Consider the following 144,179-nt stretch of genomic DNA (forward strand, 5'->3'; position numbering starts at 1 on the left):
AATTCTAGTGTTGTGTTCTTGTTCTTAATTATTACATAGCCAGCTGTTTGGAGAAGAAGATGCTGATCAAGAAGTCTCTCCTGACAGAGCTGATCCTGAAGCTGCCTGTGAGTGTGATATAACCTCATAGCTTACCCTGTTACTGAAATGTTCTATTTCAGAGATTATGACTTGTTTCTGTACATTTCTTAAGGGTAGAGGGTTCAGCTCCATTTTCTTTTTAAGAGGATTCCATTTACTGTACCCTTGGATAACAAGAGTTTGGGGTATGTTAGCAGTAGTTTCCCTTACAGACCTTCATGCACACTGTGCATAATTTAGTTCCCTCACACTGACACTTATTAGATATTTGAAACAATTTCAGTGTTTTTAGTCAACTTGATGCGTAGTGCATAGCAGAGGTTTTTGTGTGGGTAATGCGCAAAAAATACTCTTCAAAATGACAACAGTTTAATAGTTTCACTTGTTGGAACTGTGGCATTTGTGGGCAGCCTAAAACATTATTAAAATGATTACTTCAGCTGTTGTGAAAACTTTTTAATACAGTGTAAGATGGGTCACTGGCATTCACTAATTGTTCTCAGCGTGGGTAGAACAGTTGTGAGGAACACAGTACACTCGCTAGTCGTAAAGTTCCAGTTAACACATCCAGGTGTAAAATATATGATTTAGATGAATAGGCTTGTATCTGTTTGGATACTCCTGTTCCCTGTGCAGTGAACAGTCTTCCCCATGTGCACAGAAACTTGAAGTGAAAAGTAAGCTTGAAGTGTAAATTAAACATAACTGATCTTCACAGGGTGGCCTTTTTTCTTCCTATGTATTTGGATTTGATGGAGCACTTCCTTCCCTGCAGCTGGGAGGCTTGTCTTTTGAACTGCAGACTGAGAACTGAATGATATTTGTAGTCACTCTGCATTTTCCACTCCTAACTGAGGGATTGCAAGGAAATACAGGGATTGTGTTTGAACCCTTCTAGCCCGAAGCACTTCAATGTTAATCTACATAGGAAATATGCCCGTTTTGAGTAATGTTTTTGCAGCTATTCAGTATTTTTCTGTAAGGACAGTAATCATAGTTACTGTGAAGGGGAATAAGCATCATTGCTTCTTTTGGATCCATTGATAGATGAATGGACTTGGCAGAGGGAGCTTAGAGGATCCTCCAACTTTTCAGATTCTCCGAACATTAGATAGTGATCACCCGACAGGTTGTTCCTACAGGAAGTGCAGAATGAAATAGCTCTGTCTCAAAAAAAATGGCATATAAATTCAGTTAAATCAACTGCTGCTGGAATACTTGGAAAGTAGCAGACACAACGCCACTTATTTAAACAAAGGTATCAGGGCAATTATAGGAAGGCTGGAGCTGTAGCCTCATGTCTGTAGTGAGTAAACTGTCTGTAGCGACAATGCTGTTTAGAATCAGTGGATATACAGGGTGTATCAGGGAAGAGGCAATGCAAACTTAGTAAAGGGAAGTTGTGCCTTGCATAGCGCTGCAGGTCCTTTGAAGGAATCAGCAAACCTGTGGACAAGCATATTTCGTTTATGCTGTTTTGAATCTGCAGGGGGCACTCAAAAACTTTTTTTAAGGAACCTGAAGGAGCTAAGCAGCCACAGGGAAAAAAAGGATGAAGATCCTGAAGTGGATAAACTACTTAAATCATAGAGATAAATGGTGATTAGAGGAGTGTGTCAGACTGGGGATCAGACCAGTGCTGTTCAGCATACATGATGAAGCAAAGTCACTCAGAGCAGTAAAGATGAGGACTAACTGCAAAAAGTAGTAGAAAGCTTCACAATACAGAATGACTGGGCAGTGAGATGTTAGGTAGATTTGGTGCAGATAAACATGAAATGATGCATTGGTGAAAGGGGGGAAACGTTCACAAATTTACATATAAAGTTACGGTCTCTGAATTTATTTTTTTCTCATTTGGTCAAGATGTTAATAGTTTTATAAAAACATCAACCTGCTGCTTATTAGGAATCACGATAGCAATTGCTGGATGTGACTGGGAAGGAAACACAAAATGAATAGCATCTGTATGCATGGAATTTTTTTGTATAGGAATAACCAGAGGTAGGAAGCTGATTTTTTTTTTTTTTTTTTTGCGTGTGTGTGTGTTGAAGTTCTAACCAAACTAAGACTTTTCAGCCAGGAAGAGAGACTACTAAAAGGGGATGGTTAGACATTTACGAAATCACAACATTATGTGGAGAAAATTAATAGGAAACAATTGTTCACTGTTTCTGCCAATAAAGGAGTTAGGTAACATCAAGTTAAACTAGTGAGTTGCAGTTGCAGAAGCAAACAGGAGTAGTTGCACTGTGTCTGATTCAGCTTTTGTTGGGCGCAGTAAAGCCATTTTATGGACCCTGTATAATTTTGATTATTGACTCTAGGGAAATATTTGGATGTGATTTTCCTTTTTTTGAATTAAAATATTGGTTAACACTTTATTAAAAGGGGAGCCAGCAGAAGCAGAAGCCAGAGCACGAGCATCCAATGAAGATGGTGAGATTAAACGTGTTTCAACTAAGGAGTGGGCTAAATCAACAGGATACGATCCAGTTAAACTTTTTACTAAGGTATCTTCTTTACCCTCAATAAATGTCTTTATCTGAAGTGTATGAGGTACTTTAAAGTTGGGTCAAAACCCAGTTTGGATACCTAATGATAGCCATCAGTTATGCAGTTATGTTATGACTTGCAGCAGTTTTGCTGTAGCGTTGGTCTTTTACAACACTTGCTTGTTTTACGGCATTCCATCTGCATCTGTACAGACGGCTTCAGCAGCTTGTCCATGCTGTACAGAAAAAACTTAATTTGAATTACTTTTAATATGAAGAGGTAAAGTTGAATTATGTAGGAGTTTCACTGGGCATAATCAGAACCAATCTGAGGATCTAAAAGCTATCAGTCATCTTCTGTGTATAATCAGGCTCTGGCATAAGAAAATACAAACCGGTTTTGGAGTTTTCTTTATAAATAGTTGCTGAAAGTGGATAAATAGAGGAAATTAGTATAGAATGTAATGTTGATACGTAGTAATAACTTTAATCTGGAGATTCATTGGCATGTAGGTAAGAGTATCTCAGGGAGAGTATACAAAGAGCTATAGTGATGGCTTCAGTAGGTGCAGGAACCCACTGCTTGGACTATTGTTTCTTGATTTTTACTTTATCCCCCCCCCCCCCCCCCCCCCCAGATTAATCAGAGCTGTGTCTGCTTTATGCAATAAGTGTTAGAGAATGGGGAATAAGAAGTTTTTCGAATCTGGGTTTTTTTCCCTCCTGTGGAGTTTGATTTTTATTTACGTGGTTGAAAATATTTTCAAGAAGAAAAGCAAAATCTCATAGATCTAATGCTGATTTTTCAGTTTCACAGCAAATGTAAAAATAAAGTATGTCCTTTTTTTTCCCCCCTTTCATTCTAATGTTTTTTGGGGTTTGTTTTATTTAATGTTTCCTAGCTTTTCAAAGATGACATTAGATATCTGCTGACAATGGATAAGCTGTGGAGGAAAAGAAAGCCTCCAGTGCCACTGGACTGGGCTGAGGTACAAAATCAAGGTAATTGTCCCTCCTCCCACTGTGTATTTGTAAGTCATACTTGCTGTTTGCTAATGCATCTCTGTGATATGTACATTTTCACTGTCACAGTTGAGTACTGATAACATGAAATCCTTTGTGATTCCTGAAGATTTTAAATTTCTCTATATAGAAAATGGTTTTTCTAAAACTGCTTTGCAATTGTTATTTTAGATACTTAGTACTGGCTGTAGAAAAGTCACATTTCACAAAATGAAATGTGAATTTCATGAAATAAAATGTGAATTGCATGTCAGCTTATTCTAGGAGACCTTACCATGAGCACTGATACATTTATCTCTGAAAGCTGCGTTTTGCTGAAAATGTACATTTGTTGTAATTTGTGCATGTCTAGACAATTGATGTCTAGACAACAGCTATAGTTGCAGTTCTAAATGCAGATTTGTTGTAAAATGTTTGGGCTACTGTAGTTTAAGGATATTGTTCTTTGATTTAGAAAATACTTAATTTTGCTGAAATTGGAAAATTCTTAGCTCTTTGAGAGAACTTATGTGGGATTTATGAGTATTCCTGATCTTAATTTTCTTTTTTTTTCCTTTCCCAAAGAGAAAAACATATCTGACCAACAAAATGAATCCTCTGCAGTCTTGAAGGATCAGCAGGTTCTCGATGTCAAGAGCTATGCACACTTATTTTCAAAGAGTGTTGAAACCCTGAGACTTCACCTGGCTGAGAAGGGTGATGGAGCAGAGCTTATATGGGATAAGGTTAGTTTGCCAAATACATAGGAACCAGTTATATTCTACATATGTAGTACAAATATGAATTGGACTCACTCAGTTTCATTCCAGAATAGTACTACTTAGAACAAAAATGTCTGGCACCTCACTGAAAGGACTTTCCATATGGAAACAAATATATACTATAAATGCTATATTTTATAACTCACTGAGCGTAAGGATTAACTATTGTGATGTAAAATAACTTAATTCACCAACTTTAAATAGCACAACTTCAGAAGTATTTTTCATATTTTTATTTTTTAAAATATTCTAATAATGCAACTCCATTTTTTCCTTTTTAGCTTTCTCTAAAACATGCTCTTATACAGTGGTTGGTAGCTAGAGTTCTACTGAGTTGTCCATAGTAGTTAGCTCTGACGATAGGTATGTATTATATTATGAGTTTTGCTGAAGAAAGGCAAGAAAAGAATTTTCTTTTTTAGCACCAGAGACAGTGTAATCTTCCAGCAGTCAGTTGTCATTTGCAATAAGAAAAAAAAAAATTAGTTTGTAAATATAGGGGGGACAAAATAGTATTACAACAAATAGTAAAAATACTTCTTTCTGAAACACCAATTTTTGAAACTGAGCATAAAACATGGTAAGATTTAGGATTTAGACATTATTTTGAACATACAAGGCATTCTATTAATACTGATACACTAATTCACTATTAAAATACTAAGTACGATTTCTAAACATGTCTATTTAAAGTATTACTGCTCTGTCTAAACATAAAAGAGGAAGTATATTGACTTTGAAATGGAATATTGTGCAGACTTTTTTAACTTTCTGTTTTTAAGGTTTTAGGAGCCATGTGTTGCAAACTTTTTCCAATGAATAATCTGATTTTTAAATACTTTTTGTATTAACTTCTTGTCAGGATGACCCTTCTGCAATGGATTTTGTCACTTCTGCTGCGAATCTCAGGATGCATGTTTTCAGTATGAATATGAAGAGCAGATTTGATATCAAGTGTAAGGATAGAATATAACATTGTTTTATTTTAAATAATAATCTAAACTTCTTGTTTTCATTTACTGTTAAAAATCTGCATACTCTTGCTTATTTTGCAGCAATGGCAGGAAATATTATCCCAGCTATAGCTACTACTAATGCAGTAATAGCTGGTCTGATAGTGCTGGAGGGTTTGAAGATTTTATCAGGAAAAATAGATCAGTGTAGAACGGTAAGTGGGAATAAGATACTTTTACTTTCTTGTTATTTATTATTTGTTTAAAAGTCACATTTAACCTGCTTTGAGTAGTTTTACTGTCTCACTTGCTGCTTCAGTAGATTCTGAATGTGCTGGGAACTTTTAGCCACGATGAAAAGAGAAGTGGGAGTCTCAAGGATCATTAAGTTCCTCTGATTTAATGAAAATTGGCTGCTGGATAGGAGAGAGAACCAGACTGACATCACTTGAACATGGTTGTTTCATGTTACAGATCTGTTTGGCAATAGCTGGTCAGTCAGCACAGGTGTCATTGCAGACTGGCTGTTAATATGCATTTTTCTCCTGTTCAGCAGGCATGTCAAAGAGGATTAGGGAACAGGAAAACCTGTGAGACTAAGAGAGTAAATCTGTACGAAAACAGGTTTTATGAGTGCTATTACTTACAGAATAACTTGTTTTGTTCTTGTCTGTCTTCAAGATTTTTCTGAACAAGCAGCCAAATCCCAGAAAGAAGCTATTGGTTCCCTGTGCTTTGGATCCACCAAATCCTAACTGTTATGTATGTGCAAGCAAGCCAGAAGTGACTGTGAAACTTAATGTACACAAAGTTACTGTGTTAACACTCCAGGATAAGGTAAATCTTCAATATTAGCTACAGCTTTCATTTTTATTCTAGTACTATAAATTATTAAAGTTAGGTTTTTGTTCAGTATATTTTGACGGAACATCAGCTGTTTATATTTGCTCTACATTTTGCACTTCCCTCAGCTACAAGAAGAGCTAGATTATTAGCCAGTATGCTTCTTGCTCATGTGTGCTTGTGTATCTTGTGAAAAAATGTTTGTATTTTGTAACTTTTTGGTGGTTTTAAAGCCTATTCATATCCAACAGTGAAAAACTAAATTTGTATTTTGGTTGAATAGTTCAGTAGCCACATTACAGTTGCATAGTCACAACTGATTTGTAATTCTGTCATTTTATGAATTATACTAAAAAATTTTTCATTGTTTTTGAACCTGTAGGCTTCAGACAGCAACAATACAATTATTTTGTTCATGGAAGTAAAAAAAAAAAAAAAAAAAGTATACACTCTCAGGAGATGCCTGAAAATGAGCCAGGATAAGAAAATCAACATAATTCAAGTTTTTTCCTTTTATAAGTGTTTTTAAGTCAGATATTGATAAATAATCATATTTGTCTTTTCAGATAGTGAAAGAAAAATTTGCTATGGTAGCACCAGATGTACAAATAGATGATGGAAAAGGAACTATTCTTATCTCTTCAGAAGAAGGAGAAACAGAAGGTATGCATACTGAAGCCTTTTAGATAAGAGTAGATAAAAACTAGGAAGAAACCAAAATACACAGAATGGAAGTATAGCAAATGTTCTAGTGTTCATCCTGTAGACTAATATTTGAAGAGGACTGGATTTGCAAGTGTTTAAGTGGCTCAGGAATAGCTAGTGGTATTGTCTACAAGCCTGCAAGTCCAGTTCAGCTTTCCTGTATAAAGTACTTTTCACCTGGAGTGTCAAGATTCCTTTCAAGAATAGATATTCAGCTATAAAAGTGCACCAGTTATCTTCCTCTGTTTACAAGTCCTGTTCATTTTCCTGTTCTTAGATTGTGGTCTTTTTATGATGCTTGTAGGTACTGTTGTAATACAAATACTATCTCCAAAATGTTCCTAAATGTAATAATAGTGAAGTGCTTGAACATGATGCATGAGGGGTAAATAAATCAAACATAAGTAGTTTTAACTCCTGATAGGCTTAAATGTCAGGTTTTACTTTAAATATAGCTAATAAATGTTCATCTTATGTTTCTACGTAAAACTTCTGGAGTACTCATTTCATTGTATTTATTCAGGTGTAAAGGATCTTTATATAAGTAGCTGTATACACTGTAGTTTTTCACTATTTTTCTAGCAAATAACCACAGGAAATTATCAGACTTTGGAATTCGAAATGGCACTCGACTACAAGCAGATGATTTCCTCCAGGACTATACACTGTTAATCAATGTGCTTCATAGGTAAGGATTATTTTTGTGTATACATGTAGAACAGTTCCACAGGGAATTTCCAACTCAGAATTTTAAATTCATCAATAAAGCTCAAAGATAAAGCTGCAGAAAGAAAACAATAGAGGTAAAAGAGGAATTGTTATTTTTTATGAATTTATAGAGTTTAGGGGGTTTTGGTTTGTTTTGATTTGTTTTTTGTTGTGGTTTTGGTTTGGTTTTTTACACAATAATTGGAAAATTTATTTGAATAATTTGTCATTACACAGCATAAAAATACAGTGCAAAACCAAATTTACTTTTGAGGCAGCCAACAAGTGAGAAACTGCCATTTAAAAACCAAAACAAAATAAAAAAGGGCAACCCCCCCCTAGCCTGCTGGAGTGGTAGGTCCTCTGTTTGACTACCTGTGTTCAGATACAGCAAGGCAAATAGAAGTCACTTTGAACTCATTGGTCTGTGTATTTAACCCTGGATAAGTAATAAACATTATATACAGTAAATTAACACACTGCACTTTCAGTAAGAATAGGAATGTGACATTGAGGAAGAAAGGTAAGCTCAGGTAATGATTTTTCTCATTCCTAAGCATTTTAAGCCATGGCACTGGGTAGAACAGTGTTTATGAACAGACAAAGCATAAATTATAAAGGAGGACTGAACAGGTTTTCCTTTCTTTTAATATGTTTTTCTCATTTTGTCATAGTTACAGTGTGCTCTAATACTTGAATTATATACTTTCTTTGTGAAAAAGACAGGTTTTTATTTTCACCTGGTTGTTTAAAAGCATATGTATTTTTTCTGCAGTGAAGACCTAGAAAAAGATGTAGAATTTGAAGTTGTTGGTGATACCCCTGAAAAAGTTGGCCCTAAACCATCAGAACCAACATCCAAGAACATTACCAATGGTAGCGATGATGGAGCACAGCCGTCAACATCAACAGGTAAATAACAGTAATCAATATTAAATAAAACAAAATAATCTTTTAATAGTGCAGTCCAATTAAAATAGTTGTCTTCACTTTTATGACTTAACTTTGCCAAAATGAAATAAATGTCATTTAAGTTGCCTCTGTGTATAAATATAATATTAAATAGAAAAATGCACATTTACGATTGTTACAAAATGCACATTTAAGATTGTTAAAAGGTTTACAGTAAATAGACCTTGAAATTGTATTTAACGCACAAGGGCTTGGTGGGGTGTCTTAAGTGTATCGTTTGCACAGTGATTTAAATAAAGTTAGACCCATTCAATCTGATGGTCATGCTATTGCTTGACAAAAAAGAATAAACCAAATTTGTCACTTTCTCCCTACAGATTAAAAATTACTTTGTGGATGTCTTTTGATCATGTTTTATTTTTTTAATTTATTATCTGCTTACAAAATAATTGTTCTTCACCTACCAAACAAAGCAGGGGAAGAAAATAGTATTTGCTATCCCGGAAGAAGTACCATCACCCTCCTAACGTAGAGTGTTTATTTGAACATACTCAAAATAGTTCAACTTAAATGAATATGGGTTTCTTAAGCACTGAAGGCTAATGTACTGGAAACGTCACACTGTTTTGTAGGGATAGTGTATGAATCTGAATACTTGTTGTGACGGATATAAGTTAGATATCTGTAGCTCTGTCTTGCACTTTTGGATGATGTTCCTTTGCCCGTCAGATAGTCCTATTTAAGATACGTGCCACAGGTATGTAGTCACTCCCACTTGCCTCTTGTTTCAGGGGAGCCTAAATGTTAAGAGTATTGCTAAAATTTATTTCAAATTATATTAAAAAACTAGCATAAAATTAATTTTTACAGTGAATTTGTACTTCAAAACAAACAAGATCCACTAGATGTTTTGAGTTCACATTTGGTTCTATTTTCCCTTCTTTATACTACCCATTGTTATCCTTTAGTTCTTTAAGTTGGCTCACCCTTCCACTTCTCCCTCTCTCCATGTTCTCTCTCATGGAGCATGGCTTCTAGTGGGAGTTCTGTTGAATGCAGTAGTGAAAGGAGCGGCTAGACTCTACAGCTCAGTGTGTGTAAAAGTTCTTTTCTCAAGGACTGCTGCAGATAGCGCGCAACTTCTATTTTGTACATGGAAAACAAAAATCGTGTGAACTAATGCATTTCCCATACTTTTGGGTTACTGCAATATTTTTCATACCTCTAGTGAAGAGGGAATAACCATGTGACAAGCCTATTTTATACTGATTTCAGAGAAATTCAAAACACTCTGGCAGTTGAATGAATGGATAAAAACTGCTCCAGGACATATTTGTTGTATTAGAGACATTTTTATGTATGAAATTTGGGTTGAGAGTAGATTATCTTTACAGTATCCATTTGAATTTAAAATGTGTATTTTGCAGCCCCAGATCAAGACGATCTATTGATTGTTGATTCTGAAGATGAAGGTACTTCAAGCAATGTTGATGATGATATGGAAAACAAAAGCCGCAAGAGAAAACTAGAAGATAAAGAGTGCGTCAGTACAAAGAGAGTGCGTACTGAGCAGACAGAAGATCAAGATGAAATTATAGCATTAGACTGAACATGCAAATGCCCCTTGACAAAATGATTTGGGTAATGTAATACAGTAACAGCATATTATGTTGGGATGTGAAAAATGTCCAGAACTAGCCTAATTTTAAGGCCTTTGTTCCAAGTGAATACCAAACCACTGGCTTAAATAATTTGTGTCTTTCTCTTGATGATAAAGCTCTCATCTCAATAGACTTTTTCAGAAGTTTTTCCATATTAATTCCATATATTAAATGTAGTAGAAACATAGTTTGTAAATACTTACAGATGAGTATTTGCTTAAACAGTCATGAAAAAAGCATGTTATTTTTGTGTAAATACCTCTTTGGTATAATTCAATAGGATAAAAAAACCTGCTTTTGTTTAGTAAAGGGTCATCATCTGATGCTCAGATTTTAAGTAACTACATTTTTATTTTTTTGCTTGAAGAAGAATATTTTTAGCCTAGTCCTAAATATTTTTCACATCCTGAACAAGTAAAGAAGAAAATTCAATAAAGCAAATTAGTGCCATGTTTTAACAGTGTTCTTGAAGTTCAACTGGCACTATGTACATTACTGTAAAACTGTTAATTTACTCAAGTTTTTCAGCTCGTACTGCCTGGTATGTCAATGTAAGAAGCAAATTTTTGTGTATTGTTACAGTTTCAGGTTATTTATATTTGATGTTTTGTAAACTCAGATACTACTACTATACTGTACATCTGATGGACCAAATAAATGACATCTGAAATACTTGCTATATTTGCTTGCACAGTCCAAGTTTATGCTGACTTAATGGGATTTTACAATGTATAGCCTTCAAAAATTACTGTATTATTTTCATTTTTCTAAACATAATCTAGTAGTACAGAACTTAAGCTTCACTTGTTTGAGGTGAAAGGGGAATTTTTTTAATAAAACTTTTGTGAATGGTTTTTTTCTTGGACAATCAATTATTGGCCTCTTCAGTTGGAGCATTTGCACCACCACACACGTGTTTTCACAATCTCATGCCTTCAGAAAGAGGAAAGTACTCATCTTTTATACATTACACTTTGTGCATAGGACAAACGCGCAATGTTTAGAATCAGTATGTTAAAACCTACTGCATTTGTTTAACTACTTTGGTAGCTCTCAAAACTGTCAGTGTTGATTCTTAGAATGTGTTAATCAGCCATTTCTGTCACTGTACTGAAATTACTTTCCAACTTAGTGAACCAAAACTGCTTCTATTAATAGATAAGTATACAGAGTTAGCCTTACAGAGCAGAGAAATTGAGCAGACAGAATTTATTCTGTTAAGTTTGCAAGCTGAATGAATTTTAAACAAGATGTTAACTGTATAGAAGGAGAATGTAAAAAAAAAAAAAAAAAAAGCACCTTTTTAGGTTGTGGTTCCTGCATCTGGTTCTGCCTAGTACAAAGGTCAGCTTGTCATCAGTGTTAAATTGCCTACGCAGTGCGAAACTACGATTCTACGATGCAATTAATGTTTTCTCTCTCCTTTTAGGTAGTAATAGTCATATGCAATGGCTTGTTCGGAGGCGTAATACTCCACCGTGAAATTAAATCCTTTTGAGTTAGTTGCTTCTTGACCAGGGTGAGTGAAGACTGAGAGGTAAAGATGTAAATAAGAGGTGCTACAGAAAGGATTTTCAGTGCTACAGTGGGAAGCTTCTCTAGTTCCTGCCATAAACAGTTGAAGCGCTAGAATTTGTCTGATTACATCTTCCAAAAATTAAGGACAATATTTTCTTTTTTTAAACTTTACTAGAACTAAAATTATTGGTTTATTAAATTGGATGTCAAATAGCTTGTTATCTGTGTAATAATATGTGTTTCTCATTGTGACGTGAGAAAGCTTTATCTAAGCTGATGGCATGTGTAATGTGTCTAAGATAGTGTGATCCTATCTCACTCGCTACCAGAGAAATTTCCCTGCTGGTACTGGTTGGTATACAGGAATTTAGCTTTCTAAGTCTTTTTTGGTTATTTTAACAACAGAAACCATAATTCTGGTAACTTTATTGTATTAGTTTTACTGAAGTTGAGAGTGTTCATGACTTGGAAGTTGAGTGGTATATGAGCTGCATCGAAATAATAAGCAATACCAACAGTTTTGGGGGTGAAAAAGACGTGGGGAGCTATTCAGTCTCGCTGGCTTCTACTCCTTAAGTTGTTAGTGTTAACAGCGTAAGATGACAGTACCCAAATGATTTCTTCAGTATTTGGGATGCTGCTGTCCAAGAAGATACTCATACTAGTTTTTTAGGGCAGTAGACAACTCTGTCAATAAGGTCAGATCGCAAAAATGATCAGAATTAATCAGGCATTGTATCTTAGATGGGAGGGGTGCCACTGCAGGACACTGGTTAGGTTAAGTTTTAGAGAAGCATTAAGTAATTTTAACAATGCATCATCATTTGGCTTGCAGCATGAAAGGTAGTCTAGAATTTAACTACATAAGCAATTACATCTTGATGTATTTAGGAGATGCAATTGTGCTGCTCTTGGCTGGGTAGTAAGTAGTTAGAAGGACAAAAAATGCTCCTAGATCCTTCCTGTAAAATGCTTCAAACTGTATGATTTTTAATATATTTTCTTTACACAGGCTGCTTCTGTAGAACGTGTGACAGACTGTTCATATAGCGTCAGCTGTTCTATTCAGTTCTTGTTAAGTTTGGCAATGCTGAATGATGCACTAAAAATGCAAACTGCTTCTGTGCTAAATGAAAAACTGCTTTTCAGAACTGATGGACTATGAATGTCCCTAATTGGCCAATATTGTATTAATGTAGAATTTTCCAACTTAAACTTTCTCTTGCCCTTGAGAGCAAATTATAAATAGAAGCATTTATTAAGCTTTCAAATAATTTAAAAAAAAGGCAAGCCACTTTTAAACTGACAATTTGTTCAACTCCTAATAGCAGTCATATTGATACGGAAGGAAGTGTATTTGGAAGACACAAGATGTAAATGTTAAAATGGAGGAGAAATTCTTCCCAGTGCCTTAGCTTGGCAACCCTGATGTAGGCTCTGTCTTCACTAACAATTTTTGAGCCAGGCTCTTTAAATCAGTCTACAAATTGCTATTTGCAGTGCTACAAATTGGCTCTTCTGTCACACAGCATTCTCTAGTTGTTTGTTTATACTGATGCAAATTTCTGTAACGCAGATAAGCTTTTCTGGCTGCTTTTCGTAGTAACAATTCATTCTTGACACTTGTATTTTTTATTTACTTAGTGAATTTGAGTGCCATGTATGAAAAGGACAAGAAGAATACTGGAATATTTTCACATAGTTGAACGCAGCTGAGAGTGCATCTAGTATCTGTCTTTGTATGCTATTAGTTCAATATCCCTTTTCTGCAGTAGAGCGTGGAAAGGGATATTGACCACCATCGATAGACAACAGTTAACTAGAGATTTCATTAAGCTGCTCTGACTTACGGTGAAGAAATTTGTAATGACTTTGCCACAATTTTATTGTAAAAAACAATAACAACAAAAAAGCAGAAGTGCAACCTGATTCTCAGAGCATCTAGATAATCACCCTCAAGGAGCAACTGATAACCGTTCAGGAGAAAGCACTTTTGGAGCCATGACAGACAGACTTGTACCAGCCCATTTCCTAAAAAGCAACCTTAACCTGTAGATAACCATTTAATGTTTGTAGTAGTTCTATGTGACAATTTTACTTCATGAAACCATTTCATTGTTGAACCACAGAGAGAGATGCATGCTTTCCTAGCCTATTGACTCTGAGAGCTGGCAAGCAGATTGATGGGCCATTTCAAGTTTCCAACAAAGACCTTGTCCTAACCATTTATTAGATCCCAGAAGATAAAATAGGCTTGTGTTCAGTTCATATATACCATTGATCTCTCTTTCAAGTCTTACCTCTACTGCCCCAAAATTTTCAATTTGGATTAGAAAACTGAATAAATACTGAATTAAGGAAAATAAATTTGTTTTTTCCTGTGTTCTGTTTCTATGCCTATAGGTAGAGATATTTTCTTTCTTCTCTTCGCAGCTATGAGGACAAGAAGCCTTCAATTTTGTGCATCTAAAATACTTAATGTGCAAGAAAGCAGAAACTAGGATCAAAGTAATACAACAAATCTTACATAAGTCAGTCATGTGGTTTTTGCTTGCCTGAGATTATTTCTGGGCTAGTGTCTAAGCAGAATGATTACAGAGAACATACACCTACAGACAAAGGAATAGGAGGGGGAGGCAATTTAATGCTTTGATTTGGAGGCCTCGATTCTTTAAGGGAGGAATGGGATGAAGTAAATAAATGTATTCTTAGATACAGCTTGATATATGTTTATATTAAGAGATGAAAACTGCTGTGTAGATACATGTCATTATCTTTGTCTTTCTCATCAGCATACTTCTTCACTCATGAGGAAAAGTGAGAAATTTTCAGTATGATTTCCTAAACAAAAGATACTCACGGAATTGCTCTGCCAGTCTTCTCCAGCAACATTTGAAGCTACTTGCAAACATGAAGCAATTATATCAGTGATCTCAAAGCTACTGCAATTCCACAAGTAAGTGGCCGTAGATATGGAGAGACAGACCCACAGAAGTGCTTCTGCAGTAGCATTTAGCCTTTTTAGGTGTGGTAGTCGCACACCTACCTGCCGGTGGGTCTGAGAGTTTGCTGCATTTTATGCATCTACTGGAGGTAGCAGGAGTGTGCTGGGGAAAAAAAGGGTGGCTTAGATACCTAACTAGAAGCTTAGGAAGCTACTAGGAGCTGTGGTTGTTACAAAGGGGACAGAGAGAAGGCAGCATATAGGTGGACCTGGGAGAGAATTAAAGATGTAGAGGAGTGCCAGAGACAGAAGAGCACTGACAAGTCTATGGAGGGATGTAGGTGAATATGGTGGGAGGAACGTGGAGGTACTGTGTATAGTGGCTGAGGGCGGGGTAGGTCCTGTAGCAGTGGACAGCTCTATAGTACACAGGGTGACAGGACTGCAGCATTATTGGGGATTTGGAGAGGAGGCTACAAGCTGGAAAATGCGAAGGATTCAGAATACAGACCTGTAAGAGACCTGCCTTCATTAGTTCCATTGCTTATGGAACAACTCTATGCTTCTTGCAAACTTGTTCATTATTTTCAGTTAACAAGTGTTACCTCTATAATACTATTTTATATGGAAAATACCATGAAGTGTAAGTGTAATTGGTGTTCTCAACAAACCAATGTCCTCTTTCTGCTGAAATGATCCTTCTCATCATAGCTGAAGTGCATTGTATTGTCAGGTCAGGAGGTCAGTACTCATAGCCTGCCTTGTTTCTTGAATGGGTATAAAGAGGCGCATACAGTAATGTCTGATACTTTTCACCAGCAGAGAACAGGGGGGCATGTGTATAGCAGTCTAGCCCTCACGCAGTGTTTCTATTTTTTATTAAATGCGCTAGTGCTATCTCATATCTTTGCTGGATGATGGTTTGCAGTATTGTAATCAGGACTTTCTTTTTGTCACATCAAGATAAATTTTAGCTCTGTAGAGTCACAAGTTTGTTTTTATATTTCCAAGTGTCTGAAACAAGAAGCTATAAAACCTAAGACCTCCTTAAAAGTACTAAGTGGGTGCACCGCTAACTGAGCTGGCCAACTAAATTATGTATTGATGCAAATGTAGTGGCTGCTCTTAAGCTAACTGATTGTGTTTGAATATACAGTGATTATGTCCTGTGATTGCAAGGAAATATGACTAAGGCCATGTGCAGTCTTCTAAGTATAAGCCAATACACTGCTTTGGCCAGAAGTGTTATTATCTGAAATACGTAAGAACAGTGGAAAATGAAACTATATAAGAAATAAGATACATAAATGGTGTATTAATCATAAGCACTTGGACGTGTGTTGTCTGTCTAACCTAGCACGTTCACAAAGTGCCTGCTGTGAATGGAATTTTACAGGGTCTGTCCCAAGTTATATTTGTGCAGCACAGTGAATAGCTGCACTTGCAATGAATAAGAAGAATGTAAAAAATGTTAAATAGTGTTTTATTGCAGTTTTAGAACGAGAAATTACCTGTAAGCCTGCAGAGTAGTGTTAGTCAAAAATATTTTAAATAACTGTGCCTAGCAAAGATAGCTATTCAAATAAAATGTTTTCTGTCTACCAGAAGATGGTGCCCTAAAACTCGTTCAATAATTTCAATTTTTAAAAGCTGTGATCAACTGCAAATGAGTATTTTTTGAAAAACATGTCAGAGCAAGGTGATTTGCAAACAAATCACCCAAGTCCAAATACATATTAATATCCAAACTTCATATTCCAAAAAGCTTGCTTAAAGTTATCACAACACAAATTAACATACAGGACCCAAACAAGCAAAACAAAGCAATATAAAACACAATACAGCTACAACTTCAAAGAAAATAAAAACTTCAATCCCCCCTCCCAAAATAAAAACATTCCTCAGCATAATTTTTGTTGTTGTTCACAAGTTTTTTGGTGTTTCGTTTTGTTTTTTTATACAGACTTAAAACAGATCAGAGAAAAAGAATAATCATTACATTCCTCATAAAGAAATCAATTTTAAAACTGGAAATCAGAACAGTAAATCCCTGAGTAACAATAAGTCTTACCTTGTGGATTTCAAGATATAATTTCATTGTTTTCTTAATGTTGGAAACAAGGAGGGAAATTGCAAAAAATCAGGTAGCATATAATTCAATAAGCAAATCTATGAAGCAGCTTCAAATTGTTAAATTTATGAAGTGAGACAAAGAACTCCCTCCTGTATTGTGTCAGTAAAACCACATCTGATAATAACACACACTGCAACACAAGTCTGAGATTTTTGCCATTGTCTTCAATAGTTTCACCGGTGAATTCTTACATTTACAGATCCTCTGCTTTGTTGGTAATAAATTGTTTGCAACTCAGGGAGACAAAATCCCCAGCAGACCATCAGGTCTCGGTGCCTGTTGGCTTGGGCAGCATTTCCTTGAAGGCACTAGTAATTAGAAGAAACAGGAGTGCACTGCCTGTGAGACCCTGCCAGCTGATATTCGCAGATCAATAACTCCACCTGGCTTTTTTGCTCCCTTTAAGTCTTAGACAAAGGAGTTTATTTAACAGAACCAGCTGGCTTTCCCTAATGTCTGATTTACTGATATAACTTAAAATCAGGTGTAAGGATTACCACACCAAATGAAGAGATGAAGTTCAGCTTTTATAATACTTTGTGATAGCTCTTGCACTCTCAGTTGCGGAAGCGTGAGTCTTTTCGCAGTATGTACTTTTTACTGCTGGTTGTTAAAATTAAGCAGATATATTTAAAATAAAGTGCACAGAAAACCACATCAGGATTGTCAAGCTGTAATTGCCCAGTGCTTTGGGTTTTCTTGACTATAACAGTAAGGAGAATGATGGGTGTACTTATTACAGCAACAGCAGCTTCAACTCTATACTTTTTGTTTGCACAGCCCAGTACATATGGTCCTCCATGAGAAATGCAGCAGTGCTTGAGTGTGCTATGTACCACTGCAAACATATTTATGTCACCCATGTGGGCTACATCTGTGGCTACAGTGTGGATAAATGTTATGTTCATTATGTGTATGACAGAAGTACGATTTACTGGTGAAGAGCGGGTCTGTAGGATTGCCCCTGCGGCAGGGCTGAGATGGGAACACAGTGCAGGAATACTCTGGCCCAGGGCTGTAGCAGACTCGTCTGGGCCTGGCTGTGAGGATTTACTTATTGAGCATAAGCTTTCAACAGTAAAAGTAAGTGATTTTTATCATTTGATCCACATTGCTTACTAGAAAAGGAACGTTTCCTTAGATTTCCCAGATTCTCTCGGTCCCCAATACGTTTTTCCAGGGAGTTCATACTCAACAAAGCATGTGCTTTAACAACTTACGTAGCAAGAGGCTTACCATAGAAACTTGCTACCTGCTGGCAGCAGAAGCAATATAGAATTGTGCTGCCTCAAAAGGTGGAACAAGGGCAGGTTTGTGGCTCAGAAGGACAGAGCTACAGAAGGACAAGCTCCTGCTGTAGCTTATACTTTGGACTTCACACAGCATCAGCTCTGCTGTTCCTACTGTAAAGACAGCTACTCAAAATGCTTCCTTGCATGAGCACACAGGCAGGGCCTCCCAATATGTCTTACCCACTCTGTTAGATTAATAGTAAAGTTATCTAATGTTGTGAAGTTTGGGGGGTTTTTTAAAGAAAAAAATAGAGTAAATTCATTTTTCTTTACATATGCTCTGATGGACCGATTTCCCAGGTTGTCCATGAGCCTCTCCTAGTTTCTCAGGAAGACAACCTTACAAAAATTGGCAGTAAGTAGTTCAAAGTCAGTAAGAGGATAGAACATCCTAGTACAGGCCCCAGGAACGATTGAAGAAGGAACTCTGCACCAGTACACTTGAAGGCAGTGGCCCGTGAGATGACCGCTGCCCCAAACCAACTTTGTGCAAGAGTCCCAAGTGGGGTAGATGAGGGCTCACGTTAATAGTGATTTCCATGTGCTCTGTGGAAGGAGCCTCTCTTTGTTCTTGGTGGGTACGTGTCCATGCTACACAACTAACAGCACAGTTTGTGTCTTTGCTGACAGCTTTACCGGAAAGTCCAAGGCTTGAACAGGACGGGGACTTGAACTGTGGCTTTGATCCTGCTCAGTGCTGTGGCACATTTGCTGGGAAGCTTTTGCTGCTGAGGACCCACACTATTTAGATGGAGCAGCAATGGAGTGCACCAGGACGCACAACTGCAAGAGGTGCTTTCGACCACACACCTGCAGACTAGAGGTGAAATGTAGTAAGCACAAGCAGTAAGCTGCAGAAGCACATGGTAACAGCTTGTCTAGATTGGCAAAAAGTGTAAAGAAAGATGTGAATGCATATTAGAAAAGAGCACCTGACTCCCAAGATTGGTTGTATTTGCACACATATGTTCACATTGACAGTGGACCACCTCTCCCATGTCTAACAGATTGGCTTTTCAGGTCTTGCCTTGCACATTTACGTGGCTTGTTGGATTTTTTTTTTCACTTGCCACTCCTGCACACACAAACAAACAGATTGCCTTGCCCTCCACAGCTGGGGACATTTTTGAGAACACAGTTGCTCTTAATGTTTAATTAGGTATGATAACAGGATAAAATGTTCTTGGCAGGGCAGAGCGTGTACAGCTCAAACTTGCAACATATTTCTCTCCCCACAGGGTGCTCAGCACCTAGCAGTGTAGGGACACGGCTCAGGTACCTATTAGGTCAGCAGCTCAGCCATCAACACAAATGATTGTCAGCTAGTTGCAGCTTAGCTGCAAAAACAAATTAACCGTCGGCTACCGTTTAGTACTGGAGGTCTCAGTTCAGTAGCCATTTCGGGGGTGTTGTTTTCTGACAGCCTTTTTCGTGCGTACGCAGACATACATGGCAAGCAGTGCTGGGTCTTGTTACCGCATCAACAGATGAAGCTCTTGCAAAGTTACACAGACAGTAGCATGCTTTCTTAAACTCGTGTCAATTCATAGATTGCTTTAGGCCACAATATGTTTATCATATGTCTTAGTACTGCCTTTTTAAAAAAAAAAAAAAAGACTAAATAACTGCAAGTAATTATCAGCTGCCATGCTAAAGCACGGGTCCCTTCAGCAGAGCCACCTGGCCAGTCCCGGGGATTTTGCACAGGTGTGAGCCATTCGCAGCAGCGGGGCCGTTCCCGTAACCCCCGGCCCCCGCAGACACCACCCACATGTCGGTTCTCGCTCCCCGGCCGCAGCCCCGGCAGGAGGGCGGCCGAGAGCTGCCCCCTTCCCGCGGCGGGACGAGGCCGCGGGTCCCGGCGGAAAGTTCCAGTCAGGGGCGAGGGCGGCGGAGCCCCCCGGAAGGCGGGAACGGCGGGCGGCCGTTCAACGCCTCCCTCCCTCCCTGACAGACCCCTCCGACTACGGCTTCCCGCGGGGCGCGCCGCCGAGCCCCCGCGCAGGGACCCTCCTCAGCCGCCGGCTTCCCGCCCGGCGGCGGCCCGGGGCGCGGTGACAGCCTCGCCGCCTCCCGGTCCGCGGCGAGCAGCGGCACCGCCCGCCAGCCCCGGGCAGGGCTCGGCGAGCGCCGGCCGAGAAGGAGAGCGGGCGGAGGGGAGCTGCCGACCCCGCCGCCGAGCAGCGCCGCGGCCGCCCTCTCCCTGACTGACTCGGTGAAAATCATTGTTTGGCTCCGGCATTAACTACATTCCAGCGGGACGCAGCGCCCAGTCTCCTTCCTCGCATTCCTGCCCCACACAAAGGAGTCCCTGCCTCGCCGCGCCCCGCGCCCCGCTCGCCGCGCCGCAAAGCCCCTCCGGGCCGGCCCGCCGCCTTCGCCCCCCGCCCGGGGGTGCGGGCCGAGCCGCGGCCCCGCCGCGGGGCGGCCGGCCGGGGGCGGCGGGGGCAGGGAGCCGCCGAGCGCAAATTCCTCCGCGCAGCGCGCCATTGACTGGACCGAGCAACTTATTTAAGGCTGGAAAGTGACACAGGGGTTCCTCGTCTCCGCTCGCCGCGCTCCGCCGGGCAGCCCGGCCGCACCGAGCCGAGCGCCGCGGCGCGGGGATGCCGCCGAGGTGACTGCCGCTTCGCCTGCTCGCCGCCTGAGCCGCCCTCCGGAGAAGGAGCCGCGTCCCGCCGCTGCCCCGCCAGGACCGCGGGAAGGGGCTTTCTTTTGGGGTGGTTTTTTTGGTTTGGTTTTTTTTTGTTGTTGTTGTTTTTGTGTTTTGGTTTTGGTTTGGTTTTTTTTTTTCCCCCTCCCTCTTTTTCTTTCTCTGCTCCGGGCTGTGCTTTCGCAGAGAGTTCGCCGTCCCTCCCCCGCCCCGCGCCGCCGGCCTCCGGCCGAGCATGGAGAAGTACGAGGAGAACATGGCACTGAAGGCCACCAAGTTCATGGAGGACCTGTCCCTCTACGAGCCCTGCCCGGAGGGTCCGTACGGCCGGGGCGGCCGCCGGGACCTGGCGCTGCACCCCGACCTGGAGGAGACCAAGCGGGTCATCGCCGCCCACATGACGGCGGAGCAGCGGGGCCGGAAGATGAACGGCACCGCCGCGCCGCCGCCCGCCGAAGCCTTCCCCGCCGCCGCCCCCTGCGGCAAAGCCTACCCGCCCGCGGCGCCGGCCGCCCCGCTCCGCGCCGCCAACGGCCGCGCCGCCGAGCCGCCGCCGCCGCCTCCTCCGGCCGCGGGGCCGCCGTGCTGCGAGGAGGGGCTGTGCACCCGCTCCGAGGTGGCGCTGCCCTGCTACAGCGGCTTCGCCGACAAGGGCAAGCGCTACTCGGCCGAGGGCTACCGCTACGCCGCGGGCAGCCCCTACGAGGGCGGCTACGTGGCCAAGGGCGGCGGGCGGGCGCCCGGCGGCCCGGACGGCAAGTACGGCGCCGCCAGCCCGCGGGCCAGCCTGGCCGCCTCCTCGCCGGGCCCCGTCGCCGAGCACGGCAAGTTCTCCAGCCCGCGCTCCAGCCTGGGCGGCGCGGCCGCGCTGCCCTACGAGAAGTTCTCCAGCCCCCGCTCCAGCCTGGTGGTGCCCGGGCAGGAGAAGTACGGCAGCCCCCGCGCCAGCCTGGTGCAGTACGACGGCGCCGCCCTCAGCCCCCGCTCCAGCTACGCCAGCACGGCCAGCGACACCAGCAAGCACTCCAGCCCCCGCGCCAGCCTCACCAGCTACGACGGCGGCGGCGGCGGCAGCAAGCCCAGCAGCAACCGCACCAGCGGCATCAGCATGGGCTACGACCAGCGCCACGCCAGCCCCCGCTCCAGCACCGCCAGCCAGTACTCCTGCACCACCAGCCCCCGCTCCAGCTACTCGGACTCCAGGTACGGCCCGCCGGGCAGCGCCGAGCCGGAGGGGGCGGGCGGCGCCGGGCTCGCCCTGGCCAGCCCCCGCTCCAGCCTCTGCGGCCCCGAGGGCCGCGGCGCCGCGCCGGGCGCCGCCGTGGTCAGCCCCCGCTCCAGCATCTCCAGCCAGAGCTCGCGGAGCTCCCGCGGCTCCATGAGCGCCTACCCCGAGCTGCAGCTGCCCTCGCCCCGCTCCTCCCTTCTGGGGCCCGGCCTGCAGGAGGACGGCGCCGTGCCCGAGCTGGGGGACGTCTACCACAAGATCCATGCCCAGTCCCCGCCGCGGCACGACCAGCAGCAGCAGCACCCGGCCGCCGCCCCCGAGCCGGCGCCCCCCTACGCCTACAGCCCGACCAAAGGCTCCGCTTCGGCCCCCAAATTCAAGCTCCCCTACCAGGTGACGCCGTGCCGGGAGAGCGGCCCCAGCCAGGCGGAGAGGCGGCTGGAGGCGCTGACGCTGGAGCTGGAGAAGGAGCTGGAGATGCACATGAAGAAGGAGTACTTCGGTGAGTGAGCCGCCGGGGTGGGCTGCGGCCGGCCGCCGGGCCTGCCCGCAGCCGGGTGGGTTTGGCTGTGGGGAAGGCGAGCGTGCCATGCCCGGGGCTGCTCCGGAGCAGGTACCTGCTGAGGTCCCGTATGGCCGCGAATGCTCTCTGCCTAACTGGTGTCGGAAGTGCTGGCACCGTAGCTCGTTCCTGGTGTTTGAGCTCTCTCCTGTCTACTCTGCATGCGGTTTGCCAGGGTGTGCGGTGCTTCCCCGTCCGTGTGCGGACGGGAGACTTGTCCGAGGTGTTACTGAAGCTGTTCGTGCTGTCGGGGCTCACAGTGGCTCTCGTTTGCCTCCCTTCCTCTTGGGCTGCTGAAGCTTCACCAATAACCTCCAGCATCCCAGAGGCTGTGGCATTTGTGGTCGTGCTCTCAGGCCTTCTATGATAACTTCTATACATGACAAGTGTGGCTGGTGAAGCAATTTTTAGTGCCTTGTTCAATAAAATCTTTGTGCTAGTTCAGAGTGCCTGTGGGAGCCCGGCATTGTTTCTGCCCTGCGAGGCCTCGCAGTGTCTGCTCAGCGCGCAAGGCTGGTGGGGGTCGGTGTCATCCCGGGGGCCGGAGGGGGGCTTGGGGGAGAAGAGAGCCCGCTGTGCTTGCTGAAGCTAAATCAGCCTGTTGGTCATCTCCTGAATTTTTGTTGCTGCTTTATAGAGCAAAAGTAACTTCTTGAAAGGAGTGAACACATTTTGTAGTCACACTAGTCAGGATTAAGCTCCCCTGTCTTTCTTACTTTGTGCTAGGTGGAAAAGGCAAAAATGCCTTTGAAAGATGATCCTGGAGCGTGCAAATACTGCCCTGTTTCTCCTGGCTTGGGACTGCAGATGAGCCGGGCAACTGCTGGACCTCCTCTCGGGCAGCCCTCGGAGCTGTTTGTCCAGGGCTGAGGGTTCTCACATAAGGGCATGAGAGCTGGCCCCTATCCGTGGTGTTTGAGGGGACGGTTGTCTCTGTGCCTTTGTGTGCTGCCTGGGCGTGGGGGAGAGGCTCCCGGGCGGTGCGTGATTTCTGACTGACGCGGCGTTGTTGAGGGCAGAGACATGCATTACCTTGGTTGCTGATTTAAACATGAGGATTCAGATTGGTTTTGGCATAGCATTAGTGCGCTCCGCGTGGAAGGGAGGAGTTGCAGGGCTCCTTGCAAGCATCTGCGAGATGCTTGTAGTGAGACAGACCTGGGCTGATAGCAGAGGTAGCTAAGTAAGCCGTACCCTCTCCTACTAGGAAAAACTTTCTGTGAACTGCATGCAGTGGCATGGTTTCTACAAGCTCTTGCGCCCAGACAAAGGAAGCTGAACACAGTGTTTACTGCCTCCCTCTGTCCCCCGTGGGGCTGATAAGAAAGCTGATGGTTATCCACTGCATCTTTTCTGGGGTCTGGCACCTGGTGTGGTGGTACTTGCCAGCTGAGTGACTCCAGCTGAGGACAATAAGGGTTCCCTTCTGAGTATGTGCTGAAGCTGGATGGGAGGGCTTGTTAACACTGCAGGAAATGTTACCTTCAAAACTTCCATGGTATATAGTGAGAGACTGAAAAATAAGATGTATTCAGACTAAGAAACAAGTTATAGCTGTGCTGAGCCTCTGAGAGGGGTTTCCAGTGGCCAGGGAAGCTGTGTGTGTGATCTGGGACTCCAGGAGCAAACCTGGGGTATCTGTGTTGTGGCTGGGTTTTTCTTATAAATAAAGAATTTGCCTGTTGCAAGTGTCACTACTTGCAGGTATATTCTGTAGTGATGTGTTGCAGCATGCCCTAAACCTTGGCAGATGTGTCCTATGTAGGATCAGCAGTAAGCTTGTGCCTTTATGCGTAGAGAGTGTATGTACCAGCTGCTCTGTAGGTATTTGTTGAAGCAGCACAAAGACGTGCTGCTGTGACTTGCACCCTGGAAGCAAATGAAACCCAGAAAAATGAGGTGCTTTAAAAGAGAAAGTTGATTTCTGTTGAGTTGTTGAGGTTCTGATAAATCCTGGTGGGCTCGATCCTGCATTTCTGGTTCAGGTCATCCATGGAGGCAAATGCTGAGCTTCAGTGGAGTGAGCGCATGAGGTGTTGGCAGGAATGACCACAGGCTGATGGGTCAGAGACAAGGAGAGCAAGAGCTGAATTGGGGGGGAGAATGCTATTTAGTTTGACTTACTTGAGAGGGTCTTGAGCAGTGTTGATAAAAAGAAGCAAGGAAGAATGCATTGATCTGCGTAGCAGCTTGTATATGCTACAGCTGAAGTCTTTGCTTATGCATTTGCTCCCTTAATGCTGGTATCTGGCAAGCTCCAAAGGCAGTCGTGGGGTGTTCTGTGATGCCCATGAAGAACAGAAGTGTTGAGCCAATAGTCTTAACAAGGTAGAGGGAACAGAGGAGATGATTTAATGCTCCTTAATTAGGTGAGATCCGTTGTCTAGTGAGTAAATGCTTATATGAGGATACTGGTAATTTTACTGTGTTCTGTTCTTGTCCCCCACTGCCTGCCCACTCCTGCCCTCCCCCTCCCAAAAAAAAAAAAAAAAGAGCAGTATGTTACTTTGAAACTGAGGTCAAGTGACTAACCAGTCCTGTTCAGAGGAGGAACAACTCTACCCTGCCTTCATTCTGTTTGTGGGTCAGTTTGAGTCTTCCTCTAACCGCACTCGTGCTGGCAGTCCCTGGCTGCTCTCCCACACCTCACTGCTCTGCTTCAGGAGGAACCTGTAGTCTGGGGCAGATAAATACATAATGGAGGACATGTGCAGGGTCTGAGTGTTGGAAGCTCTGGGGGAGCCAAGCAGTGGGCAAGCTGGCAGGTCTAGGGTTCTGACAGCCATCTCTGCCCATGCTGGTATGAATGGCGCTGAGCAGCACCGTGCTGGGGGCTTTGCTTTACTGCCTCACCTTCTCCCCTTCTCCATCCTCCCCTTTCTTCTGGCAAGCTTCAGTGCCTCTGTAGAGAGAACGAAAACGCCCTTCCACAGTTGGTTTAATCTGACTGAAGATGACAGTGCCACAAAAGGAGTGCTCTGCATCTGCCCTACCCCCAGTTGCACAGCTGAGAGGTAGCACCCTGCCACTTCAAGTGCTCCCACCAGCATGTTGCAGCCACATGTGCTCGCTGATGTTACAAAAAGACAAAGTCTGCAGAGAAGGAAGGGGAGAGGGAGGGTTGTTTAGGGCTGGATTGGTGACCTGCTCCAATTCATCCCTGTCGATGAGGTGGCTGGAGCTGACCCAAGGGAGAGGGTGCAGACAGAGGGCTCTGGGAGGCTGAGACTGTTCCTTTGGCAGCAGCCTGCAGTTGGATTGGGTAAAGCTGTGAGACTTCATTCCCTTGTAGCTGCTTCGTATGCAACCCCTGCCCAAACTGCTTCATCCTCAACCCTCTGAGACCCCCGTCTGTCCCTTGTCAAGGTGCTGACAGTTTAGTAAATGTGCTTGGTTTAGTGGCAGATGCTGAGAAAAGAGGTAATAAAAAAGTACTTCCACTCACTTTTATAACTGTTCTCAGCTGAGGATTCATATGTGATGAGGTGAATTGTCAAAGTTGTTTCAGGGATGTTTTAAATTGAATGCGCATCCTGGGGTGTCAGCAGGACATTTGTGGGTGTTGGAAATTCATCAGCTGAGGTGCTGTCTTAAATTCTGTTTACTTTGTGGAATTGTGCAGTCTGATGTCTAGGTGTCGAAAAAGACAATTTAAGGAAGAAACTGGGTTTTGGCATACCCATCCAAGTCAAGCAGTCCTTGTGGGAGTCACTATAAACCTATGGCTTGTCATCTACCAAGCAGGGAAATGTCATCCTGTTGAACAGTCATATTGATTTTGCTGTTGTTTTTGAACAAGATCTCTCTGTATGTCCCGTGGCTCTGCTGGTGTGTTGTCAGAAATGGAAGGAGAGTCGGTGGAGGGGCACAGGCAGCCATCGCATGCTCTTGGCAGCCCCGCTGTGCTGCAGTCATTGCCCAACAAGGGCTGTCTGCCCATCTTGGTCAGGATGGTGGGATCCAGTGCAAGAAGTGACTTAATTGTCTCACCATCTTGAACAAAAGAGGAGATGGAAAAGGCACTATGAGACTACTGAGGTGGGGGGAGTGCGGATCATTTCCTGCCTGTGCAAGGTCTAGAGAGAGACAAGCAAGTTTGCAGTCTTTCTAGCGTCCTTCAACACCCCTGTACACTGCCCTTTGTGAAGGTGCTTTTCCCCATCTCTACACACTGAGTGTCTTCTCTGCCCCTTGCTGCCACCTCACCCCAAATCTCTCACATCTGATATGCAGAATACAGCCAGTTCATACCACATGCACTACTCGTCAGTGAGAAACAAGCGGTCCTGTCACAGAGAGCTGTCATCTTTCTTGTCTTCCACAGACACCTTTGTTTGACTCTTCTCCGCCCTGAGGGAAACAGCCCCTTTCCCAGTCCTCTGTAGGAGGTTTACCAAGTGAAGCAGGGGTTGCTTGATGTCTCAGAATGAGACACAAAGTCTGGATTCTGTTAATAACTGTAGTCATCTGTCTAGCAAAAGTCCATTCTTACCCTGGCAAGCAGGCTTAACTTTTGAGAGCTCCTGGATCTTTCCAGGAAGCCACACAGTAGTACCAGCACATGTTTTTTGGAGCACCACCAAGAAACGCTGCTGATAGCATCCTGTTGAAAAGCCTTTGGCCTAGTAGGTAGGTGAAGGGAAGAAATAGATCCCTAAACCCATCCAGGCCCTTTCTGCCCTTTATGTACATAGTCATCCATACAAATCTATTTCTTTGCATCAAGACATCCTGCTGGCATGGTAGGATTGGCTTTTGGGATACAGTGTGTTTGTGCATCCAGAGTTGTATGTTTGTGTTTCTTTTGTGTGTGCAGGTTGATGTGATAGAAGGGTGTCTATACAAGTGAGATCAAAATTAAGACAGATAACAGTGGTAAGTCCCTAGCAGCTGTATTGCTTAAAGATGAAATTTGAAAATCTGAATGAAATTTAGGTGAGCTTGCAGTTGGTGACCAGAACACTTGAGATATTTGCTAAAGTGTTGTTTTCTCTCTTAGGATTTCCTGAAGCTTTCTTTGTGAAATACTAGATCTTTCCTATTTCTGTCAAAATAGAGGCAATGGTTGATACATCATACTGGTTTTGGAAATAAGAAAAGATTTATTGTCTGGGAATTACTTTGTATTTCTCTTTATCTGGGCCTAGAAATCCATTCAGCTTTGATAAGCAGCTGAGATCCTTCAGCTTTTGCAGTTGAGGCTGTCCTGTGAAAAATTGTCTTTTCCACCAAATTTGAGCCTTTAATAGGCAAACATCTAAATAGAAATAAACTGCATGGTGTGGTCTCCTGAAGTGTTCGAACAGGTCACGTACTGTAGAGTTTGGTTTTGCTAATCTCCCAATTACAGCTGGAAAATACATTGCTGAAACTAATTTGAGAGTGGTCAGGCTTTTCTAGCTGAAATGCAAGAAAGTCCTCAAAAATGGGGTCAGACAAGGGAGGTGTGTGTTCACTGGGGAAGGTGCAAGAAGAGCTGCAGTGGGAGATGCTGGGGTACGTGTGAATTAGCAAGCATCCTGGTGGCTCACAGCTAGCAGGAGCCTGCCCTCCTGTCACTGATCCTACACTGAGACAACAGGCAGTGCAGACTGCGTGAAGGGGAGAGTGAATGGTGCTGCTGGGTATGTGAGAGTAAAGGAGAGGGGAAGAGAGTGAATGATGGGCTGAACGAGTCAAGAAAATAATGGTAAATAGCAATAGGGAAAAGCTGGAGGGTTGTCCAAAGGGAGGAGGAAGTAGGAAGGTGGGGGGAGAGAATGTAGAAAGAATTCAAGACAAAGAAGAGGACGCAAAAAATAAGTGTGATAACACAAGTCAACAAAGCTGGGGAAAAAAAAGTCTGTTTTTGTCTATGGTATGAAATGCTCTATGAAGGATGTGGGAGTGGTCCTAGATGACTTCTTGCAGTCCCTGCTAGTCATGCACATGCTTGTGAGTCTCCCTGAAGTTGGGAAGTGATAAACCATGTCATGTGTAATAACAGGAGGGGAGACGTGGAATATAAGTGTGTTTATCTTTTATTAAGTACTAGATACATGTAACATTGTACAATTAACATTAAATGGAAATTTGGGGACTATAGCTTGCACAGAATCATGTGTTATGAATGGGGACAACTGCTTTCTTACCTTCAGTTGCAGGAAACTCGACTGTGAATAGGGGTATTATTTGATGACAAATGTTCTTTGCTTGTTTTTGTTGTTTGTGCTTTTGCTCTTGGGTCCTCTCTGCATTGTTATAAAAGCACGGTGTGCAGAGGGGGATTGGTGACTTCCAAAGAACTGCCACATGTTTTATTAGGGCTACTGCAGGTGAAGTTTCTGATACAGAGGTTAGGGTGTATAATACAAGAGTTGACATAGGCACATGCACTGCTGTGGTGTAGTAACTCCTGGTTTAATTGTTAACTCTTTCCTGCTGCCTTATGGTTTGGGAAGTGTACCTGTGTGCGTACCCCTGTGAATGTCTTACCTGGTTGCTTTTGAGCCACAGGGTGATGCAGCAATGTGCCAAGGGGGAGGGAAGGGATGAGCCACCCAGCTTTATGGGTCTGAAGTAAAGGGGATTGTTTACATTTGAAATGAGTGCAGAGGAGGAAGTTTCTCTTTGCCTGTTTCACAGAGTCCGTATCCTTGTAGAAAGGATACTGGTTTGCAAGGGCTGAGTGAGGCCCATGTTGCAGTTTGGTTTGGAGCACACTGTGCCCCTGATGATTGCAGAGCCATGGGGCCGCTGTGTGAAACACTGAGCAATTCATTAGATCTTGTTTTTTAGGGCTCTGTCACAAGTTCCAAGCCAGGTCTGTATTGCATTCCTCAAGCAAAAGGCTCTCAAAATTCCCAGGAGTCACATCAGGCTTTTAAACACACCCTTCCCCCTGTGCGCACCCCCCAAAAAAAACCGCCAATCAGGTATGCTCTCTTAGGGGGTCAGGGAGAAATCCTAGCAAGATTCAAAGTAAAAAATTGTTCCTCTAGCGGAGTTTAACTTGCATTGGCAGCTGTTTACCTAGCCTCTGTGCCTGATCCTCCACAAAGATTTATGTGTGTGAATGTCCCAGTTTGATGTTAAATCATGCACTGGAAATTCATGCACAGTGGCATGTGAATTGGGAGTAAATCGTTCAATGGATTCTGTGGCCGCTGTTTTTTGCAGAGCAGAAACATGACCCTGTTGTGAAGGAACAAGTAACTGTCAAAGTAGCTGTAGTTACATGATTCAAGTTGATGCTTCTTAGTGGAAAATTTCCCTGAAGTTGTATCATTTTTACATTCAAAATGTGTAAATGATACAACTTTGTGTGTTGCTGCTGATGGCTTGGTGGCAGCAGCAAAGGTACCACTCTAGGCTGACATCCTTAATACCCATGGTTAACAAATTAGGATATAAATGTCTGTTACAGCCATGTGAATATTGGATATTTAGAAAACCTTCTCAAAGCAAGAGAATTTGCCAAATACTAAAATTATTATTAAAAAAAATAAAAATCTGGCAGAGTAGTTTTCAGATGTTTAAAAGAGTTGTTCATCAACAGAAAGAAAATAAAAAAGCAGCAGTAAGCCAAACAGTTTTACTAAAACCAGAACATTTCTGCAGAAATTCAGTAAGATCTGGGCTTGGCTTCCTACCTACATCATATATCCCAAAAGGTATCACAGGACAGTGCTTTACAGCATGTTGGCAGAGGGTTTTCCTCAGCAGTGCCTGGAGCCGCAGGGCATTGGAGGGGTGTCTCCTTTGTGCTGGACCCGGCTGGGGCGCTGGCAGAGGATGTAAATGCTGTGGTGCTGTCTGGTGACGGCTGCCTGCCAGCCAGGTGCTTGGGCAGCTGTCCACGTTGGGACCCTGTGGGGACCCTGCTCCCCAGCCCCACTGGTGGGAGAGGAGGTGCAGCCACTCCTATGGTATCTCAAAAGTGCTTTGTGTCGCAGCCTGCCAAAGTGGAGTGGTTCTGCTGTCGGCACCAGTTGCATCCAAAATAATTTCTTACTCTGTGGCTGGAGAAACTAGGTGTCTCTTAGAGTATAATGTGGTATTTGATTTTTATGCCTATCCTGGGTGTTGTGGTTTAACCCCAGCCAGCAACTAAGCATCACACAGCTGCTTGCTTACTCCCCTCTCCTTGCCCACCAGTGGGGTGAGTGAGGGAATCAAAAGAGTAAAAGTGAGAAAATTCATGGGTCAAGATAAAGACGGTTTAATAGGTAAAGCAAAAGCCACGCACACAAGCAAAGCAGAACAAGGAATTCATTCTCTACTTCCCATCAGCAGGCAGGTGTTCAGCCATCTCCAGGTTACTTGGGAAGACAAACGCCATCACTCCGAATGTCCCCCCTTCCTTCTTCCCCCAGCTTTCTGTGCTGAGCATGACGCCATACGGTCTGGGACATCCCTTGGGCCAGTTGGGGTCAGCTGTCCCGGCTGTGTCCCCTCCCAACCCCTTGTGCCCCCCCAGCCTCCTCGCGGGTGGGGTGGGCTGAGAAGCAGAAGAGGCCTTGGCTCTGGGTAAGCACTGCTCAGCAGTAACAAAAACATCCCTGTGTTATCAACACTGTTCACCACAACTCCAAATCATAGCCCCATACCAGCTACTATGAAGAAAACTAACTCTGTCGCTGCCAAAACCAGCACACTGGACAAAGTGCCTCCTCTCTGACAGGGCTGGAAATGTATGATATAAAGCAAAACTGAATCAGCGAAAAGGAAGAAATGCAGGAATGTGCATGGTGTCTGTAAGTTTTATTACAAGCTTTAAAAAGGCTTGTTTTGGAGGCCTGCTTTCAACTGCCTGAAAGGTTCAAGTCCTGACAGGACGGAGGTACCTGGGGCTGTGATGTGGCATTGCTTGGAGATGCTCCAGGGGCGTGACGGCTCCTGAGGCTGGCAGCAGGATTCCTGTTGGCTTGTTTGGGACCAGGACCAACCTTCAGCTCTTAACAAAATTAGCAGATGTGCTAATGATCGACCAATAAATGTCAATGTTTGGCTGGATTTTTATGCAATTTTTCACTATGTCTGTGTGGATGCTGTCTCTGGAAGTAGATTTTGTCCCTTTTTTCTATATTGGAGCAGATACTTCTCTTGTGTGGTATGTGTTATCTCTTTCAACAACCTCGCTGTGTTGTTTTAACTCCCTATCGGCATAGCCTTGTTACTATGCTGTGAGACAGAGGAGCACAAGAGAATGTCCAAGCAAGTCATATATCTCTTCCAGCTGGAGTATTTCACATTATCTGAAACTTCATTCCTTGTTTTTTGGAGCAGTTTTACTAAATTGCTAATGTCACACTTATGTGTTCCAGCAAACTTTTAAGAAAAGGCCTATGACTCATTAAGGAAAAAACCCCAGCACCCCAGAACACAAACACTCATTTAATGCTCAGCTGAGAACTCCTGTGCATATAAAACATGTAAGAGCTTACACAAGGGGACTCAGCTGGGGGTAAGGATTTATTGCTAGTGACACCTATTTCCAAATCTGGGATGCTGGAAAAGTTCCTTTTGGCAGGTTTTGCACGAAAACCTGCAGGCAGTTGGGTTTAAACCTCTGTGTTGCTGGGGTTGTGGTGGTGCACGTGTGCTGACAAGTGCAGCTCAGCCATTGTCTCACCCGGCGTGGCTGCAAGCCCTGACCCTCCCTGCTGCTGAGAGAAGGGGGCAACAGCAGCAGCTACTGCGTGACTCGGAAGAAGGGGTATATTGGGCTGATTTGGTTGGTGCTGCCTGTCAGGGTTGGGCTGGCATGGGGTCTGCCGATGGGTGCCCCACGCTGCCTGCGCGCTGCAAGCATGCTTAGAGTTCCCCCCATGATGAGTTTTTGGGAGCTGAGGTACCTAACAGAATTGAGTTCCTCCAGGTGCCAGGGATGAGAAGTCAGATGACTTTGAAGAGGGTTGTTATCGGGTTGGAATAACAACACAAATATTTAAGGCTAGATTTGGGGGAGATGGTTAATTCTAAAGTCTGTAATTGCAGGCAGCAGCACTGAAATGCTTCTAGTTTGCTGTGAGAGTTAATGTGTGTATTTGTGAATATTGGGAGGAGTGCAGGGAAGGCAGTGTGCAAACATTAAAAAATATTAATATCACATATTGTCATGAAATAGCCAGGGAGTGGATCAAATGGACAATGAAGAGGCATTTAATAGGTTACAAAAGGTCATGTATGGCTATATACCATTGCTTTTTTAAGAATTTTGCTGAATAAGGCTCACTTCAGAATATGTTTATAGTTTTTGTGAAAAGTAGATAGCTATTGTGGAAGAACTGCTGGGGGACTCAGATGTTTTCCTGGCCATCCAAACATTTAATTGGTGAACTGTTTCACTTGTGACACCACAGAACTTCTGGAAAGTGAGAACGAGATTTTTTTTCCCCTTTTAACGTGGCCACTTGAAAAAATTAGAAAATTTCAAAGTTAGAGAAATGAAAAGCCATTCCCAAATGCAGTTTGACAGTTGTGCATATTTAGATGCTCCAGCTCACTTGGACCATATTTACTGTGGTCCATGGAGACCCTGTGGCCTCTCCCAGGCATGGGAAATACCCTTTTGTTCTGGCAGTCATTGCATAAACCTTTCTCCTGTGCCGCAAGCTCGTTCTCAAGCATAGGCAGTGTAGGGAACTGGAATTCCGTGAGTAAAGCTCCTGGGCTGGAAGTTGTGTGGTTCTGCTGCACTTTGTCCATCTCCTTCAATGTTATGTCTGTGCTGGCAGTCCCAGCCTGTGGGGTTTTGGGGAGCATTGGGTAAGGCCAGTCCTGAACATGGGTCCCTGGTTGCGTCAGCGTGGTGTGTTGTTGAACTTGAAACACAGGGCAAGACAACTGTTTGTGGATGTCCCAAATTTAAAAGCGAGTAATCTGAGGTTCATTTTCGTGCATGGGCTTTGCATGTGCAAAATTGCAGCATGCATGTAGGGCGTAGTTGATTGGAAACCTTTGTTAGAAAGGGATTTTTAACAAGGTGGGGAGAAGTATGAATATGATTGTTTTTTACTGTCATAAATCAAGTGCTGACCTGACTGAATTGAGATAGCTGAGGTCTCTGCTGCTGTGGCTTGATTCTGTTTTCCTGGCCTTGCAAATATGACATTGCCTTCAGTAGCGTTAGAGTAGGATCTTGGGTTTGTGTTCTTTGTTCCTGGTGTGAAATTCCTACAAATTCCATTTGTTTGGGCCAGATGTCGAATGATTGGAAAATAATCACTGGGGGAATGGTTCTGAAAAAGGGATAGTGAATAGACTTTGCCACTTATCTATGGTTTCCTCCACTCACAAAAGTGTGCGAACCTGGCCATGTGCTGCTGTCTGCTGCCCTGCCTGTTCTTGTCTTTGACATGAAACGCAGCAGGATTAGACCCATGGTCTCTGTGGAGTGTCTCACCTTCCACCTCCCCATAACTAGGTTAGTTCAAAGACAATGTTGATTTTCGGCTTTTTTTAAAAAAAAAAAAAAAAAAGTAGACGCAGCAAAGGACATTGGAGTCCAACATCAGCTGAGACAAAACAACTGTTTATACCAGGCAGTGGAAAGAGCCGTAACTGGTGAAATTTTGGATCTCTCAATGTTTTTTTCTGTGTTGTGGCAGTTGCTGTTCTGGTAACGTTGAGCATCCCATTTCTCAGGTGTAGATGGGGAAACAGGTAAGTCCTGGGGCAACAAGGCAGAAGTTTTGATGAATGGCTAATAACTGTTGCAGCTCTTTTTTTTTGCCAAGCAGTTATGTGAAAATTCTGTGCAATTGGTGGGTTGCCCATTTTTAATCAAAGCCATGTTTCCCAGATCTAAACACTCAATAGAAAACAGAGCTGCACAACAATCAAGTGTGTTTAGAGTCCAGATTTTGAGCTGGTTTGAGAAATAAGCATGTAATTTTCTGAAGCGTAGGTCAGTAGCTGGTCTTCTTAGAAAGTGTGTTGGCTCGTTGTACCTGTTCCCGGCTAGAGCAGGGCTGAGCCTCTGTGGTGCAGCCCTGTAAAGTAGCAGTGGTTCACAGCAAGCAATGCACTTGCTCTGGTGGAAAACCCCTGTGGCTCAGGTGCAGGCTTTAGTGACTTGGAAAAAACCCTCAAGACATGTCAAAATAAAATTCATACAAGGTATTAACTAATTCAATTTTTATTTACAAAATGAAACGCTTACCTGATAAATCCAGACCTCCCTCATTCGTGACAGTCCTGTTTAGGTCACGGGGGCATGTTTGACTTGTTTCTGACAGCTTGGAGTCATCTCTAGTTGTTTTTTATTACACCACAGAGATCAGGGAATAAGTAAATTCACATCTGTGTTTTACCCTTGCTGTGTTCCTCTGCCTGGCCTGCCCAGCCGGCTCTGTACCTCCCAGGACGTATCCACCGTGGAGCTGTTGGGTATATGGTTGCTTTGTGCTATGGTTGTAAAAGCAATGTGTGATTTGCCTGGGAACTTAGTATCTTGACAGATAGACACCAATTTCCTGCAAATTATGATGTAAATAACAAAGAGCAGGTGGAGTTAATGGTGTGAAAGAGGGCTATAATGCTCTGTTAAGTCGTGCTGATCTCTTTCAGCTTGTACAAAGCTAGTACGTTCGCACTGAGTTCCCAAGTCGCTCCACTTGCTTGCATGAGATTGGTTTATGGAAGATGCATGTGAATCCTAGGAAAGCTCCCTGTTGCAGAAACTGGGATCCCACCATCTCGGGGTACTGAATTCTCAGTGTGAAGAGATTAGATCCAGAGACTGAACCTGACTTTTCCATGCATGTGATTTTGGCAGGGTGGGGTATAGGTTGTGTCTAGAAGTGGAGTTCTGCATCCCCTGCTCTTCTTTTCCTTGTCTTCTGCCCAGAACAGCAGTCACTTACAGGTATCAAGACCTACACCTGGAGAAGATGTACAGAGCAGAGGAACTGGTATGGACATGGGTGATGCATGTGACACCTGTTGCCTCTGATCTGCAGGTGGTTATAGAGAGCACCCTGACACTGTGTGTGCTCTGAATGAAGCGCTGGGGGCTCTAGGTACTGTTGCCACTTCTTTCCTTTGCTTGCCTTTTTTTGTAGCAAAGCAATAGGTCCTGCTTATTGATACTTGTATGTTTTTTCCTGAAATTTTGGCAGCCATCAGGTGTTGTCTCAGATGCTGCTTTACAAACAATAGAAAAAAGTGTGCTGGTTTGCTTGGCCTGGAAGGAGAATCTCCTAGTCTTATTTCTGTATGTTGGTTTTGAGGGGGGCATTCCTGCACGAAGTTGGTGAGAGCGGCTGTGCCGGGAGGTATTGCCCAGTCTTGGAGAGTGGTGCAGGGCTTCCTGGCAGCTGCATGAGCAACACCTGCAAAGCAGGTCACTGCCCAATTCGGAGAGAGGAAAAAAAATGAAATCCACGGCAGGTTTGGGCTTGGAGCTTTGAGCTCAGCGCAGGGCAGGCACAAGGCAAGGTTTGCCCCTTGCTGTAGTTTCTGGCAGAGCGGAGGTGTGGCAATTCACTTGCCAAGTCCCATGTTGCCCTAGAGCTTCAGAGAGCCCTTGTGTTTTGAGGTGGAAGGACTCGGGAGTGCCAGACCATGCTCTTCTAAAAAGCAAACCCAAAAAACCTTCCTGACCTATTAGGAAAAGAGAAGAGAACAGGTAGCTTGGGTTAGGCCAAAACAGTCTTGCATGCTGTGTAAGAGCAAACCGATGTTACTCTTTTGGGAAGAGGCTTTCTCATCCCCTGTGCCACACCTGGGAGGAATTCAGGCTGTTTAAGAACCAGCCCAGAAAGAGGTGATCCCCAGAGGCTGATTTGCATTTATTCACAAAGAAAATACTTTGAAGATGCTCCAAGTGCAGACTTGCAAATTGGCTTCCTGGTGTGCCAAGTGTGTGAAGCTCTGCCTTTCCCTGCTGCCGCCTCTGCTCCCCACCTTGCAGGGGCTTTGCCTGGCTTCCCTGTGGGGGGGTGGGAGCGACAACGGGCAGGAGCGGGAGCACCTCGGACCCATCTGGCTGCAGCGGTGGCCGGGTTCTGGCTGGGCACCCCGTCTCACTTGTGTCTGTCTAATTTATTTCTGTAGCTCATGAAAGAAGAAGGAAAAAAAAAAAACAAAAAACCAAACCAAACCACAAAACACCCTAGCTCTTGAGCTTAAGGCCAAATCTTGGACTCCTTTGTGGGGAGAACTTCCTTTGAAATTACTGGGTGTTTTGCTTGGTTAAAGACTGACAGAATTGGGAAATCTGGTGTTAGATTATTGCAAGGTCAGAGAAAAGGGTGCATTGCAAGGTCCAGGGGGAGTACTTTCCTTTATTTTTCTGACAAAGTACCTCATGAATAATGAGTATTGGCTTAGAGCTTTTTCATTTACAGATAGGTTGGTCTGCACAGCGTGCCAGCGTGGGGAATTTCTAACCCTGCTCTGCAGGTGGGATGACAAAGTGAGGGGCTGACGAAGACCACTGCACCTGGGTCAGAGCAGAACAGGGGACTCGTGGACCTGACTGCCCCATCCACCAGCAGTGCTGTATGTTGTGCCTGGGGACTTTCAGCATGGAGCTGAATCCCACCCGTGGGATCCGGAGGTCAGCAGCAGCAGCACTAGTGGGGTGAGGGTAGGCTCTGGGCTGCTGCCGAGAGCACACGACCATGCACAAACACTAGCTGGACCTGAAGCCACAGATGTCAGGGTAACAAGTGATACAAGAATTTTTCCCTTTTCCTTGTTTACATCTAAGCGTCTCTTCCTCCAGCTCTCCTGGCCTCTGTGGTTGGGTGAGGATGATGTGCACCAGCTCATCCCAATAGTTAGGGTTCCTCCCTTATCTCTTCTGATCTTTTGGGTGGGGGTTGTCCCTGCTTTAACTCCTGTCTCCTCTCAACCTGCAAATACAAGGCCTGTGCGGGCTTGTACAAAGACCATGGCTTCTGCAAGGAGGTTGCTGCTCTGGTCCCTGGTGTGATACTTAAAAGCAGAGAGGAAGAGGCATGCAGTGGTGGGGTGGGGGGGAATGGCTCTTCAGAGGGTGAGTCACTCTGGGAGTGCCCACTGTGACTGGGCGTTTCACCAGCATGTGCATTTGGGGAGCTTTTAAATTAATGTTCCTAACCAATGTGTAAAATGCAAGAGAGAACTTTGATGCAAAAAAGGAGAGGGAGGCTGCTGAGAGCTCTGGCAAATATGTGGCAATATTTGTTTCAATGTTTGAGAAATGTGTTATTTCACCTTTATTATGAAGCTTAGGCCTGTGCATTTGCCTTCTGCCCCGTTTTCCAGGCTTTTGCCATATCAAGGCATTGTTCATTGGTCCAGAACTGTCAGCACCAGGGCTGAGCTGAAAGTGGCTGTAAAACCACTTTGTTTATATTTTGAGCTGTTTTCATTTTGAGCACAGAACCAAATTATAGGGGCACTGTGGGGGAATGTTAGGCTGTAAGTTTTATTTTGCTTATATATGTTTTAAATTTGATTAGGACTATGACCAAACTGCAGTAAGATTGATGGGAGTCTTCCGTTCTCAAAGGACAAGAACTACACACCCAGGTGGCAATCGTTTGTAAAACTATCTCCCTAAATAGTAGATATTGCTGTTTGAAGAAAGATCAGTAGCTGGGAGCCCGGTATGCTACTGGTGCAGGCTCAGTTCTGCACACATCATTTCCTCCTGTAACACTACTGTTTGGAAAAAACCTAGTTGCCAGCCAGAAAAAGTATTCAATAAGCCTTCAAACAAATTGCTGTTAGAATTTTTTGGAGGGGTATGCAGCTTGCAGTTTCTCACCAAGCAGTTGACTTCAGAGAACAGAGTAAGCGTTGTCTTGGGGTCTAAATTAGAGTAAGGCTGACTCCAAGGTCAAGTGTGACCATTTCATAACAAATGAAGTCGCATGTTTGTTTTTATGCTGTAGCTCAGGGCCAGGGCACTAACTTCTAAGCCTGATGGGGAAGAAGGTGAGACAACGTTCTGTTCTGTGCAGGCTAGAGTGTAATCTGAACAGAGAACAGTCCACATGCTTGATCCTAAAGAGGAATAAAATATTTCAAGTTTTCTTCTCAAAGAGCTCCAGGATCAGGTCATTAAGAAATAATAGGAAGTAGTGCACTGGGCAGTATTGTACAGGGGAAGAAGAGGTTGGAGGCTGAGGGGTACCTGGTATTTCAGGTCTGAGCTGAAGGTCCGTCTGCTGTCAACAGATGCTTAGATATTACCTACTTCAGCAGGTAAAGATACCTGCCAGGATTTAAACTTAGTACTGTAGAGGAGCACAGCTTTTTTTCTAGGCAAGATGTAAGTTGCTTGGCTAATTCTTACATGGTATCACACATCTCTACGGCATGTCGTTTGGTTCAAGGAAAGGTAGGGAAAAGGATACATGTTCATCCTGTGTTCCCCTGCCAGAGACTTGCATGAGCCATTCTTGTCAGCCGAAGTCATTGGCACCACTGCAAGATAAAAGGTATGGCTCCCATCAGATGAAAACCAATGGGGAATAACCATTTGTAGTGATCACTTCATTTTTCTTGCTTTGCTTGAAGAGACATCTCTCTTTCTGGCTATGGTGGAAGACAACCAGAGAAGACGTTTTGTGACTGGTACTAGATGGAAACAGAATCTGTTTTGAGGATAAACAATGTTTCCTTCTCTAAAATGGACAAATAGCTCCTCTCCAGAAATGATAAAATCCTTCATCTCTCAAAGGCATCAGTGGGAGAAGCAAGGGATGTGTAGGCACCAGCCCAGTACCAGCTCTGTACTTCACTCTTAACCTTATAGAGGCAGCACAGTAGAGAGATTCTTCATTGATTTTGTGAAAGCTACCCTTATTTCCATGGATTTAATTACAGAAGAGGCTAGATTCATCTAGAAACAAGGGCTCTAGTAATATAAAAAAAAGGCAAAAATAAATAACGCGTGCACACACACTACCCCAACAAATACACTAATTCTTTTAGCTAGTTTTCAAGAGAGAGGTTTTGTGGGTTGTGGGTTTGTTTTTTTTGGTGTGGGTTTTCTTGGGTGGTTTTTTGTTTGTTTGTTTTTGGTTTTTTTTAGGGAACATTTACAAACTTATTTCTTAGTGGGTACACTGAAAGGAGAGATTCCAAAAGGGCTTTGCTGCAATTAAGGGAACAGTTGCATTAGGTTGTGCTGTAGTGATTTAGCATGTGAGAAGGAAAATCCCAACTGAGTGATTTACACACTGATCCTGAATGTTGTGATTAAAGGTCAGACTCAGAAATGCTTTTATGCTTATTTGGAAGTCTAAAGAGAATCCACTGGGGAGTTAAATTTCTAAGTAGGAGTTGAATGTGTAAATATTCACAAGTAGCTCTTTACTTACCCATGTCATTTTGTTGTGAATTCAGTTAGGGAAAGCTTTACTTGAAAACTGAAGTCCAGTCTCTACTCGTACCTACTATAGGGGAGAGCATTCCTATAGGCTGTCCTGACTTTGGATATTGCATATATAAATTCTGTACCTTACTGACTTAAAGGAGCTATAAAGTAGCTAGGAAGAAGAGAAAAGGGGTCCAGGAAAGCTGGTTGATTTTTTTCAAGGATTGCTGTCTCTAAGCTCTGGAATGGTCCATCCTGACATGCCAGAAGTCGACCAAGAGTGGCAAGAGGCCTGCATGGATGAGCAATTTGCTCCTAAGAAAGAAATGCAAAGGAAATGTATAAGAGATGGAAGGAGGGACAGGTGACCTGGGAGGAGTATAAAAACGCTATCTGAGCATGCGCGGTTGGGGTCGGGAGAGCCATCGCTTGCCTGGAGCTGAATCTGGTGGAAGATGTGAAGGTCAAGAGGTGCTTCTGCAGATGTATGAGCAGAAGGAAGACTAGGGAAGATGCAGAGCAGGGGTACTGGCTTAGCTGCCTGTGATGAAAAGCTTGGTGAATAAGGGGATGTTGTTGATCTCAGCTTTAGCAAAGCTTTGGATACTGTAGCCCATAACATCCTTCTAGACAAACTTATGGGGTAGAGACTAGATAAGTGGCCTGTGAGATGGACTGAAAAATGGTTGAGCTGCTGGATTCAGAGTTGTGACCAGCAAGACGACATCAAGTTGGAGGCCAGTCACTAGTGGTGTACCTCAGAAGTCAATACTGGGGTCAGCACTGTTTAACATCTTCATTAATGACCTGGATGATGGGATAGAGTACACATCTAGCATGTTTGCAGATTGTACTACACTGGGAGGAGTGGTTGATAGACTAGGTGGATGTGTTGTCGTTTGGCAGGACCTTGACAGGCTGGTGAAATAGGCTAAGAGGAACCTCATGGAGTTCAACAACGGGAACTGCAAAGCCCTGCACCTGGGAGCAACATCCTTGTACAGTAGTAGGAGCTGGGGGCCCACTGGCTGGAAAGCAGCTCTGCAGAAAGGCCCTTTGGGATCCTACTGGACATAAGCCAGCGGCGTGCACTTGTGGCAAAGCAAGCCAACAGCATCTCGAGCTAGTGTTCAGACCCAGCAGTCTTGGATCATGGGAGTACTGAAGCTGAGTGCATGTCCTGGATGTCTACCTGGGAGCTGGGTGCCCCCACGCTCTGTCCATGCACTGCATATCCTCAGTGTCTGGGCAGTTTGCCCACAAGAGCTGTGTCTAAACAGGAGACTGCAGGGCCTGCAGGATTGGGAGTGGATCATGTCAGCTTCTGGTGTGGGCAGGTCTTGGGTGGGAGAGGTGCCAGCTCCCACCCAGTGCTGAGACAGAAGGTCCCACTGCTGTGATGTGAGCCTGTGGGACAGCTCAGGTCTCATCTGGTCTTCCCAACAGGAGCTCCTTGGGTGCTCACTTCTCAGATGGACCCTCTAAAACTTAAAAGGCCACAAAACACCTACCACATAGATTGTAATCAGATATGAATTATCTTTTATTACTTTTGTCATGATCCTAATCTGAACCACTGCTTTAGTAGTAGGGAAAATATTTACCACTGACATTGCACGTGGTGTTTCCACTGGGCTCTCTAACAATGGATTAACAGACAGCAATTGAGGTGGAAAGGGTTACCTCTCTATCACTCCTCTGTGTTTTGCGGAGTATTTTAATTAAAACCAGATAGAGGAAAATTTTTCACACTGTTTCCAATTTTTAGTGATTTCACCTGCTGTTGAAAATTGCATCAAGACATACCACTGAAGGGATGATGTAAAGAGGAATGAATGCTCCTTTTAGCTGCTATGAATAGAGGCTTCTCATATCAGTTAAGCATTGACCTCATAATTATGAGAAGATTACATGTTTCTGTTATTTTTCAGCTGGTCCTCTAAGACATAAATTAACTAACATTTCACCACTTTGTGTAACCTTTCAAAATGGAGAAGGGAGGTTTGGCTGATAAATTGCATAAGATCACATTTATTTGGAAATGTTTACTGTAACGAACAAAGTGGAAAATTACCTTCCTAACCCTTCAGTCTTTTCTATCTGCTCACTCTTTCCTTGGTTTTGCAGTTCTTGAGGGTTTTTTTGCTGCCTCTAGAAAGATGTTTGGGGTGTTTTTTTAAATGAATAATTGTCCTGGAGGAGTTTGCTCCACAACTGTGCTTCAGTTGTATTTTTGTGAGTGTTGCTAAAAATTTAGCCCCAACTCCTTTGCTGTCTGATGACTGTGGGTGGTGGAGCTGATGAGTTACTAAATGAGTGATGACTGGGTGGTGGAGTGTCAGGAGTGGGAGAGAAGAGCATCTCACCTCTTGTTCATCACTTGGACTTGAGTCCGACATCCAGCTCCAGAAGCAACGGAGTCCGTCTTCCAAAATTCAGCTTAGAAAGAGGATGCTTTGCCACCTTGGCATGAAGATGGTGAGCAGGGCAGGTGTGGAGAAGGCACCCAGTGCTAGTTCTGGGAACAGGCCTACCGTGATGTGTGGTTTGGTCCTGCCATGCTGATGGCTGGTTGGCAGCTGCTGGCATCTGTTTTATGAAGACAAGACTTATTAGGCACTGGGGTGCCAGTGCTATGCACAGTGATAATTTTGAAAGATAAATCCTTTCTCTCCTCAAGCAAATAGCCTTTGACATTAGCCATTGAGGCCGAAGTGTATTTCACTGTTTGCATCTCGGTGCAGGACACATGTTCTTTAACAGGAGCAGCTTAGCACTTTGGCTAAGTGGTTGCAGGTTTCTCTGTAGAGGTTATGGGCCAAGGGTTCGGCTGTAGGTGCAGCGGGCAGGTTGCAAAAAGAGCAGATGAAGCCAAAACCCCGTTATGGTTGGCGTTTGCCTTTTTTGCCAGGTCCTTTCTGAGCTAACTCACTGATCAGTGTCTTGCATGTTTTATTTTTTTGTTTTCCTCTGTGCCCAGCTTTTGCAGAGGAGCCAGGTACTTCTACGATTGGTCTGTCTGTGACAATATGAAAGGTAGGTGGCAAAAAACCAGGTGTGTTTCTAGGCATGCAGTCTGCTAACTCTGGGTGATGGTTTATCACTAGCTGGGAAACAGTGCATAACTGAGTGCATAAGCAGAGTCAACACATACTTCTTAGTTGAGTGCCCATTTCCCACTGTTTTCATCTGAGAAAACTAGCTCTTTTCTAATTTTCTGACCTTTTATACCCATTTTCTGTGAAGATGAGACAGGGACAAAGCAGGGGAGAGCGATGGTCCTGAGTGTGATATTTGTGCATTTCTGGATCGTTCATCAATACTAATTGGATGTGGATCAAGTGCGTGTTCACATTTTTGTTGAATTAGCCAGACAGACCACGTACCCTGGAGTTCACGCCAGCTGCTGGAGAGCAGACCGTTACCTGATCCAGAACTGACAATACCTGATCCAGCAAAAAGCCAAAGCAGTCCAGACAGCTGATACCTGACCTGGCAGAAATCCTGCCAACATGTAGTTAACCATCAGTACTTTACACTGTGTGGCATCTTTTTATATGGTACTAAGAGCTGTAAAGCTGGATTTATTCAGTCATTGGAACATGGCCTCATCTACTGCGGTGCTGCTGCCCATCTCAGTGGAAGGGTTGCTATTGAGTGAAATGAGATCTGCCCGCTTCTACGGGTCTGAGCAGTGCTAGCTGGCCACAGTTGCCTTGGAGAGCAAGTCACTGAAGGTGAAAATGGAGCTCAGGTCCTTTCCATGGTTAGGCAAAGCTCGAGTTATCCCCTTGTAAGAATCATTGCAGGTAGGAATCTGACTAAAGCCTGGAACAACCACTACTTGTCTGACTTAGGTCTGCAGTGGAGAGCAGCCAAACGCATGGGACTGCCCGGGTCTGTAGAAGCCTCATTTTGCTGTGGAAGTTGGCAGTGTGTTGATTTTCTAATTTTTACTTTTTTTTTTTTCCACCCAGTTGGATCCATAGGAAGGAAATGAGCCTACATATATAGCATTTAGTGTTACTGTTTCCCGGAGGTGGAGGCGGCAAAATTAGAATATCCTGTTTACATGTTGCTAGTGCTGTATTTGACCAGCTGTCCCAAGGGTTTTCAACTTGCTAGATCAGGACAGGCTTTTCTTATGGTCTGAGAGTCTTCCTGTCCTACTGGAGTAGAGGAGTGTGGCTGTTTGCACTAGCACTGGGTACCTCCTGGGACTGAGCCTTATAGCTGCAGAGGAGACAGGGCTTTTTACTGTAGCCAAGGCAGGGAAAGTGAGGCTTGCCAGGTTAGGTACTTCAGAACTAAGATCTTTCATGAGCTGGAGGTGGGAGAAACCCATGGCAAATGACTTTCTGAAATTGTTGTTCCTGCAGGATGTCCTTACAGGAAGGTATATCCCTCCTCCCCGTGTTCTCAGAGCATCCTTGAATCGCTTCACTTGCAGTGATTAAAAAAAAAACTGGTTCAGAGAGTTGAGGTGACAGAGGTTTTTAAGTAATTTCCAGCTTCTCTTAAATTAATAGTTCAGTCTTTCTAAATAGCTTGGTTGATACCTGCCTATATGCATGCTTTTTTTTAAGCAAACCTATTTATACTTCTGGAAATTATAAAGAACCTCCATGTGGCAGATAAGAACTAGTGAGTCGGTGTCAGTGGCACCTTTGCGGGGTGGGCAGTGGAAATGTGGGGCTGCTGTGGACGTGTAGTGCTTGGGTACTGCTTGTGGAAGGAGCTGCTGAATTTATAACCAAATGTGGTTACGTAATGCCATGCCTTTTCCAGACTGTCATGCTTGTTCTGGAAATAGACCGTTATCTAAGAAAATAGAAAAGTGCACCTGGAAACTTTTAGACTAGTCTCCTTGTTTAATCATGAACCCATTTTAAATATGTCAAGGAAGGCAGCTGTAATATATGACCTTTTTCTGCCATATATTAGAGTGATGACTCATATGTGCAATGTCAGGAGAATGTAATGAAAAGTCTCTCCAACTTGACGTCTGTGCAGCTGATGTTTTCAGGTCTGACATGCTGTGGAGTTCAGGGTATTTGGGCTGCATTGTTGGTGCTTTCAGTATTGCTGTTGTTACCTGGTTGCATAGATTTTTCTAAGTTGAAGCATTTAAGTTGATTCTGTTTTTTCCATGTCATCTCAGAAGGCTTTTTCTCTGAAGACCACACAGGTGTCAATGGCTCCCATTTAATATAGAAAAGAACGAAGACACAGAGAAACTAAATGGTTTGCTAAAGAACTAAGACACAGAAACTAAATGGTTTGCGAAAGACAACTAAGAAAGTCAAAACTGGAAGAGGAAGCTGGTACAGTAGAGTTGCTGGCTGGTTCTGTACTGTGATCACTGTCACTTACATAGGCAAATCTGCGATGTATAGATAGATACACTTCTAATGTGTGGCTTCAGTAAGCACAAAGGAAAGATGATAAAAATACGAGCATTAAATATTTTGTTTATTTTTTACTTACTGTAATAAAACTGTTTTGATGTTTGTAAACCTGTCACTGGAAACAGCTTAAATAAAACTTAGCAGGTCCATGTTCTGACCTGCATTATGCCAAGAGTAAGTCTAAAGTAATAGTGTAGACAAGCATCTCATCCCAGAGCTCAGATGATCTCCAGTTGGTGCAGCCAGCTAAATGAACTTGTAGAAATTAAACCAGTGGTAGAAATTGCAGTATCCATGTTAATTAAAACCAAATGTTTACATGTGAGTGCATCTGCAACCTGAATTTTTGTGTTTTTTGAGAGGTCTCCTCTCTTGCCATCTGTGAACTGCCACTTCTTCTGTTGCCCGTTATATTGGGGTATGCAGTATGAAGGTCTGCCCTCTTCTTAAATCAGTGTGAATATACAGCTGGGCTGAATGCCCCTGGTGCTCTACACCAGCTTCCTGACAAGAAGTATGCCCAGGAGCTCTAGGGAGTTTTGGATGTTGGTATTGGATCTTTCTGGACTGAAACTAGGACCTGCAGGAGCATCACTCACTTCTGCTGTCTGTGTGACCTATGTGTGTGTCTCTGTTGGGCTTGCCTGGCAGCTCTGGATGTGCTGGTGTGTCCTCCTCTGCCAGCAGTTGTACAAGCTCAAGTTTTTGCTGGCCCTAGCCTGTCTTCACCCGATTGCTACTACCACTGTGCTAGAAATTTTACATACCTCAAATAGGCTGAATTATATGTGTGATCACACTCACTATGTTCCAGGCAAAATAAGCACGGTTTGTGCTGAAAGGCCTTGTTGACCTTGTCCTTTTGGGCTGTCGGAGGATGCATGTCAACAGTGAGACGTTCAGATGTTCAGCAGTGGAGGGGCAGTAGGACAGGGAAGGAGCTTTACAGACATACTTTCCCTTCCAAGTCTTTCATTCCTAGTGGTGCTCTCCTTTATGCTCCCAGCTGTGCATGTCTTCTTGCTTTGCTAATCCCAGTAATCACAAGGTACTTTTAGAAGCAGGATTTTTTGGGGGGGTGTCAATAATTCAGTTGTTAAAGTTATTTGCATGTCCCCTTGTGCTGTGGTTGTCAACTTGAGCATGAACCTTGAGCAGTCAGCTGAGCTCTGAATCACGGACAAAGTAACCCAAAGCAGTACAGACGATAGAGCAGCCACAAGGACTACTTGGTCTTCCAGTTCATTGCCTCGGTAGCAAAAGATCTTTCTATAAATGCCAAGTGAGAGGTATAAATCATCCTGGAACTGCCATGCACTAAATCAAGAAGCAGAGAAATGAATGAATATTTGTAAACCAAGTGTCAGTGTAACTAAAACACTGTGCAGAACAATAGGCCTGCGATATGCCTTGTGCCGTCGGGAGGCTCCACGGCAGAGTTGGAGATCCGCACAAAGGGAAGTTATGCAGAGGCATGCCGGCTGTGGCCGAGGCAGGATGAACTCTGTGCAGATAGCGTCAGTAATTTCATGGTTCAGAGCAGTAATTTCACATACTGTATGAAGCAATAAACGTTTGCTGTGCTAACTTCAGGCTTTCCCTGTGTGACTGCGTGGATCTACTTAACAGTAACAAAAGCCTTCCAGTTTCCAGCAGCTGCTAATCAGAGCTGATACCAGCTCCCATGACATCTACTCTGCAATACTGACCTGGAGCTGCCGTGGTTTAATTCGCCAGCACGGATATGCCCTAGGCTCATAGCTGCTAAAATATGGCATTGGGGAGGGTGGTGTTTGAGAGTTGCTTCTACAACCTCCTGTGTTCCTAAACTCTCAGCCATCACCTCACCCTACATCTGAAACTCTGGGAAGTTTCCAACAAAACAGAATGGCCCAAGTATTTACTGAAGCAAGTAGCAATAGGCTGAGGCTGAGCCCTGCTGACCTGCTAGCAGTGCTGATCCCTCAGGCAGGTAAAGCTCAGCTCCTGTGTCCTGATCAGCACTGTCATTCTGGAACTGGTCCCAGTGCCTGCCTTTGTGGCCATGACCTCTCCCAGCAGCTTTGCCTTACACGAGCCACAGCCTTGTAAAGCAATAGGCACAGTGGAGGTAATGAAAGTTATTCCAGGAGCTGGAGTTAGAACCTAGAGCTTGCTTCTACAAAACTTGCAGTGAATGTGAACTTCACTGCATTTGTAACCAAACAAATTAATCTCAAATTTTGATTTTTCTGAGTAAGTTCTACATATGCATCCCTCCTGCCCCAAGCCTGTATATTAATTGAGTAAAGCCTCCTGTAGGAGGCAGGTGCTGAAGTGATGGAGATCTTTTTAAGTCAGCAGATATATATCTCAAGGGCTTAAGTAGTTTATTGGTGGTGGTTTTTTCCTTCTTTCTTTGAGGAGGAAAGCAAGTTCAGGACAATCTCAATAAGATTTAACAATGACAGCAAAAAGTTTCCTGGTCCACAGCCTGCTTCTTGTCTTGCTTTACTTAAGCTGTGATAGGTGTTAAGTGTTGTGGCCCATCTTCCTCCAGTTTAGCCTACTCCAACCTCCAGCACAGTCACTGCAGGGAGCATGTAGGTACTTGGAAGCCACAGTTAGGTTACTGGATGGGGTCAGGTCCCTCCTGGCCATGGGGTGTTGCAGAGCCAGGTGTAGTTGGGCTGTGGCTTGGGAGGGGAGCTTAAAATGTTTACCTGAGTATTTCCCACTTTTCTTAGTCTGTCATTTTCAACCTTCATTCAAGTTGTAGTGTCTCCTGATCTTCACCCGGGGCAGAGGGCAGTGCTGGCAATTCAGCCAGACAGTCCCCTCATCGTTCCTATCACAAGATGTTGCTGCTGAGCGTGTCCAGGATATATTTATTTACTTGTAACTTGTACATACCAGATTTTATGTTGGGTATTCAAGCCTTGGTACGTTTGCCAGGCATCTGCCAGGTGACAAATGAAAGCCCTCTGCCTGTGGTGGCAAGGACTGGCAGGGTTTCCTGGGCTGCCTCCCTTGCTCCTGCACGGCTGCTGGGAAGAGCCTCTGTCCCTGTGCCCTGTGTAGGTGCGTTGTTTCTTTTATCTGCCTCTGACTGGGACATGACGTGTGCATTGGAAGATCCCTCCTCCTGTGGTTGTTGGAAGGAAGGGAGCATTTTTCTCGCCTGAAGTCACCTCTTGGCATCTGAGTGGCCGCGGTCCAGGACGTCTGCACAGTAGCTGCTGTCAGCTTGGGCAGGTACTGCTGCGGCAGTGGCACGGCTGCCTGGGTTTGGGGCAGCTCTGATGCCTCACTATTTACCAGCTTCTTAGAGTATTTTTTTTTTAAAGGTAGTAGCAACATCCTGTGTAAAACCTGCCCGGTCATGAGATCACTGGCTGCAGGCACTGCCGCCTGTGTGGGAACACCTCCCACGGCCAGTGACACCTGCAGGCGTCTGATGCAGCCCATCCACAGTCCTCCTACTCTTGCAGCGGCCCCTGTTGCTGCAGTTTGATGTCTTAAGTCAAGTTAAGGCTTCTCTCCTTTGTTCTTCTTGCTTTATGGCTGTAGGTTTTAATTTCCCTGGCCCTGCACCTTGGCTAGGCCACAGGTGTAGAAAAGCTTGTGGAGGACTTAAGTAGAGATGGTCTTTTCCTGTCTGAGAGAAGAAAAGGGGATTTTGTAGTAGCCCACGGTGATGTTCACCCACTCTTTTCCCGGCACTGCAGCATGAACAGAACTGTGGAGGCAGGGAGGGAGTCATCTGTGCCATGTGTTAGTTGTTAATTTTAGCTTTACCATAACTCTTGACGACAGGACTTGGTTGTTTCCTACTGTAGGCAGCATGTAGCAGTTATCCTGGAGATACGGTGTGGCTGTAAGACAGTAAAGCTGCAGCTCATCCCTGAGCCGTGGCACGCTGTCAAGGAGCGCGATAGCCAGATTCTCTCCTCTGGCTCAGCTGCTGTGTACTGAAGTTGAGGGGCCATATGGTAACATTTTTCTGGCCTTTGTGCTAAACCTTTGACTTCAGGTTAAGTGAGGATGGCATGAGGCAAAGGCTGAGTTTCACACATCTGAGGATAAAGCTTGACCAAAAGGTGGTTATGTATCTGCCTTTATATGTACTCCATTTAACCTTTGCCTACTGCCTTTTTCCCAATTCTGGGTACCTGGTGAAGTCTGAAGTACCAGCCTGTACAGGCATGGTCAAAAGAGCGCCCCAGAATTTGATGTGCAGGTCCCAAACTGATCTTCTAATGTGTAGGCTACTACAGGGAAGTCACAGAAGTACATTATAGCAGGCTGAACAAAAAATCATTATAGCTTTAATACCTTCTCTAGGTTGTTGCTGATGCCTTTGCTTGTTATAATGCATTGCATTTGGTCTCTTGAGTCTGGAGTAAAACAATTGACTATATCAGAAAATACCTGTCTTGTTTTCTCCTGGTGCTGATATTAGCATTTTGCTAATGTGTGAGTTACCCAGACAGCATTGTGCTTCTGATGGCTGTGTTGCCCTACAGTGCTGGAGGCTTGCCTGGGTCGTGTCCAGAGGTGGTGTTCTGACTGACACAGCCAAGCTCAGTGAAGTGGACTGCTTAAAGGTGTGGGGAGCGCTGGCAATGTGCTGCAGCTAACTCCAGCGGGGAGTCTCTGGGAGCTCCTTCTCTTTCTAGCATCACTCTTGTTCATGGTGTTTTACTGTGGTCCACAGAGTGTTTGTTCAGCCTCTACTCTTGTGTTTGGTTAAACACTGTGTGAGGATGCAAACATCTCTTCACCACAGTGAAGGAGCACTGTGACACTGTGCTCCTGCTCAGCTAACCTTTATGCAAACTTTGGGTATATACAACTTCTTATAACAGCTTTTTCTAACTGAAGAGGGACACCAGATCTGCAGGAGAGCTGATGACCTGGGTTGGAAGTGCAACAGTTGATGAGTTAAAGAACTGGAGGCACAGTTGGCTACTTACAATAGAGGTGTCAGGAGGGACAAGGAATTGTACAAAGGCTGAAGCAGTTGATCTGAAGTCATGTCAAGTGAAGTGTCAGAAACAAGACATGCTTGCTCTGTAATGGAACATTCTTCATAGGTGGTTTAACAAGCTTTGGAATTAAATCTGGGTTTAAAAAAAAAAGTGATGTAGCTGTTATGTCAAGGCTTTCACAAGCTTGCAGTGTGCAGTCTGGGCTGTGACTGGTGGAAAACAGCCATGTAATCAGTGCTTTTCCTAGGCAGTTATGAGCTCACACTATACTCACACCACAGCTGCATATATATTTTCCAAAATACACTTTTGGAATTATACATGCGCTGTTTTAGTATGCTAATTGTCTCTGTGGTCATTCATTCCTGCAGTTAATGACTAGTCTCTTAGAGAAAATGAGTTAACAAACTGACAGCTGCTCATAACAAATCACTTGCTGGAGAGGCCAGTGTAAGTTTAACATCCACAATAAATCCTTCTTTTGCTTCTGATAGTTCAGTGGAGCAATGGCAAAGAAATGAGGCAATAACTTCATTTATCAAAGCAGTTCACGGCTGCAGTGGATTTGTGCATGAGAGCTCATAGACAGAAATGCCAGAGAATTACAGACTCCGGATTTCTGCTCCTCTTTGAGTAATATTAAGTGTAACTAGGAAAAGGTAGAGCTCTCAGCGTATAGACTGTCAGTAGCCGCCGGTCCCAGGTGCATGGTTGGCATGAAAAGATGGACAAGAAGGGTGCAGATAGCTTGGGGAGTTCTGAAGGGCTCTCTCCTGGCTCCACTGCCAAGAGTGAACTGAAATGTCATACCAAAACCTGACACAGAAGTAACACATTGCTCATTTCTGGTGTGAGCCCCATGTTCTCTGCTGTGCATGCAACCCCTCCTGCCCTGGGGCCAGGAGGGACCAGGGTTATTGCAGAGTTTGTGGTATGTGATGAGACAGAGCGGGTTTGTGGATGCTGTGCCGCTGCTGAGAGTAATTCCTGCAGCTGCTGGCTGGTGGGATGCCTTTTCTGATCATACTGTCTACAATAATCAATAACCATCTTTCATCAGCAGTTAACCATTAACTCCTGGCAAATAGCAGACCTTTTTCGTAACCTTTTGTTACAAATAAATAAATAAATGTAACAGCCTTGGATAAGGCAACAAATATTCTGAAATTGCCATTTCCTATGTTGGAGCTGAGCTAGTCTAAGGACCAGCATTTTCTTAAGACTTTGTTTGAAATGAACTGATGGACCTAGCTGGCAGCTAGTTTGTATTACAGGTTTAGCTTGGGACATTGGTATGTGATAATATTATAGTTCCTGCCTCACTGAAACACTGAAATCAGGCTTAAGATTTTTTTTAAATAATCTATTATTAATGACTTACTGTTTTTTAAAATGCTTGTTTCATTTGACAGATATGCTTATGATCCAAAATGGCAACATTGTGCCAGGATGTTGAAAGGGTAATCTCTCTTCATGATTTGAAATGAGAGAGTTAAAGGTATAAAGACCAAAAACCCCATGATTTAATGAAAGGTCTTTCCATTTCAGTATTTGAATCAGTAGCATAGGAAGATTGTTTTCTTCAAATATTTTTATTTTTTTAACTTGACTTTACCCCATTTAAGCTGATCACACTACACAGCTGATACAGGTGGCTGTGTTAACGCTGCACTGAACTGAAACAGTTTGGTTTCAGAAACGGTGTTTAAAATGTGTCTTGAATAGCTTGGGGTGGGGGGCAGAGCTACTCATGGGCGTCGTGTTGTCTACGACTGTTTCTTCATCGAGAGCCTGGATGAAGTCTCAGCTGTATCACTGGGTACTGCTCTTCTGCCAGCTTTGCTCATCTCCATACAGCTACCGGCCAGGGACAGATGGCATTTCTTTCTCTCTGGTGTGGCAGCTTAGGCCAATTCATATACTAGGAGTGAATAAAAGCAAAACCTATGGAAACTGAACTGAGACACCCAGCGCTTTGTTAGCTTAACTTTGTTCTTTCTGCTATTAAAGTTTCTACCAGTTCGTAATACGCTAATTCCCCCCTGAGCAGCTTGCATTTGTATTTTCTGTGTGTTTGCGTATAAAATGTTCACAACACAGCAGGGGAGAATTCGGGATGATTAAAGCCCAATTTTGTAGTTCTTGAGTTCCTAGACTCTGAAGTATATTAGCAGTTTTGTTGATGCTGATGATTAATGCTAAGCTTGTGTGTGCTTTTGTAGAAATAGGGCCTCAAAGAGCACATGGCGCACAAGAGCTTCATTATAGAGTTGTATGAGGCAGAAATCTCAATTTTTATTTTCTACTGTAGCGTTTTCAAAATCACACAGCCTTGTCTTGAGATGTACTGTCCTGCTACAATCAAATAGAGACCAGCGGACATCTCGGGAGAACTTAAAAATCTGTGGTCCTGAGTATGTGACAGAAGGACATGGATTCTCCAGCATTTCATTTCCTCTTCACGGGGATACAGAATTCTTGATTTATCTCCCTGCCTTGGTTTGAATTTAGAGAGATTATGTGTAGATAGAAATAAATGCATAGGCAAAAGACTCTTAAAGCTCTAACTATGAGGAAAAAGCTTTTTAAAAACAAACAAAAAAATACCCCCAAACCCCCTCTTTGTAGAGCTTATTAAAATCATGACATTTCCTGTGAATCTGCTGTGTGTGGAGCTAACCACTGACTTTGCCAGCGCTACATTGGTTCTTCATACTTTGTTCTCATGCAGACTTCATGGGAGTCATCCCCGGAATCACCAAGAGCAGGCTCGGGCAGCAGAGGTGAATTTCTGAGTCTACTGAAGCAAAACTGCCAGCCAGAATTTTTGCCCTTAGACTATAAGGAAGGTAGAAGCCTTGCACTTCTGTTTTGTAAGGTGCCAGGTTATGTTTATGAGGTTACATACTACTATTCATGGAAAGTTAAACAGTTACTAAATGTGACTGACAGACCCATTTTCCCAGTACTGCATGGCTTCCACGTGGACCAACGCTCTTGATATTGCACTGCTGGAGAGGGGCAAAGAGAAGTCTTCCAGTTTTGGACCGAATTGTTGTTTTATTAGTGATTATTGAATGTAATGTGGTGGAGCGCCTAGTTGTGAAGGTCTAAGTTATCTCTTGGGCAACTGGAATTATTTCCAAGAAGTGTGCAGATTTTCTGTCCTCTCTCATTGCACCTGCCTCCTTTGGATTTCTGTCTTTGGCCAGCCTCAGTCTCCATGCATGGAAACACCAGCAGAGGCTTCCCACATACACTCTCTTTTAATTTTGGGTTAATTCCCCTGCGTTTGTTTCACTCAAGCCACCTGTTGCTGTCTTGAGTACTTGAATCTATTCAGGGTGAGGAGCTCATTGATCTAGGGCCTGATGGGTGTATCATGAGTGTTATGAATCAATGGCCTGGAGCTGTTTTTAGGAGCTGCGGAGGACTCTAACTTTCATTCTCTTTCTGCTTTGTAGGTATTTGTATAAAATGTGGAAAAGGTGTGTATGGAGCGAGCCAGGCTTGCCAAGCAATGGGTAACCTCTATCATACCAACTGCTTCACGTGCTGCTCTTGTGGTAAGTCAGATCTACTATAGCCTTATTAAGTGGCTTCCTTTTGTAATATATATTCCTTTAGCAACCAGTGCACAAAGTGAGACCTCATCTTGCCTGCTTCCTGAGGCAAAATGCCCATGCAAGACTCCAGCTTCAAAAGTTGTTTTTTATTTGCCATCTGTAAGTGTTCAATGGTGTTTTCTTAAGCAACAGCCCAGAAAAGTAGTATTTGGTTGTTCTAAGGGCTGCATTTACAAAATGGCTTCAACCTGGCCATTATAAGCACTACATACTTTAAATCACTTGTGTTTATGGAACTGTAATGTGCATTTATCATTTTTACAGAAAAACAAAATAATTGGTGCAGCCAAAACTGTGTTTTCCCTCACTTTCTATTTGCAAATGTAACTCTAGTCAAGCAGGTATATTTGTCATTTCTGTATATGCATAATGCTCAAAATGCTCTCTTATGTTTGAATGTGATAAAACCAAATAGAAACTGCATGTTGAAACACCTTAAGCTATTACAGTATTTTATTTTTGTAGAGGAAAACTTGCAGGTAAATAACTCTCCTCCTTGCTGTTTTCAGGACCTTTTAGGTTTTTCTTTTAATCTGAACGCATCTGAAAGTGATGCATTTTGTATGTGCTTTGGAGAAGTCATGGCTTTGCCAGAGGAAACAGGACTTGGAAAATTCAAGGCAGCACTTTCAGCAGTGTTTGCCTTAAGTCAAGCATTGTGAACTTAAGTTGGAAACTTTCTCACTGTCTTGTCTAACTGCTGAGAGCTCACAAATTCCCACTGAGTTCAAGGGAAGTATGAGAGCTCAATTTTCAGGAGTCTGGTAATTTTTCTTGATATACCCACACACTTATTTACATTCCTAATATATGAAAACATTTGCCTGGATGTTGAAGATCTTGTTGCGATACGTATACACAGCAAACGATATACTCTGAGCAGAATATGCAGAGTGTAAATTGTTTATAAAAAGGATTAATTAAAGATTAGAAAAAGAGTAAAAGATTATTGGCATAGAACCAAAGAAGTTGATAACTAAAAGACCATTGTAAAGTTCACTTGTAAAAGGAGACATGTTGTCTTTTCTCCTGAGATTTGTACAGATAAATATTGGTTTAAAGAAACCTACAACCTGAATGTGGAATTTAGTGACCTTTATAAATTACTCTGGACCGTTACCAGGTTCTAGAATAAACTCGTCTCAGATCTTCAGGGATTGCTCTCGACTTTGCTCAAGTCTGACAGTGAATGAGTAGCTATTTTGCTGGCTCCCAAAGTGAACAGCATCCTGCTTAGCAGAGGATTACAAAATATGATATCGGATAATATCTATCCACTCATCGCCAACATTAACCTAACCTAATTGCATGGGTGAATTCCAGCTTCCTTTCTGGGGCAGATGTGTTTTTTTCAAGTAGTGAGGATGCATGTTTGCTACCACAGGGGTCTGTACACAGGTCACTCTGTTCCTCAGAAGAATGTATAAGGGCCGAGGAATGTATTTTAACAGCAAAATACAAACCTAAGTTAATTATTCAAAAGCAAAACAAGCTTTTCTGACTGGGCAAAGTGCGTGTGGCCAGCGTACATCTACCGTAGGGCGGCTTCAGACATGTCCGTTCGGAGCGTAGTTTTGCCCCACCCCACCGTGCTGGTGGAATTTTGTGATTCACACAGCTTTCCGTGAGTCACGCACACGCACAAGGAAGCAGTGCTCCAGGTTGTCTTCTGAGCTTCTTGCTGTACTGCTTGTGGGCTGGAGGGCTCAGCTGTCATCCGCCAGGATGTTTCGCAAGCGAAAAGGGCTTGGATTTCCTTCTGTCTGCAGCCTCTGATACAATCCCATTGAAAGGGGAATGTGTGGGGACTTTCTTACGTTAGGCACTGAAAAGGTGGATGTGCTGCTAACGTGGCAGTAGTGCCAGAGTGCAGGTAAAAAAACTTGATCAAAGCTTAGGGTCAGCTACATTGCATGGTGAATCAAAAGCAGAGCTTTTCCTCTCCACTCAGCTCTGAAATGGTATCAAAATGAGCACAGCTGGAAAGGGGTTGTTGCGTTAACTCTTTGGTTCCCCCCTATCTGGGGCTGTGTGGTCCTTGGGAAAACCAGAGTGATTCAGGACAGTGTCGGTGGTCCAGATGTTGGGAACGAGGCATGCAGGTCTGTCCTGGGTTTGGCTAGGATAGAGTTAATTTTGACAAGAAGCTGGGAGGGCACACAACAAGGGTAGCTGACCTGAACTAGAGATATTTGATACCATATGACTGTCATACTCGGTATATATACTGGGGGAGCTGGGGGAGGGGCGGGAGGAGGGATTGAGGCTCAGGAACAGGCTGAGCATCAGGTTCTGGGTGGTGAGCAATTGCATTTATACATCACTTACTTTATACATTCTTTTATTAGTATTATTGTTATTATTACTTCTCTCCTTGTGTTGTACTATTAAACTGTCCTTATCTCAACCCACGAGGTTTTAGAGCAAATGGCCACGTGGTGTTTACCTCCTGGCAGGGGTTTTAAACCATGACAAGGTCCCACCTATGGGAATTTGCATCCTGCAGTGTGCTGCTGAAAAGGCTTTACAGGACATCTTGTACAAGCAACCAAACACAAACTTTTCATAATAGTGCAGTTTATGAACAGGTAGTTCATTTTACCTTCAGTGTGACATTTCTGAGAATTCTGCGCTCTGGTTTTGGTGCCCACCTTTAAAGAGATGAGGAAAAAAGCGGAGAGGGTCTGAAAGGAGTTACAAGGTGATTAAAGGCTGGAGGAATAAAGCTAATTGTGAGAGCCCAGTGTATTTTGGGTATCAGAAATGATGAGAGAGACATGTGGTTGGAGCTCGTAAATACTTTTACCATAAAATGGCATTAGAAAGTGGTCTCATACGTACCAGAGACAAACACAAGAGAGATTTTTCTGGAGGCTGCAATTACACAATTCAAATAGGAAATCAAAGACACTTTTTATACAATGAGGATTATTAACTACTGGAATGAAATAGCAAGAGAAGTGGCAGATTCTCATTTCTTCTTTGTTTTCAAATTAAGACCAAATGTCCCTTTGGAAAGTGTTTTAAGTTGAGCCAAGCTTTTTAGATTCAGTACATAGGTAACTGGGTGATCATTAATGACCTCTGTGAGGCAAGAGGTCACAGAACACAGACTAATGCTCCTTCTGAGCCTTTGACAGGAGAGTACAGAAGTACGTGAGTACTCTGCCTAAAACAGTTCCTATGCACTAGTTCCTGTGTATTCTTAGAAATATGAGAGTACAAGCTTGCCTTTCTTTTTTTCCTCTTTTTTTCCCAAATAACAAGAACGATCCAAACTGTCCTCCAGCAGTTATCAGTCTTGCTTTCAATGTAATGGATCTAGAAAGTAAAAGGCAGTAACCAAAGAAGACGAATTCTGTACCTGAAGATGTTTGATTTAGATAAGGGCCCAATATTTAACCAGCAACAATTAAAAAAATAAAATTAAAAACCAATATATATTTCAAACCCTTGGGAAAAGTTGTGATTTGGAGACCACTCAGTCTGAAACGTGATAATGAGTAATGAAGCCTCCAAGGGCCTTGTTTCAGCACTCAGCAGTGAGTATTTTCAGCTCAGCAAAGACAAGTGCAGTTATGCAGAGAAGCGTGAAGAGACCCTCAGTAGGAAATTCTGCCCGAGTCGGAGTCCTTTCTTAGGCATTTGTTTGAGTTTAACTTTGGTTTCGGTGCCAAGTGCCATCTGTCAGGGTGCCCTGGTTGAAAAAGGCAGCGGGTGGCAGAATGGGCCTTCCTGCGCCTTCCAGGGAGCATACAGCGCTTGTCCCACTGCTGTCCTTTTCGACTCCCACCATCGTATGTCACACCAGCGCTGGAGGGTTTGTGTTGCTTGTAATTAAGAGGAGAACCTAAAACACGCTCACAGATGCAGGCACCTCTGTGAGGACGCCAGCCCTGCTAGTGTAGAAGTGTGAGGATGCAAGGGTGGATTCTCAGGGGTCTTCTGCAGTGGTGGTGGTTAGCTCTTGAGAACATGAACACAGAAAGATGAGGAAATATTTAGAAATACAGTAAATGAACAGGAGACTTCTGTCCCCTTTAGATGTTTTGGTAAAATGCTCAGATGGTCAATCTCTTCATTGTCTTACTAGTTTCTGGCAACTTCAGGATAAAACTCAGTAATATATTGATTCAGAGCTGTACAGGATCTCCTCAAAAAAGAAAAAGGAAATCTTGCCAATGAGCTGAGGTCAGAAGAAGAATGGAAATGAAAAGTAAATGACCTAGCAGGCACATTTTATGTGTTGCATTTCTGCCTCTTTAATGTGTTCAGTGGGCTTTGGATAGTTGAGCCTTGCTCCCATAACTGAGCAAGTTCGGCATCTCAGAGCTTTGCTCTGTCAGTTAATTTTTATTATGTCTCTGTGTAAACTCCTATTGCCTTCTGAAAAAAAGCCATGCTCCTCAGATTAGCTTTTTTTTTTTTTCTTCTCCACCCCCCACCCCCCAAGGTCAGAGAATTCTCTTCAGGTAATGTAAAAGCCAAAGCGATCTGGTTTCGCTGGGATCAAGTAGTTCAATGTAGATCTTTATCCACAGTCTCTCAGAGAAAACAACTGAAGCTTGTTAGGATGGTTTTTAAATGTAGATTCAAATCCTTTCCCAGCCCTAACGCCAGTGGAACCTCTTTTAGGCCTTGATTCAGCAAAACACTTAGATGTGTGCTTAAGTCTGTTATATTACTCATATGTAAGTATGCTTTGCTGAATGTTAAATAACAGAGATGAATTCAGGCAACACCATACACTGTCCCTTCTGTTAAGTGTAAAATTTTAGTTTTGGCAGGAGTTCAGTTGCAGATTTTGCTTATGGAAGACAAGAGCTGAAAAATGTCTGCCTGAAAAGCTCATCATCTAATTCCTCTTGGTAGTATTTCAGAGCATGACAGGATTTCTTGAAGAATAATTGCAGTAATGCCAGATTGCTTGTATGCTCTAAGTGCAGGTGATCAGTTGCAGGAATTAATGGGCTCTATTTGATACTCATTACAGAAGATAACTTGCCAGGTGCCTCCAGTTTGCAGATCATAATGCTATCCATAGCATCTTTTCAGGCTGAAAATTTTAATCCAGTGGCAATGATTGTAGAAACTGCAGTAAGATAAATCTTTACAATGAGGAATATCAGTCTGTTATTTGTTACTCTGATGGTGTAGGAGATGTGCAGGGAATGAGCTTTGCAGAGCTAAGGGTTTGAATTCTCTGTACTTGGAAAGCTGAGGCATACTTTACCATAAAAAACAGGAACGCGTTCTGCTCTCTTACATGAAAGCAAATGTTTGAGGATGCCATTCGTCTTTAATTTGCACTTTTGCCACTGGTTTTAAGGCACAGGAAATCACCACAAGAGCAATCAGAAGCCTAAAGCAAACTGTATAATCCCAAAGGTATGCAGCTCATTTCTTACCTGGTAGCTATTGATCAGACTGGAGCACTCACAGGGGTTTCATACAGCAGTTTAATTTTAAGGGACAGCTCGTAAAGGTATCACAGTTCAGTTGATTACTGGTGCTGCAGCTGCCTCAGCACCAGCCTTTGTCCAGACTTCACAAGCTCATTGCTACAAGCCTCTAAGAGAAGGATCACAGCGAGGGCTGACAGCACTGCCATTTTAAAAGGCCAAGTGGGACAACTGCAGCAGTAGGTATTGTTACCCTGAAGGTGTAAAGAGCAGTTCTGAATTAGCCCGTGCCCTCCAACTGAAGTGAAAGAGGAATTGGTCCGTGGTTGTGGACGCAACCTGCCTTTTCACTTGTATTAAGTCTCGGAGACAACAGCTCCCTTGTGACTGAGGCCACTCAGTGCTGCTGTTTGTAGATGTCTATTAATAGGTAGTTCCTCATGTCCTGGCTTGGAGGGAGAAGTTCCTTGCGACCCTGGAAATGGTCTTTTGCGTATTTGCTGCCCTGGGTTGAACCTTTGTTTGCTCTTGGTGGTAGTAAGGCACAGAGCATCTTAAGGGAGCTGTGTCCCTTCAGTGTATATTTATCAGCAGTTGGTGAGTTTTTAAAATACCTAAATTCCCAATGGAAGGTTCATTTTCAATTTGTATTTGTTCTGTCCCCACAGCATAAGTTTGGCATGAGTCACTGTATCCAAATTGCATGCTGCCAGTACTTGCTTTGTAGCCTTAAATTAAATTCTCTGTGAATGTGATTTTCACACAGAATAAAACAAAATTCGGTGTCAAATCTATGAGCTCTACACTGTGTGTCCACCAGTGTTAGAGTTGGTAATCACAGTGGTACAAATATGTGTGTATGTGTCAATGGCTTTTAACTCTTCAGAGCCTTGTGGCTGACTTTTAGGTGACTCAGTTGCAGGTTCAGTATCTGTTCATCTGACTGCCACCGCTTTATGCAACTATTCTGAGCACCAAGGAAACACAGCAAGAACACTTAAGGGAGAGGAGCTGATGACTATTGCTGCGAGGGGTACATTGCTGTGCAGTGAAAGTCTGCTGGGTAGCTGATGTCCTTGCACACTTTGCCCTGTCATTTTCTAACCACATACTGTCAGACTGGAGCAGACTGGAATTTTGGGATTTTTGGTCTGTAATCCTGCCAGAGCCATTGGCTAATACCTGGTGCTCAGGGGAAGACAAGCCGGCGGGTGATTCAGTGCTGTGCATGTGGGAACATTCCTCCCCGACCCCCGTGGCCTGGAGCGTGAGAGCTGGATGCCCTCAACTTGCATAACTGCGATTGTTACTCATACCCAACTCAGACCCCGCATTTGGATTGAATTCACAGCCACCTGAATGTTTGGTGGTTTCCAAGCCATAACTGGAGCTAGCAGTAGGTTCTGATGCACTGCGTGTGGGGCACTTACTTTGAGGTGTGATTCATGGGAAAAGCCAAGCACTTTGGAGAGGTGCGAGTTTGGTTAGGAAGAAGGACCGAAGGATTTGCTGTATGGGTTGCTAAGACTGCGGTTTGTGTAGACGTGTAATTGAGATAACCAGCAGCATTGCTGCAGGAGTGCAGAATTTTGCCTGAGTCATTCTTTGTCTCTGGCATAAGTTACAGCCCGTGCATAGCTCCATGCTTTCCATTTTAACACCTATCAAGACAGATAGTTAAAAACTATTTCAGGTATGTCTGCAACTGCAGTCCCAGATGAACCCATTAATGCAAAACTCACAGAAAGGGAGGTGCTCACTTTAAAAAGAGGCAGTCGGATGGCAGAGATGACAGCTGGCTTCGGACAGTTCGGGTTCACCTTGCACAAGACTGAACCATGAATGAGTCTCAGCAAAGGAATGTAATCTTGTCTTCTGGTAATTAAAGTCAAACTTGGATACCAGCCCATGTGAAAGCCCAAGTACCTTCAGGTACTGATTGGTAGAAAAATGTTTCCTTTATCTTGATCTGTGGTTAGTCTGATAATATTCCAGGCTTTAGAAAAACAAAAAAGGATGGGATATGGAATGGAAAAAGGGTAATCAGAAGTGTTTGAGATGGAACTGACACAGGAAGCTCTCTTTTATTTACAATGTATTTAGTTGGGTTTTATATTTTAGGAGGTATTTAGTAGTTTTTCCGCATTGCTGTCATCCCAGCTAGCTCTGGTCCAGCAGGGCACTGATCAGTGTGCGTGACTTCAGATAAATAGACCAGTCCATTGACCATGTCCCTTCTACAACTGATACTACCAGATGTTATGTCATGAAAGGTTTTAAATTCTGTGACTACTTTAAGTTAGTTCAACTCTAGGAGAGAACCTGTTTTTAAAGGGTGGCTCATCTGATTGGACCAGTCCTGGGCCTTACTTCCATGGAGACATCTCAGATGCTTGAAGATGCATGTGCTTAAAGGTTTTTTTGGTTGGGGGGGTCTTAATACAGAGTATCACTCTTCTCTGAGGGCTGCTTTAGCAGCTAGCATTGGTAGATCTGGAGGCTGACCCCCAGGGAAAGATGGTGTTGATAGGTAGCTAGCTGACATAAAAACAGAAAACATTTCCATTCCCTATTTCTGATTATCAGAGGGCATGGGATGAATTGGTTTGTCTCTGTCTCCTTGTTTCCTTGAAAGGTAGTAATTGCGTTCTGCTATTAATTATTCCAGCATGAAATGCATGTCTTTTGATGGTTACTTTAATTGGTGGGGGTTGCCTGGCAACTAATGATGGAAACTTTTCTCTGTGTTGATTGACTGACCATAGATGTATTCCTCACACAATATTTTTGTATTCATAATGTGGAAGCAATCACTGACAGCACCTGTGATCTTTTCAGGGGTTGGAAAACACAAAGTAAAAAAAAAAAAACAAACCTTTAATTAACAAGGTTTCTGCCTCTGATTTTTATTTCTCTGTAAAAACCACAGAGAACCTAATCACTTCCTTGCATAGTTTTGTGTGTTTGGAATGCCACCTATTGTTTAGTGTAACAAGATTTGCTAAAATTTCCTTGTTTACTTATCAGCATCTATTATCTGCAGGTCTCGATTGTCTTAGTCTGAAACCCACATCTCTTGTGTGTTTTTTTTCATCTTTCCCTTCTATTCTCTTTTCTCCTCTTTCTTGCCTTCCTGTCCACCCATTTAAAATGTTTTCTTGGAACATATCTCAGTTTCTCCAAAAGAAAGTATTCCCTCGGGCTACTGTTGAGTTCATCTCTCAAAGGGGAAGAAATCCAGATAATCCAGAACAGAGCGCAGGCAAGTCACTGACATTATCAACAGATGTTTCTGTTTCCTATTTCCAGGTTCTGTAATTCTTAAGTATTACCTAAAAACAAAGGGAAAAACAGGTGGAAGGAAAAAAGTGAGGAAGAAAATGAATGACAGGAGATACACACGGCTGGCTTCCTGTAATTTTAATGATCTACATTTCTGCTATATGTTGTCCCTATGTATTTTGCTATATGCCTAGTCAATGCTTTAGTGATGTCCTTGATCCTTTACTCATCTGAAAACAAGACCCTGGAACGCCATAGCTCTCTGAAATAATTTCGATTTTAATATAGATCATCATTTCTTCAACAATAAGTCAACCCTTATCTCTACATGTGTCAGTTAATCAGTTTTATCCTTCATCACTTCAGCACTCAGTAAATCAGTTCTTCCTCCCACAAACAACTGGTCATTTCTTTTCCAGTGCCTCTCTCAGTATATTTGGTCCTCACACACAAACCTGTCCATGTACAGCAACACGTCCATGCTCATGTGTTTAGCCTCCCCTCTAAACCTGTGTCACCTGGATACTCTCCTGTCATTTGACTGAATCTCCATCTTTCCTTTGTCCTACCCTTTGGATGTGTGGATCTCGCCATTAGTGCTCTGGATTGACCCAAAGTGTGGTCTGTGGGCCACCATTACCTGATAGTTTTCCTGGTGCATTGGAAGGATTGAACTTCAGGTTTTGTCTCTGATACACCTTCTATGAAGAAGGGACGGCCAGCTTTCCATCTCCCTTGACTTTTTCTTCTTCTTTCTGCTTACGTTTGCTCTGGCATGTGCCTGTTCTACTACTGAAGAATTCAGACTTTATTGTTATTGCTGTGTGGGCATCTTTTGTTCTTCATTTCAAATGAGCACATTGGATTTCTTTAGTAAAGATCTTAACTGTGTGTTAGTACCTTTTTCTCCAGAAAATAGTGAGCTTGCCCCCTTGCCCTTGGCACTGTTTGAAATCTTACTGTACCCTGGTCATTTCCCGTTTTGACTTGTTATGCATATCTTAGGCTTTTCCTGAATCCCTGAGTTCCCAGGGTTTAAAGACTCTAGACTGCTGGCAGCTCATCATTCCCTTACCAAGGAGGCAAATTATACCACTTTGCAGCTGTGGAAACTTCAGTCTGTCCTTCCTCACCAGCAAAGCTCCTTTTCCAAACTTCCCATGTACTTCTACAACTGAATCGTTTTCTGTTCTTATTCCTGTTCCCTGTTTTCCCGCTGTCTCCAATCTTGGACTTCTTTCTGTCCCTTCCGCTGGTGACGTTCTGCAGCACAGTGGCAGGACCTCTCTCCTCTCCCCTCTTGCAAGGCTGCACACCTACCTCTCACTCCTGCCCTGCAAGTCCTGCCTAACAGGGACAGGAGCTCTTAGCAAAGGACATGGTATGAAGTGGAAATCTGTTTGTGCTGCCTCTGTTACCTTCATCCTCATGTGCTGTCTAACAAAGGGACTCTTTTGCTTTGCACCTCATCCATGCCTCCTATCCAGGCTAGGTTGCTAACTCATCCTTTATAATAATTCTTGTTTACTGCTTATTTCAAGGGAGAGATATCTGTATGGCCTGAAAACTCATTGATGTTCCACACCAGAAAGCAGCCTGGGTTTTATCTTACAAATTAATTTTACAGATCAAAGGTTTCCACTGCCACTCTTCACCTTAAGGGTGCTTTTAGTTCTTGCAGGTCTAGAAAAGCTGTTTCCCATGAGAAGCTTGCCATGCACAAAAGAAAAATTTGGGGGTTTTTTTGGTAAAGTTTGTCTTCACACTTACAAAATAAACAGTGGCAGCAAACTTTAGCATTCTGTCTTTCAGGCTTTCTGCTGTCAGAAGGTATTGGCAAATGACAGAGAAAAAATTCTTAGCTGAGAGGATTGATAGGTTGGTGGTCACAAAGGGGTGAATTGGCCCTGTGAGGCAGAGGACAGGGTTTTGCTCTGCTTGCTGTGGGCTTCCTTGTCGTTGTGGGCAGATCACTTAGCTGGTCTGGCTTTACACATGTGGAGATAATTCTCACCTACCTCACATGGGTGATATTGTGCCGATGCCATTAATATTTTGAAATTATTTGGAGATCCTGAGGTTGAAGTACTGGAGAAGTAAGAAGTTTTGTAAGTTACTAAATAATTATCATTATATCACAAATACATGTACTTGCTGGAGGAAACATTTGCAGTGTCTGGCAGCCAAGCCATACAGCTGCTGCAGTATGCTACTGAATATAATTACTTGCTCAAATAATGCATATTTACAGTTTATGGGGGACTATTTTGAGGATTATATATCATTAAATACATGGACTAATGTAAGATTTTTAAAAAGACTACTTTCCCAGCACCACTCCCCAGAGTCCTTAGTGCCTGGGCCACGTGAATAACGTTCCCATTCCTCTGTCCAAGCCCAATGTTGTGTTTTTAATTTATTTTAAGTATCCAAGGAATGCTGTCTCCAGTATTCAGAGGACTCTAAATCGGATGTGAGACACAAATGCACCAGAGAAGCTTATCAGAGAAACAGGGTTGGCACGAAGCCTACATAAACAGCCATAAATTTTTTTCTCATTTAAATGATGGGACTCAGGAGGATTGGCTGATTATAGCTGCAGTGGGCTGTCCTTGGGCACCAAGGAAAGTGCTTTGGTGACCCCTGGTATTTGACATGAACTGAATGTTTTGCTTGCTTGTAAACTTACTGTTACAGAATGACCAGCTTGGTTCTGGTAAATTGACTTCACCGGTCACTTTCCAGAGTTGTTTACCAGCCATGGATGTTGTCTCCTATCCTTGGACTTCTCAGGAAATTTTAGCTTGGTTTTAACCCAGGTAGGAAGAGCTCTTGTTCCCAATCACTCTTCTCTGCCTCTCTCCCTCAAAACACAACACAGGAAGAAACTCAGTAAATTTGATCTTAGCCAGAAAGTATTTTTTTTTTTCCCCTTCCAGTAAATATCTCATTTCCTGAAAATCTTGCCTTGGACCAGAACTTCTACTGGGACTTTTTAGATTTAATATTACTCACGGCCAAATCCAGTTTCAGTTAGCATCAAAGTATTCTTGACTTTGTGGGGAGCAGCGTGAGCTCTTAGCTGGGCAACAGGAGCCTGGTTCCCATCACACCAACATTAGTGGTGTGGTTTGCCCTAGCTGAGCCTGTTCCCTGTACTTGTATAAAAGGCAGGTAATTTTGCAATATAGCTTTGATTATGAACACCATACCAGAAATAGTAAGGAATTATTTTATGGTTTTACTGAGAAACTCCTAGTATTTTACTAGTGTAAAACCTATATGTAGGTGCCTGCATTGAACTGACACAAATAAAAATAGGAAATCTTCATGCTTGCAAACTCAATACCACAGTCTTGAATTAGGTACAGTAAATACTTTCTAAAAACAAACCTGAAGCAAAACCCTGCCATGACCTGCCTGATAGCCAATGTCCAGTCTGTATTCAGTACTCCTCCATTTATAGGAGTATTGACTGCATTTGGCAGTTCACAGGACTAGTATCTGACTGAGCGCAGGCAGTGTGCTTTGGCAGCCAGCAGAGATAATGCAATACGCTGTAGTGTCGGTGCATGTCTGGAAATCGGTGCTGAGCTGCGGAGGATGAAAGCAGTCTGGCTGGGGCTGGCACCTGATGTGTAGATGCTCTGTGCTGTCCCTTAAACAGTCGCCTTCTCTTGATGCTCCACCCTCTCATGAAAGCTCAACAGCCTTCCTGGCTCAACATTCAAATAAATTAATGAGAATTATTTTCTTAAAAGTGGTGGAGAAAGCAGGAGTGTAATAACTTCAGGTGTAGTCCTTGCCTGTCCCAAATGCCCCAGCAGGCCCAGGGCATGCAAGGAGTGAGGAGGGGTTCCTCGGGGAATGGCATTGAGCATTTGCTGGACACTTGGTCCTCTTGCTCCTCTTCTCATGGACACTGAGTACTTGAGGAACAGGTCTGTGTACTGTGGTCTGGGGCCAGAATAACCTCCTAGCGTTGTTTTGGGGTAGTGGGGCCTCAGGTCCTTCAGCATTTCGCCCACAACATTGCTGTTTCTGGGTGATGGAATGACCACCCTGCCAGCTGAAATAGCAAAAAGCATTCCCGTGTCTGCAGTGTCCCACAAAGCAGAGTGACAGGGGAAGGTGTAGCTCAGTATGTTTGCATTTAAGTTTTTGTTTGTGCATGACGTGATTAGAGAGATGTGGAAGCATACTGGAGGCAGTAGGTGTTGCTTATGCTCTCGAAGCGTCTTCTGTCGAGTGGTTTTGCAAGCGCACTGTCGCCTCATGCAATTTGGGAGGAGTGCTTTGGGACAGGAGAGCGCAGGGGAGGCTGTTGACAGTCGTGGCCTCTGAGATGGGGTTCAAACCTCGTGGTAAACTCAGGTGTTTTGTAAACTCAGGTTACTGGTGCTTTGCAAAGTCATTCCCAAAGTCCCCCGCGACCACTTGGTACCTTGTGGCGTCAGGGGCAGGCTTGCAAAAACAGGTTTCAAGTTGCGTGGATACCCTCCCTTTGCTCTGCCTGTTCATCCCATGCAGGTGGCACAGGCATCAAGTGCTTGGCAAGGGGTTCTGTCGCTGCTTTGTGCACCATCCCACTCCTTTCTGTCTTCACAAGCTTCCTTTATAGGCGCAAAAAACCCCTGTATTCCTTTCCTTTCCTGTTCAAGGCCCCATGTAACCTCGTCCTTACCTCCGTACCTGCTGTTACTGCTTCTCACCCTGTGATTCAGCTGGTCAGTCCCTAGCATTGCCATCCCCTGCCTGCTCCCTCTGTCCTGCTTCTGCAGCTCAGCCTTGGTGCAGGCAGGCAGCCTGCTTGTGTTTGGGAAGAGGCTCCCACCTCCTGTCTGCCCAGCCGCCCTGCCTTCCACTAGCAGGGACTCTGTGCAGTTCTAGCAGTGCTCCCTGCTCTGGATGCCTTCTTAGGCTTGCTTCTTTCTCCTTCTCTCCCCCAGCTCCCAAGCTGATTTTTCTTGCTTAAAACCATCAAGCCTTGACTCTTTGTTTGCCATGCTCCTGTGAACTTGCACTGCGTTTGGAATAGTAGCAATAAAAGTGAAAGATGAGCTAGGCAAGAAATAGGCAAAGAAGTGGAAGAGATAACTGTTCAAAGTATTGTATCTCCTGTAAGAAGAAATAAAATCGGCAGTGGCTGCTGGCTTCTGACAGCACAGCTGACTCAACTGGTGTAGGTGACTCATGGTGCCAGTGCACATGCAGAATATGGCCGCTAATACCTGCCAGCTCTTTTAATTGTACCTGTGCAGACTGAACGGTGTCTGATTTAAAGCATATTTAAAAGCAGGAATGAATTTGGCGATCATTTTTGATTACTGACTGCTGTGTCTCAATGGTTGTTTATCAGTGTATTTTAAAACACAAGTGTGGTATGTCCTAACGTTAAACTGGATACAGTCATGGAACCTCAGTCACTTGACACAGCTGGCTGCCTGGGTACTCCACACTGTCACTCTTCCAGCTGCATTCCCTGCAAAATTTTTCCTGGAAATAATGCAAATACCTTACTTGAGTGAGTCAGTGGATTACCGACCTTAGGAACCACAGCAGTGTAAATTCAGACCTATGGAAACAATTTGCTGAATCAGTATTAACAATCCAGTGGTCTCTGGAGCAGCGGTCTCCAAAGTGGGGTGCATGCACCCCAGAGAGTGCTTCAGACGATCCATTGGGGTGTAGGAAGAAAATACTTCAGTAGTACATGTATATAACTTACAAATAAATAAGTATACGTGTATTGGGGGTGCATGCTCAAACCCTTTTTACTGATAGGGGAGCATGATCAAAAAAGTTTGGAGACCGCTGTTTTAGAGGAAGACAGAGTGAAGAATACACAGCCACCAGGACTTGTTTTGCTGTTTCTACAAGTTATTTAACGAAGGAGAATGTATATGCTTGGGGAAATGAGGGTGGAAATCACCTACTTAAACTCTTTAGAAGGCATGTAGGTGAGGGCCAGACATCATGTTTTCTAAGCCTTGTTTTTGAACAGATGTTATTTTTTATTAGCCTGGTTAAATTCTAGTAGCAAATCATCCCCATTGTTACAACTGTTCTTTTTCAGGCAGTGCTACATGAGGTTGGTTCAAGTAAAGTGGCCAGTGGCTAATATCTCAGAAGTACTGTGGTTTTTAGATGATGATGGTGAAGATAATTTGGTGTTACACACAGAAATGGCACAGCATGGATGCTGGCAGATGCAGACATACAGTACCTGTATATTGAAACCACAGGGAGGTTCCAGTTAAATATGTGCAAAGGGGAAAGTCGTCCTTTATCAGTGAAGTTCTGCAGCTGATTCTGTATGGTTTTGAATTATTAACTTTGGGTTTTACAGCAGCCAATGCATTTGGGGTTTGTGGTTTGCTCTATAGCTGCTTTTTCTATTTGCCATAGAGCTGCTTTTCCACCTAGCCCAAATGTTGGGCTAGTGAACTGGGTATGCAAAAACAGAAAACCAGGGAAAATCAAAAGAAGGAATAACCAAGTTTGATATGGGCATGGCTGAAGGCAGAGGTTTTCATTGTCTTAGTCACCACTGGCTGTAGTGCTGAGCCGATGTCTCATGCTGGGTAGGGAAGAGAGGAAGGAAGTGGATTTAGTGGAAAATTGATTGCATCTACTTGGGCTCTTTCCAGCTGAATCCTGAGTTAAGTACATTCATCCTGAACTAATCGTTGGGGAGAATTGGCTGAAATCTCACATACTTCTTAAAAGGAAAGCTAAGCATTAAAGGAACAATATCCTTATTGTACCTGAGTGCCGAAAGAAGTGAGTGTACTATCAGGAGTCCTACCTATTCAGCTCTCTGTCTTGGAAGCTGCTTGCAATTCTAGTTCTAATGTGGCCTGGTGCAGGAAGCTGTGGTCGGTCCACCACAAAACATCAAGGACAGGCCATTTTGCAGGGCTGATTTCTGATTATATTTCAAACTGGCTGTGCAAGGCCCAGTTCATTTCAGTAATTCAGTACAACTGTAATTTTCAGTTTTATTTTATTTACAGCGAAGTATATTGGAATATTGTCTAAACCACGTATCTAAGGTCCTAACAAAGTTTTGTTCAAAGTTACACAGAATAAATCTGAGGTAGCATTATTAGCATCAGTATAATTGTTCACCAGTGTGAGCAAGAGGAGAGTTGTCTCTCTGTGCAGTTCTTTCAAACTTAATGCTAAATAATGTAAACCCAGACAATGTGCTTCAGAACTGGCAGAATATTTTAATACTTTGCCATCCTGAGAATATTTAGATTTTTTTCTACTGTGTACTAACCTTTCAAAGCTTGCTTAGCACTTCTGGTCCTCAGGACTGTTCCCCGATGCATTCTTCCATTATCACATGAAGAAAAAGGTTACAGCTGTTGCTCAAGGTGCAATCTCTAGGCACTGTGGATCTCAACAATCTCACTTTATTTCAAAGATTTATCTCAAGGGAATGAGAATTGAGCACTGTGAGCTTGATTTCACAAACACATGGGTGCCATTGGTGTTGGCTGCTGAACACTTTCTGGATGTGACTCAAGCATTGCTGGTGTGTTTAGGGTCATCAACAGCGCCCTTTGATGCTGCTCACACTGAGGTGCTGACGCATGTGATGCTACTGGGAGGAAGAAAGTAAACTGTTCCTGTGCAAATCCATTCTTGTTTTTCTGAGACAACGCAGAAGATAGTTTAGGGAAATTGCTCATCTCCCTTGAGGCTCTCTTGCATGTTGCCACAGGATTGGGCTGTGTCCACTGCTTTTGTTCAACATACTTTTATGTATAAAGTATTAGGAGAGAAGGTGATGCTGCAGCTCACTCCATGCAGAGATGACATTCAGTAATCTGACTTGCCATTCCAGCTCTTGATCAGATTTCTGATCATCTGCTTCAAAGCCAGGCTAAGCTATGATTTTTAGTTGAGGCTGAACTTGAATGAAAAAGAGAATAATGCAAGAAGAACCTGGTAGCAATGGTGAGAGGTCTGCAGTGCTCTCAATTCAGCAAGTTTACCTAACTTTTGCTAGCTAAGTTGTCAGGTGGAGCCTCTGGTGGGTTCTTGCCCTGATCTGAATGTCCAGTTGGCAGTAGGTATGAAACATCTTTTTTATTTTTTATTTGGTTTTGGTTTGGTTTGTTCTTTTTTCTTCCTTTAGTCTTACTGGAATACAGTGGCTTCTTCTTTTGGATGTATTCCCATAGAAATTACTTCCCTTGTGTATTATAGCAGTTCACTCCTCATGAAGGCTGCTCATTAACTTCAGGCAGGGCAGAACTCGGTGGCTTGGTCATGTCTCCTGCAGGGAGCTCACACGCAGAGTGTGAGCCTTTTGAGTCAGGGACTATCAGTTCTACTTGTATGAGTCCACTTCTGTGTTGTGCAAAGAGGACAGAGTCTCAAAAAGCTGCTAGATAAAAATACCAGTTGTGCCTGTGGTCTGCATGCTGTTTGCTTCCAGGTGCAGCTGAAGACTGAAGTTTCAGGCTTTGACTTGCAAAGGTCTTCTCTAGTCTGGTGGTGATGACTGTAGAGGCTGCTTTGTTCTTTAGGATGTAACAGAAGCTTGAGATCAGCAGAGGTTTAAAACAAGCAAAAGGGAACACTTCATACAGTGCATAATGAAATTGTGGAACTTGCTGCTATAGGAGCAGCATGGAGGCCAAAAGTATAAATGATCTCATAGAGGAATTAGATAAATTAAAGAAGGATTTGTCCATCGAGGCTATTAAACATAATAGTTATGATGCAACCTGTGGTGCAGGAAGGCCTTAAGTGCTGGCTGCTGGAAGCTGAGAGGTTATTCTTGGGAACACATCAACCTGTGTAAGCCCTGTTTCTCATGCTCTTTCCCATTGAGCTTCCACTCTTGGCCAGAGCTGGAGACAGGGTGCAGCGCTAGATGGATCCTTGTTGCTGCCATTTTGGTGGTTCTTACTGGAGCTTGAATGAAAACCACCCACCACGTTGCATGGGTGGCAGCCAGCAAGGCTGCTCAGGAAGGTTGCATCCTGCACGGTCAGGAAGGCTTGGGCTGGAATAGGCTGCCGTTTGGTGATGGATTTATTTTGCCATAGAATGGGCTGGCACTGGGACCCTGGGATAGCGTGGTAAGACAAGTACTCTTTTAAGTCCTGGCTTACAGGCAGCAGGTGGAAAAGTGGAATTCTTTGCTAGTAACAAGCAGGGTCTGTGATGGAACTATGAAAGCTTCACACAGTGGAAGCGACCTAGGGGAAAGAGCTATACCCCCTTCCCTCCCAACTTGCTGAGTGGTGTGGAGGCCTCTCATGGCTTTTACCCAGTGCCCTGTGTTGCTTTGCCTTTGTTCTTCATTTTCTTCTTGAATTTATAAGCCCAGCCCTGAAAAAAAAAAAACAATTGAAGTACATTTTGAGATTTATTTTACATTTTCCTGTTAGTGTGTCCGTTTGATAGTTTATAAAGAAATATATTTTAAGATACATGTTAATATATAGGCCCAAAATAGCTATTAGATCAATGCAGGCTGTTGTATTTCTGTTTTTAAATATATGCTTGGCTTACGTTTTTACAAACTTCTTTGCAACATAAGTTCTTCTGTTGGAGCTCCATGGAAATAATTTATGCCTTAACCCTGAAATTGATGAGCGGTATGGGATAGAATAAATACATAAGTGGGAGAGAAAGGAAACATCTGCCAATTTTAACTTCTGCAAATTATATGGAAGCTTGAAAGTATCTGCTAAGTTTATAATATGGTCTGCACAGGAACACTTTGCCCACATACCAGAGGTCAGAGAGTTGTCTTGTCCCTGCAGCATTAAGTAACCTTTTGGTTAAATAACCTGACCGAAGAGTAGGAGGAGAGAGAAAGGAAGAGAGAATTCCACACTAGAGTAAACATGGCACTGAGATTATGGGTACCCTGCCAAGAAAGGTGGGGTTTTCCAGCAAGGTAACAAAAGCTACTAGCTAGCTATCTACATAATCCTGCTGGAGACTGACAGTGTAAGTCATGCAGCTAGTTTGGGGCAGAAACCAGGTACCCTCCACATCCTCTCCACCCGTCTTGGGCTTGCTGGCCTTGGTAGTGGTGAATGCTGCAGAGCAGTCAGAGCAAGACACGTTAACTGCCTCAGTGCAGAAATGCGAGGTTTTTTGGCAGCAAAGGCATGCTTTCTGGATAGAAGGGTGTTCCTTTCAGTGCACTAGCTGACACGAGGCAAATCCTAGGGAAGATAATGAAGTTTTTCATTTTGACATCATGGCAGGTTAAGGTAAGCTGCAGAGGAGAGTCTAGAGTTTACCCTGGGCTACAAACATGTCAAAATGATGAACTGCCTTGTTTTCATCTGGATTTTACCACACGTTAGTGAGTGCATAGCAAAGACAGTCTATTTTCTGGCAAAGATAGTACCTTGGGGCAGGTCTACAGGTTGTATAAATTGTGATGAATTCAGTGATGCTGTCACGATTTACACCAGCTGCAAATTCAGCTTAGCGCAGTCATCTGTGGCAGGAGGTGTGTGGTACTAGCAGGTCTGTGTGGCAGGAGCTGGCACGCTGCGCCCATGCTGGAGAGGTAGCAGAGAGCAGTGCAGAGCCTGGATAACAGCCCAGAAATGGAAATGATAATCGTATTATACAAGAGTGTACTTTTGTGAGAGTCCAAGTAAGAGCTGGGCAACGGTAACCAGGAGGAAAAATAGTTAACTGCCATCTGCCTCTCCAGGACAGATCAACTTGAGATAGAGAACGAGAATGAATACTGACTTTGTAGCCACAGTTACTTTGCGCTGAAAAGCTCTTTTTAGTGTACAAATATGAATTAGTTTAAGAACTTAAACTATGAAGGAGTTTTCAACGAAGATTCTAAAAATAATTTATTTTAAATGATAATTTAAATTATAATTTTAAACTATTTTTATGCTTTCCCTGCATTGATATTTTTAAAAAGTAAATCTCCCAATCTCTTAAAAGTGTTCATTCATATCTTGCTATGTCTGCCTACCTGATGATAATATTTGATTAGAATTTGTTCACAGACTCTGAATACTCTTTCCTGAAAGAATCTATGTAAAGGGAGAAAACAATACACATCCTGTACTCCACCTTCATAGGCCTCTAGCATACGATGCCACCTTTTGTTTGCAAGAGTTTAAATTTCAAATAAAATCCCAGCATTCTTTTGAAAAAAAGGAAAGGGCCTCTCCCCTGCTTAGATTGTCAAATCCCAGACTAGCCCGGAATTGAATAGGCCAAGTCAGTGACCTCAGGCAGAAAGAATGTTGGTTATTTACGTAGGGCTTCTGCTATTTTAGCAGCAAACCTTTTCTTCTGAAAGGACAATGTATACTGTTTTGTGTTTATGGCCAAGTAAAAAGCTTGTACATTTGAGATTTGCATCGTAATAGCCTCGTAACTCAATATACAGCATCCTCAAAAATAGCAGTGCAAGGCTCTGTTTTGTCTTAGTTGGTGCAGGTCTTTTAGAGGCTTTTACAAAAGTTCTCTAAAAAACCATCCTAAAGATTCAGCTGCTTATGTTTGCTTTGGTGCCCCCCCCCCCCCGAGTTTTTTTGTGGTTTTTTTTGTTGGGGTTTTTTTCCCCCAAAACTAAAATTACACGTGGTTTCTTTATGAGCTATCAGGCCAGTGCTCAAAATATTTTGATGCATCTCAAGCTAAGCTGTGCCTGCAGCTTGAAACCAGGAAAATGTGTGAGAGTGTGTGTGTGTGTAATTCACGCACCGAGCATTTTTGCTGAAATAATGGAAGATCTTTACAGGCATTCTGGCCTGGTGGATGAGCCTGCAATTCCAAATGGTTTTTAAAGTGTGCCTTTCTCAATAGATCGTAACCATGAGGAGCTATTGTGTGAGTAAAGCACACATTTAGGATCCAATCCTGCATTCCTTAAAGTCAATGGGAGTCTGAGCGTGAAAGGAATGCAGGATTGGGTCCTGAAACAGGGGAGCAAAATTGTGTGCCAGATTGCTTTGAAAAGAAGAATACAACACATCCACAGTAGCCACTTTTTAGTGTTTCAGATTTCAAACGGCTGGAGTCTGTGAAAAGTGGCTTCTGCCAACATGCAGTATCTTCTATTCAGAGGAATTTGGCATTGATCCCCCCCCCCCCCCCCATCTTAAAAACCCTGAAAGCCCTAGAAATTCACCCCTCCTTTCACAAAGCCTGAGCAATTGAGCATTGTGAGGAGGGGACGGGGCAGTGGCGGTGGGGGATGGAAGTTTCTCCAAGGCCAGGGGCCGGAGCAGAGTCCTCCTCGCTGCCCCTTCCCGCAACGAAGACCCTGCACTGCCCTGGCACCCGCCGCGGGGGCTGCGGCTCAAACGCAGGACCCCGTCACGAAGAGGTGGTGCTCACGTTGCTTGGTGGCTTTGTGCGAGTCCCTTGTAGGAGATGGAGGAGAAAAATTGAATTAACAGTTATTCAGGGGCTAAAGCAGCCTCCGTGCTCCCCGTTCTCAAGTGGGTGGAGTGACAGAAGCCCTGTGTAAGGAAAATCGCTGTGCAGATAGGCAGTCATAAGCCACAGAGAGGGATGGAGAACTGTGGGCCCGAACTCACGTGCTAGTAAAGCAGAAATGGTAACAAATAAAGAAAAAGTATTGGAAGCTTGTGTTTTCTTTTGGCACGTCTTTAATTCCTGGGCAGGTGAACCTCCTCTACCAAGTGAAAGAAAACGGATCGCCTGGGTGAAATTCTGCATCAGTTCTATCAGTTCTATCTTGAGATGACTGGGTAGAGGAGGTAGCTGAGGTGGGTTGTTAATGTTTCAATTATTTATTCCATGTTTATGAAACTCGGTACTTCTCTTGAGGGTTCAGCTCCTGGAATAATCTGGTGACTTAAAGTTTAGCTTCCACTCTTCAGAAATAGTAGTTGTCCAACCTGGGGCTTTGTGGAGAACAGATTGGATTCTGGATCTTTCATTTGCCCCTCAGCTTTTGAGTTATTTTGGTCCTGGTTTTTCAATAATTAAAACAGGTACTTACAGAGCACACAGGCACTCTTCAGAGGGTGGGTCGCACCTTGCACGGCAAGAAAAGCTGCAGCATCTGTGCCAGAGTTTAGTTTTAAGGCTGTGGACGGTGGTCCCCGTCATGGCACCCTATACTGTCATGATGGTATCCGCAGGCCATACGGAAGATTACTTGGGCACTAACTGGCCCTGCACGGGCTCGGCGATGGGCCCCGCCACAGCCCGTGGGTGGCACGTGGGGTGTAAAAGCGCGTTTGGGTGCTGTCTGCGTTTGGGAGTGTGAGCAGCCTGTGGATGGCCACCGCAGACTGGCTCTGAATCAGAGCAGCCCCAGACCTATGCCAGGGGCTTTTGCAAAACAAAATTACCAGGCTGGCCTGGTAAGGTTCATGTTTCCGTTGAGCAGTGATGGAGACTGTGGCCACGGGTGGGCAGCAGGCATGCAGATAGGTTTCCTCAGCCCAAACCACCTTGTGTCTGGTTACACTTGTACAGGGCTTTGGAGCAATACATGGGAATTTTCCTTCCCTGTTATGGTAACTGGGAAATATTTGAGCAAATGTTGTTGTGTAGTAATCCTGCCTGTATGTTTACACGTCGCTTTAGTCTGAATGCCTTGAGAGATTGTCACTGAAGGTGCTAATGTGAGACCGGTAACGATGCTGGTGTCACATCAGTCACTGCAGAGGTGGCGTCTGAAGCAGTTAATAAGCAATTAGGTCCATGTTTAACATGGCTAGCTAAAACAGATATGCACAGTTCTTTGGTCAGTCAGGCATGAAGAGCCAGGGGCTGCCATGCTCAGAAAGCTGTGTGAGTTGTGGACCAAAGCTTCCAGAGTGCAGAGGTTCTCACCGAGTGCCCCGTTCAACCTTAGTACTGACAATTTGTAAAGTAAGGGGTAGAAATCCTAATGAGAGAAGCAATGTGATATGCTTTTTTCATCCAGAAAGAGCTGTTAAAGAAGGATGCTGTGTATTCGTGTTGCTGCTGTGAGGCAAGGCAGGAGCTCGCGGGTGCCACTTTCCCAGCAGGAGCAATGCGTGGCCACGCCAGGGCTTGAGCGAGCCCCTGATGCTGCGGCAGGGCAGCCGCAGCCATCCCGCCTGGTCCTGCCGCAGCCTGCACCTTGCTCACTGCCTGCGCAGGGCTCCGGTGGGGCCATGCCCCCATGGGAGAAGCGGCAGCAGAGCTGAGGTCTGTGCTTGTGTGTGGTCAGACCTACCCAGACACGTCCTCAGCCAACAGGAATGGCAGGTACTTGTATAATATTCCATGGTGATAGCTTGGGCTGTTCGGGCTTCTAATTAGCTCTGCTTTAACAAATTTCTTATCTTCAGCAGTGATACCTACAGCTGAACTCTTCAATTGCACTCCATATGGGGAGGTTTTAATTACATTTTCTGACTAAAATACAATCGTCTTATTCCACACAGCTGTAACATTAGAAATAACAAGGACATTATTAGTCATCTCGCACTTTGTTCCCTCTAATGCTGAAACTTTCCCAGATGGAAGTTACAAGAAGAGGCACATATATCACGAGAGAGATCATGATGGTGAGAAGGTATGCTGGCGTATTTTTTTTCAGCGTGCTGGTAGTCTCAGGGACGCACCAGGCGTTATCTGGGAGGCGAGGCTGGGGCTGCAGCATTCCCATTATGTCAGAGGGGAGTTGTTTGTTTTTAAGTAGCGCCAGGCACTGAGACAATGCAGGCTTCTCACATGAACTTGCTTACACTACAATACTAGTAAATCATGATTATTGCCCAACAGTTGCGTGTTTTTAATCATCAAAGTACTTAAAATATTATAATAATGCCTGGCACTTTTTGACTTCAAAGCACGCTGCAAACAGTAATTAGGTCTAATAACCATGCTGTGACAGTGAGACATTGCTATCTCTTGTCTTACAAAGGCAAGGGGGGGGTTAGTCCCCGACACGGTTGCATCATCCCATGTGAGAGTGGGGATCTACCACTGAAGGCTGCAACTTGATAAACTCACCTCCCTATAGGCAAATACCCCACTGCCAGCAGCGGCAGGGAGGGCTTTGAAGATGTTTTCTGGGCTAGCGGGGCGGGGGCAGGACATTTTCAGTTCTGTTTCGGAGCACCTCCTCAAGACTGTAAAACCCGATCTGATTCACATTTTGTTCCATGAGAGCCTGGAGCAGCTTTTGAAACAGCACTGGAAAAAGTTTTACCCCATCTTGGCTTCCTGGCTGGTGTGTTTTCACCACCCAGTGAAGTGTTGTGGAGACTGGAGAGAACAGTTGTGGACAGCCTGTGTCAACTGTAGGTCATTTTTCCTTTTACAAGCCAAATCTTTGAGTTGAGTCCTTTGCTAAAGCAACAGCTCTCCCATTCCTGCCTTTTAGTTTGCATCACATAGGAGATAAAAATTGTGCAGGAAGTCATTGCTAGACACATTTAAATACCAGAGACTCATAAACTGGTTAAATTTGAACACTGATGTTAAAATCAGTGCTTATTAGAGCTGATTCTGATTTTATATATTTTTTTAAAGTTCCAAAAGCCTGCATTCTTTTAGATGTTTGTCATGTTGGTTGCAAACACCAGTTGTGATAGTTCCTTGGGACAGAGTAATTTCTAGCTTGCGTTTTATTAACTACTAGATTATCTAGATGAATCTTTGCAGTCTATGCTGGAGCATTTGCGAGGTCTTTGCCTCCCATCTGAGGTGGTGGAACCCCCTTATCCTGGCAGTTGCTAGCTCTCTAATGTGTGGGTGTCAGTTAAGAAATGTAAAAGTTACTTGTAACAAGCACTTTTTGTTACTATGAGTGCATAAGCTTCCTTTTCTGTAGTAAAACAAGGCTAAAGAGCAGTCAGGGAAAAAAGGGCTTCCCTGTAAAAGCTAGTGGCTGCAGGTTAGGCGGCTTCTGCCCTGTCCCGTGGTCCCCTCTCGTGTTCTTGGCCAACTTGCTGGTCTTCTGGTCGGGTGTGAAACGGAGCCTCTTCCTCACTACTGTTGAAAACTGGTCTGACAGGGCAGGCGTGCCAAGGTGGGTATCCAACAGAAGGAGGAAAGAAGCACAAGGAAAGGTTTGTGAAACCCCGTACTTGAGAACTCTGCGCTAGGCTGCTCGTTATAACTGCTTGTTATTATTATAACGAGCTATCAGCAAGTTGCATCAAGTTTTGTCAGAAACTTTTGACTTCTTTGTTTCAATATTATGAAAGCAAATAGTAACCCAGGCTTGGCTATACTCAGTCATTCAAAGGAAAGCCAAGCAGCAGGTTCTGTGTACCAGTGGGCAGGATGGTATTATCTTGTCTAGCTGGCCAGGCGCTTGACTCAGCTGGCTAAATCAACATTATTTTTTTTAAACTTTTAATCTCTGCCTGATTGACAATAATAGGTTATGGCTACACAGAACAGGCTGGTGCTGTGCAGGCCCCCAAGTTACTCCAGGACCTGGAGAGGTGAAACCGCCTCATCCAGTGCATCGAGTTGGAGGCAGGTACCCTCACCTCGAGGCGTTGCACCCACCCTGCTGTGCACGGCTGCCCTGCGGCTGGGAGGTACCAACGCTGCATCTCCTTGGGCTTTGTGTCTCCCCGGCCACAACTGCCAGCGCCTTCCTCTTGATAGCAGTTCTGACGTGATGCCCAGGCACTCACAGAGTTTGGTGTTTGACGGTGTTCAATGCTGTCATTTAGCAAACTCTTCTGGAGGGCAGATAGAACATACGTTTTTGCCTTTATTTCTAAAATGCAGTATGTAGAAGCCAATATAGTGTAGCCATGGCTATTTGCGTGATAACGTGCTGTTTCTTGTTTATGACGTAATTACTTGTATGATCCCCGAATGAAATTCTTCTAAGGGAAAAGTCCTGTCAATCTTATTAATTATTGATAATAATAGTAATTATCAGGTGAGCAAGCTGTTTGCCTGCTTTATGAGTTTAGGCAAGTCAGTTCCCTAATAGGTGGCTTGCTTTTTTTCAGCTGTAAAATGGGGAAAATGGTGTTTTTCCTCAGTTTTGAAAGGTGTTGCTCTGTGAGTGCTGTGTAAAGAGAGATGTTTTTACCACGACAGCTGTACGGAACGGGAGGCCAGCTGTCTGTGTTTGGCAGGCGGGGGTCTTGCAGAGCAGGGTGTGAGCAGTGTGCAAGTTGTGCAGTGGCTGAGGTGGAAGCTTGCAGCTTTGCTGCGCTGGGGTGGGGTGAGGTTGTTTCATGTTGCAGGGCAATCAGCTGCCAAATACATCTGATAACATAAGCATCTTTGAGAGCCAGTCCAAAACATCAGTTTTGCCTTGCTTGCTTTGGGTCATAGGCTTCCCACTCCTTCCCAGTCTGGGAAGGCTCTGACCCCATTGGCTTCTGCCAGTGATGCTGTGCTAAGGAAACAACAGGAGCAGAATTTGGAGCGTTTCTGTCGACCTGAGCGCTGCCAGGCTCTGTGCACTGGCTTACAAAGCCAGATGTACGGGTCCTCGTGCACCTTCTGCAGTGCTTTTGGAGATGCTGATGCCTCCCTGAATTAGGGCGTTCCTTTCCTGCAGAGATCCTCCAGCAACGGAGTTCAGGATTTGTCCCTAATGATCTCTGCTGCTTCTAAGCATAATGGGTGTGGGGTGAGGGTGATGGCCAGTGCTTCTCCACCCAAAACAGATGCCCAGGCTCTGCACCGGTGCTGCGTGAGAGCAAGGTGGAAGTGCTGCATCAGCACGTCCAAGGCGGGTCCCTGTTCTGAGTGCAGCCACTTCATTTCCATCATCTAAAGACAAGTTGTGTATCGAGGCTGGGTCTGGCAGAGCCAACATCCTTTAAAGAGCCATTCTGGCCTCTTTCCTTTTCTTCCCTCCCTTCCATTCACCTTTCCTTTACCTTTCACTGGAGAGGTTTAAAAACAGCTCAGATAAGCAGGAGGGAAGATCTAGAGGTGGTTGCTCCTGCATCAGTCAAGAGAGGCCCTGTGACCCCCTGATTGCTGTCCCAGCCCTGCACCTTGTTTGTGTGACATGTAGGATGGACCAGTTTTATCTAAGTCTCAGAAGAGATGGGACAGTCTCAGTGGATTGCCCATGCCACCAGGCTCCTGGTCCCCACCAGAGCTACCAGGCAGCTGGAAAGACAAACAAGAGCTGACTCCACCTACCAGCAGTATGGAGACAGCAGCCCGTGAGATCGACAGCCCAAGAATGTGCACACAAAAGAAGCATTTCCCTCGGCCACGACAGTAAAACCGCCAGACAACCACATGCAGCATGTGATTTCCCAAAAGCATCAGTCCAGATCCCAACTTCTTTGTGCCACACACTGTTTCCCAGGATCAGATCACAGTGGCAACGTGTAAAAGGCACTTTCAAGCACTGAAAATTAATCATATTTTCCTCAACGTTGTTTATGGAAACCGTGGAGAGCACTCCTGCCCCTCTGTGCTTGGCCAGCTGGCTCAGCTCACCGGCCCTCAGAGTCAAACCCTCCGCAAAGATCGGTGGTGTTTATGGTGGAGCTACTCTGCCTTGGTAGAAGACGTCCAGGCTTATTTTGTGGAGTAAAAGCTTCAGCGGTGACCTGGGAGGGGTATTCTGTTGACCTGTAAATACAGAGCATCTTGCCCTCTTCTTTGCTTTGTGTCACTGCTTAACGGCAGCCGGTATGCAGCCTGTAGTAGGCACCATGCCGTCTGCTTGCCAAGGCTGAAAATGGCTTGTGAGAGCACCCAAATGCTTGGGAGCTTTGGCCAGCAGGACCCTGGCACAGAGTGGAAATAAGGTGAGTCAGGGTGAGTGTGGTTTCCCTTCTGCCTCTCTGGTTTTGCACTGATAAAATGGCATTGCTTTCAATGGAGCAGCTCTGGTGTAAGACAGATCTGATCTGCTGTGTGTAAAAACTGGTTGGGCTCAGTGGTTTTTGAATTCCTGGTTTTAATCCTTTTTGTTGGGACTCTCTGGAGTCTGTTGTGCATTTCTTAGCTGTAAAGGGAACCATCAATAACGATGATCACAGGCTTTGTCAGTAGACTTCCGCAAGTGCTAATGAAATGGCAAATGTTCAAACTTGAAAATGAAATCTCTTGTTTTCAGTGGGATTTTTCTGCCCTTCCCTCCATCATGTGTGCCTTGTACTGCTTTAGTATCACAGGGAGCTGTGGGTGTAGTTGCTGTGGCATTGATTAATGTATTAATATTTTTAAAGCTGACAGGAACCATCCATATGCAGTATGGTCCTTTGGAGACAAACACGTTGCTGATGTTGATTGCAGTGGATGTATGCCTGCTGTGATTTCACCTGCTAAGAAAATTGTCTCAATTCACAACTGGGCCTTTCCCCCTAGAATAATCATTTTTGGGTTTAGATGTCAGATTTTCCAGGAACTGGTATCAGCTGGGTTCCGTAACCTGCACTTGAAAGTAACATTTAGTTGATAAAGAGTTTGTTAAGGGACAGTGGAGCTGAGAGCCTAACCCTCACCCATGTCTCTGGATGGACCCTTCGGGGAGGAGAGGGGCCAAGAACTGGCCATGCATACAGGCGCAGCAGGGTGTGCTTTTCACTTTGCATCTTGAACGACTGGGCTTGGGGACGGAGCGCAAAATTCTGACGGTACCGTGTTTTAACAGGGAGAAGACTACGAGGAAAAGCATTCTACAATGTCAATGGCAAGGTGTACTGTGAAGAAGACTTCCTAGTAAGTAAGATTTCAGGCATTTTTTTAATTGTTTTTAAACTAAATTGTTCTTTTATATTGGCTTGTTTGCTTTGAGAGACGGTTTAGTCATCTGGGGCCTCCTGCCAGTGCTGGAATTGGAAAGCATTTACCACTAGCTCTATAAAGGCAGGATCAGGCCCTTGGTTTGAAGTGGTGGCTATGAAACCAAGTACATAACTGTCTATAAGCCATCACAAAGTGTAAATTATGAGAGTAAACACTGGAGCTGCTCAAGCTTGGGACTTGAATTGCAGCCACAAAGCCTTGCCTGCCAAGCTAGAGCTTAAAGTCAAACATCTGGGGAATACCAATCATAACAAGAGGGGAGACGTTTTTGACTGGAGCACGTCATCGCTGTGTACAATGTTGCTTTGTTGCAGGCGCAGTTTTAATCACTGCTCTGCTCGGAGTGATGTGGAACTGCATTGTGATTAGCTAAAAACTGTTAGCCACGGAGGAGCAACTAATTTTCTCTCCATGTGCCCGTAGCTTTTATAAACGCTTTACTTTAATAGAGACTGAGTCATGAATAGAAAAATGAAGCTTGTTGCTGAGCTGTGTTGTTCCAAAAATAAAATATTTGTGCAATTAAGGGTGAGGATTGTGCAGTACACAGAGAATGACTTGATAAGTGGCAGACCATTTATAATTAAGATAAAGAGGGTGGCGTGGCTGGGAATTGAAAGTAGAGAGGAATGATATATTTTAGCTTAGAGGATGATGAATTGGAGAATCAGTATGCTGAATTTATGCCACCTTTATTTATTGAAATACCATTCATTTAGAAGCTTGAGTCTTCCAGAATGACTTTCCATTTCTAATGAATATATGGCCATGGTTTTTGCAAAGGAATTATTCAAAGTACATCCCACAACAAAAATGTTACTGGCAGTTCAGAGTGCGCAAATGCATTTCTCATCAAGGCAATCCATAAAAATAATGGAAATTCCTAAAATATAAGCCATGTTTGCCTTCATGTGTTACACCTTTACTTTCAGCCTACCACAGCTGGAGCCTGTTGAAAAGAGCAAATTGTATTTTGTGCAGAAAATAAGTTTCTTGTTAGAATTGCAACGTGTTACTGTTTTGCTTGCATTTTGGAGAGAAAATTATTTTTTCTCCCTTGCTTTTTTCTTTCCTGTGTTTCTGCAGAAGCACAGGGAGAGGTAGAAGAGGTGGAGTGTGAGATGGAGGGGCTCAAACCTTTGAGATTTTAATTTTGAACTGTGTTGGAATGTACTTTCCCCATGATCAAAATCTTTCATCCAGACTTAATGACATGATTGTTGTTATTAGGTTGTAATTTCAGCCTAAACATGGCAATTTAAATTCTAAAAATCTCAGTCTTTTGGAGAACACTCAGTTTTCAAGGGTTTGGGAGGAAACCTCCTTAATTCTTAGACATGTTCTGTAGTAGGCTTTTGAAGGGAGATACTTGCAGTGATTTTCCCAAGAAAACTGAGGTTAAGGACCTGATAGGAATAAACTTTCTGCAAGTTAGGGAACTGTTGGGACATTTAAGGCAGAGATTTAAAAACCCAAACCTCCCACAGGTGTGTCTTAGCAGATTCTCAGTAGCACTGAGGGGTGGGAGAGAAGCAGACCAAGGGACTCACTGCTGCAGAAGTCAGTAAAAGAAATCAAATTCTGATGTCGTCCCTGCCCGCATTAAGCCAGCTGCTTCTCAGAAAGCGATTTCATCTTCTCTCAGCTTCCCCTATGCAAAGGGCTAGGAATTGTCTTGTTTCCCTAATAAAACAACTTTGCCTATTTTAGAGTTCTGTGGACAGAGAAAGCTCAAAGCTTTTCTGAAAGTCAGAGGAAAAGGCTGCAAAGTAGCAATTAAAAAGGAAATTATTTTAACTACTTCATATTCCCAGGTCTTGCTCCTAACGACTTGGAAACCCCCAATCCTCTCTAAAAAGAAGTGTGTTCAGTCCAAAGCAGATAGCCAAATGCTTTTTCTGTATAACTGAGAATTTCAGTCTCTACCGTAACTCCAAATCCTAGTGCAGCTTGGATTCCCTGCTGACAGTATGGTAGTGGGATGTTAGGGAAGTTAAAGATGGTGGGGGAGGGGGAATTGCTTGAGGGTGAATTAGGCTGATCTTGCACGTTGTCCTCTGATCACTACCATGCAAGCTTTGCAGGCCAAGAAGAGAGTGCCAGCAGAGCTATAGGAGCTGCTATGCATCATAACAGTCTGTGGAGTTTTCCCATAGCCCTGAATCCACAGGTCTTCCACAGAGACATGCCTGCTCCCTCTCTACAAGCCTCTGCCCTGCCCTGTAGCAGCTGTGTGAGTACACGCTCCTACCTTTGACCATTCTTGCACTGGGAGACTTCTCTCTTAGCTCGTTGCAGCCTCTCTCTGGCCAGTGAATACAGTCAGAAGCAGAGTGGATCACATTCTGGTCTCATTCTTAGGTAAAAGTATAAGAAAAAGGTGATTTTAATTTGGGGAGGTAAACAGAGGCAGTCTGTCTATGTTATAATTGTATTCCTTCTAAGAAAATAGTCTGCTGTTGGGGTCCTTGCTCTTCCTTGGCTTTTGTTTGCCTGGGAACTGATCAGGAGAATTAGCTGCTCCTATAGGTATGGGAGCCTGGTCACAGCTCTGTGGAGTTGCAACCCCGCAGCTTGCGACCAGGTTATTTCGAGTATGACACAAACATAACAGGAATTAGAAAGCAGAGCAGCTTCAGAAAATTTGGGCAGGAGGTACTGTGCTGTCACACTGGGGTCTTTGGTGAAATCCACGTAATAACAACTGAATTGGAAGGGCCTGTGTGTACATGGTTAGGCTTGCAACAGCAGGATTCCCAGGGACAGATGTGAGGAGTTGATGTTTCATTGCTGACAGTCCTGCCGAAGCAGCAGTGGTCTGAATGAGCCCCTCGTTTGCCCTCCCAGCGAGAGGCATGCTGATGGGAAGCAGCTGACTTGCAAATGTAATGCAAACGGAGAGAGGGGTGGTAGTGGGCTGAAGCCTCCCTGCTACCTGGGGGAGAGCCCGTCCCCTTCCCACCCTCAACAGGCAGCACAGGGCAGAGCTGAGGGCTGTAATTCTTGCAGAGCTCTGTCTATCCCCACTGTTGCCTCTGTGTATGCCATTAATTTGCTGCAGGTGCTTCTTCCCCATCATCCCTGGCGTCATGCTGGGGATGTCCTTCTGGCCAGTCCAGGCAAGACACAGAGACTGCAGTAATTCCCGCTTTGGACTGCAGTTAATAGCACGTGAACAACAACGGGCAGAAAAGCTGAACTGGTTCTTGCTGTGAACCTGTCAATGTACGAAATTTTAGGGAATGGGTATTATTAACGGGTTTCTTCTTATTGTAACTGTTAGAAATGTTGAACATCCTATAGATGTCAGTATTTAAGTCTCCTGCAATACTGCTGTTTTCTGTCAGAATGGCTTCTGCTGGAGCAGAGTCTCCAGAGCCGTAGTTGATGGCTCGTATGCGATACCTGGTTCTTTAACTCCCACTCACTCAAGCCAGATCAGCTCTTTCTCTCTAAAGACAAGATGTAGAATTCACTGCAATATTATGTACGGTCCTTGAAGCCAAGACCCTGAGAAAAGCCATTACCTGATCCTTATAGATGTTTGGCTCCTGTTGTACGAGCAGGGCTTGCCCTCCTTGGCTAAACTGTCCCCGTCGAGGTTCAGCACAGCGCTGGTTGCATCTCTTCCACCCCAGAGGCAGTTGCACTTCAGTGGTGAAATGCTGTGTGGGTCCCATCTTTTAAGAGAGCTCGGTTGTCTCTTAAAGCATAGCAAGTGCCAGAGAGCTTTGGCTACCAAGTTGTTTCAAAAAAATTGGTTGTAAAAGCGTGACATGAATAGCTACTAGCATCAAGCATTCAAGATCTGGCCCTTTCTTTGAAAAGTGCTTTTGATTTCTGGACGAAAGGTGTTAGAGAAATGTAGATGTTATTCATTATAAGCAATTTCCACTGTGCAGCCATAAAGCTATCCAAAGCGCAGATACACCCATCAAAACCTTTGGCAATAGCCACAAGGTACATTCTTCTAGCAAATAGTTTTCCCACATGTTTGCTCTTACTGAGGGCACAGATTATCTTTGTCTGAATCAGGCGGCTTATTTTGCTCATTCTTTCCATGGAAGAAGTGCTAGAAGTTTTTAGACCCACTTCTGGAGATGTAGATGGGGAAGGGATGCCACATGCCGCAGTTGTCCTCACAAGAACGGTGCCTGCCTTTTGTGTGTGGGGTTGCGAATCGATGGGTGAGGGCTGGTAAACCCTTACCACCTGGAGGACATGGCATACCTCTTCTTCTTTGTTCATTTTTGTCAGCCTCCTGCTTCCAGCCCTGATTAGCTGCATATTCTCTCAGTGCTTAAACCCAAGTCATATTGGCTAAAAGTAGTGAATGAATCAGATTTTAGAAAATCCACAGATAATTCCACTTTTGCCTAAGCAGGGTGTAGAGATTGCCTAATCTATGCAATTTCCAGTAGGAGCACTTCAGTAGCAATATTGCATGTTAGTGTAAGGAGTAAAAAGGACAAAACCAAAACCCCAGACTTTTCATTGCTTTGCTTTAGCTCCAGGGAAGATCCAGTTACTCTTTTTTTCATGCCACCTTAAGGTAGCAAGTCCAGCAATATCCAAGTCTTGCCTCACCCCTGTTAGGATAGTTATTTCATGAAAGGAAATAAAACAAATGACAGTTTAATCCTTCCCTGAAAGCTCTTAGGACACAGATGGCTAACTAGCCATAACAGGGACACTGTTCCTGGTGAAGTGAACAAAAAATAAATGCCTTACTGTATAATAAATAATCCGAGTCAGATGTTCTTGTTCCATTTTGTTGATAAATTGCTGCATAATCATGGGTGAAGGAAAAATAGCTCAATAATTTTAATTTGTCTTTCCTTTTCAATGCTCAAATATCACGTAAAGATATTTAAAAGAAATTACTGTTTTTCTTGGCAAAAAAGACTTTAAAAATGTCACCAAAGCAGCCTGAATCTTAGATCTATTATCTCTCTTTTTTTTTCTTCTTTTTTTTTTTTTCTTTTCCCCCCTGCTTGATAGACTTTTCCTTTTTCTCTTGAGGTAATGAACATTATTGAGTGGGGGTCCAGTAGAGGTTAAGAAATGAGAGGATTTCCCTCCAGGGAGGAGATGAGAGGGAAAATGAACCTCGTGACAGATGTTAGTTACATTGCTTAATGCACTACTGGAAGACGCTCAGATGCTCTGGAAATAACCTATTACAGACACCACAAGCTGCAGTGCATAGCGTTAAGGTCATCCAAAACTTCCCCTTTTAAGATTATCTCTTTCACTGTCTTATAACTTTGCCAAATTTAATAATTAGGCTGAACTTCTTCACGCCAGGTTTTTGCCTCCGGCTAACTTTGCTGTCATTAGTCGTTGAAAGTTTCATCTAAAGCTGTTCATCCATTTCAGTGAGTAAGACTGGAGGATGATCTGTCACTTTGCCCATAAATCCTCAAAGTGAAAGGCTCTAAAAACTTCATTTTGCACATGCCAACTGTAAAGAGAGACCTAGCGCATTGCAAGCCTCCAGGAGGCCTTTGGGTGTCCCCTTTCTGCCCTTCCCATCCCGGAGGGCGGGCAGCCCCTGCGATGGCTGCGTGCTGGTGGCTCCCTGCCCTGGCCTCCTTCCATCCTGCCAGGGAGAGGCTGGGGCTGAGGCTGGGGCAGAAGGAGGGCAAGCAGCCCACAGCCCCAACGGAGCTGTGCCTTGCAAGCCTGCAGGCTGCTCCTCGGGTCTTTCTTCTCCTCTCCATCCAGTCTGCTGTGGTTTCTAATCCTTCTCTCCCCTACACCAGTGACTGGTGCCTGCTCAGGACGCTCTCCTTGCCACAGCTGTAGCCTCTTTGCTCCATAGCTGACCACTGCAATGCAAAAGTTGGCTACAGAGAACACGGAGGGGCTCGTCTTATATCCACAACTGTAACACTCTCAACAATTGTAAAAATGCAAAAGGGTCGGGGTGTGCAAGACCGGTAGGGAGGTGACAAATGGAAATGATCAGCCTTTCATGGGGGAAAGCGATCGGATATCAACGAGCTGGGTGATCAGGGGTTCATGAGAGGGAGGGCTCGCACCTTCATCTCCTGTAGCACCAAACACAGGACCCTTACCCTAATTCGGGCCCCTGGGCACTGCTGCAATGTAAATATTAATACTAACGAGGTTATTCTTCTCAGTTTGTGCACATGCTGTTTTCCAAGGCTGGTAGTGTGGGAAATAGCCCATCCCACTTGCTGGGGCCCTAGGAAGATAGTTGTTATCAAGTGTAATGGAAGCTGGTGTCAGCTGGAGTCAGTGGCCTGAATTTCCATCTCGGCGAGTATAAATGTTTGGAGATCCCCCTTGGGAGGTGAGCACTGGGACTAGTGCATTAGTCAAAGAAGTTGAAAAGGTAAATGATTGAAGTTGCAGCTTGTGTTCATTTCATATCTAATGGGAATCACAGAGCAAATGGAGTTACAGATAATTGTCAGGATGTTGTATTTAGGAGAGTTGCTATTAAAATGCATACTGCAGTCAGAGAACAGACAGACATGGGCGTTTATTGGTATGTTTAACAGAATAATGGAATCAAAGCTCGGAAGGGGATTTGCTGCAATATTGCTAATGTACAGAACTATAAGGAAGTCTGTGAGCATTTTCAAGGTGCTGACAGCTCTAGGTTGGAGGTGCTTTCAAGTTCCGCAGGCATCATGAATGCCGAGTGCTGCTGTGCTCCCAAATACTGTCACTGAAAACAAAGCCAAACAGATTATAGCCTGTTACTGTAATCGGTGCATGAGGGAGTAAAGTTCATGTTGTTACTTGTGTGTGTCTCACTCCAGCCCCTCCCTGCCAAAAAGATTTGAATATCTTCCTTCCGTAGTTTTTCCTAAGTTTGTAGTATGCCAGTGGTCCTGGTTTTATTTTATAAACAAATTTGACAGTAATGATGATTAATTGGGGTATTCTGAATTGAAGTGTTGCATCAAGCCTACAGATGGGCTTAAAATTAAAATTTCAAAATATTTAGGGGTAGTCAAATATTGATTGGCCTCTGCACTTTGGACTTGAATGCGAGTCAGCATGAAGAGTGTGTAGAGCTGGCAGTTTGGGTTCACCTCTTATTGCAACACAATACTGTAGTGCTGTATCCCGTATCAAGAAGTTACAAGTCCATTGAAGCTAGTGGCAGAAGTCCCATTGACTTCAGGGAGGTCTGGATTTTCTCCCAGGAATTCATCCCAGAGGACAAATTTTTAAAGCTAGGGCCCATATAAAAATGTTGGCACCGAGGCTGAGAAACTAAGGGTAAATGCTGCAAACACTGCATGGCACGGCAAACTGCAGCTCTGCTAATTGAAGAAAACTGGTGTTTTGAAATAGGAGACTAACTGGAGTCCAGAAAAATTTCTCAAGTTTATAGAAGAGCAATACACAGGCAGTACCTAGACCCAGGTGATAATGTAGATAAACATAATGTGATGAAATGTCAATGTGCGAGTAAGGTGTGTATTCTCTAAAAGGATGCTCAGCATTTCCTGGACTGGGTTACGGATTGTTAAATGGGCCACAGGAATCACTCTCTGGGCCATGACAAAAAGACCAAGGAAAGACAAAGATGGGTTTTTTTTCTGCGATGTATCACTGTGGACTAGCTTTTGCAACTATCTCATACTTTACATTTGCTAGTGGAATGTTTTGAAGTGTGTTACAAAGTCCAGTTGGTTTCATGCCAGATAGTCACTCCCCTATTTCCTTTTGAGATGGTGACCCAAAAAGTCAGATTATCCCATTTTTCTTAATATTAGATTGAAAAGTAAATTACAATAACTGAAGCACACGTGAAAGAACTAGAGCTCTTTCTAATTATGTGTAACTCCTGCCAAACACTTGTAAGCAGACAGCACTAATTTTTTTTCTATGGGAGAATTAGAAAAAAAACATGAGAAAGTGGTGTGTTTCCACTTCTGTAGTAAACATTGGTATTAGTTGTTGTTATGTTTCAAATTGAAATCTTTCAACAAGTGTTTTGAATAAAATGCAGATTTTTTTCTTTCCTGGGAGGATATGTTCTAATGTAGACAGTTTCTCTCGCAGTGTACATAATAGATAGTAGCAATGACAATAAATAACTCACAGCAAGAGTATAGCGCTGTGCAATATAAAGTGCTGTACAATGTGAATCAAGTTAATAGATTTTGGGCTGTATGATATGATGCAGAGTTAAAGTTGTCACTTCGGGCTTTTTTCTTGATCATTGTCACCGCAAAGCTTCCACAGGAGTTTGTCTAAGGAAGATCTAGGTAAGAAAATCATTATTGGCTCTTAATTAATCAGACAGAAAGTAAAAGTAGCCTTGGTGAGTGCTCACACATGGGTCTCTGTAGGCTCTCTAGGAAGTAAATGGCTATTCCCTTCTCAGAGGCTGTAAAATGCCTGACTGCTAAGGCAAAGTTAGCTACCAGCTGAATTCCTGATTTTTGGCAACAGTTTTGTGCATGGCCAGACCAACTACCTCTGTGCAGAACATAAAGTCCCTCCTTGCCCTACCCATGTCCTTCAAAGGTAACAAAGTGGAAACACAAGAAGATAAGCTGCTGCGGTAGTGTTTCTTCACTGGCAGCAAGACTGGGTGAAGCAATAGGATATATGAAAGGGTTTGAGTGAGATGAAGAGTAAAGTTCTAGATGATTTTCCTTTAGTTTAATCTCTGCCACCTGCCATGAGGCTCCCGTATCTTTGAGCCTGAGAAGGCCCCATTTTGCTCAGTTCCGTTTAATCGCAGCATTTAAATGTGTGTGTAAAAAACCAACATCAACAAAACCTCATCTGCATGAAACCAAATTTGATATTCTGTCCCTCTCTTAACGTGATCCCATGAATTTCTTGCATTGTTGTGTCCCATGTACTAAGGGTCCCATGCAGAGAGCAAACAATAAAGCAGTGAGAAGACAGATGCTCTGCTAATGGGAAACCAAGGAGAAGGGAGTCTGTGAGGGATTACAGGCAGCCTGGGGTTGGAATACATTATTAGCATAGCACCCAATTCAGAAATCAGTTTTCAGAATTAAACGCCTGAAGCATTTTGGCAAAAACTCCTGATCATCCCTCTCAAAAGCCCTTAAAGCATAAAAGAGTAGGAATCGCAAGCCTAGGCTGAGCAATCACATTCGGTGACCTTGCAGTGCTGTAACAGTGAATTGTCGTTTTTACGGCTTCATACCATTACCGGGGCAGCAACTGCCACACCTACTGAAATGTAACCCACTCAATCTGCTTGCACAAACCTTTAGCAGGTTTTGAACATCCTCATCAAAGAAGAAAATGGGCTGGAATGAGATTCCAGGGTCTGTTTCCAGGAGGAGGGTTTTGCTTTGTTGAGTGCGTAACAGCAGGGAAGGGCATCAGCCTCTCCTTGGGCACAGTTAGGCATGCGAAGGAGAAGAAGCGACATGTCTTTTCAAAGAACTGACATTGCCTAAGGTAGAAACTTTGGGTCCTGAAGCCTTTTTCAGGCGTGCTGTTTTCTGAATGTTTTTGCTTTTGAAAATCATGATGAGAACATCAAGCTTTAAAAGACCCTGGGTAGACAACCAAGATTGGTTACAGGATTGAGGGCAGACAGGAGAAATTGTTTCTCATAGTACTTGGTGGGATTATCCTCCATGCATAATTGTTCATTATATGCTCAAAATTCATTGTTAATTTCTTTTGGATATATTGCACATTAGACAGAAGAGTTATAAACCCCAAGATTATCACAGGAGGACACTAACAGGCCTAAATATTCAGGACAGAAGGGGACTTGTTTTCCTCTTACATTGAAACAAAGACTGTTGGACAGAATCATTAGAGATTATTTTGCCCGTTTGATAATCAAAGTATAGTGGACAGCAAACAAAAGAAAAGTTCAGCCAGCCAAGTCTTCTTTATTTTTACTCTTCTATTCTAACATAATTAACATATTTCTCAAGGTTTATTTAGTTTCCCAGAGTCTTATTTTATGTAAGTGTATCCATTGGGGAGCTTGATTACAAAGTCTTGATTCATGCACATAAAGTGAGATTTTATTATCCTGGGAGAGAAGTCAAGGATGAGGTGAATATGGGAGAAAACAGTTGGGACCAAACTAAGAAATCAGGAAAAATAATATACCGGCTCTTCAACATGCATTTGTGTTCTTTGCATCCTGGTAACTAACTAACATCTTATTTCTAAGTCACAGAAGTGAGAGGAAAGGATAACACTTCATTTTCAACTTTGAATTTCTGAGCTGTTCTTGTTAAAACAACTTCTTTCAATGTTTTTATATATGCTTAATGAGCATCTATAATGAATATTTGGGAAAGTTCAAAATTACACTTCCTGTTTGTCCTGGGTATGGACTGTTTGTAGACTTCTGAAAGTTTCTGTCCAGTTTGAGGTTGGTCTGTATTTACATTATCTTACTGGTCTGCCAACAAAATTTTTTACTTTTTTTTTTTTTAAAAACTGACATGTACAAAACCTGTATAGAGTAAGGCTAGAATTCAGCTCAGTACTGCTTACATCCTAAATGAAATTGTATGTATAAAATGCTGTGTGTACAGGAAGCATAGCTGTGATTTGGCTTAGGGTCTTGCCTATCAGCCTGTATTACTTCGCTGTTTCACCTCAATCTGTTTTTCACGTCTCCAGATTGCAAGGGAGGGGTGGTGTGCGCAAAAGCTCTTTTCCCCCCTCCAACTATGTCAGTAATAAAAGAGGCTACAGGCCTGTAGAGCATACCCTCCTCTTCTCTTGCAGTGACCTAGTCCACAAGCTCTGGGGGACCCAGTGCTTCTTCCACCCACCCACGCTAGGAACCCCGCACTGGGGAGGCTCTTGGGTGCATTGAGAGATAATAAACGAGGCCATTCTGCCTTGTGTGCCATCAGGAGCAAGTCACAACTTCTCTTTCGTTGCACACGCAAGATTTGTGTGGGTTAATAATAATCAAGCGCTTCAAAGACAGACGTTGCTGATTTTCATTAGTGTTTTAAGACTTTGTAAGTTCTGCTTCTAAAATTGAAAACTTAGCACAACAGCCTTGTTTGAACTCTCCAAGTTAAGAACAAACACTGCAAAGCAGAAGTTGACAGGTGAGCTACAAAAATGTAGAGAAAATAATTTCTTGTTTACCTTTAAACAGCAGTGTCCGCAGTACTACCAACATGTAGAAAACAGTGCTGCTGGGATCTGAGGCTGCTCTTCTTTTCCAGTCCAAATAGATTTAAAGCTCAAGCAGAGCTGAATCCAAAACAGTGATCTCACTGAATCAGGTCTCCAGTTTGTCTGGGATCGATACTGTGATCAGAAGAGTGTAGCGGTAAAGGACAGCTCCCCGAGCCCATGAAATATTTTATCACTGCTATTAGACTCACTGCCATTTTGCAAAGTGTTCTTAATTGGGTAATCCAGTTCTGGATGTGTTTGACAAATAACAAGTCTCTTGTTAAAAACAAATCATGGTTTTAATTTAATAGGGTTAGTCATATAAAGAGTGATTTTGTGTCAGCAAAACCTTTCTTTCTGACAAACAGTGTAATTTATGACAATCTAGTTAGCAATAAATAAATGATATTAATCTGACCACTATGCCATTCTGTTCCTGGGGAATAATGTTCCCTCTTAATCAATAGCTGGGTAAATGCTCCTTTGCATTCCTTATCAAATGACAGCCAGATGGTACTAGTAAATTCATTCCAGCAGGATTTTAGAATTAGCTGGGTTTGTACTATTGTTAATCCTCTGCTGTCTGCGCCACTAGGACCTACCCACCTGTTTTCCAGTAACCCTCGAGTTTGCAACCTTAGGAAATAGTCTAGCCAGATGGTTACTCAGATACAGTGCAGCCAAGAAGCATCCCAAGCAGTGAAGCCTTTTTTTCTGCATCAGTAAGAAGAAGAAAAAAGAGAAAAAAAAACAGTATCTTGCAGAAATAGCCAGCTAGGACTGTCTGCCTCTGTATTTGTTCCTCAACACCCTGGTCTCTTTTGATGAAGTTTCAAAGTTTAAGATTGCATGAGCTGTGTTCCTTAGTGCATAGTAAATTTGGAGCTGTGACAGCTGCTATACCATCATTTACTGACTTTCTGCACCCATCAAAGTGTCTGCGAGACCTTTTCCTTCATAATCACTTCGTTGCATAGCAACAATAATTTTGTCTCCAACCTATTGATCTGAAATAACATGTAATCCCCTCACACCAATAAAAAGGAAAACATATGGCAGCTCTAGGCTGGGAACACTGGCTTTTGAAGTGAGGGGACAGTTAATCCCCACTAAATCAAGGGGGGAATGGAGCAAGCCGTAAACTCTGTTGGGCTGAGGCTCTGAGGGTGCATTAGATGCCTGAGCCAGTTAACCTGTGCTCTGGGAGAAGAGTCCAGTTTACACTCATCCTCCCCATTCCCTGTCTTTTATCTTGTGCAACTGAAGTACATTTCAGGTGAGCTTTGCTAAAACCTTAACTGCTGAAATAAGCATCACTGTGCAATACTGTACAAATAACTGGGCACCCTGTCCCTCTGGCAGGAAAGAATGCACATGCAGCACTTCACTTGCAGGGGACTGCAGTGGGTGAGGATAAAGTTCAGCCACTGCAAATACCAGTTTCAAAATTACATGGCTGGAGTTCTTAAGGCCTCTTCCATGTGGGGTAGTTGTTTGGTAGGTCAGTCGTCTGGCCTGATAACCTTGATTTTATTTTTTTTTTTAATATACTTCTAAACACAGGGCTAAAGACAGACTTTGGCATCTGAAACAGGATCTGCTTTGGGCACGCAAGTACAAAGTTAAGGTCAAAAACACTCAGGCAGGGAACACAGAGCTTTGGTCCCAAGTGGGTGAAGCATCTCCCTGCTGCCATGCCCCAGGCGCCGAACCTGAGAGGTCTCTGCTGCCAGGCCTGCCCAGCCTTCCCGTTTCCCACTGCAGGATAGAGCATGGGCTGATGGTTGGGGTTTGTATCATCTTTCTGAGGTACCCTACTGTTGCCCACATTGTGCAGGGGGCCCAAGTTCCTACGACTGGACTTTTAGATTCTTCCCTGGATAAAAAGCTTGGTATCCACGAGGCAGCTAAATCCTCCTTGGCCTGCATATAGCACTGGGTGAAATATAGGTCCAAAATCTGAGGTCAGTAAGCATCTGGTCACTAATTTGAGCAGGAGTTGGGAGGCAAGTCCTGTGTTACTTACTTCCTCAACAACAACCAAAAGAGTGAAATCAAGCTAATTCCAGCACGCCAAATGCAAACTCACCAAATAGGCTTCAAAAATAAAAATCAAACTTAAAATAATATTGTTACATTGGAAATCTCAGTGGAAATCCTGCAGTGGATCAGAAGGCCAAGCTGTTATCTGAGCATGCTGCCAGAGCAGAGCGAAGGCTTCTGAGTTCCTGTCTCCCAAACCTATTGTATGGTTTGCTATCATATATGGCACAGGCTGGAAAATAGCGCAGTGTTGACTTAAAAGGTATTTCTGCAGCTAGAGGAGTGGCTACTAATAATCCTTTCTTTTCTGTCATTTGAACAGTATTCAGGTTTTCAGCAAACAGCGGACAAGTGCTTTGTTTGTGGACACCTCATAATGGAAATGGTAAGAGATCTAAATTCCTAACTGCGGGGTAGCTTGCTTTTCATGTACTTTGGGTAGTGCACTGCGAGACATTGTGCTTTTTCCCTAGTAAGACTACCATTGTGTCTTCACTGCTGTCAAGGTAATTTTTTTTTAACTGAGGCAGTAAATAAAAGTATCTTCATGTTCTATTACTATTAAGTTCAGTAAATTTGGCTTCTTTTCTACCTGAGATCGTGGGAGGCTGTTGCTCTGCCAAATGCTAGTTTAAAAAAAAAAAAAAAAAAAAAAGATAAATAGAATTTTAATACTAAAGGGTGACAATACAGCATAGCTTTGTAGGAGAATATGGTAAAAGAAAACAGAGGCTGTGCTCTGTAAGACAGTAGAATAGCAAGAGCTCTGTCAAGTGGATGGAATCTGGAGAGGAACATTATCAGTAGTCCTGAGGTTTGTTACCTGCCCTGTGACTTGTTTTATTTACCTTCTGCCACTTGCTCCATGTCAGGTAAAATGCATTATTGCCACTGGGATTTGTAGAGAGCCAGTAGTCAGAGTTACTTTTATAATAAAATAAAAAAAAAAATCAAAGGGCCATGGGTTGGACCAGATACTGCTGGCATCATTTCAGTGGGTGAAAGTAGGAAGAATTTAGTCTGTTCTTCCTAAGCAGAAATTCCCAAACAAACAAAATTGTGACTTGCACATTGAAGATGTGCAGATCATGTAGTATATCTATTTTTCTCTTGCTTGAAAATGTATATGAACCTCAGTATGCCTAATAGAAGTGGCTATTGCATTGCAAACACAGAGGTTCAGTAGGAGCTGGAACAGAGACGTCACTAATGAGGATTCTGGCTCATATCCTGGCACCACTGGTTGGACAAGGATATTGTTCGTTTTAGCCCAAGAGCAAATTTCTAGAGTTGTGTCATGCTGGGAGGGGGAGGGGTATCCTGACTTGCATGCTTTGAGCTGGCCATTAATTGCAGAATCCAGGCAAGAGTCCATAATATCTCGTTGGTGGAGCTCAGTAGCTGGAAGCTTGGCAGGTGCTTGTCTGCCTCTCTCCCATCAGCAAGTGTGCTCTGACAAAAGGAAACAGCTCTGGGATCTCGAGGAATTAAGCAGTCTTATTTGGCTAATTCCTTCGTGTTCCTCCCTGGGAGCGCACGTAACAACAAACATGCCTGCACAGTAGCGGTGCCTGTGTACAGCTAAGGAGCAGAGAGCTGCAGCCCCACAGGCCTGGGCACAACAGAAGCTGTTCAGAGCTGAAAGTGCAGTTGAATTACGAGTTGCTCCTGCAAAAGGGGTGGCTGCACAGCCATGCCAGGCTAACAGTGTGTCTTGTGTAGCTGCCTAGATAGCAACACACACACAGAGACAAGTTGTTTCTGGCTAGGGACAGGCTTGCAAACCAAATGGAGTCTGATGCCACTCATTGAATGGAGACCTATAGGGCTTCATTAGAGGGGGGAAAAAAGGTTAAATTGACTCTGCATTTTTCCTATGCACCACTACTTATTTCCTGTTAATTTGATCTTTATTCATAGAATCATCTACAGGGCCGTGAGAGCTTGGCCTGTGGAGATTTTTCATCTCCAGCTTATTAGCACCTCTAAGCTGAGCACTGCTGCTAGCAGATAACTTTTTGAAATTACCTTCCAAAGGTATTTCTTACACTGGAAATGTATGCAATTGGTGCTATAACCTGTTCAGAGCTGCCTGAAGATGATACCATGTTTCACTCTACCCAGAGGCTTGTTCATGGACTTGGCGCATCCTCCTTGATACATGCCCCAGTGCTGTGCTGAGCATTACGTAGGAGGACACCAGGAGGGAGGGGATCTGTTCTGTAGTAGTGTAGCTGAGACTGCATCAGGCCTTTCATTGAAACCTTTAAAATGCAACAGGGAAGGTCAGCATGGGAGAAGCCTGGACAGATGGATGGATCTGTATCCAAACACATGGATACAGATAGAATTTTAACAGAAACCGATGGGCCCCTGTTACTGAGCGATAACCAGTCAGTAACTGTGGTGGATTAGGATCCTTAATTAATAAAGGGACACCTATTTATTTGCTTGTTTTGTTATTTTAAGTTTGAGTAATGACTGCTTTGGATTCTGTCTGTCACAGCCTGTTAAGTTTTGTGAATTAACTCTGTATCCCAGTAACTTGTATTTGGCTGCAACAGATTTGCCAAGAAGTGGCCTCTGAAGCCGTTTTTAATTTCTGTTGGCAGTATTGGCCCTGCAGAGCTAAGACTGATGGGCGTTTGCCTGATTTTCACAGTTCTCTCTCTTTATTGGGAGCCTACTGAAACCCACTGAAATAAGCAAGTTGATTGTTTTAAAAAGCCCCTTGCTGACAGATCTGCAGAGTGGTAATTTCATCCTGAAGTGCTTTTCTCACTGTCATTATTGAGTCAGACACAGCAGTATATGGGGGGCATCTCATGTAATCATGCATCCACTTATTTTGCTGTTTGCCTCTTAAGATCTTACAGGCCCTTGGAAAGTCATACCATCCCGGCTGCTTCCGCTGCGTGGTGTGTAACGAATGTTTGGATGGAGTCCCCTTTACTGTTGATGTGGAGAACAATATTTACTGTGTCAAAGACTACCATACGTAAGTCCACAAATCCATTGCGTGCTTGGAAAGATTATAGTAGTTAAATTATTGGTTAAGTTATAAGCCTTGTAGTAGATAAAAAGGGTAATTCCTATTTGCTCAGATGCTCCTAGAGTGCTGCTCTCACATGTTGCATTTGTAAAGTATTTTAAAGTTATATTAAAGGTTACTTCATGGGCCCAGTGTGGCATACGGTGGCCAGGTGAGGTTGAAAATCAAGTTGTGTCAGAGGATGTACTTCTCTGGTGGCTCTTTCTCTACTTCTTTCAGAACTTCAAATACTAATTAGATCAGGCTAATTCTGCAAGCGGTGGTAGGTTCTGCTGGCTGTTTCTAAGAGTTGAGGTTCTGGTAGTGTGTGACACCGGTAAGCATAAGTTAGGTTAACCTAGACTGGGCAGTAGACATGTAATTAGCAGCTAGTGTTAGAATGATTTTAGCGTCACCTGACACAAAGTTTTGTGGTTTAAGTGATTGCTTTGGGACTCCTTTCTTCTCCCCCTCAAAGGCAATGTGAATTAGCTCCAATCAACCAATAACTCAGCTTATGCAGCAAGAGTAAATCGCTCTGAACTCAAGCCTATTGGTACCAAGCTGACTGTGTTACAAGGATAGAGTGAATGTTGGCCCAGTGATTGTCATAAAATGCAGCTGTGGATAATAAGATGGGTTGATGTATTTGGTTTAAGTAGATCCTAGCCATGATCAGCCCCTCTCCTATTTAGCATGGTTATGTCTTCCTGATGTCAGATGGTGACAGTCCCCAAATTAGGAGCTGCTTTGCAGTCAAAACAGTGAGTCTCTGAAAGAATTTGAATGGCTTTATGAGTAAAGGAAGGTAAGAGAAAGGGCATATGTGGGAAGAGGGCTGGATTCATGATGCCTAGAGGTCAGGAAGACCTAAGCAATAAAGCTGGGGTAGATCAGCCTCTTCCAAATCTCCTTTTCCCTGGATATCGTCAAACATTTAGAGGCATTTGAAATCCTGTGCATCTACATTTTGCTAAAAACAAGGCGTGGTTAGAATAGTTCCCTTGGTTCTACTTTTTGAAGAAACTTTAAATGTGATTTTGAACACTTTCTTCTTGCACCCTAGGGTTTTTGCACCAAAATGCGCTTCCTGTAACCAGCCGATCCTACCAGCACAGGTACATGTTAACATGCACTGACTCTTTAGAAAAAACAACTATTGGTGTATGAACGCTTTCTAAAAACATATTAGATGCTTTTCCTTCCTCTTCCAGAGTCTATACTATGTCAGATACTAAATTAAATACAGTTCAGCAGTAATGTCACTCCCAAACATTCTCAGAAGTTGTAATAGTCACACTCTACTTATGCAGCGTAGTACTTTGTATCTTTAGGGTGCTTTCCAGGTCTTAGTTATGCTGTTATAAATCTCATTTAATTGAAAGCCCTGACTGGGGGCTCCAAGAACAACCCAAGAATTAAAGCCCTGTTTATTTTTAGAATCTCCCATTAGCTCAAATAGCAAATTTGCTTGTCTGCTACATTTGCATTTCTGATGTGGACCTGTTAAGATGCCCAAACTTGAAAAGACATCTGAGAGTTACTCTGAGCCTGCGAGAAGACCACACAATCTGTCATCCTGGGATGGCAATGTAATGAAAGTGCTTAAAGGGGTGGAAAAGGTGGCGGAAAAGTTGGCTAAAAGGGAACCCAGGTGAATTACCTGCTTGCAACCTCAGCCTATCCTGGCAGTACGGTTAGCATGATAAGACTTGTGCATTAGGACATCCCATTTCTGCCTACTCACAGTAGTGCTCCCTTATACTCTGGTGGGTGCAGCACCATCTGAGTTCCCGTTGTTGAGGTCACTGACCAGTTCATTTGTAAGCAAGGGCCTCAGCACCTCCCTCCTTTTCCTCTTCTCATGTTTATAGAGCCAGAGCTTGCATACTATAAGCCCCAATTAAGCCTGTGGCTAGAGCCTCTCAGCATGCCCACCTCCATCACTGCACGTTACTCTCTGTCATTATTATTTCTGTTAATTGTGTGAGACCTGGGCATTTAAAACCCTTACAAAGATGAGCCAGAACTTCTTGTCCTAGTGATGGCATGTGAGGAGAAAACCCCTATGTAAATTTCACTGGATTTGTGTCTTACAAAATAACTTTCTTTAAAAAAAAAAAAAAGAAAAAAAAGCAGTCCTACTGCTGACTCATCTGATGATGGCTAGCAAGATAGACTCCATGTTCTTTCCCATGGAGGTTTCTTAGGTTAGTTCAAGTCTAGCAGTGCAGGTACTAACTTGCCCACAGCTTCTCTCAGACATAGTCTACGTCATATCTGATGCTCTAACCAGACCTGGAACTGGAAACAATGCAAGGCAACAAATTTAATGAGCTCTGTCTTCAGAGGCTTCAGAGCGGATCAGGGAAAGAGTCTGTGAGGTTACAAGAAGGGTATGGGCTGCTCTGCAGGGCCTGGGGCTCAGCCAGGAATTACACAACTCCACTGCATCCACCCTCATGCTGAGGTTTTGGCCTGTGCACATCATTACCTGCTGGACTGGTATGTAAATCCCTATGGGGTACATACAGTGACATATGCATGTGCAAAATAGCTGTGCAGCAGATGGTTTGAGGGGAATACAAGCCCTGGAAAACTCAGCCCAGGATGTCTACAAGGAAGAGTTACCCAATCAGCAGGTCATAGTTTTTGCCTGGTAATTCGTTCGGATCCTGGGTGCCCTTGAAAAATTATTTGATTTCAAGACTAATTTGTCCCTTAAGGATGAAGTTTTGGCTACACTTCCCAAATGACCTCTACAGGTTAAATATGTCAGACACCCATGCTGCTGCTGAACAGCAAAACTAGCGGTGCAGTGCTGTGCACCAGGGGACAAGACCCTCAGTGGTCACAGAGCTCTGCTCTGCGGAGGAAGAGGGGATCCCCTGGGGAAACAGCTCTCCGAAGCGATAGGTTGGGCACTGAAAGAGGATTGAGAAAACACTGCTTTACAAGCCCACTCTTGCCTTCTCTCTGCTTCCCCAACAGGGCTCCGAGGAGACCATTCGGGTTGTGTCAATGGACAAAGACTACCACGTGGAGTGCTATCACTGCGAGGTAAGCATCAGGCACCTCTGCTGGCCTGCCCCACAGCAAGGCTTTGCTAATAACTAGCAGCCTCTTGGTAGGTGCCTGACTCGCACCTCAGGGTGCACTTGCTGGCTCTTGCATGCCTGGGCAGGTAGGGCTCTGCCCCACAGCTCCTGAAGGGAGGCAAAGGAATGAGTGCTAGCTGGGCTGCAAGTGGTACTGCCATTTCCAGTACCAAATCAGTTTCTTTTTTTTTTTCCCCCAGTATATTAACTTGAAAAGCTGGGTTTGGTTCTTTGGGTTGAATTTTTTCAATACTTCCAGGTGGGGAGAGGACAAAGAGTAGGTGCCAGTTCTCTTTTTTCTGATCTCTGGATACAGCTTGTGTGGCTCTGATCTGAGGAGACTTGAATTCACATTGCCTGTGCAGGGAAGGACATAAACTGGAAGGCTTTTCTAGGTGATCTGTGTTTTTTCCATGCTGAATTAATATTGATTCTTTATTAGAAAAGAGACAGGGATACCACTGACTTTCTGTCACTTTTTTCATAGTAGTTTCTTTTATGCAGCACATTTAAAAGTTTATTGGGGCAGATCAAGGTTGTGGGATTAGTGCTCTTGTTTCAGAGAGGAGAGCTGAGTTCAGTCCTAGCTCTACATCTGGAAGCATGAGGAGGGAAACAAACTCTTTAATTTGAGATCAACCCAAAACTTCCCTTTTGCTGTAGGTTTGGCACTCTGATATAACATGGAAATATCCACACAGATCCTAACTGTGCTACCTAACTGTCGTAGCACCAGAGGCAAAAATGCAGCAATGCTATCTTCCATGTACTTTTGTACAAAAAGGTTTTACAAAGAGACTTCCAGTAAAGGGAGAAAATAACAAAATGCAGGGCATCTTGAAATGTACATGAACATAAGGAAGACCCCATCCACTCAGTTATCTCTTTCCCCTAGAGATATCTGGATACTCCATCCTTTCCTATTAATTTTTCAGGAGAAATTGGCACAGGAAATTGCAGCATTTTGGAGAGCTGTGCTTCCCTCCTCCTTCTTCCCCCATCTATTGCTTTGTGCAGGCTTCACCTAAGATGACAGCTCCCTCCCCTTCTCTCTCAGGCTATTGACTTTATATTAGAATGTCCCAATGGGGGTTTATTTTCAGTTCTGTTTCATTATTCATTTCCCCATTCTCCTTCCAGTTTGAGGCAAATGAAGCTGCCTCCACATCTGCCCAGAATGGCAGAGTGTGTTTACGTGCAGAAGTCAGGGGGTTAGCCATGTGTAAACAGGGGTACATTACTGCCTAAGGTTCTCCAGTCAGGCTCTCAAACTGTACGCACTGGGTCACTGCTGTCTCCAAATACTGCTAGAAAAGTTAGTGCCAGTATTTCGAGGTATTCACATGGAGACTTTTGCAAAGGCTATGACGACTTAGGCAGCCACTTCTGAAATGCCATTAATGTCATCATCACCTGGTGGGCATGCAAAGTCAGTAGTCAGTTTGGAAACTTCGCTGCTTTTCTATATCATCTCTTTCTTGCAACCGCATAACTTCTGCTGAGAAGTTCAAGCTGTTTTACAGATCAGTAGACTCCCATTCTAAAACTGAAATCCACTGAGAAGGCAGGCTTTCTCACTGCAGAAAAGGAATACAATTTTGGAGACGGAAAAAGGTGTGAACACTTGGCACAACTGTAGGTTATCCAAAATTGTTAAATTCTAATGCGGAATTGAATTTTAAATCTTACATAAAGGACTATAAAGTTATTGTATAACGTACAGTAACACACAGAAGACTACCTTGGCAGAAACTTTGATTAAACCCTCCCTAAACTAACACGCCAGTTTTAAAGCTTACTTTAAAGCCCATTTTTCATTCTTATTTCAGCATTGTAAAATTTGAGGATTTTAATTTGAGCTATGAAAGCTGAAAAATTGTACTTTGTGTCCAATTAAAAACTTTGCATCAGTTTTCAGTACTAAAATGACCTATATGCCCAACTTGTTCAATTTTTTTTTTTTGCTTTTCTATTAAGTGTGTAGATACATACTTGGAATCTCTGGTTTGTCAGGACTGGTCACAGTAACAATTTTTAAGTATTTAACATACTTGGGACATCAAATCCGAGCACAAAACTGCCATGACTTTCAAATGTCCTCAAAATTATAATGATGACAACTGAAAACCAGGAGTGTCTCTATTGCAGTGTACGTAATAGCCAGCAGGCAGGATCACTGTTTGTTGTTGTTCTTTTCATCTCTGTTCCTTCACTGTTGTTCACCCATGTTGTCCCTGTAGTTACATGCCAGTCCCAGAGGTACTACCATATTTCCACTAAAGACAGGCCATTGGCCTTGAAGTCTTTTTTTTTTTTTAATTCCAAGTTAGAGAAAGTTTAGCCCTGCTTCAGAAGTAAAACATGTCTCATCTCCCCCTCTTCCCCACTCCTCTCATTCTCTACTTATTCTCCCCCATTTCTTGCTCGCTGCCTTGTTGCAGAATTAGCTCCTTCTCTGTTCTAACCTCTTCCAGGTTGTATGTGTCAGAGTCAGTCCTTGGCCTGTTTTTAGTTAGTCCTTGGCCTGTCTGATTTGCATCAACATTTATTAGATGATGAAGAGACCAGAATGGGAAACAACAGGGAAGAAAATGCTGGGTACTACTATAGACTGTCCTGTTTTATTTCAGTGATGTCGTTTTGCTTAATATGAGATAGTCAGGGTCCACCTACCAAAAACTCTTGAGGTTGCTGGCTTTGGAGGTGTGGGAGGGAGCTCTCAGGGCTATGCAGGATAGATCAGCATTGTTGTGAGATGACCTACCTGAACCATTCACTAATCTGGGATGTATATGTTTCTTCTAGGATTGTGGCTTGCAGCTCAATGATGAGGAAGGCCATCGTTGTTACCCATTAGAGGGCCACTTGCTCTGCCATGGCTGTCATATCAGGCGCCTTAATATTAAACTGCCATCACATCCACCTCCAAGCTATCCAATGCATGTCACAGAACTCTGAAAGACATTTCTAATACCAATAAGCCGTTTGAAAGAGAAGACAAAAATCTAAAAATGACTTTCCTGTTCCTTTAAAGATAACCATCTAAACCAGCTATTTATTTTTTAAATCAGAGGTGAGGGGTCCTTTTCTGATCTTGTACATCTGCGTTCTTTTATCTAGACATTTTCACTGAGACACTGTCTACTTGAACAAATAATTCATCACTAAACTGTAACTAACTGTAAATGGCAGCATTTCTAAAAACAATGGTACAAAGGGCTGTTCTGCACTCCCTACTCACTTTCCTTCAGTGGAGATTTTGCCCAAGTAAGGAGTGTAGAATTACTTCCCAAAAGTTAGCACCTTATCATATTGCAGCAAGCATGATAAGATAAATGCTAGCATTTTAGCTAGTTTTGTTGAATTCTGGTCTTAGAGAATACAGTCTCACATTTTTTTAAAACTTAGATTCCCAGAAGTAGTGAATAGGAAGCAAACAAGTGTTTTTGGCAATGGCAGTTTTCAGCATGGGTTAAATAATGGCATTCTATGAAGAAGCATCAGGCTGGCTTTCCACCCTACAAGGTTCCACAGTCATCCAAAGACTATTTAGCTTGTTAAAGAAACCTGGTAAGCATCTCGCATAACAACCACATTACAGAGAAATATATTGAAAAGATTGGCACATGCAGGGTCATAACTTGAAGAAAGTTACAGACCTCTGTAATCACTTGCTGTGTACAAATGTATCCACGGTTTCAAAATGCATTCATATCAACTTGATGATTTGGCACTTACTAAAGAATTCATCTTTTAAACCTGTTTTTTGTTTAATAGGGTTAGCAGCCCCTTTCTATGCAAAGGTACACTTGTCTTTATACTACTTGTTTTATACAAGACTTCATTTGTTACCAACTGCTTTATGATTGTATGTTGATACATTATTAAAAAAAAGAGGGGGACAGTGGTTTTTGTATTATCTTTTCAGCTTCGTGTTCTTTTCTAGATATACTTTTGAACTGATCACAGTGATTGTCTTCATTGGAAAACAAAGTACAGTTTAGCAGAAATAATAATTTAGAGATTCAGCAGACCATTTTAACATTGGTATTTTATAACAAGTATTAGATGTACATAGAATGTACACACTTTCATATTTTGCATAAGCTTTTACAGTAACCTCAGAGCTCTGGGGAAATATATGTCTTCCATATAGGAAGTTAGATGAATCTTTTATATGGTTTGTTTTCTACCATGTGTTGATGATTTACATGCAAATCACACATCTGTATGTTTAAAAAATTCCTTGCATTCTCCTGAGAATTGATCCAGCCTTCCTGAATTTGTACTTTAAATAAATCCATCATTGCTGTCTTTAACTGTATCCAAATTCACAACAAAATAAAACTCTTCTGCTCCAGAGGAAGTGCAAATACCAGACCAGATTCTCTGCATGTGTAAACTGGGACATTTCCATGCCAGTTCTCAACACATCTAGAATCTGACTGATCCGTTCAGAAATGATCCCATGTTAAATTCAGCACACAGACTGACAAAATGACTTACTTATTTGGCAACACCATTGCAGTTTAGTTTCTTATGCTCCATTGATTTTTTGAAAGCCGTTTGTGGTGCTCTTGAAAAGTACAAAGAGCATCCAATGGACACTAATTCCTTAGTGGAATAATTAACTCCCTTAACAGAACTTTTTGATAGTCTGGAATTTCCTTATGGGGGGAGGAGGGGGACCAGGAAAAATTCTTGTGAACTGGTTGGGGTTTTTTTCTGTTAATAAGGAACAAAAGGTATGTTTCCTGAACTTTTGCCAAACTTCCATTGGCCTAGATTAACCTGTCCTACTGAATGCTCCTTGGCAAGTCAGATGCTGCTTTAAAAAGTCATTTTCTAATTAATATGTATCAGTTTGTAATTAACATATTTAATGTGATAGCCATGTTTTGAAGGAATTGGAGTGCAACCAACTAGTGCCCTGTTTCTACAGTGTGACCTAAGAGGCCTGGCCTGCAAAAGAGAGGACATTGGGTGCATGCACAGTTTTTCTGCATTTGCAAACATCACCTCTGTGTCACCAGCCCAGCCTCAGAAGGAAGTGGAAGTACATGTGCCTCGCCCAAACAGCAAATGCTGGAAAAGGGAAAAAGAATTGTCTTAAATTGGATTGTATGACTAGGCCAATTCCTTAAGGTTCTTACAAACATGGAAGATATAGATAGCAGAGCTTCAGGATAAACTTTTAGCATCAGCTGCAATGCAATACTTTTTCCATTTAAGGAAGCTGCTTTAGATCACATTTAGCTTTGAGGCATTTTTACTTGTTTGTCTTTCTTTATATATTAAGGAACCCAAATCAAGAAAACAATCATTAAAATATACAGAGAAGGTTTGGGTCTGTTCCTGTGAGCAGGTCATCTCATAACAGTACTCACTGTACTGGAAAATGCTTTGCTCTACCACTATAGAAGCAAAACCTTCAAAATCACAGTGGCCAGAGGTGAAGATGACTTACTCTGGCATTCGGCCCAGTCTTCTGCCAGTACCTTCCTTAGCACTTTGCCTCCTTCAGTGGCAAGTTGTAAGTTTCCACTCCCAACATACTTTTCAAGGGACAGCATACTAACATGTACATACCATATCTTTTCTTCTTTTTTCGAAAATGATCATACTGTAGGAAAAAAAAATATTTAATGTCATTTCACACATTAACTTGTCAGTCTCCTGTAGTTCTACTCAGTTCCAACGTGTTAAGTATCAAAAGGTAATATTTCAATATAGAATAAGCAATTTGTTTAAAACTAGAAAGCAGCAGTTGTTGTTCCAGTATTTTCTATAGACAGGTGCATTCCATTACTGTATAATGAAGTACAGCTTTGTTTTTCCAGCATTTAGTATAAAAACTGGAGCTTGAGTGAAATTTGCCAGGTTTTGGGTTTTTTTTTTCCAAAGAGAAAAATAAAAGCAAATCTAAAATAATGATGTGCTGTACTCTTTAGTGCTAGTGACAGTTTCTGCACATTTTTACTTCCTGTCTGGGGAATTACGTAAATGAGAAAGCTTCTTTTAATGATTTTCTTAAGGAGTATTCTTATGTTAAATCAGTTCCAACACAGATGTAAACTTTCTAGAGTTCATTTTATGATGTGATTGTTCTTCAGAAGCTTTTGCTGTACTTTCAGAACATTTCCATAAAGTCAAAACAATAACAACTTGTTCTCATTTGCATCAGGACTACACCTTTCCATTTTGGTAAGGAATCTTACACAGTCCCTACAGCACAAAGCTGTTTGCAGGTGATTCAGAGTCCCTCGTGCACTGAAGGACATGTTCCAAAGAAAGGACCAAAATAATAATCTGAAAACAAAACAAAATAAAAGAATGCACTCAATAATCGAGCTTTCAAAGAGGGCTTGTTTGGGTTTCTTTCCTTTTCCTTTCACTTGTGTGCACGTGTGTGTATATATTTTGTAAGGTGGAGCTTCAAAAGGAAAACATGGTTAGAGGAGCTCTTTAAGACCAGAAATTCCAGAGTAGTTAAGTAAACCAAAGCTCTAAAGGAGACAAAAGCTGCTTTCTTGTGTTTCAAGAAAAGTTTAAAAGTTTGTGATTCATCCTGTAACTAATGCCGTAACTAGAGTATATAATTTGACTTAAATTAAGTTTTCATTTGAGAAATATTTTCATTTTCTTTAAAAGAATATAGTTTTCTTCCAAGAACTTGGACCAACGTTGATTTTTATTTTGTAGGAAATATATAAATTCCCAGTTTGTATATCATGTAACTAGTTTACATGCTGAAAATATACATTAGTTTAACTATTTTTGTGTATATATCCTTGTAAAACCTTTCAATGTGCTTCTGTCTTTTAGTCCTCAGAATTACTTGTGGTTTTGTGTTCCAGTGTTTGATTCCCTTGATTGTTGAAGAAAAAAAAATTGGGAAATGTAGATTTATTTATCTAAAGAAGAAGCTACTTGCTATCATCCTAAGTTATTTAATATTAAAGTCAGAAGTTGCATTTAACCTTAGATGCTATAATCTGCTTTTTTCAATAAAGACATTTTGTAGTTATCTTTGGTTTTGTAGTTTGTTGCATGTAAGTATTTTATTTTTTTTAATCTAGGTGGGCACTGAAGCAATTTTCAGGAGACCTTTGTATTGCCTACAGAAATGTCTTAACTGATATTAATTGATTGCAGCTGCATTCATGAAGGATTTTGGTCCTCCAGTGCAAGTGTTACTAATTAAGGTCTAAAATATGCCCACAGCTAACATTTTGCAGCTGCACTTAGAAAAGAATTTAGCCACTCTGGCAATTCTTAATTAAGCTTTAACCAGTCTGGCTAGTTCACATGTAGGACAGTCAGTATTGAGGAACACTTCCTTGTCAAGACTACCATTACGTTTTGGAGTGTTCCAGAAGAGAAGTATGTGCCTGGGCTATGAACTTGCATAGCTTTAAGCTTGGTATGGGGAATTTTCTCAATTTTCTTGCTAAGTCACAGTAATGCAGAAACTACAGCCAGAGCTCTGATAGGATCGAAAAGGTGCTTTTTTTATATGTTTTACCTTTCTGAGGCTCTTTGCCACTTTCTTATCTCCAACTTCACAGCACGGATGGGAGCTTGGTCACATTTACCTTCCACACACAGTGGTCCTGCAAGAGCAGCTGTGTCTGTCAGGCAAAAGGTTCATCAGCACTGGTATCTTGTCTGCAACTGTGGCCCAAAGTGGATGCCTGGGGAAAGAGTACAAGAACCTGTTTGTTCCTGGTTTCCTCATGTTCACTGGGTTTCCTTTCCATTAAGCTGGTCAGTCTACCATCCTTGTGGATGCTCTTTCCTCTAGTGGCTTGGCAGAAGCCAAATACTCACAAGCTGCTACTCCAGTGTGATGCCACCCTCTCCTCCAGAGAGGCCTGCTCTGCAGCTCTGCCACCCTGGCTTTGCAAAGTACAAATGACTTCAACATTTGGAAATGAAACTTAATGGTGGTTTTCACACAATGGCTATTTTGGCAAATTTTTCTTTTGCACAGTCAGAATGGAAAGAGTTACAAATGCCACAATTGTTTTAGGGACGCAGTCTGCACTTCTGTGCTTTGAAACAGATGTACCACACTTCTATACGGCCTTCACATACATGCTATTTTCTCACTCACAGTTTTTTAAAATTCATTCAAAATGAGCAATTCATGCCCTCCTTGAAGAAAAAAAAAAAAAGGCACAAAGACTGGCCAACTCAAAGCATTTTAACAGTGCCTCACCACATGGGTGACACAACTATAAGTCAATAAAATCTAGGACATACTCTTAATGCAGCAAGAATTTGTCCCAACCCATAACCAGCCTGGCTGAAAAGAACAGAGTACTTACTTACTTAAAAATATTAACTGCCCCTCGTGGGCCTCCTTGCAGGAAACACATACTGGAAAACGAACATATATCCACTGCAGGAAGGGTGTGAGTCAGGACCCAGCTCCCAGAGGGGAGCACCACAGAAGTCTACAGTGTCATATGTAGGACTCACAGGCATGGCATCTGAGCCACAGGGCAGTGTGTAGCTGGGAGCTGTTGCATGACACACAGTTCCTAAGTCTGGTCTGCAGATGATCCGGGAGGGCTTTGCTAGTCCTGCTCTTCGCCTTACCAGTCATCCCCACATCCGCGCCCTTCACCTGGCAGCTATCGCGTAAAACAAGGATTTTTCCAAGTCATCCCAGGGCCAAACCAGAGACACTTGGCTAGTGCTGGGAACCATTAGGAATATGTGAACTAGGCTGGTGAGGCTGCCTTCAGCTCACATCCCTGTTCCTCAGCTTTTAGTCCCCCTAATTCATAAACTCTCAGAATTAAGTGAGGTGGGACAAGACTTCAAGAGGTCATCTGGTGCAACACCTCACCACCAGCACACACTCAAAGCAAAATATATACGTGTGTGCACATACATATATGTGTAATACCTTAAATATTCCCTTCAATGTGTTGTTGGGGAAGCTGGAATTGCAGTCTCATTCCTACCACTACAGCATTTCTTAATCAGCCCAGTCTGACAGGTAGTAACAAAGCTGCTCAGTGTTCACATTTGGCATTACAGGTTTCTTTCCGAGACACCAGCTGGCAGGATCACTGGTGCCCGTGCCTTTAACTTCACACCAACTAAGAGAGAAAAAGGTGGCAGAGGTTAGCAAATGTAGAAAGGCAAAGAACCAGGGCCCTGCTGAAAACAATGCAAACAACATCAGATCAAGTATGAACACGGCAGTTTGCAAACATTTTGCGTTGGCAAGGCTTTTTGCAAAGCCAACACCTGTGATTTTTTTGTTTGCTAAAACATCCTTATTTCAATCGCCGATTTGTTTACATTAAACATTGGAACATGGCAACAGACAACTTTACTTGTGAAATCTATTTAAAAGCAAAGGACAGTAGTCCACAGTTAGAGCCACTCTCCTATCCAAGAACTCTAACTCATTACTCCAAACACAGTTAGGGCAGCAGCAACCTACAGGCTTCTTCCTGCTTGCTGTCCCACTTGCAGGTCTGTGATTTCATGCAGCCTTAAAAAGCACTGAATTTAGTTGAATTTGCTAAGACTATGATCCCAGTTGGTGCTACAACCTCATGCTTGGGGTTGACTTACAGATAAGAAACTTTGAAGGAGGAACTACTAAGCAAGGTCTGGAAATAGTGAGTGAGAGCTGCTGGATGTTGAGCAGGACACACCAGTCTTCTCTGGATGCCTAAGCTGGACATGGAAGTGTCACCCATTAAGCAGAGGACACTGGTTTCTGGAATAAATTGCAGGTCATCCATCAGTCACCACCGCTGGTCTCATCAGCAGCTGAATTACATATTTTATAAGCTATGGAGTTAACTACAACATTTTCTTCCTGTTCAAAATTCATTTAAGATTCTATCCTAATGCTCAATGCAGTTCTCGCCATCTCTTGACTTAAAGCTGAGACAGCAAAAGTAAGTTGCCATATTGTTTAAGAGCACATTATAAGAACTACACATTTCTGCTGTACCTGCATTTTCCTTGTGCTGTCAGCTTCTGTGCCATCAGAAGAAAATAAACTACATTAGATAGCATAAATCACTGTGCTCACACACACAGCATAGAAGTACAAACTGAAAACTGCACAAAAAGTAAGAAACAATGTGGAGAACTGGTTTGCCAGAAGTGATAAAGTAAGTATCTATCCAGCAACACGTTTAAGAACAAATTCTTAAGTTTGTGTCACAGCTGAAAAAAAAAATTCCACAAAACCCCACATGTGCATGTACATCTGGAAAGTCATCACCTCGAAGAACAAGTACTGCATTGGCTAGTTACAGTAATTGAAGTGGTTAAATGGACTATCCAAAAAAACCCTGTTCATGAAAAATTTGGCACATTTAAACTATTGCAGGAATGTTAAAGCCAACTGATCAGTTAATTACTGGCTGCTCTGGCGAGGCAAATGAAAGCCAGAGGCACCCCTCAGTGCTTCTACACACAGTAAGAAAACAGTGACATGCACAGTTCCCAACGGGTGCAAATGGGTCTTGTGCCACTAAAATCAAGGAGGCTGTGGTGGTTCATGCTAAGTAAGAGTGTCTCATACCCTCTGTAAGACAGGACATTAGGAAAGAACATTATTGTATCAATCTGTGTCTTTTACCACCTAAATCCTGCAGCTGAAAGCTTCGTGAGTCAAATGCAACAAGCTTAGCAGAGGGGAAGTGAAGCAGCAATAAATTCTGTTCTGTGAAGGTCAGTTATTGTGTGGCTCTGGTCTCACCTAAGTGCCTTTACCTGAAGCTTGCAAAAGTCACACACTGTGTGTAAGGACAGATACAGCAACGGAGTAGGGAAGAAAATGAAAACAGCATGCGTGGCAGGGTGCAACACCGGGGAGAGTAAGACTTACCAGCAATACTTGCAAGCCATGCATTTAACTGCATTTACCTCTACCAGTGGACATGGCTCCCAGAAAATTTTTTCCACAGAGCTTCTTTAAAGTGGTGAGGAAAAAAAGGGCACCAGTGTCCTGCAGCAGGAACCACTGTCTTCGAAAACAATAGTGGTGGCATTACTCCACACCTGGCTGAGCCTGGGCTCACGTGGAGGCTCGTCCGTTTTCTCACTACTCCTTCCTGTATCAGAAAAAGAACAGAAAAGAACAAAAGCATCACAGCTTTCTGCACCATTCACTTCTCCATTCTTTATCAGGGCATTTCCCAGCAAGGGAGAAGAGGAAGATGGCGCCCTGCCGGGCACAAGGCTGCGGCACCTCAGCACATGCTGCTTGCCAGTGGTCACACTGTCACTGAATCCCTTTTATCAAAATAGCAAGTCTTGGTGCAACAAACATTATGGTCACTTTAGACACATCCTATTGCTTCTAGCAATGTCTTATCATTTGTCATGGTTTAACCCCAGCCAGCAACTAAGCACCACGCAGCCACTCACTCACTCCCCCCCTATCCAGTGGGATGGGGGAGAAAATCGGGAAAAGAAGTAAAACTCCTGGGTTGAGATAAGAACGGTTTAATAGAACAGAAAAGAAGAAACTAATAATGATAATGATAACACTAATAAAATGACAACAGTAGTAATAAAAGGATTGGCATGTACAAATGATGCGCAGGGCAATTGCTCACCACCTGCCGACCGACACCCAGCTAGTCCCCGAGCAGCGATCCCCCCCCACTTCCCAGTTCCTAAACTAGATGGGACATCACATGGTATGGAATACACTGTTGGCCAGTTTGGGTCAGGTACCCTGGCTGTGTCCGTGTCAACTTCTTGTGCCCCTCCAGCTTTCTCGCTGGCTGGGCATGAGAAGCTGAAAAATCCTTGACTATAGTCTAAACACTACTGAGCAACAACTGAAAACATCAGTGTTATCAACATTCTTCGCATACTGAACTCAAAACATAGCGCTGTACCAGCTACTAGGAAGACAGTTAACTCTATCCCAGCTGAAACCAGGACATCATTTGGAATAGATCATTTGCTACCTACATTCCCAATCCATAAAAGCTATACATACAGTTTATTTGGCTCACTGTTCTTTTATCACCCCAGTATACCACACTTAATGGTAAAAGTGACAGACATTCAGCTGCAGTAAGATCTGCCTTTAGTTGGCTATAAACATTATTTCATTCTCTATTTAAAAAAAAAAAATGTTTTTAACCTTATTTTAAAATAACTTGCTTTCCTTGCAATCAGCTGCTAGCTGCTCTCTTACCCACAGCACATTTTCCAAGCTCTAGATCAAAAACATTTTTTTTAAAGCCAGAAAAAACTATTTTAAAAATGAATACATTTACTGCCAGTTAATACGTAATTGGCCATTTATTTTCCAGATAATAAAATGTCTATATGGAAGAGTCCATGAATGCCTCTGAAATGGAGCAGAAGTCCTTAAAGGATGTGCCATTGCATCTTCCAAACTGAATCTAAAAAGATGGAAGGTGGAGCAAAACAAAGTTTTCTTTAAATGTTTCTTCTTTTATTCTGCAACATACAGCAGAAAATCTGCTAAATCAATGGCTCTGGCAGCTGCCAGACAACACTTCGATGAAGAGGCTGGATTTCATAATGTAATTTAACTTTGATTTGAATTTTTTTTTTTTGCATTAATCATAGTATCTTCAAAGTTGAAATATTTTCCTTTGCTGATGAGGCAAGAGATAACATGAAGATAGGCACCCACTGCACTGCAGTCAGTAATTTCCATATCACTTTTTTACCAAAAATTTTATGGCTTTATTTGCACCCCAGGTCTAAGGATCTTCTGCAGCAGGAATTCACTTGCAGTCTTAGCAGACACAGTCAGGGAGTGCAAAACAGGAGGTACCAAAGACTGCTGTTTTCTTTGAGCTAGATCTTCAGTTACAGCCTTGTAGATAAATATGGACCCTGAAAGAAAGCAGCGCTGTAGAGAGGATGCTGCAGAGGCTCAGCAACGCTTCCACATTAAACAGGAATGAAGAGGTGAGCAGGACTGTATGTAATGTGCTGGCTGCCCTCCCTGTTTGCAAAGGAACAGCAAAGCAACCTGTTAGCTCTTGCTGTGGTGCAAGAGCAGCCTCTTAATGCTTCATCCAAAATCTCTGCAGTTTTACTATCACTGCCCATGGTCCTTTGTATCTGCTCGTGGAAGTGGCAGAGGTTTTGTTTGTCCTAGCAGCACGGCCCACCTCAAAAAAACCCAAACCCACATATATGAACTTACTGTCTATGCTATACACAATATCTATAACTAATAAATCCACATGTAGAGGAGTAACTGGGCTGTAGGGATGTTTTGTGCAAAGATCTCATTTTAGAGGGAACCAGGCCACATGAGATTCACTGGCAAAGGGTTATGGAGTATCTTAAATGTATCCCAATATTATTCTTTGGAGACAGGCAACAACACTTGCACGAACATAAGCATGTTTCCTCACGCTATCTGTCAGTGTACATTATTCCTTACTCCCCCTCCAGCTGAAGTTTACTGAATTTCCTATTTACCAGCAAGGAAATTCTCCCCGAGTTGCAGATAATGCACTCAAGGACAGGCAGCAGAGGCAGCAGGAAGAGGATCCATGATCTCTGCCCACTGCAGCTGTAGCGGGGCACAGGCTGGGGCCAGGCTACAACAAAAGATGGGGACCAAACTCCTGTGCTGCTTTGGGTGACTGTTTCTAGATATTGCCCCGAAGCCTGCTGCAACAAAGCACAGGCTTGTAAGCACTGCAAGAGGCACCCTCCTGGGTTTTGTTGTGTTTGGGTCTGGGATGAAAAAAAGTTGCAGCATGCTGAGCTAAAACAAAGGCAGTCAAAAGGTGGGACAGCCAGAGGCGACCCAGCTAGTGGCTCAGTTTGAGGAGCCGACAGCCACAGCTCAGCTTCCTGCACAGTGCCAAGTGCACCAACTCTGAAGGACATGGGAATGTCACCAGAGGACCTTTTCCCGTGGAAATATCAATGTTATCTCAAAACAGATACCCCTGAGGAGCATACTCTGTCCTCCCCAGTGCCCCCCAGAGTGCATAGCAGAGCCAGTTACCAAGCAAGCATTAGAAAGGCAAGAGCAGCACCACTGGTCCCTCTCCTCCTCTTCCAAAGTGGCTGTTCGGAGCCAGGGGCTAGCACAAAGCCTCATCAAACCCTCCACGTTGTGTAACCCCAAGAGGCCTGACAACGCTTCTGCCACGTTTCTTGCCTGGAGGAGATCAGTAATTATTCCCTGGCAGGCTGCGGAGGAGACCCTCTTCTCATGCCTGCTGCTGTGAATTGCAGTGAACTCCACTAAGTTCCACCACAGAAAGCCCAAGTTTAGCTGTGCAACTGTCTTTTTTTTTTTTTTCCTGTAGAAGAAGCTTCTGGAAGTCACTAAAAATAAGTTTGTTTGGGTTTTTAAACCTAATCCAAACACATTTGTGTTGTCTTTCAAGATGGCACTTCCCCCTTGTCCCTACTTGACAACAGATTTTTTCAGTCATTAAGAATGCTCTGCATGCACAGAAATATCTCGGGTTATTTTTCCCATAATCAAAAGAAAACAAATCCCAGAGCAGCCCTGGCAGGCTGCTTCCGGCCAGTGCTGCTGCCCCCCCAGAGACCCGTCATGCTCAGCTGCTGCCTTCAGAGGGCAAACAAGAAAATTTGCTTTCAGTATAAAATTAGACACTGAAATACACTGACACCCCCCCCCCCCCAAACCCTAAGCTCTTGCCCAACTACTTTGCCATTAAAGATATTCCAAGACAGTAATTTAGATGTATATGAGGGCTTGGATTGTATAAACCAGCATTTATGTTCACACCCCTCCTGCTGTCAGTACCATTTAATATATTCCTGGCCAGTGCTGGAAGCTCCTATCCTACTGCACCACTTCTAAGCATTTGTGATACAGCTCGAACCACACTCTCAGCTACCAGGGTGCCCTCTGCTATTGCCTGCTTGCTCTCACGTGCTTTCTCCTAGAAGGCCCTTCCTGATTATAGAGGATTGGCATTTAGAAGGAACTGCAAAGTTATTTACCTCATTATCCTCCTTCAAATTCCTCCCTAATACCTTCATCTGCTGCGATATCTAAATGAATTTTGCTAATTAGAGCTGGTAACGTGCTATGGCTACCACATGTAATCATCTATCCCAGCTTAAATTTGGACAGTAAGTTTCTGAGGGCAAAAAGCTATTTTTTAATTACAAGAAAGACGTTTTTGCAACTCTACAACTACAAGTTTACAAGTAAACACCAACAAATCTTTCAGTATCGCCAAAATCTTCTTGGCCTAATGTAATAGCAGTTCTGCTATAGGAAGTATTTCTATTTCTAGCACTGAAAGCTGTCAAAAAAAAAAAAAAAACTATTACAGCCATCCTTAGCAGTACCATTCCTGCAGTAGGTTTACATTGCTAAGTATAAATTAAAGAGATTTCATAGCAGTTCACAATAATTTACCCAATTAGTCTTCTGCTTTCCCTGTCCATTATAGACAGCATTGGTGAGAAAATTGCTAGCCACTATCTAAAATTGTTGATGAAAGCTTCTGAGATGCTTTGCATTCTTGTGATGGGGACCTTAATGAGAGACCACTGTAGGCACTCTTAGCCTTGGGTCTACAAGGACAGATGAGTCACTGCAGCATCTCCTTTTCACATCTGATCACGTGTACAAAAACCTGGGGACAAACGCTCATGCACATTACTCATGTCCTGGCGATTTTCATTCAAGAGCGCTCAGAGAAAGCAAGCATGAAAAAAGGCTGCAAAGCGACATCATTTAAAAATTTAAGCAGAGTTACAAAAAACACCTGGGGACCTAAACCAACCTTTTGTTAACCACATAGAGCACCCAGCACAATGGAGACCAAATGTATTATTGAGCCCCTAGACTTTATGGTTTAATAAACATTTTAATTTTAGCAGATCTGCTAATTCATTAGATGTCTCACCTTTTGCATTTACAGCAGCTTTGAGCACCCCAAGATCTTTAATCCTGAGCTAGGCCTCTTCCCTTAAAAATACATATCATCATACTGGATGTGTCACCATGAGAATGCAAAAAATGAGAATGCAAAAAATGTTTCGTGTCATTGCGTTTTTCAGTGCAGAGTTGCGTGAGCTACACTCCAGAGAGCTCTGGAAAAGAGGAAGATTACAGTAGCTCCGATCACTATAAAATATTCAGAAGGTAAAGCTCATACACATAAAGGATCCCAGTTCAGGAAGGTTCTTTCACTGCTATTAACTGCAAAGAAATAACCAGAGACACCACTGAGTATCGCCAAACCCCCGCTGCATCGGGCTTTAAACGTGTAGGATTGCACAAGCGACTACACTAGGATTTTATATTCCTTTTTAAGCTGAAACCTAGTTCTTGGTCTCGTTCTTTGCTAATGAGAAGGACGTCCTGGCCAGGGAAATGCACAGAGACTAGATCATGGCTGAGAGAAGAGCAAGGAGAGAAGACAGTACTGCAAAGAGGAAGGAAAACAACTGGTTTTCTTTCATTTGGAGACAAATTGCTTCTAAGGACTGGGCTTCATGAAAAAAAAACTAACAGCTGAGCATGGCTCCTGAGGCGGTTCATTGGCCTTGGCAAAGCCACTTAGCCCAGGGGGAGGCACCGCCAGGTCTTAGGACAACTTAAATCCTCCCCAAGTTTGGTCCATCAGCAAGTCCTTCATCAAAGCTTAGTACAGCTCTGCACCCATTGGGGAACCTGAGGATCACCAGAAGTCAGGGACCTACCAACTGCCCCAAGTCCCCTGGTGGTGTGGACACCCTCAGCCTAACCATCCTCATGTCCCCTGTGGAGCACCAAGTGGCCTTCAAGTAGTATGAGCATTTGGAAAGATCAGGACCGGACACTACACACATAGACTCTCCCTTTAATGCTCAAATCGAAGCCTCTAAGCAAAAAGCAACAGCAGCAACACCAGCCAACTGCAGTAATCACAGTTCAGTCACCAGAGTCACTTCTGTGGTGGGCTCCATACCCACCTGGGCTCCACAGAGATGAAGGTGTCTGCAGCCAGTAACAACTTATAAAAATAAAATGCATTTATTCTTTGATTGTCTAACCTTTTCTTTTTTTTTTTCAAATCATACTGAAGAAGAGGTATGAAAAAGCCAGAAACTTTTCCATTTGAGAATGGCGCATTCCCCGACTTTTAAAATATTTGGTATACAGGATGCTGTGGAACTCCATACAGCCACCTAGTGCCGGGAAAAAAAAATAAATCACTTCCCCACTTCTGTGACTGTCCTCTGCAGTCCCATAAGTGTATTTGAGACTAAGTGTCCAGCAAGGAGGAACAAAAGCCAAGTCTCTGCAAAAGTCAAGACTCTGCACTTCCAGTTATGGGCAGCAGCAAGTCTGAGAACAAAATGGCCGATGAACTGTGCACACAGGAAATGAGTTTTATCCTGATAAAGAAAAAAGACAGATATCCCACAAAAGACATGACTACTGACTGTGGATTCTCCAGTGGTTGTTATCTGTGGCATCTCTCCTCTGTGCTGCTGGGCTAAGCTGAGTAGCAAGTAGATCTGCTTATTTTTAAGGGTACCCGAGCTGCCCACCCCACTGCTGGGCTCCAAACATGTTGCTCTCTTCTCTTCCTAACAGGGAACAACCAAGATTTGCTTTAGTCAAAACCTTCTCATTTCTCAGCAATTCCTTGCCTTCACTGGACCAAGACTGCCTGTCCTCATATCTAATCACAGCTATAAAATGGAAGGAGCGTGCTCCTTCCAAGTCACTTGCTCCTACATTCACAACACCTCCTCCCATGTGGTGGCACAGGGAGTCATGCAGCTGTGCAGTGGAGAAAAGCAGGGAACCAAACTGGGTTAAGACTAATCCAGCAAAGAAAGAAAAAAAAAGAAAAGAAAAGAAAAAAAGGTTTGTGTTCAGCCATATCAATGACTTGGTTCCTGTTCACCGCATAGGTGAACAGATGCTGGTGCCAGCAGAAGACCTGGGGGGGGGGAGAGGGCAGCACCACTGCAAGGTGGTGGCCGGATGTATTCAGCAAACTACAGCCCAAGTCATCAACTCTGCCCCCACGACAGCCAGAAACAGCCAACAGGAGCCTGGAATATGCCCTGTCGTGCATCCATTAGGGCATAACCCTGATTAAAACCAGGTTAGTTACTTAATACCTTTCTTTAAAGTCATTATTTTTCCATAGCTTTTAGACTGGTTGCCTGGAAGACAGCAGACCTAACCCCACTCAGGAAGCATGCTGTTTGGATGTCAGTTTGGAATATCCAACTTTATTGGCTTTTTCCCCTCAGAATTCAAAAATATTTTGCCATGCAGCTAGCTAACCAGGTCTTAGAGGGATATGGTTTCTTGTTCTCTTGCTTATAAGGGAAACTTGAAACAAATTAAAATTATTCTGGCCTTGTACTAAAGGTCAGCATTGTGGGGAAAGATGACTTGTTCGGAATTCAGTCAGGAAGTTTAACACAAATAATCCAGCTTGAAGTTCTGTGAGAACAAGTCCTAGCCAAAAAAAAAAAAAAAAAAAAAAAGTGCTGATAGAACTAATTTAAGTACTAAATCTCTCCTTTCCGAGCATTTTTTCCACCAATAAACCCAGAGGTCTTTAAAGCAGCCATGTGAACAACTATTTAGCTGAGGTGTAAAAGAGATGCTGTTAGTACCTTTCCAGATAAAACCAGGCTTTTATCAGAAGACTTAAGAAGGAACAAGCAGGGGAAGGAACAAAAGGTATTGTTGTAAATTACTGTGAAGATAGACTGCACTGTACAGAGTATCACCATTACTTGTAAAGCATTAGGCTGCCTCAAACTTTTTTAGCAAAATGTTCATGCCATAAAAAAAGGGAGAACAACTGATAAAATCCAACAGCTTATTTGCAAATAACTAAATAATTCTTTGTTAGTAAAGAAATGCCTTGCAGGTATGCAGATGCCTTCTGTATCTGTAAAGCAACATTTGCCTCTCTAAGGCTACATCATGAATTACATTTGGAAGTGTTCATGACTTAGAGAAAGCCCAGAAAGACTTTAAGATATTCTATTCCCACTAGAAATGGGTATTAAAAAACAGATACTAGAATTAGTAAACCAGTAGGTACTCTACCCTCATGTCACTGCCAGCCTTGAAAGGATGACTTCAAAAAGAATTAGAAAGAAAGCATTTATGTTTTAGAGACTATGTATGTACTTGTGTGTATGTAAATACCTATGTACATGTATTTTTCAATGCAGTCCATAGGGACACAATGGGTCAGGAAATCCCTCCCAAAACTCTGGAAATGAGAAGAACGTGAGTTGTCGATTCCTCACAGGTTTATACCTCTGTGGTTGGTCTGACTGAAGCCAGCAGGGCTATAAAAGCATCTGCGTCCAGAGATTTAAATCCAGGCTCAGCCAGTCTGGTTTTGTTTTTCCGGCTGACCAAAAGCTGTTACCAAGAAATGAGCCTTTCAATCCCCTCTCATCGTTACAGACCATTCAGTTCCACCAGTAAGTGGCTGCTCATATCAAACAAGCTGCACCTGGGACTACAGAAACATCAAAACCAAAACACCTGCAATTTTCCTGTAACAGTCAAATAATACAGCAAGTGCAGAGTGCCATGGTCAGTGATGAAACTGTCCTGCAGATAGAAAAAGCCATGAATCGACTAAGAAGCCTATGTAGTTCTTAAAAGAATTTCAGTGCATTTCCAGAGCTGCTGAGCTGGAATAATAATCAATTCACTTTCAAAAATCCACTAGTAAGCTTTAAATTCAGTTTCTATACATGAATCTAACAGGACAACCTGCCAAATACTAGTAATAAAAAAGTCTTCATGTTTTATGGACAAACATTTTTATAATTGTGCAGGAAGAGTTTCTGTGGCCTACATTTCACCAGCAAACATGCGCTTCATGAAGATTGGTGCAGTGTTTTTAGCACAATTCAACACTTAAGTCTTTCCAAAGAGATTTCTGCTGTGTTACCTGCACACCCAGTTTCATCCCGTCCGATCCTGCACGATCGTGACTCGCTGCTGCCCTCTTTACTCCAGTACCGGCTGCAGTGCATCATAAATACAGCAGCGCCAGGAATCTTTCTCCCACTCGGTGACTCAGTCTCCATTACTTGAGTATTTGTCCTCTCTTCTCAGCAAAAATAACCAGGAGAAAGTTACACTTCATTCAGGAAAAAATAAAAAAAAAATCCCCGTAGTCCGGGGCGGGGGGGGGAACACAACAAAAAGCACAACTGACTCACTGAGTGCTCCCTTCCAACAAGCAACATGATGTTTTGCCACCCAAGGTATTGTAATCAGACCATTAAAATGTGGCTTTTTCCTTTCACCTCTAATGAAGCATCAGCAAATGGATAACATATCTATAGCCTCTCTCCTTCTGTCTGTCTCTGGGAGGCAGGTGCAGGCTCAAGTAAGGTTCACAAAATGGATTCAGATGTGACCGATTTGTAAATTCCCAGGCAGCTATCCGGAGAAGCTTACCGCAGCCAAAAATGCGCACTTTGGAACATCACTGAACATCTTCTGTGTTTACAGTAAGGGTTTCACTTCATTCAGTTCCTCAAGGATCAGAAGGACATCAGAGAAATATTAAATGTTACGGTGTTCAAATGAAAGTGCTGGGACCAGTGCTCTTGCTCCAGCTGGTTAGCAGGGAGAGACACCTGCAAGTGCTCTCCCAGGGCAACTGTAGCATTTTCCTAATGTATTTTCAACAGTTATTTCAGTGGGAAACCCCCCAAATCTCAATTTCCTAGATAAGATTACATAATAAAGTATAACCACGAGCAATCCAGCTCTGCCTTGAATAGGAGAGACATTTTAAAAATGGCTTTTGGAAAGTTAGTTCTCCTGTACCATGTAAAGCATCAGCTTTGTATTACTGATATCAAAATATGAATTTAATTCATGGTCAACTTACTTTTTGCCAGTTGACTTGCTTGGGATGTTTTTTTCAGTTTGTCTTGTTTCTCAAACCAGCAAAAATGAAAGGATTCACTGAAGTGTCATTTTTAATGCTGAACATTAAGGACAAATGTTCCTTTTGACCAAACCAAAAAAAGTTCCTATAACTCTTCTGTTCACTTGTAATAAAGAGTCAGACAGTCTATTATTTATTCCGTTTCATGATTTTGTCTACACAATGTACTGAAAAAATAAGAAAAAGCAATACTAACCCAAAGAGTAAAATTCAACCTAAATCTCTTTTTATACATGTAATGCCAGCAAAGCCATATGGCGTGACCATAGCACAGCAGCAACCCCATTTTTATGCTCCAAAGGAAGAAAACCCAACAAACCTGTTACAACTTCAGCCAAATTTGCTAATAAGAATACCTGTATGTTTTCTTGTTCTTTGCTTGCGTATAATATCCATGAAACAGAGGTATGTGTTATCAGATATGTCTTAAATGGCACCTTATCCCTGAAAGACAATGACAGTGAACCAGATGCAGCAGAGTATTTTGGGTTTCCCCAAGAAATATCTTTCTCCAAAAAAGGGTATCATGTAGAGTCCTAAAGTATCAACTTAACTTTAAGCCTATGAATCATGCCATAAGCAACCAGAACAACCACCATTTCTGAGTACCAAAGCCTGACAGTCATGCTCCAAGCAGCTGAGATGTTGGAAAGGTGACGGTGTTCAGAAACAGCAGACAGTCAGGAGGCTTGGAGTTTGCCATTTATAACTCGTTATATCTAAAAGACAGTCACACAACAGAGTACAGTAATGCAAAACAAGCAGAATCCTGGACTAATGTATGAATACTTTGGTCATGATTCCCTATGTATCTGTCAAACTCACCTTATTCACTGAACAAGGGTGAAGCTCCCTGTATGACCAGCAGTAAGCAGCTCTGTACAGCACCATCTCCCTGCCTCCAGTTAAACAACAATGTGACAGCAGTGACACAGAACAGCTGCCCCCAGAAAGTTTACTTTCAGGGGCCTGCGAGAGCCTACCATCCACGACTCCCTGCACAATGTCACATCTACCTTTCATGCTGCTCAGGGCTTTTAAAAGTCTCCAGAGCAGCAGTGGTGGCATGCAAAGGGGAAATAGTAAACCTCCTACCTCCAAATTATTTTTGCACTTTTGAGGGTATTTTTTGCCATCTTGGAGGACTAAAATAGATCAGAAGGCCTGTTTTCCTGTGGTCCCCCTCAAATTATTGTCAAAGTTTCTTCACAGTTGTGAATGCTTCATAGGGTTCATAAGGAGTAGTAGGTAAATAAACAAAAAAAGCCTAAGAAACAGTCCCCCCTCCACGTTCATTTTTTGCTGTAGCCTCAAGCTCTGAAATGATACAAGGGAGGGAAAAGGAATTCAAACGTGTACATAGAGGTCTATACAGATACAGAGTAAATAGTTGAAAATGTAACCCATGAGAATCCTGACTGCAGGCTCAAGAAGTCAGTTGCATGTAAAAAGATTTCATTTGCTCAGTTAGACTCCAGATGAGGTTTTAAGATCTTCAAGAATTTGTGCTCAGGTGCCTGCCTACTTTATTTTCTAGTCATTTTGTTCATTACCAGTCTGCCATGCACACTTGAGCCAAATAAAACAGCCTTGCACTAGCCATAGATACATTTCTGCAAGACAGATGGACCAAGATAACCTGACAGATGTCTGATGCGAAGGAAGCTTGCTTGCACTTTTCCTAGCACAGTTGACCATCCTCAGGAGGAGCTCAGCCCAGTAACCACACCTGTGGCAGTAACATGCCACACTGGTGCCAAATACTGACAGCCAGATCAGCTGGCACCACTGCTGCTTGCACACCTGATCTGAAGTTCCCTCCTGACAACTGTCATCATCTGCTTATTTACAGGGATCCCCTCCAATCCCAGTCCTTCTTTTCCCTTTGGATATTTGCATGTTGTCCCTACTGTAGGTAACCAGTGAGTACCACAGCTGGCCTCACCAGCAAAGTCAGTAGTGATGAACCTTGTTTCTACCCAGGAGAGCCGCTCTACCCATGCACAAACCTTTGCTGACCTGAACTATACATTTACCGGTTTCTTGCTTTGCTTGTAGGACAGCAATATGATAACATTGCCAAAACAGCAAAAGCTTATATTCTCTACTATGGCTTTTTGGAAATGGGACATTTGTGGTAATCCAGCAGAACACTCTGGTTACATCCCGGAAAAAAGCCTACCACATCTCCTACCTGGAGGTCTCTAAGGGTGCAGGAACAGAATGTACGTGCACATCATGGTTTACTGTGCAGTAATCGTTGGTGTGCCCCTATGACAAGACAATTCAATACCCCATGACCGAGTGGAAAAGCCTGGAAACAAAATTGAAAGGTACAATCACTAATTTCCAAATATACACCTCCCATATTGTTTTTTATTTGTTTCTGCATGCTTGACCTTCTGAAGTCTCACTCTAGAAATTTAAACTAGTGCTGATGTTTGTATGAAGTAAAAAAAAAAAAAACAAAAAAAAAAGACTGTGAAAGAGAAGAGTCTAGGAGAAGTCTCAAAGATATCCTGTTCATGGATCAAAGCATCACTTGGCAAGTATTTGAAAGTGGGTAAATAATTTTTGAGCAGAACCACAGCTGCTAATTTCAACTACACAAATAGCTGCTTGCAGAAGCTAAGCCTTTATATTTCCCACTGTAAGAAACAAAGATTTGCTGGAATCCAGGCAGCAATAAAGCTGTTGTGTCTATAGAGTTATCCAGGTAACATTAAATGCATACCTCTCGCAAACAAAGCAAAATACAGGTAACTTAGTGCTATCATTATCAGCAGAGAACTGACTCTCTCAGATACAGCATCATTTGTAATTACACTAGCATTCATCACAAGAAGCTGAACAGGCAAACAGCCTATGACCATAATCACATAGCTACAATGGGAAAGAGAACGTAAGGACAATATTTATACACAGAACCCAAAAAGCACTGCAGTTCCACAAGTAAGCATATAAAACTGATATTCTGAAAGAAATTAAATAGATGAAATAATAGCAATTCTTAGGAATGAAGCTAGGTATTATATGAAGAGCAATAACAGCTCTTTCTCTTGGGGAAAAACTCACATAATGTTGCAGGACATTTTGCCAAGGCCTGCACACATACTGAAAAGACTTCCCTGCAATTTTATTATGGCTACATACAAGCCGACACCAAACCTCAGAGCTGAAGAGTCAACAAAATGCCAGAAGAAAAAAAAAAAAGAAAAAAAAAAAAAGAGAGAGATGGGAACCACATTTTGAAACTTGACCCTCTTTCTAATTCTGTGCAAAACAAGTTTCCAAAGTTGAGATTCCCAAAATGAGTAAGGCGCAAAGAGACATTTGTTTCCAAGTCTTTTTGTGGGTACCATGGATGTCTGGCCTGCTGACACAGTTTAAAGTTTTGGAGGGAGACAATGTCATACACAAGAGTGAGTACTTGTCCACTGAAGGATAGCTCACTTCTGCAGTGCTGCCTGAGAAGTGGGTGCAAGGACAATACTTAACACTTCTGCTCCTGCCTTCCCTCACTTTCTTTAAGCAATTTGCTTAATCCTCAGTAACCCATCCACAGAGGTGAAGTAGTAGTATCTATCTCCCAGTAGTATCACAAGCAATAATTTGTTGACGTCTGTAAGCTGTTTTGACTCTGGGGTGATGGACACCAGAGAAAGGATTTAGAAACAGATGTCTGTGGAGAGGGAGAAAAAAAAACCCAAACTGTGAATGTGTAAACATATAATATTTGGTACTTATATAAATCCAACTCTGCCTAACAGAGAACTTCTACTTAGTAAACATAACTAAAGGACAGTTTCTGAATGAACTACAACACAAGGTCTACGTCATTTTCCTTTACAGAATTCAAACACAAGGACTATATGTTCCATGATAGTATTCCCAGCAATGCTTGTGAGATAACCGAGAGGATGTTTTGCATTGGACATTTCTTCCCTCCTTAAGAACACAGATGAGGTTAAAAGAAGAGAGCCAGTCAGGTTGACGTAAGGACTGTACTTCAGCAAGCAAACTTTGTGTGAAGATTAACCAAGGTCAAGATCTTCCCCATTAGCAAAGACCATCACATACTACGTGCGAGAATCACACAGCTGATACTTAAGGAGGAAGGATTTCTGGTATAAATCAATAAAGTTAGAATATTATCAGCAAGTGTTAGAAAAGAGACTCACAAGAAGTTTCTGTATGTCATAAAACCTTGATCTGGGTTTCCACAGGACTGCTGGCCTTATGCACCAGCATGTTCCTGCTGCTTCATTCCTAAATGTTAGGATTCAGAGAGTGGTGCCTCACTGAAGTCAAATGACACCACAATAACCTGCAAGCTGGCTCTTCAACACCACCAAAAAATAATGTTACTCCACTTAAAATCTTAATCAAGACTTGAAAACTGGCTGGGTAATGTGCATTTACTCTAACTTCCAAGGGAGGTACAGTTTAAGAGCCTTACAAGTCATTCATCTCAGTGAACCAAAAAAATAAGCAAATAATAAAAGATTGCCTGGGGCAAGCACTTCTGAGCTGATTATCTGGGATGGGTTTTAGTTATGGTTAGTCATTGGTACATTCTTGTTATCACCACTTTTTACCTCAATTAAGGACAGCTGACAAAGACTGGCAAGGCATATTTGAGACATGACAAAGTTTTCTGCAGTACAAAATTTGTTGCTGTTATTTCATATCGATTTTCCTTTTTTTTTTTTTTTTTTTTGCATTAATTCTTGCTCCTTTCATAGCTTCAGGTTCAGTCTTTTTTGGAAACCAGTCTGCTCAGTAATCCCAGTCTCACTCATTTCCCAAAAATGATAGCAAAGCAGAACAGGATCTCTTCCTTGACATTTTCAGTGGTGGAGACTGGAAGGAACACAAGGCTTGCAGGAGAGAAATGCACTTACATACAGGGAGGGATGACCAAGATGACTCCAACCAGAAGCTACAAAAGAGCAGCTGAGCACTGCTCACTCCCACAGAAATCACACTCAAAGAACATAGCCAGCTCCAGATCTAATGAGTAGTTTGACTCAATCCAAACCAGAACAGATCAAGGACAACAAGCATCTTCTGTGGCAACTATAAAGATCTGTCTCTTGTATTCCTTTTTAATTTTTACCTAGTGCCACACAGCACAAGGAACAGAAGTCCTACAAAGCTTGGATATTTTGGCACAATTCCTCTCAACAAACAGGAATGGCCATCAAAACACACAAAACAGTAGTTGTTGGGGACTTCACTGGGATGTGGGATCCCCACATTCAAGACTTGTCTTGCCAGACTCCTGGAGTGAAAAACTCTGTCTCAGACATAGCAGGTACTTTATTTCTCATGTCCCAAGTGCAAGCAATCTTTCTTCTCCCAGTGTTTCCTCCCCTGTCTCACTTGTTCCAGAAATGTTCCAGTGAAGTGATACATTTTGATTACATTTTGTTCACCCCAAACAGACTGACAATCTGTAATCTTAACATTTATCTTCTCTCCTTACTCCCTGTGGTCACATCACTTCCAATTGTTCTGTATGAAAAGTTATTGTCTTGGGTACAAAAGCACAGCGCAGAATATTTATTGTACTTAAGAGACTAGCAAATTTCTGTGTTGGTGATCATGGAGAATCACTACACAAAATCCACATGCACAAGCAAAACTGGGGCAAAAATCTTAGTTTTAAGGTTACAAAGAGCCTTTTATGGTGGATTTTTAAATGAACTAGCAGTAACCTTTCAATCAGTGCATTGGGTGTATGCCTTGCACAAGGGACACTGCCTAACACAGACCCACCATGTGTTTAGTACAATTAATACTTTTATTCATGAAAAAAAGTATATTGTGTTTAAAAAAACTGGTGAATACACCCCCTCCATATTTTCCTAAAATATACTTCTTAAGACTATATTATTACCTTCCATCAAAACTAGGTGACACTTTAAAACTCTTTTATGCAAATTTCACATTTACATGGCCATTTCTCAGGTATTGATATGACTGAGGCAAAACACTGAAGTCACCAATATACAAATATTAGTAACAAAATAATATTACATGTGGCAAACAGAGAAACATAACAAGTGGTTACATTTACTGCAGGAGTGTCTGAACAGTTTTCCAAACAGCAAAACATGAAATCACCTTGCATTCAAAATACAGCTGTTCTGCTATTAAGTAGGAAATAGATTTTTTAAACTAAAATCCTGTTAAACACATAAGGAAAGTTTTGGCAAGACAGATTGTTTTCCACTATTAGATGAAATTTTGAAAGCTGTTTCCTAGCAGAACATTTAATTGCAAAAGTTTTGGACACTTTCATCTGACTTTAAAATCAACTGAGATCCATGCTTGCATCTCTTATGGTTACAAGATAAATAGCAGATTTCTGAAGATAAAAATAGCTCTCCTTTCCAAGGCAAAACCTGTTTTTCCAAAGGAAGTGTGCTAAAATAGTTCACAGGAGTAGATGCATCTTTTTCTTTTCTTTTAAAGAACTAAGTCCTTCATATAGTTACAGTTGCACAGTGGTTCAATTTAATGTCCAAGATCTCATTTAAATCAAAGCTTAACTTCTAGAACATTAAAAAAGCCCACTCTCTGTGTTTAACTGTCTGGTGGATGTGCAATATCCACTGCCCAAGTTAATTTCTATGAACGTACAATTAGGACTTTATCATCCTTAAATACCTGAAGCAGTGCAGCACAGTCCCTTCCTTGGGGACATACCGAAGCTTCACAAAAATAAGAGGATGCAACATGTTTATACTGCAATATCATGCACTCTCATACATCAGTGTGTTTCTTGATCAGCACTGTATTATTTGTGATGATTGCGTGGAGAAACGCACTCTGCCCCTTAGAAGCTCATTGACTCCTCCTGCCACAAACCTCTCGGAGATGAGACTCATCTCCAAGCTAAGAGCAGGCTACTGGACACAGACTGCTTTGATAAATGAGAAATCAACAGCAGGAGCAGGTAATTGTAATGAAGGGTTCATCCCCATTAGAAAACAAACCAACCAACCCACCCACTTAAACACATTGTATTTGTATGACCTCAAGGTGTGAGACAAATAAGCTGTTTTTCCAGGAGTGGGAACCTTCACGTGCAAGGCAGAAAGAAGCAGCTGCTTCCTTACTGATATTCAGGGCACAACACAGAATTGTCCTTCTGGTCGTGGGCTTTAACCACAAAAATTCACCCAAATAACTCCTAAGTAAAAAACAGAGCTTTCAGCAAGGCATTAGAGAGTCCTCAAAAACATAAAATATATTCCTCAGTCAGTGCAATGAGAATACAGTCATCTTCCAAAAAAATTGATGGAACTTATCAAAGACTTTCTTAGGATCACAGATAAACATCTTTCTACAAGTTCAAAACTGAGATTACCTTTGGAACGACTGCCTTTTCTACTAGTTATGCCTCATTTTAAAGTTCAGGAAAATAAGATGATAAAAACTAGGCTGATCCAGAGAAAACAAAAAGGGACAAAAATTTCCCAGTAATTATTTAATTCCTCTCACATGTTAGAGTATTTTTACTAACCTTTCTAGTACAGGGTTTTCTTTCAGATCTCGGGACATGCAATATTACCATTGCATTCTCTACGCAAGAACTGCAGTCAAATTACTAGAAGACCTCAAACAGTGACATTTTCTTGGTGCTTTGGGGTACAGGCAGCTCAGTCTCTTCCCCTTGGAAGATAATACCCACATCTAGAACAATACCACTGGTAGCTGGAAAACATATACATTTTTAAAGCATTCCAAGTAACACATCAAAACAGGTATACAACACACAGAGGAATATTTCACAGATTGCTTGCTGGATTCAGCTGTAGTGGATATTCCCAAATTGCACAGGGAGATTCAGCTGGATTGTGAAGGGCAGCAAGGTTAGGTCTCAGACTTCAAAGGAAATAGGTGATGTTTCAGGTGCCTCCAGCCAGCGGCTGTGCCGAGGTGAGCAGAGCAGGACACTTCACCCAGAACTTGGATGAGATGAGGAAGGTGAAAAAGAAAAGAAAAAAGAGTTGATGCTCTGATACTGGGGGATCACATCACTGTGGGTGTAGATGGCATAGTATCACAGCCTGCCCTATCTCAAAGGAAATCACTTGGGCCAGTTTTCAAACAAGACCAAGTAACCGTGACTTTCTTCAGACAAAAGACCCTCTTCATCCAGAAAATGAAATGGGGAAGGACTTTACAGCTCGCTCTGAAGATCAGACCAAGAAGTGCATCACAGCCCAAACCATCCATCTTTGGAGAAGCACCACATATAGACATTATGAGGGCTACATGCTGCCAAATCAATGGAGCGGAGGAGCCCTGTTCCTGGGCTACATGACTCAGGCTGCTGAGAATGGCACACCACACCCCACGCTCTTCTGGCTGTGAAATGCATCTACTTGGATGGGAAGAGATGTTTCTGTGACACCTCATTCTCCTGGCATGCTGTACATGGAATTAACAACAATAAAAGGAGTGGGACATTTCTCTGTGGTTTACAAAACAAACAGGAAAAAAAAACCCAAAGAAATCTATGACTAACATGATATAGTGAAAAAGGAAAATCACACAAACATCTCTGTTTCCATGACAAGATTTGTATATAACAAGATGGTAAACAAGAAGAGCAGCAGCGTCCAAAGTAGATCACACTGTGGAAAGACAGCTTTAGTTTACAGTATCCTGATATAAATGAAACCTGTTTCTAGCCATATAGAAGCATTATTGACAATCTGCAGTTTACATTTATCTCCAAGAGGCTAGCTCAAACCAAAAGGTGTATGATATCTGATATTCACCTTTATAACCACTGAGGGTGATGAAGGGTTTTGAATTCTGAGAGTTCTTGGGATCAAGGTCACTTGAAGGAGCTGGGAGGGAAGTATCAGAGCTGTCCCTGCCTTCTCTTCCTCCACATGTGCTTTTCCAGACACCAGAGCTAATAATCACTGGAAAGCAGATTTTAAAGCAAGTGCTCATACACTAGGGATCACGACACCAGGTGTGGCCATGGAGGACCTATTGGACCCTAACAGGAATTCAGTTTAATGTGATATTTTTGCTAGTATTTGTGCTTATGCTAAATTACAGCTCAAAGAGTAGACTTGCAGCCACAAATTTGGGAGCTTCTTGGGAAGACAATGATGGCACCATTCCCATTTGGTACTAGATGTGATTTCAGTGTTCAGAATTGAAGATGTGTCCAATGAAACAAACAAAACACTCAAAACCCACCACAAACATACAGACATTAGTCACTACATCCTAATGCACTGAAAAAAACCCTAAACATCAACCATAACCCTCTAAAAAAAACCCCAACACAACAACACACAAAAGGAGAAAGCACATTGATTAAAGTATTTGCTATTAATTATCCACAGTGAAACATGATATGAAAATATTAATCTCAACCTACCAGGTAACATTACTCATGTCTGCATGACTGGAACAAAAAGACAGATAACCTTATCTGTAAGCTATTTGTAGATATCAAAGATTTACCAGGAAAGAAACATGATAGTTTCCAGAATTCATAGTTATCTTGTTGGATTTGGGGGGTGGGGGAGCTTGGAGGGTGAGAAGAAAAAGACAAAAGAGATCGTATTACTTTTCAGCTATAGTTGGATGGTAGCAGACTCTTTCAAACAGTAATGAAGAAAAGAAGACTTACATGCACCTTGCAGTATTTCTGAACAGCTGGGCCCAAATATGCTTCCTTATGCAAATGGTACTTGAGTATGTAAATCAGCACTTAAACAAACAGATCTCCATGTGTACAAACATTTCCCTATGAAAGCCGCTCATTTCTTAAGCCAGATCTGCTCCCATTCAAACCTATAGCACAATTTCTTTTGACTTGAGAGGAAGAAAGAATAGAAACCAATCTCTGCAAAAACATTCTGAAGGTTGTTTGGGGTTTATGGTTGTTTGTTTTGGTTTTTTTTTCCTTTTTTTTTTTTTTAATCAGACCTACATATGGGACTGTCCATCAGCTTGAAGATCATTCAGCAATTGAACTGGATTTATGGGAAGTTATTTCTACAATCTTTTCTCAACACAAGGTGAGTAAAGCTTTTGCAAGTGGTTATTTCCTGTAGACTGTGCTCAGGCTTACGTTGCTGATGCACTCAAAGGCCCCAGAAGTTTTGTCTACAGATTCAGAAAACTGAGAGCTCTTTGCATTTGGGATGCATTCACATTTTCATTCCAGAGGACAGACTGTTATTTTTTTACCATAAGAAACATCAGATATTCTACTTCCATAAGGAGTTTGACAGAATTCTGGTGTGTCAAACATACCAAACCCCAAGAAGATAAACTTATTTATTAATCACAGCTAGCTTTAAGCTTTGCATGCTGATACCAGCTTGCTTCTTCATTTCTTTTCTTCCATATTTTCTTTACTTTTTCAGTCAACCAACATGGTTTTATTGGTGACTGAAAAGCATCCAGGAAAAGTGATCCATAAAACATAACAATGCAGTATGTTTGCCATGGCTACTCAAGCTATTAAAAGGTTAGTTCAAGTCTGTAGGCAGTGAAATCATAACACAATTATCATTGCCTTGTGGGAGCAATAATTCTGGGTGGTCTGTAACACTACAACTCCTGGCCTCCTAGATAGTATGACGATGTTGTCAAGAAGAGCCTATCTAAGAGTGTAACTAGGCTGAGGCTTTTTGACCTCATAGATAAATAGATTTTGTTGAAAGCCGTTCTATTATTTTTCAGATTAGCTTGGACTTGCATTTGGTTCATTCTCTGCCATGGGGGCAGGGAGAGAGAGAGGCCTTGAGATATCCAATAAATGTTTATCCAGCTGTGGTAGCGTGATTCTTAAAGTATAACTGTCAACATCTCCACTCCCTCATGCAAATCTAAATTTGTAAACAATCCTAATAATTCCTCCACTCTGTTGTTTGTTTTAGTTTTACATTCCTGACTGAACAGGTACAGTACTTGAAGCAAGGAGAGCAACTCTAGTCAATCCAGTGCTGACTGCGGTAGGAAAAAAAAAATGTACTAAAACCATGGGCTCCCAGAACAGACTGTTCAATGCTAATTTTAAATCTTAAAAAAAAGCGCCAGTCTGACATCAGTCGGGTATTTTTTCATATTTTTTAAATAATCAAGAGCAACTGTGTTGCCTTTTTTTTTTTTTTTAATGTTTGATTCTGCTCCTGGTCCCTTGTGGAAATAGCCTTAGAACATTTTTTTTTTTTTTTTTTTAAACTATGTAAACAGAATCACACTTTGCAGACATTTTCCTACCACTATAATTCATATATAAAATTTCTTTATCTAATTTGTCCAGAGTTTGTTTTTCTCAGCTATACTATGCTGGAGCAGAGGGCCAGTAAGTCTACTTCCAAAGGATATCCACTCAGTTCTCTGTATCATGAGCAAGATGAACATTACAATTTTTCCTTCTCTATTTAGAAAAAAATTAAAAAAAAAAAAATCCTGGAGGACATGATACACCATCACTGAAGACATTTCATTCCAGCCACAGTAAAGAGCTCTTTCCAGCATTTATTTAGTTTCAGCAAAAGCCTCATATTGCAAGTATTTATGCACAGGCTTAATGGGGTATAGCTTTGAAGAAATTAATGAGCCTAATGATCTGCCAAGACTAGTCTTGCACATAAACACTTGTAGCACAAGGGACTAATAGCCTCAAAATTACAGAAGCAATTCTCTTTAAAAGTAACTTTTGAAAGATCTTGTTTAGATGTTAAGACAAATAGTTCTTCGAGCAGCAAAATGAAGTATTATTTCTCATAGATTTTATGTCTCAAGATTGAAGTCCTCGGAGGATTCTCTAATGCATACAGTTTTTCCCACAGAAAAAGTTAAGAAGTTAAAAGAAGTTAGCCTCAAATTAAAAAGTTATAAGGGGTCTGATAAGGCAATGGCATAAACCCTGTTTTCAGCATGATTTCTCTAGGAAAACGCTTAATAATGCCATGGAAGTCTAAGGAAAAATAAAAACCAAACACCTGTGCCAGACCTTATCAAACCCACAGTTGTAAGAGGTGTCTACTTTGTTATATTGAATTGGCAGAGTACACGCTAAAAAGAATATGTAAGCACAGGGAGTCAGTCCAAGCTTAATTCTGTGCTTCCTATCTACAGTTTTAGCTCTCAGATTTGACACAGCCTTTATATTACTTCCTAAATGCAAAGGTTGAACTACACCTTTCCTCACCCTTGTTCAGCTTGCCAGCAACTGAAATGAATGCCATACACAACCTCACAGCTTTGATATTACTCTGTATTTCACATTGAGCCTGCATTCAAACAGGCTTTTCAATGAAGAGCTCTGCTGCACATCAGGCTACCTTCAGTTCCTTGTGGTAGGTGGACACTTGAAATACAGATTCCTATCCTCATTTTCATCACCATTTCTTTCTCTCTTCTGAGATGTGCTGATGAGGCAGTTTTATTAATTTAACTCTTCCCCCACCCCCATCATCATAGCCTAGAGTCTTCCACATTTTCCCTGGAGAAAACACACATTTTGTTCAGTCTAGCTGCCAAGCAGTCCCCATTGCTACATCTAGAGCCCTGGAGGTCCTACACCCTCAGGTGACTTCTCATACCATCACAGACACAATGACATCTTAAGGTCACAAGTTGTTCCACATGCTGGTGTTCCCCAAATTTGCCATCTGACTAAAACTGCACAATCTTAACAGTAAATACCGTATTCACAAAGATGCCAGAATTAACATACATCACTACTGAGGGTCACATTTCCTCTTGCCCTTGTAAACAACTAAGGACCTACTATGCACCAGGCACTGAAACTTGATCCAGATTCTCTAGAATCATGGAGCTGAGGAATTAGAAATAACTCTTCTGGGAAGCAGAGGACAGCTATTACACCCACCTCCTGGACTCAACAAGCTGTCCTTCAGCATTCAGTGATATTAAGAATGGAACATGACAAGAAAAAGAATCACCTCCACCTGCCGGGTAACATTAATTACATCTGCATGACTCTAACAAGGACAGCATACATGGCTGAAGGTCAGTTTTGGCAGACAGATGTTACCCTTGTGATCTAACTCCCTTTTCATTTGCAGAACGTGAAGCTCCATGGAGCAGCTGCTGGAGGACTCCACAGTAGAGGAAGGGATGGTATTACAATGGTTAGCTTCTCCGGTTCCATGTCTTTCAGAAAAGAACCTGAAGCTGATCTGTTTACTCAGACATACAAATCTGGACCATCCATTCTACCAAGCAGTATTTTAATCTCTCGTTCTTGTCCCTGAATTTCTTTATTGTTGATACAAATACAAAAGGAATTTAAATGAGTTCTACTGTGTGAAGTTTTGAAATTATTATGTGCTGTTGCCTCTTCATACTCTGTTGATCAGGCCTAATTTCCTGGCAGTATTTGTCACTATTAATCTGGCAAAACTCACTCATGGCACACCATTTAAGTCATTTTTATAAGACCTCATCAATGATGCTTACAGCACTGACTTTGTACTTTGTAAATGCAGAGTAGCACATACAGCTTTATAAAAAGGCAGAGTCTTGAAACACAGGTTAAGCACATCATCATTTTCAGATCCACTTTGGCAAGCATTAGGTGGTGTCTTTATAGCTCACCCCTCATATCTCCTGAGCAGCAGTATCTTCAAAGAATTCCATCAAGGCAGCGAGCTGTGACCTCCACTTCCTGACGCCATGTCAGCATGCCATAATCGAGCTGGGCTTTTCTGAGTAGTCTTCCATTTGAACTCTGAAAAAATGATTTCTAGGACTTTCCTGCCAATAGCTGTCAATCTCAGCGGGCTGGCGCACACGGGTGCTTCCCTGGACAGTTAGGGCAAACATGGTGTGTTGGCGCACGTGAGGCTGCAGGCAGCTGCTCCAAACTGAACCACCTTGGCAAAACACTTCCTGAAGATTCATCATTTCCCTCCTCATGCACCTTCCTGCTCTTGGGCAGGGGTGGATATTGCCCAAATACTGAGAGGAAGGGTGGGCTCAGCATCTGTCTCGTGCGACTTAGAGCATGTGCCCGGCTCGGGTTAATTAAATGAGCAGGGAACAGCAGCAACCTAATAAATCTTCATGAGCCTGAATGTGTGTCCTGGTCTGCATCCCATTAGTGATGGCTTATTGAAACAAAACAAAACCCCCCAAAACCAAACAAACAGAAACAAACAAACAAAAAAAAACCCACAAAAAAACCCAACACGCCCCCCCCAATATCTCAGTGACGCTTGGACACCAGCCAATCCTCATTTTCCATCCCAAAAGGTTGATTCCTTAGTCAACCAAATATTCGTATATGAAAGACAAATAAGGGTTGTATTTCTTTTTGAAAACTCATCCTAGTTTCCAAAAATAATTCATAGAAACATAGAATGGTTTGGGTCAGAAGGGACCTTTAAAGGTCATCTAGTCCAACCCCCCTGCAAGAAGCAGGGACATCTTCAATTAGATCAGGTTGCTCAGGGCCCCGTCCAACCTGACCTTGAATGTTTCCAGGGATGGGGCATCTACCACCTCCCTAGGCAACCTGTTCCAGTGCTTCACCACTGTCATTGTAAAAAATGTCTTCCTTACATCTAACCTGAATCTATCCTTTTTTAGTTTAAAACCATTACCCCTTGTCCTATTGCTACAAGCCCTACTAAAAAGTCTGTCCCCATCTTTCTTATAAGCCCCCTTTAAGTATTGAAAGATCACAATAACGTCTCTCTCTGGAGCCTTCTCTAAGCCTTCTTACAAGGCAAATGTTTCTTTTAAAAATATCTTTATTGGGCCTTTTGGGCACTATTTTTCAAGTTCTGATTGTTTTTGAAAGCTTTTTAAGCCACCAACTTGGCCTTCTCTACTCTGCATCATTAGGAGACAACGTTAGGGCCATACATTACTCTCATCCTTTGTAACAGCCATTTAACACAGAACAGATCATGCTGTTCTACTTCAGAGACAAAGGTCCAGCCTTAGCCTACGTGGCTGTGTGCAATGATGTAATTAAACCCACACCATTTTCTGTAGTAAATGAAGAACCAGTGGGGCTAGTATCAGCTCCAGTTGCTTCTGACTTCTTAGGCAACCAGGCACCCTTCCATCAAACAAGTCAAGGGGGGTGGATACAAGTTACTCCAGAGCAAGTCTCAAACTACTCTGATCCACAGCGAGGGCACTGATCTAGTCCTGCCTCCGGCTTCTGTCCCAAGAGGGTATAATGCACAAGCTCTGGCTAACTTGAAAATGTGCCAGGTAGGCGGTAGTTATTCAGCCTGATCAAGGAATGCAGCACATCACAGGGCAACAGGCAAACTGGAACATCTATTTATTGAATTAAGCCACAAAACAGAGGAGATTTTGTTCACTCGCTTAATGTGAAGTTTCAAACTCTGAACTATTTAGAAAACAGTTCTCTGGATTTCAAATAGTTATTCAAACGAGGAGATTCAGAGTGATGAAAACCATTTAAGTGCCATTAGCTCTTTTGCCTCCATCACTCTGCCTCCAGAGAATTAAACAAGAGGAAGAGAGGGATGAAGAGGACAGGAAGAGTCAGGGTACAGTACCACTACAGTATGGTTTTTTTTAAGCCAAGTTCTTACCAAACAACTCCACTGCAAAGCTCCTGTTATACTAAAAGTACATACTTGCCAAGAAACAAAGAAAAGCTGCATGGCTGTGTTTGTCCCTGGAAAAAAAAAGCAATGCTTCTCTTGCCCTACAAAGTTTTGCCCTTATACCTTCCCTTGCCTTTATTTTCATTATAATCTTTGTCTTCCTGCAATGTCTGAGATTTCTTTTTAATCTTTCAATTACTCCTCAATATCCATTGTCCCAACTCTCTACACTTCTCCTGCTTTACATGCAACCCATGTCCTGAAAGCATGTGAGGAGGCCAAATACCAGGCATCTTGGCACAAGCTAGTACTTTACACCTATTCACAAAGAGAAAACATTCCTCTTTTCTTAAGGAAAAAGAAAAAATAAAAAGGGGGAGCAGAGCTCCACTGAGTACTCATAGCAAAGAGATGAAGTAATGTTTACACTCACCCTTTCTAAAACATGTCTGGTCCCTTAATAATGACCTGTCAAAGCTGAAAATTAAGAGCAGCCTCCAATATAGTGATCTATTATTATTAATTATTATGCATACTGTAGTTACTTCCTTAGATCCTGTAACTGTCTCCATTGTGCTAGCTGCTTTACCTCTGCAGAATAAGAGGGTTTTCGCAGGCAAGGTACAGCCCAGTGCAGGACAAGGGCAGCACCTGGGCTGGCCTGATGTCCACAGCCAGTAGTGTGGCACAGCAGCACCTGTGAGGCTCTCAAAGTCCTCCAGAAGTTTAGTCCCAGACCCAAACACGCAGAGCTGCCAGGGAAAGAGCAGAGGATTCAGCAGCCGAAGCAGCCTTGGAGAAAGGATCTCCAACAGGGAAGGTCAAATGGGCAAGAGCGGCTCTGGGCCAGCAAGGAGGGGGTGACACCAAGCACAGAGCAGGAGCAGCATTTGTTTTAAGTAAGGCTCAACTAATAAATAAGGTTGGGACTCTCCACCCTGGACTGTGGCTGTTGGGTCCAGACATCCTCCTTCAGACACTGACCCAAACACTGTGCCCTGTGCATGAGCAGAACAACACAGGTCCCCCCCCACCGCCCTCACCAGCAGGCAGCCACCCAGAGAGGAGAGTGGAAAGCTCAGCCCAAGAAGCAGCACTGTGCAGAGGAGCACAGAGCAGCTCTGCCAGGCTTCAGCTTGGTATGCAATGGGGAATTTTTTCTTCCTCTATCCTAGTCTACCAAAGAAGCTACCACAAACAGCAAGGTAGAATCATGGCAGAGAAAGATCTTTAACCCAAAGTGTGAGGTTTTTTTACCATCCAACTACCCTTTTATTTCAGAATTGCTTCTTATGAAAGAATTAGTTACCTGCTACCAAATCATGATTATTTTTTAATTTACACCAAATTCTCATTACCATCTCAATATTTTATCATGCTCTTTAAAATCATTAAAATTCTTTCCATACATGAACCTGGTTAAGGCTTCCCATGGACACAGGCAGCATTAGCTCACTGACTTGCACAGCTGAGGGTGACGTGCTCTAAACATGATGGAAAGCAACCTATTAAGTGCAAAATTCCTCAGTTCCAAAACCTGCAGTAGAAATATTTACCAGTGCCTATATGTCCTTTTTCAGCCCTGAATTTTCAAGCCACTAAGTCAACAAAAATGATAATATATCATATAGTCTCCTTCTCTTAGATCATAAGACAGATCCAGCCTCTTGTCCAAAGAATTTATATTGTAATCATCAATTACACACCTTGTTTAACATGATGAAACACACAACAGTTACCATTTTGACATAAATCACCATCCATGAACACAGATCAGTACAATTTATTTTTTTATGATCAAATCAATACCCCTTCAGAATAATTCCTCTTCACATATTTCCTCAAGTCCATCCTCCCAGGCACACTTGTCCATTCTCATGGACACTCAGACAACAGGACAGCAATTTATTCTCAACAGAGGAAAAAAAACCCAAACCAGCCAAACAAACATCCCTGGGAGCAGCAAGACCTCTGCCCAGGGAGGCGAGCCAGGAGCCAGGGACCTCACAAGCAAGCAACATGGTCCCACAGTCTCTGAGCAAGCAGAGCAGGTCCAGAGGCATTAACCAGGGTCAGCCACAGTCCTGCACTCACGAGACAAGTTTGCAGTGATGAGGCAGGTCCAAGGTCAAGCTAGGAAGCCAAGGCAAGGGTCAGCAAGGCACACAGCCAGGTACAGGCACACACACACAGTGTAGCTCAGGCAGGGAACTGAGCTTATATGCAACCCAGGGGAGAAAGCCCCCAACAAGCCTTTTCACAGCTTTTTTTTCCCAGCAGCCTGATTCAAGGTTACACACCTGCCCCATATCAGAGCTGGCCTTGATCGTAGCCAGGGGATGGGAAAGAGGTTGCAGACCCTGCTGCCACACTCAACACTCTGATATCCACCTCTTGGAGCAGAGCCACAAGCCCACAGTTGCAAAGCCCTCTCATCCTTCTCTCCTCCTCCCATCATCACTACAAATGTGCTTCTCAAACAACCTTTTTCTGTATTGCATAGACTTTAAGCATGAAAATTTATTAAGCAGGATAGCTTTTGCATTTGTCTTGCATGCCTACTTGGCTGATGTTTTGAAAGCAGCGTGGTACAACAAATATGAATGTGAGTTCATCAATTACACTGAAGGGATTGCACTGAAGGATTCTTATCTGCATACTTTAAGTTAGGTATATGCTCATGTTAATGACAAATTTGTGAAAGCAAGAATTAGGCCAACTGACATTCATGGGTATTGTGGGCAAATATAAACAGCATTAGTATTTAAATACGAAAGGCATATTCTTAATATCAGCCCGATTAAAAAAAAAACAAACAAAAACCTAACACCCTAGTTCATGTATGTATGCAAAATTCAATTGTATTCTCCTGTATAACAGCTATTTGCAAGGGCCTGTGCTCCACAAATACATTGCAGTATCCGAGAAAGCCTGTGGTTACACGTTTGACTTTTATGAAAAGCACAACCATGTTCTCAAATACCTTCTAGAAAAAGAGCAACATGGAGAACAAGCCAGGTTTTATTCTTGGGTCAGGCTAACTCAGCAGAGGAAAGTGTTTCCTTCAGCATAGCCCCCAGACTGGCACTGGCTGAGCACAGCTGCAAGAGAGCAAGGCAATGCTCAGGTGATGCAAACCAGCCGAAATGAGGGCACAGGCACTGGCACCGGCCTGGTGTCTCCATTTGCCCTTGGCAGCAAATTGAAATTTGAAACATGCTACTTGGAAGAGATTTCTGCCTACTCTTATTTTCTAGTATTGAAGGCGTTTTTTTGTTCAAAGAACATGGACTTTGTTCAAACCTGACATTTCTGCAAAGCTGTACATTGTTGTGGTCTTGAAAAGAAATAGTTTAAAAGGTTAAAAGAAGAAAGAAGAGATTCCTTGCCAGCTGGGATTTATTATTATGTGTTTTTAAAAATATTGTCTGGAAGACTGCTGATAGGCTTGTGGCTGTGAGAACTGAATAGTTACTATAAACGATACAAATGACTACATAGAGAGTATACTGCTCCAGGACAGATATCAGTGTTGCATAGTCAGACAGACATCTGTAGACATATTTCAAATTATCCTCTCATTAAAGTTTTTGTCCTACTGCTCCCTCCTTAACAGCTCTGTGTTATTAAACTGAAAGTCAGTTGAGCACAATAAAGTAGTGAATTTAAAGTATGTAGTATATGTCATGTGTCACAGTCACAACAGCTTATTGGCTGACAGTCAAAAACCTCTCCTGGCTAAACCTTTCCTCGGGATAAGCTGGGTAGTCTTAAATTCCCCCAACTCTCTATCTTGCAGTTAGAGCTTTCCTGCAAGTGGTGCAGAGGACGAGATCAGCACGAGAGGCCATGCTGGCCCTTCTCCCCTGAACCCACCGCTCAGATTCACGTTTCCTCCTGCTGCTGCCTGGACGAGCATACCTGGCCCAGGGCTTGCTCTTTTCCAAATTGTTCACATTTGCCTCAGTCATTGCCCCACTTGCAATGCATATTTTATGTTGCTGAACTACAGTCTCTGCTTCAGTAAAAGTTTTGGAGTTTTTGATTGTGCATATGAACTAAAGAGCCTACCAAAATTAAAGACAAAACATATCGAATTACCTAAGACAATTTCAACAGACTTCAAGCAGTGGTGATGCAAGTTTTCTCTCAAACTAAGCTTTTATAATTACAGCTAGCCAGATAAGGATCACAGAGAAAGCCTTCCTGCTGTTTCCACCCCCTGAAGTGTCAGGTTCAACACAGCTCTGGAGTTGCCGCTGTGCAACTACAGCACACTCCTGAAACTTTGAAGCAAGCACTCATGAAATACCTCTTCCCAAAACAAGGCCAATTCCTGCAGTTTGCACATACAGATACAATGGACAAAATGTTTAAGAATACATACAGTTTACCTTGAGTAAAAAAAACATTTTTTTTTTAAATCAACCTACCTTGTATTGGTTTACAAGCAAAACAATCTCTACTAGCAAGTGTTTTTATTCATATGGTTATGTCTGCAGTCTGACCTTTGCTTGCACAGAGCCTGACTTGAAGAGAACAATAAAAGCCTTCTACGATCACCATTGGGGGGGGGGGGGGGAGAACTCAAATTCAGTTGAATAGTATAGAAATTTTCATTCTTTAATCATATTATTCAATATACAAAGCAGACCATATTTTAAAATGCTACAGAATTGTACAGGCCAAAAATGGAAAGTTAAATTGGTCACATCTGAAATTCTTTATGGTGATATGTGGTCACCTTCTAGCTGACAAACATCTACCATCAATGTCTACTGTGTCAAGAGCTGGCAGACTAAAAAAACCCAGAAAATAAGCATCACACTACCCCAAAGGTGAAGGCTTACAAGAACAAAAGTTTAATATGTAGTCTGTTTGCCATTTTACTCCTGAGAAAGATTTCTAGTATGAACAAGTCAGCAGGATGTACAGACTGCTGCACCATGTTATACTTTAAAAGAGTACCAGTCAACTGAGGACTAGTCAACTCAGTTAAATAACTAAGGTTATTTAATTTTTATTTTTTTTTAAGAAAAAGAGTATTTACATTTTAGTACAACAGTCTCTGAAAGAGAATGAATATGTGATTGCTAATAAAAAGCCTTGGTTAAAGGAATACAACAACCATGAAAACAAAGGTATACCGAGTCCATAAACAAAACCCTCCTTCTTCTAAAAGTTAATGCTGTAGCAAGGCTGGATGGCATTTGTCATTTTTCTCTGATCTATTTCCCTGTGTGTTTGGGTAAAGAAACCCATTGGAAAAAGCATTAATAACATAGGCAAATGCATATTTGCCTTGTAGCAACAAAACAACTATTTTAAGAAATGTTATGCTTTTTTCCTCCCAAAAGTGTAAATCTAACTTATTTTTGGAATAACTTGGTCTTATGCTTCCAGGTACTGCATATACCAATACAGTTTAAAAAATAAATAAAGAAATAAAGTAAGTATAGGTCCCTGCCGGATATTAAGTATATATTGTCAACAGATGGTTTTGATAAAACCAGACCCAGTCTCTACACACAGCACTTACACACTCAGTACCAGCCTGGCTCCTAATACATTTTTATCTTTAAAGTATGAAAGCCCTTTGATATGCATTTTGTTCACAGAGAAGAGGATGGCTAAATAAGAGATTCAAAGCCACAGCAGTAATGATCCCATGCGCTAGCTGGCACTGTAATCACCCCACGGGTCTGCTTTTCCATGTAGGAACACCTCAGCATCATTGTCACCACAGTTTATTATAACTAGCCCACTTGTCACTACCAACTTCACAGGGCGTGATTTCTAGCCAGTCAGTGTGAATTAACCTTTCCATTAAAGTTGCAGGTCCAGCACTCACTTGTATGAAAACACAGATCCTGATAAATATGCTGTCCTGTAAACCTCCTTCAGTGAAGACCATGTAGCTCCCTGGTACAGCAATACCAGGAGCAGAGCCCCCCAGGCATCCTCAGAGGAGAAGTACTGTAAAATGAGTTTTCCAGAGTGACTCCCATCAAGCAAGACAAAGCTGCTGATTAGCCTCTACACAGCAATCAGTGAAAACTCACTTGTGGTAGAGAACTCAAGGCTGGCCTGACTTCACTCTGAAACACAAATG

General features: G+C 42.8%; 2 protein-coding genes across 2 annotated transcripts in view; both read left to right on the forward strand.

Annotated features, from left to right (window-relative positions):
• UBA2 (ubiquitin like modifier activating enzyme 2) overlaps nucleotides 1-10,995 on the forward strand; it is an 18,252-nt gene extending 7,257 nt beyond the window's left edge. Inside the window, exons 7-17 of the mRNA XM_075040035.1 lie at nucleotides 40-107; nucleotides 2,473-2,594; nucleotides 3,479-3,578; nucleotides 4,164-4,324; nucleotides 5,223-5,316; nucleotides 5,416-5,528; nucleotides 5,995-6,150; nucleotides 6,723-6,819; nucleotides 7,444-7,549; nucleotides 8,345-8,481; nucleotides 9,909-10,995. Coding sequence (XP_074896136.1) covers nucleotides 40-107; nucleotides 2,473-2,594; nucleotides 3,479-3,578; nucleotides 4,164-4,324; nucleotides 5,223-5,316; nucleotides 5,416-5,528; nucleotides 5,995-6,150; nucleotides 6,723-6,819; nucleotides 7,444-7,549; nucleotides 8,345-8,481; nucleotides 9,909-10,090 — 1,336 coding nt within the window. The 3' untranslated portion in view covers nucleotides 10,091-10,995. The remainder of the gene's footprint in view (nucleotides 1-39; nucleotides 108-2,472; nucleotides 2,595-3,478; nucleotides 3,579-4,163; nucleotides 4,325-5,222; nucleotides 5,317-5,415; nucleotides 5,529-5,994; nucleotides 6,151-6,722; nucleotides 6,820-7,443; nucleotides 7,550-8,344; nucleotides 8,482-9,908) is intronic.
• A 9,781-nt stretch (nucleotides 10,996-20,776) lies between these two features.
• Nucleotides 20,777-108,536, forward strand: WTIP (WT1 interacting protein). The gene is made up of 8 exons (XM_075040036.1): nucleotides 20,777-22,413; nucleotides 53,615-53,716; nucleotides 82,037-82,104; nucleotides 95,702-95,764; nucleotides 98,247-98,377; nucleotides 99,477-99,528; nucleotides 101,402-101,470; nucleotides 104,314-108,536. The coding sequence occupies exons 1-8, from the start codon at nucleotides 20,919-20,921 to the stop codon at nucleotides 104,464-104,466; spliced, it is 2,133 nt and encodes a 710-aa protein (XP_074896137.1). The 5' UTR covers nucleotides 20,777-20,918; the 3' UTR covers nucleotides 104,467-108,536.
• The last annotated feature ends 35,643 nt before the right edge of the window (nucleotides 108,537-144,179 follow it).

This window comes from Buteo buteo, chromosome 11, assembly GCF_964188355.1.
Source record: "Buteo buteo chromosome 11, bButBut1.hap1.1, whole genome shotgun sequence".
NCBI lineage: Eukaryota > Metazoa > Chordata > Aves > Accipitriformes > Accipitridae > Buteo > Buteo buteo.

Excerpts from the sequence above, each read along its gene's own strand:
- WTIP (XM_075040036.1), top strand. The coding sequence starts at position 20,919 with ATGGAGAAGTACGAGGAGAACATGGCACTGAAGGCCACCAAGTTCATG. Across the intron at positions 53,717-82,036 it reads CTTCACGTGCTGCTCTTGTG|GGAGAAGACTACGAGGAAAA; the intron begins GTAAGTCAGATC and ends GTGTTTTAACAG. Across the intron at positions 95,765-98,246 it reads GACACCTCATAATGGAAATG|ATCTTACAGGCCCTTGGAAA; the intron begins GTAAGAGATCTA and ends TTGCCTCTTAAG.